This window comes from Cuculus canorus, chromosome 3 (assembly GCF_017976375.1).
Source record: "Cuculus canorus isolate bCucCan1 chromosome 3, bCucCan1.pri, whole genome shotgun sequence".
Taxonomy (NCBI): domain Eukaryota; kingdom Metazoa; phylum Chordata; class Aves; order Cuculiformes; family Cuculidae; genus Cuculus; species Cuculus canorus.
Window position 1 is genome coordinate 41,779,568 of NC_071403.1, and position 120,170 is coordinate 41,899,737.

At 39.1% G+C, this 120,170-nt stretch overlaps 2 protein-coding genes across 8 annotated transcripts; one reads left to right on the forward strand and one right to left on the reverse strand.

Annotated features, from left to right (window-relative positions):
• Positions 1 to 7,062: 7,062 nt before the first annotated feature.
• On the forward strand, positions 7,063 to 88,201 carry AKAP7 (A-kinase anchoring protein 7). Of its 7 annotated transcripts, XR_008449179.1 has the most exons (9): positions 7,063 to 7,342; positions 11,050 to 11,199; positions 12,267 to 12,412; positions 14,206 to 14,342; positions 19,959 to 20,119; positions 30,294 to 30,406; positions 42,193 to 42,337; positions 85,947 to 86,575; positions 86,905 to 87,044. XR_008449179.1 is itself a non-coding variant. In XM_054062963.1 (8 exons), exons 1-8 carry the CDS (start codon positions 7,078 to 7,080, stop codon positions 87,102 to 87,104), a joined length of 1,317 nt encoding a protein of 438 aa, XP_053918938.1. In that variant the 5' UTR covers positions 7,063 to 7,077; the 3' UTR covers positions 87,105 to 88,201. The 7 variants fall into 7 exon arrangements, 6 of the variants coding, with proteins under 6 accessions (XP_053918938.1, XP_053918936.1, XP_053918939.1 ...); XM_054062963.1 differs by lacking the exon at positions 85,947 to 86,575 and having other exon boundaries at positions 86,905 to 88,201; XM_054062961.1 differs by having other exon boundaries at positions 85,947 to 87,047.
• MSH5 (mutS homolog 5) lies at positions 34,773 to 37,220 on the reverse strand. The gene has a single exon (XM_009562879.2). The coding sequence runs from the start codon at positions 37,218 to 37,220 to the stop codon at positions 34,773 to 34,775; it is 2,448 nt and encodes an 815-aa protein (XP_009561174.2).
• Positions 88,202 to 120,170: the final 31,969 nt, after the last annotated feature.

Genomic DNA, 120,170 nt, shown 5'->3' on the forward strand with positions numbered 1-120,170 from the left:
CTGTGAGCAAAAAGACAGCAGATACGCTCATAGCAATACATACAGCCCGATCCACTAGCTGTCACAGAATGCAGTGACAGAAACTGGATGCCGGATCACATTGCTCCAGGTGTGAGTGGCAGCTGAAATGATGTTACAACCGAGATCTCTCATTTCTGTTTAGGTCAAGGACCATTTTCTCCTTCAAACAATAAGTTACTGTTTCCCTGATTAGCTTGTAAGAAAGGTATTTTGAACACCATTGGGGTTTTGTTTTACACTTCTGGTTAAATATAAACAGTCATCTTAAGTGACTGCTGATTTGAAAGCAGTGGGTGGGATTTTTTGCACAGTTAGGCCCACTAACACCAGGGGTATATCAATTTAAAAATTCATGTGAAACATAAAACAACACCGCTTTATTATTTCCTCCCTAGGTAAGCTCTCACTTGGCAAAGCCCCAAACCCTACACTGCATGAAGTTTTCTGAGCATTCGAGCTTTGCAGCATTAGCCGTAGCCATCATCAGGTTCTCCCAACTGGATGATGGTTAGTATTATATCTGAGAAACACTACCTGGAAACAAGTGTTTCCAGTTAGAGAGTAGATGGTGAATCTAGCTGCCTGGGCTCCAAGTCGCTTCATCAGAATCTGAAATATTGGGCCAAAGCACAAAGCCTTTTCCTAATTCTGAACCAGATGATCACAAAATTCAGGTCTTGAGCCATTTCACCCAACCAGAGCCTTCTGACAGACACACCTAAGCAGAACACAAGCCTAGTTGTCCTGGTCATCTCTGTTGTCCACAAAGAGAGAAGAGCATCTCTAGAACAACTCCAACTTATTATGGGAGTTACCTTTTCCCTCTGGAGAAGCCTCCATCTTCATTGATTGATGAAGAGTCCCAGGGCATGTACATTCACATCTTAGGGAAAATAAGCAACTGGATGAAGCTCTGGTAGTGCTTGTGTCTCAAATGCTCTTAGGAAGAAAGGCAGGCACGCACTAGAATTGTGTATGGACGTAGTCGTTATGACCTGAACATCAGAAAGGACTGTACTATGTTCTGGCAATAAGAAGCTAAGTTTCCAGGGGTTTACTGGACTTCATATTCTGCCAACGTGCATGAAAGATACTATCTGTATTCTTCAGACATCCTAACTTTACATAAAGTCCATAGATAAAAGAGCAGAAAAAAAAAAAGGCCACACACTAAGCTTACACAGCAGTGACGAACACATGGCATGTTTGTGCAATACCTGGAACTTGGGACGGTAAGGAAGCCAGAGATAAAAAAGAAGCTTCTGGCTGAAGGCAGAGGCAGACAGAAGAGGGAAGAGGAGAGCAAGAAACTTAACAGATAGGCAGCTGAGAATCAAGATTTTTCAATTTAGTCAGTAAACACGTTTTTTCCCCCACCCACATCTGGAATAATATGAATTTTGGATTCAGAACTGCATTCTTTACTTCCCTAAGACTCCCAGTAAAGTGTCTTTCACTCAAGGAACGCACAATCTAGTGTCTCAGCTGTATGACTTCCACGTGTAGTTCGCAATACTCACTGCATTTAAAATCAAACTGTTTTTTAATCGTAGGCAGTGTCCTCTCTTAAAACAATAATAAAAATATTCCCTCCTCTTTTCCCCTGCACATACTTCTAAAAAAATCTCTATTTCAGTAACGAAGTAAGAACCGTGCCAGAAAGCTGGAGATTTGGGATCAAACTTAACTTGACCTCTGCAGCTAAACGTCCATAGGGCTTAGTAAAGTTCCTAAAGAGAAATGTTCTTTTATTTCAAGGTACAGTTTCTCATGCTGCACATCTGTGAAGGTTTCCTATCAAACTGAACAGTGTCTCCACAGACTGCCACCCTTAATGGTCTCCAGAATATGCAACTTTTTGCCTAAGTACAAATTACACATATCAAGAATAAAAGAAACAAAATTGTGGTCATCAAAATGACTTGAAGTCTTTTTCTATTTTATAGTTTTGTTTGTGTGTGTATAAGTATTTATTAAAAAGAAAGCTATCTACTCACATCACAAAATATGAAGTATTAAAAATATTCCATAATATTATTTGTATTCTAGTAATCCTCTCTTTTGGAAACTGAAGTTATATATACAACATTGATGGCATTTGAGCTTCTAAGACAAAGGTAAAGAAATTAATAGCTTCTTTTGACCTGATGCGGGAGCAACACTGGAACGACTGGGTTTGTTGACTATAGAAGAATGAGATAGCTCTGCTGCAGAATGAGAATTACCTAGATGACTTCTGATGGATTTTCTGTGCTGAAAAGTAGAATAATAATATGATGAAAGCATATTCTACCCTTGCTGCTTCAAGTAACTAAAAGGAAGTATTGAAACTATCCAATGAGTATTTGCAGGGTAATAGCTCTAATAATTGCTTTTTTTCAGGGAGCAAGGGCTGTAGGAGTTAGTAAAAAATGTCATGGGCTGTAAGTTAGTGCAGATGTGCATCCAGCCACTTTTGCCAAAACCCATCTATCCTAGATGCATGATTTTACATTTGTCTTTGTCAGCCTTCATGAAGCAAGCATACATTGTCTGACTTCTCCAGCCTATTAAGGTCCCTCTAAATGCTAGTCTGTGCGGGAACACAGGATGTGGCTCCAGGCACACTGCCTTCTCAAGCAAAGAGGGACAGCCTCTGCCATCATGTTACCCTGCATCCTCTTTCCCATTATCAACCACTACCCCTCTGCCAGCACATCTCTTCCAGCTCTTCCAGTTCTCTTCTAGCTTATGCTTGATGGGACTGCCTCTCCATCCTTCAATAACCTAGTTTAAAGCACTCCTTAGATGGTGGGCAAGCCTGTTGGCAAAGGCATTCATGTCCCACTTTGTTAGGTGAATCCTCTTCTATACTCAACAGTCATCATTCCCAGAAAAGAGCACAAAAGCCTGAAGGAACCTTGAAACGTCTGAAACAATACCTTGACATTAATAGCATTTGAATGTATATGCTGTATGTGATGAATGTATATGCCAGTGTCCCTTATAATGTGTAGAGAGTAACAAGTGAAAAATTGCTGCTCTGGCTAATTGGTTCGTTTTTCAGCTGATTCCCACTGTTTTGTTCCCTCCTCCTGCAATGTAAATGAACTGTTTTTGATCAACAGGTCATGAAAACATCCTTTTAGGTTAATGCTTTTCACATTAATCTTCATATTCATGTTAGTTGTCAATCAAATGTAGTTTCTAGTCATTAAGCAGACTGATAGTATCTTCATGCATTTCTTCCTTTTATACCAGTTATTGTAGAAAACCCAGCCTATTTGCTTTTCGATCTCTGCATTATTTTTTTTTTATCCCAGGCACTCCTCTACCTCCCATTTCCATTGTCTGTAGCTCTGCAAGTCGAACTTGTCTCTGTTTCTCTAGCAAATCTCTTACTGATACTAGATCACAGTCTACTCTTCTTCACTTGTCTGAAGATAAATTGCTGTATCAGCGTTGTCAGTAATGAAGCCTTGTTTTGTAACAGTTATGTCTTCCCTTCTTACCACAGTAACCCAAGTTTCCCCTATAGTTTCCATGTCCTCTCATTGCAATACCTTCAACTCCCTCCCATGTCCAACAAAATATTCCAGTGTCTCCTTCCGATATTTAGTCCTCCCTCTGACACATCCCATTCCTGCCACTTTAATTCCTAACCTCCCACAGTGAGTCATGTCCCAAATACTCATAGCTCCCCCACATCTTTTGCTTGACTAAGATAAGGCATACTATGTATTGATAACACGTACCATGACCTATCGTGTAACGAGTTGACCGGTGCTCATGGCCAGACAGAGTTTCATGGAAAAACGTACACAAATCATTGTTTCTTCTTTCCCTCATCTGAGAGCTAAATAAGTCTCTCTTTTCTCCCAAACCACTCATTTCCAGAAAAAAATATGGGAATATCTTAGCTCTGAATCCTCTCACTCTCTCCTAAATTTGATTGAAGTTTGACAGTGGATTAAAAGATGGTGAGGTGGGTGAGAGGCATGTGCTGTGCAGTTGTGTACACAAGTTTATTTGTAGAGCTGACTGTGCTTCCTCTTTCTGTTAGCGTCACTCAGCTGTCACTATGTGATATTTTTTTTCCTCAAAGGGACAACTCTGCTGCTGAGAGGTTAATGAGAAACCTTCCCTAATAAAGGCAAGGCCACAGAAGTTGACAAAGTGCTGGCTTTAGCCCAGACCTAAACAGTAGTGAAAACCAGTTTCTGCCAGGCACCAGGTCAGTGACCTCTAAGAAACTCGTGCAGTATTTGGGCAAGCAGAAAAATCACTTGCTACTTCAGTTTTCTAGTCTTTGATTTAACATTTTCCTCCAATGCCACTTCTATGACTCATAGGAACAGTTAATGGTAAATGTTACCAACCTAGTTTTCAGTATCTCACTTTGCCTCATCCTGGAGATAGTACATTCAAGCACACCATGAACCCAAAGAATAAACTGACTTATTAGTGCTAGGCTATTGGGTATTGGTTAGATGCAATTTTAGCTCCACTAAAAATGCATTGTATATACAGTTGTTAAGAGGACTATTAAATGGTAACATATCCAATGGAACTGGACTCCCCTGTCAAATGTACAAAGAGAAATGTTCTTTCTAGAGTTTGCTTGCTGAGGATTTCCGCGAAATAACTAATGAATTTGGAGCATTTGTAGATCCAAACCTATGTTTTAAATTTGTATTTTCAAAAAGACACTGGATACCGGAAGATTTTCTCTCCATATTTGATCTATAACTCTATGGAATCAAACTTTTATGGAAGTGTCTTACCTGCCAATGCTAACAAGCTAGAAGACAAGAAGAGGTCATCGCTTACGTATTTAGTCTCCTAATGATAGTTGATATTCAGATAAAATGTGTATAGGAAGAAAACTGCCAGCAGCCTCATCCTAAATCTTCTCTTGGATCTCACAGAACTTGGACTTGTGTGTCACATCCAGCCTTCGCTCTCCACAGAACTATGCAAACCAAATGAAAATACTGTGTGAAAGACAGGGCAAACACAGCATGAACTAGGTCAAAACAGTGGTAAAATACTTCCAAACACATTTTATCTCCCACAAAGGGAAGGCACAGGGGAGCCAAATGCAGAAACTAGCTTTCTTTTCACTCGACTCTCAGCTTCTAGCATCCAGCAGACACACAGCTTCCTCCCTATCACAGCCATCCTTTTCTATTTAATTTTTTGTCTACTCTCTTTAAAAATCAAAGTAAGAATCTTTATATACGTATAAACAACTGGTTGCCTCAGATCTAGTCTATGTGTACAGACCAACGTGCAAAAGCATCAGGCTATACTTGGCTTGGCTACTCCCACAGAACACAATTACAGGATTTTGCTTCCACAAGGCACCAGTACTTTATTTAAGCAAGAAAAGAGTGTCTCCCGTTCGGTGCCTCAGGGAAGCAGTCTCTCTGTACAGCCCTGAGGCCAAGGCTCAACAGGAGACTATACAACCACAGGAAAGACTGAGCTGGAGAGCAGGAGGGCTGCGTAAAGGATGGTGTTGAGAGCAAATTTAGAGCAAAGACATCTAGCCCCCCCCCCCCTCCCCCGGACTACAGTTAAACAGAAGGGAATTTACTGCTCTGGATTGCATATAGTTCTTCAGGCAGCCCTAAGCTACAACTAGTTATTTTGGGGAGACACCAGCCCAAACCAATCCTTTAACTTGCAGCCCTTACGCAAGACAAATGCTCAGGCATAGAATCATAGAGTCTGGAAAAGACTTCTAAGAACATTGAGTCCAAACATCTGCCCAACACCATGCCTACTAAACTGTGCCAAAATGCCACGTCTATACACTTTTTGAACACCTCCAGGGATGGTGACTCAACCACTTCCCTGGGCAGCTTGACCACTCTTTCAGTAAAGAATTTTTTTCCAATATCCAATTTAAACTTCCCCTGGCACAAATTGAGGCCATTTCCTCCAGTCCTATCACTTGTTACTTGGGAGAAGAGGCCAACATCTGCATCAGTATAGTCTCTTTTCAGGTAGTTGTAGAGAGCAATAACACCTCCACTCAGCCCCCCTTCTTACAGGCTAAATAACCCCAGTTCCCTCAGCCACTCCTTGTAAGACTTGTTCTCCAGCCCCTTCACCAGCTTCATTGTCCTTCTTTGGATGTGCTCTAGTCCCTCAGTATCTTTCTTGTAGTGAGTGGCCCAAAACTGAACACATTTCAGTAAAACACTGAGTGAAAACTGCACATGTGAATGCAGATCTCTCATTTCAGGTCACACTATCTCAGTGCCTTCAGCGTGGACTCACAGAATCATAGAATAATTTGGGTTGGAAAAGACCTTAAAGATCATCCAGTTCCAACCCCCCTGCCATGGGCAGGGACACGTCCCACTAGATCAGGCTGCCCAAGGCCCCATCCAGCCTGGCTTTGAACACCTCCAGGGATGGGGCATCCACAGCTTCCCTGGGCAACCTGTGCCAGTGTATCACCACCCCCAACGTGAAAAAATTCTTCCTAATGTCTGGTCTAAATCTGCCCCTTTCCAGTTTATACCCGTTGCCCTTAGTGCTATAATTACAAGCCTTTGTACACAGTCCCTCCCGAGCCTTCCTGCAGCCCCCTCAGGTACTGGAAAGTTGCTATAAGGTCTCCTCCGAGCCTTCTCTTCTCCAGGCTAAACGAGCCCAATTCTCTCAGCCTGTCCTCGTATGGGAGGTGCTCCAGCCCTCTGATCATCTTTGCAACCCTCCTGTTCCAACAGCTCCATATCCTTCTTATGTGGAGGATTCCAGAACTGGACACAGTATTCCAGATGAGGTCTCACAAGAGAGGAATAGAGGGGCAGAATAACCTTCCTCGAGCTGCTGGCCACGCTTCTTTTGATGCAGCCCAGAATGAATCATAGAATCATTCAGTTGGATAACGCTTCTGAGATCATCAGCTCCAAGTGTATTCTTTCACTACTAAACCATATCCGTAAGTACCTCGTCTACAACTCTTTCGAACACCCACAGGGGCGGTGGCTCAGCCACCCACGCGCGCAGCCTCTCAATATTTGGCAACTCCAAGGGAGTGGCCAGTTCTATACACGACACATGGCCGCGCCTCCCGCCATGCCCCGCGCGGCGCAGAGCACTCTGGGACTTGTAGTCCGGAAAGGCTCGCTGTCCCGTCCGGATCCGTGCGGCCTCTCCCTGGTGTCCCTAACGCGGGGCATGCAGCGCCTGCTGCGCCTCCTTCTCCCTGCTCTTTCCTCGGCGCCCCGCGCTCCAGGGGCTGTGCCGGGGCTCCCGAGGCTCATGGCAGCGAGCGGTGGCGGGGGGGGAAAGCCGTGCGTGGCCTGCGCGACTTCGGAGCACGGTGAGGAGGGGGAGAAGAGGGGAAAGCGCTAGTAAAGCCACTCGTCTGCCTCCTCCCAGCCGGGTGGGGGATGCACCCGGCTGGGAGGAGGCAGTCGAGGGGCCTCGTAGAGCCCGGGCTCCCCACGGTGCCTCCGGAGGTGCGAAGTCCAACACGTGGGTCAGGGCAGCGCGTGGTGTCAGTGGGGGGAGAATGAATGAAAGAATGAATGAATGAATGAATGAGTGAATGAATGAAGAGCAACCCAGAGGAGGAGGACTTTGGGGTGCTGGTGGATGAGGAGGTCAATATGAACTGAGAATGTGAGTGCTGGCAGTCCCGGGAGCCACTCGCATCCTGAGCTGCATCAATAGAGTGGCAAGCAGGTTGAGGGGAGGTGGTTATCCCCCTTCTATTCTGCTCCACATGGAGTATTGTGTCCAGTTTTGGAATCCTCAACATAAGAAGGATATGGAGCTGTTCGAACGGGTCCAGAGGAGGGCCGCAAAGATGATCAGAGGGTTGGAGCACCTCTGCTATGAGGACAGGCTGAGAGAGTTGGGCTGAGAGAGCTGTTCAGCCTGGAGAAGGCTCCAGAGGGACCTCATAGCGACTTTCCAGTACCTGAAAAGGCTACTGGAAAGCTGGGGAGGGACTTTTTACAAGGGTCTAGAGGACAAGGGGGAATGACTTTAAATTGTAAAAGGGAAGATTTAGACCAGACATTAGGAAGAAATTCATCAGGATGAGCATGATGAAACACTGGAACAGGTTGCCCAGAGAAGTTGTGGATGCCCCATGCCTGGAAGTGTTCAAGGCGAGGTTGGATGGGGCCTTGGGCAGCCTGGTCTGGTGGGACGTGTTTGAACTGGATAATCTTTAAGGTCCCTTCCAACTGAATCCATTCTATGATTCTGTGATGTTGTTGTTGTCCATTAAACCATCACGTTGGGCACAGCTGCTGTGAAAGCTATGGCTTGTGTTTATACATTCTGCTGTCCCATGGGAAGAGGGAGAGTTTAACAGCGGGGGTTGTGGAAGGGAAGATGATTCAAACCTAATTGTGGGCTGTTGCTGTGGCTGGTTACTAAGCTGGGCTCTTACGATCCTTGTGGGCCCCTTCCGGCTAAGGGCGTTCTATGATTTTTTCACTAAGTTTGCTATGTTTTTTTAAAGCTTTTTCAGTTCTCTGGCCATGTAAACATGAGGTTCAAAACACCTGGAAAGTAAAACTATCTATTTCTACAGCAGCTTTCAGTCAAATTGTCTTCAATGGATTCATTTGTTATTAATAATATGAACATAAACATATTAAACATATTAACATAAATATATTAAGCAGGAAACAGTGCGTGTTGGAGACTCGGTCTCAGTGTGGTCTGTGATTTGTAGGTGTCAAATAATAGAAGATCATTCTATCTGAAACTGCAGTCTGAGTACGGAGAGAAGAGGGCTGGGAAAGGATTGCAGTCGAAGATGTTTTATTGCACTTTATTTTTTGTATTCTCCCCTTTATGAGTTAGATGTATCACAATTTTGTTTCTGCTGGAACAGATTACTTAAATACTAGTGAAAATGAGCAGCCAGTTAAACAAATACGAATATGGGAATAAGGTATACAACTATTCATATATGAGATTCAAGCTAATATAATTTAACGCGTGATTAAGAAAAAAGAGTTTATCCTGTAACAGCTTGATGGTCAAGGAGTTCCTATGGAAGATGGTTTTGTTACTTTGGTTTCAGATTATCAACGTTGTGTCAATAATTTTGAAAAATTATGTTTTCTGGTTGGTTTAGTGACTATAACACAATTTTTTATTTTTGTTGCTGATTTCATTAATAAATACTTCAGAAAAGGTGAGAGATGGAGTTCTTAGGACACAACCTGCAGAATTTACAAGCAGTACGGATTCAGTGCAGCTGATTGATTTGAGGAGGGACATTGTTAATCACTAGCTATGTCTTTGCTACACCTGTTTCCTACTGTGAGCAGACAGAATTTTTCAAAATGGCACAAGTATATTGGTTTTTTAGCAGAGCAAAGGAAACGTGTAATCTGCGATATACACCCCTCAGATTTATGTGAATCCTTGGTCTGCAGCTGATTCTACCTTAATAAGTCCCTTTTACTTCTGTTACTTGTAATGATTATGCATTTCCGAATCTTGTTGATATCTTTTCTGCCCCCAGTGGCCTGCTGATTCGTTGGTTTCATGGATTTCTGTCTTGTCCTTCACTTTGAAATGTCTTTGAAAGAGGGACTGTTGTTTTCTGTGTGCTTGTGGATCACCAGCAACAATGTTTTGTGTGAGATTTACGTTAGTCTGAATGTTGATTCATCATTGCTTTAACATCTGTTTGTTATGCATAATTCTTTATTGTCTACAGGGGGAATGAGCAACAAATGTAAATACTTTGCTTCTTTTTAATAGCCTCCGGGATAAAGTTAGGTGTCAGACCACAACCACAGAGTGATTTATGCGTCCCTACTTTTTGCTGGAGCAAATTAGAATTTAATCAGCTTATTCTTTTACTTCTCTTCCCTAGCATAAAGGGAATATGTGGAAGAAGCACTCCACAGGGTGTTAATAACCCAGAGTGGGTCTGTAATATTGATTTTTATGCATATAGAGTAGCTTTGCATGCCAGAAGAACGTAATATGGACTTTTGCTGCCAAATTTTCCCCTTGGGCCAGATTTGGACTATCTGCACTGGTCACAAGAGGAGCTTTGAAAGCACGTTGTCTGTAGTAATGAGCTGTCCTGGGATAAACTGCAATTCTGACATAAGGCTTCTTCCACTACAGTAATCCCATTGTGGAGTTGTCCCAAAAGAATATTGCCGGGTGCCTGGTTATGTGCACATTTTTTGCTGCTAGAGATGATTTTACTTTCTCATTTTTTGAAGTATAACTTAATACACAAATACTGGAGTTTATTGATGCAGAAACATGAAACAGACATAGGAAATGAGTCAGACTGTTTGTACTCCTGGGGAAGAAGAAATTTTAAAAAACTTCTTAGTGGAGATTATTCTGTCATTGTGATATTACTCTGAGATACAACTTTGAGTATATCTTTATACGTGCGAGATGAGTTTTGATTTATCTTGATTCCTTCTTTAGCTTAAATGCTAAAAGTCAGTTTTTAGAATTAGAAGTTCAGATCATTGCTCTCTGTAATTTGCCATACTGTGTGGGAGGTGCAGGAATAGAGTAATCATCTCATTTCTGAAAGATACAGTCAGCTGAGAACTCTTTGTTATATGCGGAATGGTAAGATTCCCTTCCTGCTCCTTTGTGCCTCATTTTCACTGTGTTTAGATTGGAATTCATTTGCCAATGTTTGTCTGCACTAAATTTCTTACGCCGTTACTTTTAAACTGAACTTTACGTGATTTCTGAAGACTGTATTTTTTTATGCTTGGTTACAAATACCCTTTTTTTGCAAGTCAGTTTATTTACTTAGAACCAAACAAGACCATAAGTTATTGAATATAGGAGGCTGAAGTCTCTCTTTTGCTATTCCACATACGGCATTGAAATGTTTTTATTGATATTTTGACAACAATAGGAAGGAAGAAGAGCAGCATTCTTGAGGGGGTTATATGTCAATATTTATTTGCTGATAATTAGAGAAATGTATACTTGATATACTGCTTGCGTGTCTCTTACCTGTTTTTATCAAAAACTAAGACCCAGTGTGTTCTTTTAAATACATTACAGACAGGCTGGAAAATGTACAGCAAAAGGAAATCTTTAAAGAGAATGAGAAAAGGACACAACAGAAAAAAGAGCCATGTCCTGCTGATCTGGTAGAATCTCTGATGGCAGAAATGCCATTTGTTGACACAGACATTGAAGACGAGTTTGTTAGTAAGTATGTTAAACAGAAGTAGTGGGGAAGCATGCACACATCATGTACTCAGTTCTCGGTCCTACCTGTTGCCGTGTACCAGTGGGCTGTGCACATGGACACTCTCCCTGCAAACAGGGTCTAGTCCAGAGCCTCTCTTTACTGCTCTTCAGTCCTGCAAATACTTGAGCATATTAAAAACTTACCATTTTGTGACCCATTGCAGGAATGAGTCACAGAATTAAGACATCTCATATGTCAATTCACATTACTGTATATGAGTTTTGCAAGGTGTGGCTTTGGTGAACTATCTTCCACTATATGTGTCCCTAGCATGTGGCCGTAAGTGCACCTTTAGTTGAATGGTGGATGTCTGGAGCCTGCTCAGCTCATGGGTTTGTATCAGGCCACAAGGAGGGAGAGGGTCTGCAAAGTCTTGAGGAAATAAGCTGGGAGAAAAAAAAATTATGGTGCAAAGGCAGAATTGAGGACAAGTACTTTTCTTTTGCTATGTTGGCATGCAATTGGTCTTTGGGAAAGGAGGAAGTACAGACTAGATCTGACTTGGATTAAATTTTCTTCTGGGCTGTGTTTGGCCCTTGAACTGTAGGTTGGCCAGTCCTAGTCTAATATTAATACAACCTTTTGGTTTAATAATCGTATGTATTATCTTGTTTTATATTTCAGAATGCAGTGTGCATGAGATTTTGGGAAACCTAGTGTTGCTCCTTTTTCTCTAAAGTCACATTGATGTTCAAGTGCAGACAATTGCATGCGTATTCCATTGCAGTGTGCATTGGCTAAATGAAATGCAGTTTGGATGCTGCGTGTCTATATTAGCAGCTTATAAGCCCTGCTTAGAGGTATAAGCTGTTAGTTAAGTATGGTACTCAACTTCTGTGGCTATATTAGTTCAGGTTGGAGCAGGATCCCAATCAGACTGTTCAGAGCATGAGCAGATCAGATGATTAGGAAGACATGCTTCAGTCAGTTGACTGAATCCCAGCTTCTATTAGGCTGATATTAACTGTATGTTTGTTTTGATTTGTCTGTATGCTGAAAGTGATTTTTTTTTTCCTCTTTTCAGTGCATGCAACCTCTGAGATAAACATAAAAAAGAAAAGAAAGAGGACTACTGGAAAGGAAATTGAAGAAGAGAGTGAGAAAAAGAAGAAGAAGAAAAAACAGTATCAGCCAAATTATTTCATTTCCCTTCCAATTACTAACCCAAAGGTGATATTCTATGTTATACTAATTTGATATAGCCAGAATTACTTCAACAGTTGCATGTGTTTATAAGAACATTTTGCAGTTTAACATTTTCCAGCAATATTGATCATCTTATTTAAAATTCAAGCAAGCTGTTGTTTCAGTAAGATGCTGTTCAAATGGATTCAAGAAGTGCAGAGAGGTCTTTAAGAAAGCGTATTTTCTTGTAGTGAGCATGTATTGTCTCATTTAACCTAACAGTGAATAAGATGGATTTCTTATATGTTGTGAGAAGTTTCTTGATACGACTTTGAAACCTTTTGTATCTGCAAACAAGAAGAAGTGCAAGTGCATTGTGTTTATTAAGTTAAAACCATCGGTTTACCACCATTTCCAAATCTACATTATTTTTTAGTATCATGAACTATCTTGGGTAAATTTAACTCATCTTATACTATCTGTTCTCTGAGAACGTCAAAGATTGAGAGAATCAAAATGACAATAAACCATAACAGATTTGAAAGTCACAGTGCAGTCTTTGATTCTGCAACAAATACTATGTGAAGAAGAGATTGTAGAGGCTAGTTTTGTAAGATCCAGGATAGCCTGACACAAGTACGATTGGCGATCCTTGTTTCATCATATTCTGAAATATCTTGTTGTCTCTTCCATGATTTCACAAGTACAAGAATGATGTACAGGTTATATAATCTGATAATTGAGAATTCCTGCTCACTGTTGTTATTATGTTGAATGGGTGGTAGAGTGGAAAAATCTGTAGTACCTGCGCTTTTTTTTTATGTCATATATTTAGTCTTATATAATTTGCAGAGTTAAAGGAACACCTATATCATATTGCAGAGCATTCAGGAATCCCAGGACTTTGCTAGGAAGTTTTGTTTGTACTTGCCTTAGATGTGGAGTTGTTCAGAATGTAGAAAATACACCTTTAATTTGTAGAGGCAACATCAGCCGAAGTTTAGACATAGGACATCTGGTTTCTTGACAGCCAGAGGGAATCTGGTAATTACTGGTAGTATTTCGGTTAGCAGTAAGAGACCTTTCTTTTCTGAGCATCTAACTTTATTCCAGTGAAGTGTTTTAGGCATTACTACTCTTTCTTCATATTTTATGTTGTATTTTAAGCTTTTAACGGAGAACCATTTTATAATAAGGGATATTTCTGGAATATAATGAACTGTTCCTCTTGGAATTTAAAGTTTCCTTGTTTTCCTTTTATTTATGTTCAGAAATAAAATGTGATGTTGCATTTGATGATCTAAAAGGTCTTTTTGAGCCTTAAGGATTCTGTGACTGAAATATATTTGAAGACAGTATATACGTTATATCTGTCTATTGGACAGTATAATCAGAACTGCAAACTGCACATCTCTACAAATTATTTACTGAATATTCCCATTTTTATGTGCCAAATCCTGCAAAGATCCCTTTCTTTTTCCAGACACTTGTCTGCACATGGCAACATAAAAGTTTATGTTGCAGCAAAAGTCCTTGGAAAAAGCCTCTCAGTTGGACTACTGGCAGTGTAAAACTGGATGATCTTAATCTGCTCCAGGAACTTATCATACTTATGGAAGCAAATGTCCAGTGATTTATTAGTCACTCCATTTCTACTCACTTTGCGTTTACTCAGGTCAATTAGCACAGCTTTGTCAGAGGATAAAACTTATCTTCTGCTAGAATGGCTTTTACATAAACGTTTGATTTCAGTTTGTGTGCCTTCTTGTACACTTGCATGATGGGATACAGTAATTGTAATGGCTAACTGTTGGGTTTGTGTCTTTCTTTCTTCCCAGATTACTAGCAGTATTCAGGCTGTCCAAGATGCAATAATACAAAAGGATCAAAGGCTTTCCAAAGCAATGGTTCGCTCTGGCTCATTGCATGTTACCATGTTAGTGATGCATTTATCCAATGAAGAAGAAATCAGCGTGTAGGTATTTGGCATTAAATATATGCAAATATTTTTGCTGGAGGAATTAATAAAAAGACTACAAGGGGCAACTGATGCATATTTTTTTGTCAGCCTTAAATTATTAGGGTTAGTGAACATTTAATTCGTGTTGCTTTTAAATTGCTAATCTTCACTATCACCGATTTTCGTAACCATAACATATGGCATGTTATAAGCTCTCAACAAAGTATGCTTTCTTTTCCTTGTATTTTTCATACTGTATGCTGAACTTGCACACACAAACCTCATGTTTCTTAAAGTAATTATTTCAAAACAAAGTTTTGATATGGGGGACACTGAACAGATTAACAGGGAAACTTTCAGAATTTCAGAGCTTAGCAAATGTTATAAGCCAAATTAGTAATTCTCAATTAAAGACGATCATGAGAGAAACCTTAGCTCCAAGCTAATGCCTCATGCAGTCATAGTTTTTTTGATGCCCCTAAATGAATTTATTATACTCATAATATAATATATTAAATGAATTTATTATACTCATAATTTATTATATTTTTAAGTACACTAACAGAGGTGGCTATTAGGCCTTATCAAAAGAATAATTTTTATATTGCTTCAGTGATATAGCTGATTTTTTTATCATTTAAAGTGTGGAAAATTTGTGGAAAGGTGTAAAAATTACATCATGTGTCTGTATTAGATGTGACTACAAAAATCAGTTATTTGGTGGTTCTGGCTGTTTATCACGTGCTGTGTTGCTGTCTGACAAGCCTACTGTATAAGTTTAATGGTTAATACGAAGATGTTAAGTCTATCTACAGCTGTAATTTATAAATGTTCAGACTAGTAATTGGTGTGTCTAGCTGTAATTCTGACTTGAAATTAAGTGTGTCATAGTCTTGCTTTACACAGACTTTCTTGATAGTTTCTATTTAGATGCAGTACCTGGTGACCAGCAGATGTGATGTCTCTATATTTGCACATTATAATTGCAGATTTGTGATGGCAAACACTTCAGTTACTGTAACAAGAGTATTATGTAAGATGCCAATAAATGGCCTACTGGTCATATGTGGACATCTGGGAATCCTCCATTGCTCATGTGTCAATTTTGTAGTGAATTGCTAATGAATGAAAATTCATCAGATCCTTATGTGACAGAGAAGACATGTGCTTTTCTCTCCCCTAGAAGAGTTCTTTCAGGGGCCCTCTGTCATGTATATAGAATCTCACTGTTTTTTTCTGCAGCGTTAGCAGGCATGTGGTCCATGTACTGAGTTATCTAGATCAAATAGTTGGCTATGGTAACACAATTACAAAATAATGTGTCTAATAAATGTGTGTTAAATAACTTTTTTCCCTAGAAGATTTGGCTGTTAAATTGCAGATTGCTCATAAGAAGGCGAGAATCCAAGATAGAATGTGGGAACCATTTTGTAGTTAAGGGTGTGCCTCTATTAAGTATTTCGGCTAAAATATATTTGTTAATCAAATGCCCTGCTTGTTTTTCACACTTGTGAAAAATTGTAGCCCCTATATTGTTACGTCTCCTGTGAGGATGCAAGTCTGTCAGCATCCTTGTCTCTAGCAGTCTGATCTAAAGGGAGAGAAACAGATAGCCAGGAACAGAGGGAATGGGAAGGAAAGCGAAGGAAAACTAGATCTGTTGGACTCCCCCCCTCCTCTCTCTGTGTCTCTTGTCTCCTGGAGTAGGCACACCAGCTTCCTCCTGCCCTGGCTCATAAGCAAACTGTGGTAGCACCTGAAAATTGGTGAGAATAAGCTCTGACTGAGTGTGGAAGATTTTTTTTTTTAAATGGTTTGGAGTATGAACTTTTAAAAAAGGGAATGCAAGAGGTTATCTCAAAAGCAAGTATGCCTCTTCATAAGTATTTTTAGAGCCCTGTGTATCAAAACAAATATTCTCAGAGAATCTTCTGCTACTCCTTGAGCTCCTTCTCAGCTCTCACTGTCCTGCCACCCAAGTACTCACGGAGTTCTTTTCTGCCTCTCCCAGCAGAACTCCGCAGTCCAGGCACCCAGGAGCTGTCCTCTAGTCAGCAGCAGCTTCCCCAGTGATTCACCCCTTCTCTGGCCAGATGCCTTCTACAGGTGTCTAGCTCAGCTATCCTCAGGTATTCTAGACTGCATTTTCTATTATATGGGAGTATTTTTTTATTATTACTTGATGTTTTCTGTTTAAGCTTTTGGGAAAAAAGGTTAAAAGTTTCATTTTCCTTTCTTTGCTTCACCAATTTTTGATAACAGCTTAATGAAAATAAAGAAATATCCAGGCTGGCAAAAGAGCCTGTGTATAACATAGGGTGGGACTAATCCCTCAAAACAAGGTGCAGCTAGTCAACTGGGCATTTGAGAGTTCGCAGATCTTTAGGTTTGGATCTATTAAGTTACTTAGATATCTGTAGTTTTTCTACTGTGTTTGCACAATAGTGCCTCTGTCTATACAGAAATGAAATGTGTTGAATGCTATTAGAAGTCAAAACGCGTGATAAGAATGTGCTAAACATAACATTCAATTCAGCACAAAGCCCTTTGTATGGCATTTTAGCACATATGGCTTTCACCCTGAAAATGGAAGATCTGTATTCTAGGGCGTTCTTTCTAAGTGAGTCCAGACTTGCAATTCCCATGTGAATTTCCTAACTGATTGGCTGTGGTCTAGCTTTCACGAATGCACTTTACACCTCTTTCTGTAGGACTATATGAAATCAAGAAATTGAGATTAAAAGTCAAAAGAAAGCAAGCAAGCAAGAGTTACAACAGCAGTCCTTTCAAGTAAAGGAGTTATAGTCCATGCTAATTGTATGCATAGTCATGGGACCAGGTACGAGGAATCAGGATGACTGCCTTCACAATAAATGCCTTCATTACCAGACTGTAGTGTCGAGTTGTTCTTAAGTGTGAAAGACTCTGTGAATCTAACCTTTTCATTATAAACATGAGAGCTGAAATGATTCAGTTTGGCTTTTATTGCAAGGTTGCTTTTTTCTAACAAGTGATCAAAATTAACAAGTCAGAAATTTCTATAATAAAAAGAAACTACATCATTTAAGTAGTACATATAGTACATTTAAGTACTATAATCTTTACATTACAACAATATAAAAAAACAGGCACTGCTTCTATAATCCTAATTTGCATTCACTTCAAATATGCTGGGGTTTTTTTTTTATTATTATTTTTTTTATTTCTCCACTTTGGAGCAAAAGGCTTTTAAAAGTTTTTGTGCACTGAGTGTAATACTATTTGGCATCATAAATACTATTTGTTATGGAATAACAGGAAAATACCACTGTTGTACCTGTCGCTGTTGACCTTAGTGGAAATGTTTGTCTTGGTGCATTATTCTTACAAAGTAATTGTTAGACATTATAAAGTGATTGATAGAATATGAAAATACAAAATATGCTAGAGCGAGATGACAACTATTTACAAGGTTGTACATAAAAGAAAAAGAAGTAAGCCTTCAGTGACACAGTGCTAAACTGTAAACACACTGCTCTGTTTGAAATGATCTTCATAGACCTCACCAGGTAGAGGTGAGCTGGTCAGTGAGTTCTGCAGCACACTCTACAGTATAGAAATATACATCTTTCTTCAACTGGGGAACAAAGCTTTTCATGACTCTTTGTGTACTGGTTCTCAGACACAAACCCTCCAGATGTGTTTTAAGTATGTGTGTGGTTCACTACTTTAAAGCCCACTTCAGTCTTTGACAGTATTTGAAATATCTGTGCTTGATTTGGACCAATTTGCAGGTTCATGTTGGTGAATATATCAACAGATTATTACCTCTGCAATAATCTGACGGGTATGATCAGTATTAGACGATGGTTTTGAAAGGTCTTGAAGGATAGCCTATAGGGAAGACATAGGCTTTTCTAATGGTGATAAAAGGGTAGGTAAGTGACAGAGACTATGCTCAAAGGAAAATAACTGCCAAACAATAAGTTATAGCACTGTTCCTTAAAGTGGTTATATAGGAGCTAAAGTATTTCTAAACTGTATATTAAAGCCCTGTTAAAAAAACATAGAAGTACTATATGAATCAAGGACATGGACCTGTTGGAGTGTGTCTAGAGGAGGGCCACAAAGATGATCTGAGGGCTGGAACAGACAAACTGAGTTGGGGTTGTTCAGCCTGGAGAAGAGAAGGCCTGAGGAGACCTTATAGTGACCTTCTAATACCTGAAGGTGTCCTAAAAGAAAGCTGGAGAGTGACTTTTTATAAGTGCATGTAGTGATAGGACAAGGGGTGATGCTTTTAAACTGAAAGAATGTAGATTTAGGTTAGATATAAGGAAGAAGTTCTTTACCCGGAGAGTGGTGAGGCACTGAAACAGGTTGCCCAGGGAAGTTGTGGATGCTCCCTCTCTGGAAGTGCTCAGAGCCAGGTTGGATGGGGCCTTGAGCAGCCTGGTCTGGTAGGAGATATCCCTGCCCATGGCAGGGGGGTTGGAACTGGAAGGTCCCTTCCAATCCAAAAAATTCTATGATGTCATGTAAACTATCTTAACATCCTTCTTAACCTGTCCTGGGTTTCAATTAAATGCGTAGTTCTTATCAAGCATCCATCTTGTTAACCACAATGAAAATGTGTAGAGTTATTTTTAATTGTATAGGCTTAAAGAATATAAGTTAGCCTGCTTTAGCAATTGTGGTGATGGCTATCATCCAGCTAGGACAGAAAAAGTAAAATAAGCTCTCTTGAGAGTTTTCAACCTGTCACTGCCATCTAGTGTTTATGAAATCAATATCGGTTTAGTGAAATGTTTAAATTTGGTTTGGTTGAATAGAATTAAAAACCGTGAGAGATCTTTTAGAAGACACTGAGAATGCTTATATAGTTTTTGTTTAGCATGTGAATCACTTCAAGCGCGGGTCAAAACAAATATTTCGTGTAATTGTACATACACTTAATGTGGCTAATTAAAATGATTATTAAATGGTCACCAGACTTGCTTCTTTTCTTAAGTTAAATTTATATTGTGTGTGCATTCTATTTATGTCTTAAAGAAAGAAAGCAGCAATTTAGATAGTACTTCCTTTAACAGCAGTTCTCAATGAGCTTAATAGTAATTTCCATATAATTTTATCAAAATATATATATGTGATGACACTGACCTCTATTTATAATATTAAGTAATGATTTGTAGTAACTTTGAATGAAGCAGGATCTCAGAGTGTTCAGCTGAGCTATCAGGAGATGAAAAATGTTAATTTAAGAATGGAAAACCAAATGCTTCTGAGTAAGAACTTACTTACTAAGTAAGTTCTGCTTATTTATATGGGATGCACAGAGTAATAGAGACTCTATAATCTTAATATCTAGTCATTTTGAGAACTGACATAAACTCTTTTGAGGAACCACACCTGCTGCTAGGTCTGCCTTATTGTTTCTGTGGCTTTACAGCATGATGTATGAACCAGTTTACCTTTATAATTTGTAGTAGTAATAATGACTGCATGGGTAGGAAGTAGTGCAAAAATACCGAAGTAGATAATAAATTGATACTAATAAAACTTTGTGAGACTTTTGAATATAATTGTTGATAGTAATGTAAACAGTATTAATATATTTGACATTCACATAGATATTTTCTTTCCTCTTGACAGAGCAGTTGGTGCTCTTTCAGACAGCAAGGATTTTGTAGAAGATATCCTGAAAGGAAAGACTGTGGATTTGTCTTTTCAAGGAATTGATCACTTCAAAAATGAAGTTGGATTTGTGAAGTTGGCAAAAAATGATCATGCAGCTATACTTACGGAAATTGCAGGTACTTGTTTACAAAATAACTGAATCACAGAATCATTTAGATTCGAAAAGACATTTAAGATCATTGGGTCCAACCATAAACCTAACACTGCCAAGTCCACCACTAAACCATGTCCCTAAGCAGCACATACATCTATGTGTCTTTTAAATACTTCGAGGGATGGTGACTCAACCACTTGCCTGGGCAGTCTCTTCGAATTCTTGGCAACCCTTTCAGTGAAGTAATATTTCCTAATATAATTTACCACTCCCATATGTATAAGTGTATATGTATACACACATGCATATATATGTATAGGCGTATAGATCTTCTTTATATATACACTTCCGTAGACGTATAAAGTAAATCTAGACTTTCTGTGCACCCCAGAGGATGAGGGGAATTCAGGAGAAGGACAAGGACTTATCTACCAGAGAAACTGAGTTGGATTCCATGCTGCTTTTCTGAATTTTTTCCTGAATTTTTTTTTTTTTTGAGCAGTTGTGGAACCAGTCTGTAGCTTGTTCAATGTTAATTGCCTTCCTTAGCAGTTAAGAAGTTACTGAAAGATGTGGCAGTTATATGCTACTACGTATGGGCACCCACATGTTCACTTCAAGAGCAAAACTCTCAGTTCTGTCTTAACAGTGCCCTTAGCCGCTGCCTTTGCCGGCCGGATAAAATACATACAAAGATACAGTTCAAGTCAGCAGGCAGATATGCATTAAAAGGAGTATAAATATCAGCTGAAAAACAGCAGTCGGTACTTAAACCAAAACAGGATAGAGTGAAGTGTTTTATCTGTCGATGACTCTATACTTAAACTGTGTTGTTTACAGATATTAAATAAAAATCCTCAGAGAACAGTACTGTCTATAATTCATTGCTGTCCTTTAAAACTATCCCAGCAATTCCAACTATTCCTTGGAAAGACTCTGTAAAAGAGTTTTTCAGTATTGATGAATTATCTTTTGTACTGTGAGGAATGTGAGGTCACACCATTTTGTAATAGTGCAATAACTCGTATAGGACATTTTGCAGAGTAGCAAAGGCTGCTGCTGTCACGCTACCTCTTTGCAGTCTAGTACAGAGAAAAAAATGGAAGAAGTCTTATTAACACAGTACGCTCTTAAGCAATTCATTAATTTAATTTCTGAAGTGCCTTTAGAAAATTAGTATTTTTTAACCTACATTTTAAAGAAAGGTTCATTAGAAGACTGTGAGCTTTTCAAATTACCAAATTGCTTAGGCTGTTATTGGGCAATGCTTTATTATTTTAAGCACTGCTTGACAGAGAAGTATGCCTACGATTTGCTATGGTAGAAATTGAACAATTCTTGCAGTTTCAGAGAGGCTTTATTTGTCAAATATTCCCATAATTATTTCAAAGATTGAATCTACCAGGTATTTCCTTAGTCCTTTGGATGATATGCTTCCTCATCTTTGTCTTTGAATATATGTTTAGATTTCTTTTAAAGGTGACAGAATATTGTATGTATGCTGTTTTATAAACAGTGAGATAATTCATACACTGTATTCCCTTTCAATACTTCTTGTAAAAGGAGATTAATGGTTTCTATTAGTGAAGAAAATGGTAAAACGTCTGAAAATGTTTAATGGGTGTGACTTGAGGTTATACTATCTTAACATTTCTTATTGACTGTCATAACCATAACTTCTGAATTGCTGCTGATTTCTGAGTATCTTTTCGTGCCTTCCTGGAAGTGCTAATATTGCTTCATATAATTCATGAAAGCAAGTTTAGTTTTTGCATTTATTCTTGTGGCAGAAAAAAAGATTTTTTTCTGTAATTATGCAATAATGAATATTACACAAGTATCTTTCAAAAGTTAGCTTAGTTACATATTAAATTAGTGGAAAGACCAGGTGTGGTTAGAAAGAAAATGAAAACACTAAGTAGTTTCTATGTACATAATCATTAGATTAAACTGCAAAGGATTTAATATAAGTAGCTTGATAAAAATAGATAATTTCTTATTACACAGTTATATTTATATTGGAATATAAAGTTATATTAAATGAAAAATCCATGTGAACTCTTCAGAACTGAGGAGGGAGTCGTTAGGATTGACCTCCTGCCCCAAGCATACCACATGCATAATTCCCTTAACTTAAGAGCACACTTACAGAGGTAATTGCAGCGCAGTTCAGTTTGCATGCAGTTTTTAGGAAACATTAGCAGTTTACATTACAAAACATTAGAAGGTCGTCTAAGGGCCAAACCTCCTACTGAAGGTGTTGCATTTTGGAGAAAAGAGTAGTAGTACTTTGTGGGCTGTACTTGACATGATAAATATACCTTCTAATGTAAAGAATCATATTAGCAGAAATATTAATTCAGAACAGGCTGTATGTCAAAATTATGCCTAGTACTCCTGCTCTGTGGATAGTATCCTGCATACACAATTCTATAGATGCAGCCGCAAGAGAAAAAATTAGCAACTTTTTCCTGCTGGGCTGCTATTGTCAGCATCTGTGTGAAGATTGCTATCAGCTCTTCATATATACTACTGTGAGGTTGCATACGTTTGACAGAAATTAATTGTCACAAGTTCATTCTGCCTATGATACAACTTGTGTCCCTAGAAAACTGCAATTTTAAAACTGAACCTGGCAGATAGAGAAAATATATGGTGTTGCCTGCAGGATGTTCATCAGTCCATTGTCCATTGAACAGTAGAGAGTGATCACTTCTGTAGCTGGTTTGGTTTTTAGGTTGGTTTTTTTTCAAAACCTAAGTTGAGTTTAGTACCGTTATTGCTATGAATTACTGTTCTGCTACTTCAAGACTATGTTTGCATAATCTTGAAGGACTTGCAGATTTTGGTTTTATGGATAAATAATGCACATTATGATCTGACCATGAGGGGGAGCTTGTATTTCATGAACAAAAAGTTACTTTTCTGTTTATTCAGATAACTATTCCATTTGCCTTTGATCCTTTGTTTTTAAGAAATGTTGATTTGTTGAGTTAAATATTTTAATACAGCTAGGACTGCAGTAGACAGACGTGTGATACATCTAACTAGTCATTTCCTTTAGCTTTACTTTTATATAAATGACATTTAGTCTAATGTCAGTAAATTCGTTTTCCTAACAGTCCATACTTGAGAGAGAGAAATGTAAAGCAAGTCATACTGCTCACCTTGTTCCCTAGATACAGCTTTACTCAAGCATAAGCTTGACTTTTCCACTATATTAAAGCAGTCCAACCCCTTTTGTTGTGCTGAGGATTTGTGCAGCCACAAGGTGAATTCAGCTGTGGTTAAACTAACGTTTTTCCTTTGCCAGCTATAATTTTTAGCCTATTTAGTTTTTCAGTGCAGTTTACTGGATAGCTATGGCTGTCAACAGAAAAAATAGGAGCAGTGGCAGGCAGCGGGGCTAGAGAGGAACAGTTTGCTTTGGCAAGGATGGTGGTTTATGAACTTCTTTAAAGAGCATGAAACCACACATTTAGCATCTATTTTAGGGTGACTTACATTGCCCTGACTTCAGAGAGCCTAGGGAAATTGTTTAATTCAGTTAATTTAGTTCACTTTAGTTCCAGATAACTGAAACTAAGATAAATGAATTTTATCTCGTCAGTTATTGTCATTTCACATGATGATAAAATCAAGAACTCAAAACTGTTGTAATTTTCCATTAAAATAACTGATTTGTTCAAAGTGAGCAAAAAGCTGCTAGTCCAAATCCATAACAGTTGCATCGAAAATGTACTGCTGTGACATGTTAGATTTTCTTCTAGTCCACGTGCCATTAGTTATAGTTCCTAGTAATGTGTTCAGCAGAATTTTACTGGGCTGTGTAGAAACTTGGCTCATGCACAGCAAGAAGAGAAACATGCTCTAAAGTTGAAAGTGGAAATATTCTGCTGTCTCAAGAAAATACTTGTCTATGTCAGCAAATATATATATATATTCTGTACTGTGTGATGAATATAACCAGCAAAACACTCCTGCCGCAATGATTCTTTTGTTGATTTCATGACAAAAGCCAAGACACCAACCTGCTAATGGTGCTTACTTACATGAAGGACTGATTTCAATAGACCTGAGCATTGTTCAAGCCTTCTGATATTATGAAGTTTTCTGTATGCAACCTTTTCTAATTCAGCTATATCCTGCTTAACAGTTTTCTTCGGTTTAGGCCCCTTGTGTAGACAAATGCTGCCAAGGGGCAAACCTTTAAGGGATAATGAACAGTTACTATTACAGCCTAACATAACAGCAGTTGGTTTTATGAGTTTGTGCTTCCAACAAGTAGTTAGAAGTTATTTAATGCAGTTTGCTCTGGAGCTCAACATTTTACTAGTTACATGGGAATATTAAATGCTTTATTGTTGCCATATCCCTTAGCTCACCTTTTTTGTTTGTGATATGACAAGTAAAAAAAGCTGAAGTACATATGCAAGAGGAATAAGCTGGAACAGAGGCCTGCTTTTGGAAACCTCTCGTGCCTCTCGTGCGCTCTGACTCTACTACTCTTCGCATAGGATCTTGAATTTTTGATCAACTCTGGAAGGAGTCAGAAGTCCTCTTCAATTTCCTAAGAAAACAATCCAGTTAAAGGTCACTGAGCACTGATGTGTTATTGAATGGAATAGGATGTGCTGATCACTATGTTCACTGCTTTCATTCCTCTAAAACACCCATTAGTGGTCTCCATATTTGTTCCTTAATGATAAAAATAGAAAGTATGGTTCTCTGAAAGCACAGACAGCAAATGCTTTTAGATTTTCATTTGAATTCATCTTCATATTGTGCTGCCAAACAGTGAATAACAATAACTCTAATAAATATCTCATTGAAATTAAGCAATAAGATACGTTTTTTGTGGATTGAAAGAACAAAACAAAAAACCCATCTTTTTGTGATCGTGATAAACTTCTGGGAAATACTGGAATGTATTAAAGCCCGTAGAAGAATCGAGTTTCATCAAGAAGTCCTACATAATGTTCTATTTCAGTCTAGCACTTTAAACCTTCAGGTTATTACTGCTGGTCTTGTAAGGCTTATTTTTTATTGGCATCTGTGCACAAAGTGTGGATTGCTTGGTCCAACTGCTCCTTTGATCCTACTTTATAATGGAGGCATTTTTCTTCTGTATGTGTGTATGGCAATGAAGAGACACAGAACAACCTGTGCATGCATACTGCTGATTTGTGTTTGAAATAACCATATAGCTCACTATGTAGGATAGTGGTATGGTACGGTGACAGTTCCCTGTAGGAAAACCAAAGTAATACATAACCAAGTAGCAGCTGAAGAACCATTGGGAAGTTGGCTTGTCTCTGGTTTACCTTTTGGCTTAGTGTAAAGCTGAGTATTAGCAGAGAAATGCCATTACTGATGAGAAGAAAAAAATAGCCCTTTTTCATATGGAGAGGTAAGAATCAAAGCCTTTAGTTTTCTTACATCTTGGAGATAAGAATCACTAGCACATGACATAGAGACTGACTCTGATTTAGCCACCATTTTTATTCATCAGGGACTGGGGATTGTTGAGGTTTTTGAGAGTCAGTAGGTTTTGTCAGGCAGCAGCCAGGGACATTCCTCAGGCTGGCATTATCTTTCATAATGGTCTTAACAGTAGGATGGTAGAGAGTTTGGTGCTTGATGCAGCCTTTGATTCTATATTCCAAGCATAACGTGATATCTAGAATAATTTTTTTCAATATGTGGTGTGCACCTCTGGTGACATGTAGTTGAGGTTGTGTTAAATATTGGCATCTGAAATATGGCTTTTGAGTTCTTCATTGGCTTGGAAATTAGATCTTGTAATGCTTTGCAAGTGCATTGTGCTCTGTGCTATTAGGAAAGGAAGAATGACCAGAAGAGCTTCTTTGTAAAACCCAAGCTTCTGCCAACTGATAGCTAATAGAATATTCAAAGAACAATTAAGAACTTAAAAATGTTAACATGGCTTAACTCGATAGTTATAATTGTAAGTTACATAGGCTTAGCTTTTCTTCAGTGCTTTTCTTCTTTGCACTTCTTTCAAGTGCAAAGTAAAAAGAAAAAATCAATAAAGAGACAGATACTGTTTCTAAATTCTAAACCTTTTAATTGAGGAATGTAGTTTAGAGACAGGCAGAAATTAATAGACTGGAAGAAAATGTACATACGTAGCAGTTTTCCAAATGTAATGAATTCTTGGAAAAAAATACGGCCATTTGTATTATGGAATATGGCTCAATGTGCAATTTTTCCATCAGTTGTTTGGTGTTGATCTAGCTGTTGAATTTTTGAGCCTTTCCAGTATATAGCTGGTTTGGGTGAGTTTTGTATATCACATTTCCAGTCTAATTATGGGGAAACAGCTGTATAATGGATTCAGCTGCATCCAGCGTATGAAAGGCAGATGACATTCAGTAATTTTGACATTATAAAAATAAGGTACAAAATGGCATTGCAGCATACTTGAAATTGCATGAAAAACGATCTGAAAGCGGTCAAAAAATTTGTTCCAGGAAGTCACTGAGCTTGTAAAAATACCCTTAACTTTTCTAGAGTATAATTTGAAGCTGCAAGCATTAGTCAACCTGAGACTAATAAGAGAAAACACAGATCTCATATGATTTTTCAGTCTAGCTATTAATGTTGATATCTGGGGGAAGGATGGCAGATCCTCATTTTTTAAGAGCACTAGGCATTATCTTTCTATAATTCTCATCACTGGCATCTTAGTTTCTGCCAGTTCAGGCAATCCCTGTCATCATAAACTTTGACCTTTGTGTATTTGCTCAGTCTTCAAATCCACTTTCATGCTGTCCCATAAGCCTGGAACTTTCTCTTGCCCACATCATCCATGCTTCCTTTCCCATTTATTTTAAAACCCTTCTTGTGGCCACTTCTTCAAAGAGCTGCATGGCTATTAATAGCATTACATTATCTATTAACCTTCCTGTGCTCTCTGGAAAACATTTCCCTTTGATGCTTTTTCCATCTATTCGGATTTCTTTCTATTTTCATTGTCTTAGAAGGAGGAAGCATTGTGCTAATTACGTTCATAAGTCACCTTAACCAGTAAAATGTCATGCTTTCCCTATGTGTCAAATTCAGCAAAACTGGGGCTCTCTAGCTCCAGCAAGCGTGACCAGTCCTTGAGCCTGTGATGTTTAGTAACAGTCTACGTGAGAAGTCTAATGACCATGAGAATGTGTGTGGACACACACACACACACACACACACACGTAAATCCATTAAATTGAAAACTGCAATTGCTTGCTGAAGTGATGCTTTCTTTCCTGTAAATCAGTTTTTCATTATGTTTTTTCTCGATTAGAACTGCCAAGTATGAAAAAAAAGATTAATTTAGAAAGAAAAATACAAGCAGATGTTGAGCAAAGCTATTTAGCACAAAATGGAGACAGTCAGGCTGTGAGGTTGCTGTTCAGCAGTGTAAAGTGCAGATGCCCTACTTTAGCACACATTTATACTGGTGTGAGATCAGACTACCCTGTTGAAAACACTGGGTTTTAAATCCTGTGATCAGATGCAAATTGGCAGACTACTGGTCTAACACAAAGCTCTTACTGGACTTAGGTGCACACCCTTAGAGGTGCAAATCTTCACCACACTGATCTTAGTTTTAGTGTGAGAGATAAGCCACTGTTTGACATAAGATGTGGTGGCAGAAGGGATTTGAGCTTTTAGGGGACAAAAAGACTACAATCCACGAGACTGAATCAGAATATCTCAGGGCAGCATAAACCTGGTTTTGATAAGACTAATCCTTTGCTGGAACATCAAAGTCAATGAGTCCCCAAATGATGCAATTCAAAGACCAAACACAGGAACCAGAAAATGACTCTGTTACAGATAATTTCAGTTTTAAACGAAAGTAGCATTTTAGTAGCTTACTAACATCAGAAAATAAGAAGGCTATTGGGTGCACAGAAATACATGCACACCAGCACTAAATGACTTAATTTGAACTTCCATATCTCAGTTGGAAGAAGCAGCAAAGGTTTATTTGTAGTCTTCTGTTTTGATATGTTAATCCATGCTCAGCAGCATTTGTGTGCACAGCTGCACAATTGGTTACTGGGGATTCAGTGTAAATTTAGAAATGTTTCCTGCAGACACAATTTAAAATCATACAAGTAGGTAAGCTATACTTGTGCATAGATACATGGCTATAGCTATAAATATATAGTACTTTTATAGATCCAGATAAACAGAGGTATACATTTAGAAAGATCTATGTAGCAGTTATGTACGCGTGCACACACATGTGTATATATATACATGGGGTGAGGGGGAGAGAGAATGGGCCTGAACTGAAACACAGGAGAATCTGTCTGAACATCTGGAAACACTGTTTTACTGTGAGAGTGACCAAGCAATGGCACTGGTTGCCCAGGGAGGTTGTGCAGTCTCCATCCTTGGAGAAATGTAAAACATAGTCCTAGGCAACCGGCTGTAGGTGGCCCTGCTTGAGGAAGAGGGTTGGACCACATAACCTCTGGAGTTTCCTTCCCACTCCAGCCATTCTGGTAGGATATCTTCAACAACTGTCTAAGTAATGTGACTCCTATTACCACTGCGTAAATGCTTCACAAGTTTTAATCTGGTTGTCCTTTCAGCATCCTGTGAGTTAGAATAAAAAAAATGCATCAGCATCTTCGAAGTGGGGAGTGAAGGTTGAAAGAGAGTTTTCAAGTGGGTCTGTTTAAGCGATGGCACTTGGGTCTTTGATTTCCTTGTCTTCTTTCAAAATCCCAACTTTAGTTGCATAGACTGTGAAGCCTAAGGTTATAAATTGTATGCAGCAGAGAAAGAGAACCGAATTTTGATCTCTATATCCCAACTGAATACTCTGAGCTTCTTCTAGAACTTTTCTATTGCAAAGTAATGCATAAACTTGTAAAATGTCTTCTTAAATGTGATTTTAAAGTAACTCACTTAAATAATTACTATAGAAAACAAAAAATGGTAAGAGTAAGGACTCTGGAACTGCATGTTGCAGAAACATGAACTGGCAGGCTTAGGCTAGCCAGATTTATGTGTCTGTGTTCCTCTTCCTTGGGCTTTCCCTTTTTGTGTCAGCCAGCAGCGCTGTTTGCTTCCCACTGCAATGCATTTTCTTCCAGGTGAGAGAATAAAGCAGTGGTTCTTTTTGTTACAGTTGAACTATTAAGCCAAAGAATGATGCACTTCAATGAAAATGTATTGTTATGGCAAAGGCTGATTAAATCCATGTGAAAGGATTGATTTTATTTTTTTTCCCTTCTATTTCGATTTTAGTTTGAAAACAGTGTAACAGGTCTACAGCTAGTAAAAAATTGGATGTTGTATTTGCAAAGAAAAAGAAAAGATTTTGGAGTTTTTCTGTTTTCCAGTAATATTCTACTTACTGGTATTTTTTTTTCCATAGGTTTTACCAATTTTATGTCAAATTTTTTCTAAATTAAAACAGAATTTTTTCATGTAAAATATTTCCACTAAGAGAAATATAGAACATAATTCAAAAGTTATACTGAGGGCTATTTCCAAGAAATGAAACATTACATTGGGCAGATGAGTTGGGAAATAGTCAGCTAGGTCAGCATAGTGGAGTTGCTTTGGCCTGGGCTGTAGACAAATAAAAGTGTACGTTAAAAATAGGAAATTAGCTTGGAAGGCAACAATGATGCTTAAAAAAAGCCAAACAAAAATCATCAGCATGCTTGATATGTTCTCTAATTCTGCCATGTAAATCCAGTGCCAGATCTTAGTTTTCAATTTCATATTTCCTTTGTTCGGAGTGGTAGAATTCCCAGATATGGATCGTAGAACTCATTACAGAAAACTGGTTTTGAAGACAAAAAATTCTGTTTCATACACAGAATTCTCCTGAAGTTTCCAAAACTTCTAGTGAGACTAAATCTTGAACAGTTTCTATGTGAATTTCTTATTTTGCTAGCAAATGCAGACAGCATGGACAGCTTTCTAATTGCCGTTACTGTAGTAAAGCCAAATTTATGACCCATATTAACTGAAAATATGATTCTTTTCACATGAAATAATATGTACCTTTGAAGTTAACTAGAAATCTCTCTGCCTTTTAGTACTCATGATCTTGTTCTTTCCACGTGGAACAGCTGTGACTCATATTACAGTTGAAAGAACATTGTACAGCATTCTGTCGTGTAGTATCTTTGTACCTCTATAATTTTCTCCCCTCTCAGAGACTATGAAGAAGATATTTCAAGAAAAGGGCATCTTGGCAGGAGAAGGAAGAGCTTTTAAACCACATCTGACCTTCATGAAGTTGTCAAAATCAACACAGCTACGTAAGCAGGTGAGCTCACGTTTCACATAGCTCAGCACCAATCTAGAAATTTTAATTGGGAGATGAACAAAGGAGTTGCTTGTGCTATAGCATCATACTTTCTGCTTTAAAACCAGCTGAAGAGGTAAGACCTGAAAGTACTGATTTTCTTAGAAAAAATGATTAGTACATCTACAGTAGTCCCGTACTGTACTGTACTGTAAGTTACCACTCTTGTATTCTCAGTACAGTAATATCATGGTCCATTTTCTTTTGTGCAAGACCAAGGGGTGAAAGTATTTGTTCAAAATTACAGTATTATTAGGGTGTAGATTATATGCATGAGGTTTGTTTGGATAGTTTTGTTATTGTATAGGAGAAAATAAGCAAGTAAACAGTTAAATCTCTATTTGGATTGTTTGCAATGCGCAGACTGTCAGTTCCCACTATTGAATATGCTTTGGTGACTTTCAGAGTAGCATTGAAACATATCTTCTATATTCTGTCTAGCAGGCAGTTATTTCTTGCCTGTTTATGAGCTTTTTTGACAGAATACACAAATGCATAAAAGTAGGCTCTAACTGTGAAGATAAATATATAGAAGCAATACTAGTGTATCTAGTTTTTTATTTCATACTAGTGTGTCAGTAATATTGTATTATTTAACATAAGGTATATCTCCATATATTATTTTTGCTGGCTTTGTACAGAATGTTTTATGTGATCTTTTAACATTGACCAGGAAAGTAATTTTCAGAAAAAAAATAATTCTAAGAATCAAAGTATATGTATAAATATTTTAAGTTGTTTTTTTTTTTTTACTTTATAGTAAGCATTAAAGGAAATAACTTTAAAATTTCATTATAAATAATAAAAAGTGCTGAAGATGCACATTTCCACTAAGTAGTGTTGTAAAATCAGTTGGAAGGAGGCAATGAGATTTGTGATACATCAAGAAACTTCAAAGGCACATATACTTGCTCTGAAATAGAAACAAGGAGTTGCAAACAGCTGTAAATGGTATATTTTATCTATTAAATTTGTACACTCACATAAGCTTTTTCATGTATTAACAGTTGTTTTTTAAAATACTCATTTTAAAAATCCACAGCTCTTCTAGAATATCAGCTGCTCAGTAATTTAACTTTGCTAAAATCATCTGAGACAGTCAGGGTGGATTTCTTGTCATTCTGGTTTTTGTTTGGTTTTGGCTGGTTGGTTGTTTTGTTTACTTTTGTCTACCCTGTATGAACTATTAGCCAGGATGCATGCTTTCTGTGTTCTGATATTCACTGCTGCTGACAGAACCAGGTCAGTGTCATTCCAAATCATCTTCCTTAGTCCTCCATAATGCTGGATAATGCATATGGTATTCTAAAGATACACTGTATAGAAAGCTATTATGTATTGAAAATCTGTAAATTTTTGTCAGTCCACTCTCAGGAATAAGCATCGATCAGTCTTTACTGTCATTTTTTGTGTCTGTGCATTTAGTGAGATAGTTCCATGCATTTACTGAAAACAACAAATAAATCCATGAAATATAAAAGGAATATGTATTTTGTAGTATGTTTAAAAAGAATGTCTAATTGCATTTTCAGATCATATAACAGTATGAAAAACAACAAAAGGAGAGTCAATGAAGATTACATGAGAAAGCATATAAAAGAGCAAACAGAACTATGGTAGTTGAGTATAGTTCACAGCTATAGCTTTATAATTATATTGCTATATATTTTTTACATGTAAGTTTCCCTATTTGAAGCAATACTTTGCTAATCTACTTCCTCATAATGACATCTGAATTCCATAGAAGTTATCTTTTGGGGAAAAAAAAAAAATGTTCTTCAAACCTTAATATAGCTACAGGCATTTTTGAAACACATATTCTGAAAATATTTTAACTTTCCTAAATTGTTGCTGATATTTACAACGCAGAGAGTTTTAGACTTCAAATTAATAAAGATTTCAAGAAACCAGCTTTCCAATTTGAAGGCACAGCTTTAAGCTAAAAATGGTAAATGCAAAAAACTTGGAAACAGACATTAATAAAGGATAATCATGTGAGATAAAGTGGGTTAGAAAAAGATATCTGGGTTACTGTACCCCCTCAGCCTCTCAGGTTAAAGAACTTATTCACCTACTCAGAAGTGGGACCAACTTATTCTTCATGCTTAATTGGACAATTCTGAGATCAAATGTGCCACTGAAAACTTCCCCAAAACCAGGAGGTTTAGTATGCCTCTGGTTGTCCTTGTGGAAAGAGATAAAGGGATATAATTTACTTGCACATTTAGCTATTTTTACAATTGATTGTTTGGATTATAAGAATCCTGGGTTAGTATCACTTTCTTTTGTTCAAGAAGCTAATGAAACACCAAGAAAGAAGCAACTGGAGTTGTTATAACATTTCTGTTCCTGCTTCCCTCACTAGCGTGCTATGTTGCCACAGGTCACAATTTTTCACTCGTCCAGACTGCTGTTTATTTCAGGGCATGTTATGAGGCACACTTGATTAATGCTCTATGAGATTTGGAGATCCTTTGATCCCTAGTGCTGCCAGAACTGCAAATACTGTGAAATGGATTTCTGTAAGTAGAAGGTGACTGACAACTAAATTGCTCTGATGAGATCCTTAGCCTACACAGTGGTTGACAAGAAAAAATCCCCCAAATATAATTTATGAATATTTAATATATTATATTCTTCTGTACAGTATATCTTTAGAATGCTGTATGTACAAATAGTAAAAGCGAATATATTAGTGAGAAAAATCCATTGGTATTTCCAGTACTTGCAAGTGTTGGACAAGGCCTGATCCACTGTTACCATTAAACTTCAATGGTTACCTCATCAAGGTGGTAGATATTATTTTGCAGATAGTCTTATTATGATTGCACTGGGCACAGCTATAACTGCATGATTCAGTAATTTATTCTTGTGTTTTTAATGTAAATTATGTTAAAATTTTGCCACTATCCTAGTTTCATATAGATATAACATAAGGTACTTATTTTGTAATGTTAATAATTCCTCCATTACACAGGAGGAAATGCTGCACTGAATCAAATGCAAAACAGTGTCTCCAAATTCATATGTCTTTGATGTGCATTCACATTCATCTTTTTGCGCTATGCAGCTAGACACACCAGATAAGATGTTTAATACTGTTAATTATGAATGTAATTACTTTTTTCTCATGTAAGTTTTCTCTCCATTTATGTGACATTAATATTTTTGGCTTCTAGAAATCAAATATAGCTGAAGAAATGTAGTATATATGCTGATGTCTTTTATTAGCCATACTGTAAGCAGTTACAGCAAGTTTCAGCAGTCAGGCAATAAGCTAGTGAACATCTGTTCTGCCTTATCTAGATAAGGAATCTCAGGTACTTACCTCGTTTCAGGAAAGGTTATTACTTCTTATGTATAGTACTCATAGATCATGTCTCCTGCTTCATTAATTTGCTATTTTTTGTTGCATATGCATACATCAAATACTGTGTTCAGCAAAGATCCTCTGCATGACAAGAGAAGTGAAAGAGAATGCTCCCTTCTGGTATTATTCCTTTAACGTTAAGTTTTACTCAGTACTTGAAAGTGGAATATAGAATGTGAATTTCTGTCTTACATTCCTAGTACAGTTTTCAGTAACCTAAATTTGTAATTTTGCTGTTGTTTATACCCACATGGCACAGATACATGGTTACCATTTAGAACCTTTTGAGAAAAGAGTGATTCTCAGTAAAACCAAAGCACTTCTCCTGTTCGTCGCTTCCTGCTGATTCTGACCTCCAGCATTCTATTTATAATAACTCCTAGAATCTCTGGCATTTTGGACAGGAAAGCTGATGTAAAAAAAACTGTAGAGCTCATTAAATCCCTCTATATTTCCACTTAACAGCCTCTAGGTCAGTGGTTTGTATTGTAACTGTTATGTGCTGATACGGGAGTCTGAGGCACATGATACTTACTTGGAATCTTTGGTGCTGATCCTAAAATGGCTGGAATGATCGCTTTGGCACAACACATAACAACAAACATTTTGCTTTCACCATCTCTTGGGACCAGCAGAAATGTTTTTAGATTTTTCTACAGTATTTTTTTAATCTGAAGATGTAAAAACAGAGGCAGAAAAATGCACAAATGGGGGGACCCAACAGCTGGGAGAGGTTGTTGAATTCTCTTCTTTCAGTCTTTCTGCTTTCATATCATATACTCCATATTGCAGACATATGTAACTACAGTACTTATTTTAAACTAGAAGAAGAAAGGACATGCACTATAGACAATTCGTTACAAGCTAAACCTAGTGTGAGGTGTTAATGATCATTCTTTAAATTACCAAACTCTCCTACTGAACACGGTAGATACAATGCTTTTACCCATATCACTGCTACAGGACTGAGGCTGCAGAAGGCAGCACCTCTTCACGCATGAACTCTTCTAAGTCCAGCTGGGGATCCTCAAGGTCTAGGCGAAGAAACTTCTCCACAACAGACTTACATTTTTCCATCCAATCTACTTTTGAAGGATGATCAATACGTTTGATAGCTTTTCCATTACGAATCAGTTCTGACACTTCCATTCCTCTTTCAATAATTTTGGCTGGCATTCCTGCTAATGCAGCAATGTTGGCAGCATGACTAACAGTGGACATGCCCTGTTTGATCTGATAGAAAAATATCAACTCATCTCCATCTTGGTGAGTCTCCATGGTCAGGTATTCCAGAAGAGGTGTGTCAGGCAGGAGTTCTAGCTGCATTAAACTGTGAAAATTAGTGGAGACAAAGATCTGTGGACACCGGGTTCCTTGACTGATCCAGTACCTCAGAACAGCAGCCAGAAGGGACAGGCCATCCAGCGTGTTGGTCCCTTTACCAAACTCGTCAATAAGTACCAAAGACCTCTCTGTGGCATTGTTTACTGCCTTGGCAACCTGGTTAAGATCAATCATGAAAGTAGAGAGCCCTACAGAAACTGATTCCCTACTGTGGATTCTTGTGTAAATCGCATCAATCACTCCAATTTCTGCCTCAGCTGCAGGGACGTAGCTGCCAATTAGAGCCATGAATACTATAAGACCTACTTGCTTTAAGTAGACACTTTTTCCAGATGAGTTGGGCCCTGTGATGATCTTTATTCGTCTGGTAGCCTCGCCACTGTAAATGGGATTGGCCACAAAAGTCTTTGCACATAGTTCCATGAGTGGATGTCTTCCATCCTTGATGTGGAAGCCATGGCGATGAGTAAATTGTGGCCTACAATAGGCATTCTCCCGGGCCATCTCTGCCAAAGCTAGTAGCACGTCTAGGTGTGCAGTATACTCAACCACACTGTTAAGCACTTCAGACTTCTCCAAGATCTTTGTCTGCAGCTGGTGCATAATAAGGGTTTCCTGGTCTCTGATCTCACAGTGCAAGTCACCCAGCAGGCTGTCTAGCTCCTTAGTCCTGGCACTTCTGTAGTGCAATTTATCCTCTGACAAGAACATGAAGTCCAAGCCTTCGATTTCAAAGTCACTCTTATCCACCATAGTCGGTAGCCTTGGAATGGAGAGAAGGAATCCAATCAAAGGAATGTAAATCACACAACAGGAGGGAATATGATTGTCCAAGGCCTCCAGTTCTTTTCGTGCCACTTCTGTAAGGAAGTCTGACAGTCCCATCAGCTTTCGTTTCTTCTCATCGATAGTGGGGTCCACATTGGGTCTAACAGTGAAGCGGTTCTCTGAGCTGCTACCTTCAAAGTCCACCACTTTGCTGATCAGACTACCAATGTACTGCAGATCATCAGTGAAGATGTGTGAAATGGTCTGAAAGAGTCCAATAGTGTTGGGCAGGGAACGACATGTGTCTCGAAGGCACACTGCGCTGTACACTGTCTTATGGAGTGCTTGCCAGTCACTAACTTTTGTGTTGGAAAGAGTCATTCTTTTTAGAATAAGGGGCACATTTTTAATATTCTTGAGGCAACCTTGAAGAGTGAGGACCGTTTCATGGTTCTGAGCCTGTAGGAAGAAGTGGATAACATCTAGCCGTTTGTTGAGCTCTGCCAAGTTCCGAGTAGGTCGTGTGAGCCACAGCCTCAGCAGTTTTTCTCCCCATTTGCATTTGCAACGGTTTAAAATTCCATATAAACTGAATCCTTCTTTTAATCCACCAGAGAGTTTGTACACAGAAGGATGGATATCACTTTTAAATATCTGCAGGACACAGTAAGTGTCTTGGTCCATATTCACAGTATCTGACAAAACATACTTTTTAAAGGCCAAAATAGGAACTGCAGTGGTGCTATCTTCAAGCTCAACTCCAATCCTTCTCCTGTCTAGGAACTTAAGGAGTCCCCCTAGGGCTCGTATCATGAGAGGGCTCTCAAAAGGGATGATTGAGGACAAGTAGAGAATTTTCTCCGTTGCAGTCATATGAGATGGGATGAATGGAAATTGCCTAGATAGGATCCGTTGTTTGCTTACTTCTAGGCCAAAATCTATGTTAGGAAACAGGACAATTTCTGGTTTTCTTATATCTTTATCACCATTGTTGGTTGTTAGGTTGGTCAGGAATTTTGCAATATTCTGGTCCTGTTTTGCGCTGGTCACTATACATCGAGGACTAACTTCCCCGATCACTTTTTGCAGTAGCTTGAGGTCTTCATTATCAGCCACGTCAGGCATGAAGTAGATTGAGCAATCTTCTGTATCATAATAAGTAATGGCAAGCTGCCCTGCATACCACAAAACAGACATGTGTGTCTCAGAGCACTCTTGGTCCTCTTGTTCGGGCCCAAGGGGTGGCACCAAGGTGCAACTTGTGGCTGATGTGGCACTCATTCTGACAGACATTTTTACTCACAACTTATCCAAAAATCCTGAGAAGTAACTGTAATTGACAACAGCAGATTAACACTCATTCTTCCATCTGTGAAGAAACCGAGATGCTACCAGGAATTAAAGACAGGTGTTCCCTGTTTGAGTGAAAAAAATGCACCCAGTAACCACAGACACTGTCTAGCTTTCAAGCAAGCTGTAACTAGGCCAACTACCAGCAATGCTGGAATAGTGTACAGTTTTAATTTGTATCCTTTGTTTTAGTAAGTATACATGTATGCCTGATGGCCCACAAACACACGTGGCGATGTGCCTGCCCGGGTATGCACAGGTACAAATGCAGCCCCCTCGGAGGCCGCAGCCCCTCACTACCTGCAGCCTCATGCACTGGGCATTGCTGCACTGCCATCACACGGTGCCAGGCTCTATGCCAGGTCCTGCTGCAGGGATCGACCACACCAAGCGGAATGCCCCACACAGTCCCCAGACGCTGTCAGCAACCCCGCTTCCAACCCTCTCTCACTTCCTCTGCTTCCCACCTGCTTCACCCTTCTCACGGCAGCTTGTCCTGGATGCTCGTTTCCTTGCAGATTAAAGGCTGTATTTTAGCTCCCTTTCTTGTAGCCCAGATGCTTTACTCTGTCTCCTTTCTTTGCAGCCCAAAGGCTTTACTCTGGCTCCTTTCCTTCTAGCCCAAAGGCTCTATTTTGGCTCCCTTCCTTGTAACCCAAAGGTTCTATTTTCGTTCCTTTCCTTGCATCCCAAAGGCTTTACTGTGTCTCCGTGCCCCTTCCCCGCCCTCTGCCCCGCGCTGTCCCGACCGCTCCTCAGGCGGCTCCGCGCGGCGGTCCCTGTGGGGGATGGAGCCTCGGGCTGAGGGGAGGCCCCTGCAGGGCTCCAGCGCCTCCCGCCCCGGCCTCAGCGCTGAGGGTGGCAGGGGAGGAAGCCCCCGAGCAGCCCTCCCGCTGGCCCGCGAAGGGTACCAAGCACCTGTTCCCACACAGCATAGGATCATAGAATGGTTTGGGTTGGGAGCGACTTTAAAGATCATCTAATTCCACCCCCCCTGCCATGGGCAGGGACACCTCCCACCAGTCCAGGCTGCCCAAGGCAGCACCCAGCCTGGAGTCCTCCAGGGACAAGGCAGCCACAGCTCAGCTGGGCAACCTGTGCCAGTGCCTCACCACTCTCATTGTGAAGAATTTCTTCCTAATGTCTGGTCTAAATCTGCCCCTCTCCAGTTTATACCCATTGCCCCTCGTCCTATCACTACAAGCTTTTGTAAATAGTCCCTCCCCAGCCTTCTTGTAGACCCTTTCAGGTACTAGAAGGTCGGTATAAGGTCTCCCCGGAACCTTCTCTTCTCCAGGCTGAACAAGCCCAACTCTCTCAGCCTGTCCTTGTATGGGAGGTGCTCCAGCCCTCTGATCATCCTTGTAGCCCTCCTCTGGTCCTGTTCCAACAGTTCCATATCCTTCTTATGTTGAGGATTCCAGAACTGGACGCAATGCTCCAGATGAGGTATCACCACAGAGGAATAGAAGGGCATAATCACCTCTTTCAACGTGCTGGCCACACTTCTTTTGATGCAGCCCAGGTTACAGTTGGCTTTCTGGGCTGTGAGCATGCATTGCCAGCTTACGTCGAGCTTCTCCATGCCCTGCTGCTGCACCACCTGCCTGTGTTCCAGCAGGACCCATGCCTGCCCCTGCCTAGTGCCCAGCTCCTGCTGCTCACCTCTTTCGCCCTTTGCAGCTTCTGCACCCTTCTTCTGATTCACTTAAGAAGCTACTTCAGGCAGCTGTAAATGAATCTTCCATTGCAGCCCTTGCCTCTGGAGAGTGTGACGTGGTGCTGGGAGATAAGTGTTTTGGATGTGGGGTCTGGCACATGGAAACTGAAGCTGCTTGCTGTAGGTGATGGGCACCTCACTTTGCAGCTATGTTAAGGCCTGTCACCTCTTGAGCCTTCCTCCCTGAGCCTGCATGCAGCTGGGGGGTTTAACTGCAGGCTGGGGACAGCAGGCTGGACCACCCCTGCCTGCCTACAGAGGAGGCACAGTGAGTTAACGGACGTGATAAGGCTACCAAATGCTGTCTCCTTGGTGCCCTGTGGGTCTTCTAAGAGCTCCACATGCAATGCCTCTCGAGGTCCACGTTACACAGCTATGTCCACTTACAGATACCCATTCATTACAGCACTTCCTCAAAAGGCAGGTGTCTTCTTTCTCCTCTTCCAGCCCAAATGCTTCAAAATGGCCTCTCAAGTACTCTTGTTTCTCACACACTTCTCCAATTATAGCTTATATCTATAATCAGCATATATAACTTTTCCATTTGGGAACAACTGTCTTTCATCTCCACTGCTGCAGACTCTTTCAATTAAAAAGTGAACTGTGACCTTCCCATGCACCTGCATTGTTTCATCCTTTCACGTCTTGTCACAACCATTGCAGAAATTTCTCCAAGTTATTAAAAATATACAGTTTTCCATGGCTGCTTTTCCAAATATATTTCAGTAGTGCGTCACAAGTGTGACACAGTTCACGAGCATTCAACATTTGGTTCACAGCTTATCAATCTGGTTTTGACAAGCAACATCCCAACCTCTTACAAATGCTATTTTTTATTGGGGTGTGAAGTGGTGATACTCGTCTTTCCCTCAATTTGTTTTATGAGTACTCAAGGCTTCACATTTAGACAAATGTTCTCCTGGCTGAAAAGTTCTTTTTTATTACTGAGTGAGGTCTAAATATATTTCATAGACCTGTCAACCAAAATGTAAATAATGATGTTTTAATTTCAAAATAAGCTTAGTACATAAAGACTAATCTAGCCATAGAATGTCAAATTTTAAGTAATGACAGTGAGGCCAGAATAAATGTAGACTTCCAAGGAGCTCATGTGCCCACAATGAAAATTATCCACCACTAGATGTCATCATTTCAGAGAGTAAGGAAATGGAAAGATATTTTTGACCTTCACTAATTTAGATTTTAGAGGACCAAAAGTCTCTAATTAGACTTTAGAGAACCAAATGTGCAGGTACCTGCTCAAGCAAAGTGCTTCTGAAGTCAATAGTTTTGTACCTAAGTAAAAGGTCAGTAGACACACCAACACTGAGCCCATCTTGCAAATGAGTAATTGTGAATGAAGCACAAAAAGAAATTTATGAGTGTGATGCTCAGATCAAAAAATACGGTGTAAGGGTGTGAAGAAGGAAGCAGCATCTGTCCCCTTTAGGGTGTCTAGTGGGGAACCTTTTCACTGCAGAATGGGATAATAAGAAAAGGAGGGGGCTCTAAACAACACAACACAGCATACTGTAAGGAAGGCAGTAGGAGGAGACTAAGCTGGTTATCCACATGGATTGATGAGGGTTTGTGGAGTGTGGAGGTGTTTGTTTCAGTAATGTTGTCTGATTGAAGACTTTGTCAAATAGGATGGTAAGGCAAACAGGAAAGCTATAAACAAAATATACAGAGACAAAACGTAACACACAACATAACACACAAAACCAAGAAATAAACATCGTCAGTCACACTAATTGATGGGCTGTCTAGAAACTGCCAGGCAAAACAGGGACTTTACAGCTGTTGGGAGTGCAAAGCTGATGGTCCAGAGTGTTGGGGGGGTCAGTGAGACTGTGCAAATGGATGGGCGATGTACAGGGGAAGAGAACTGATGACGAACAAAGGAGGAGTGGACAGAAAGGGGTGTAAATGGTGCTGGTTGTGTGTAAAATTGGGCTGGTGGGCATGCTTGTCTGACCAAGCCGGTGTCCTGGGTACTGGCTGCTGGGGGCAAGTGCCTGTATCTTCCCCGAACCACATGTGTATGAGGGGTGCAGGTGTTTGCTACCAAACCTCAAGCAGCACCAGCTGGAGAGTGGGGGACGTGGGGTGGATCTGGGCTGCAGTACTGGGCAGACAGAGGGGCCTTGGTGGTTCTTGAGGGTTGCAGAGATGTGCATGTGCTGTGACCCTGGAGAGAGTCATGTGCACCTGCACTAGTGACCAGCTGTCTCTGCCAGGGGCTCTCCATACCTGTGTCTCATGTGAGCCCTGTACATGAGTGCTGTTGAAGACAGCGCCTTGTCTGTGGTAGCCTGTGTAGCTGGCCTTCTCTATGTCCTCTGAGCATGTCTATGTGTCTCTAGGATGTGAAAGCTGCAGGTACATCCATCAGAGACCCTGGGTGCCTGGGGCACCAGGCAGGGCTCTAGCAGCTGGGCAGTAGGGAGTAAAAAGTTTTAAAAAGCAAACAGTGTTATTTTTGAGGTGGATTGAGGGAGAAAATATTTAATTTCTGCAGGGATTATCAATTTTTATTGAAAATATGATGGTATGAGAAACTCTAATCTCTTAATACAACTACTGAAACAAGGTTTCCGAAAACAGCCTTAAAGAATATTTATTATGTTTAACTCCGCATATGTGAAACTATGCAATATTAATTATATTATGTATCACCGTAAGGTTTTAAATTTGCTGAGATAAGAAGCTTAGTATTAGTTAAATATAACCACATTTTCCCATTTGGTGATTTTAAAGACCTAGAAAACTGCCCTTGACAAATATTTGAATTCTTTTTTGTAGTAAGTAGCACGCCTAGTGATGATAGCAAGAATAATTTACAGTTACATGTTCTGTGAAGACTGTGGTAAACCATTGGAAGTTATACATAACAGTATAACAGTTATATAACGGTTATAGCATTGTGTATGTTGATTTGTTTCCTACAGGACTTGAAGAGGAAGGGGTAGAAAGGGGGCATAGTGACACTTTATTTCATTAAGTTCTGCACCAGACAATGCTTAATTAAAATAGAAGTTTTGGCACATTATTGTTTCAGTATTCCTTTTTGCATCTTGAAGTAGTTTTCCATCCTTACTATACTTCTAGTTAAAAGGAAAATAATGGGAATTAAATATGAAAATTCAGTCTTCTTGTAGAATGCCTAATTGAATTTTATGTTGCTTTTTAAAGCTGAAAAAAATTGACTCAAGCCTGTATGAAGATTTTAAAAACCATTATTTTGGAGATGAAACCCTGCACCGCCTAGATCTTTGCTCCATGTTGAAAAAAAAGCAGCCTAACGGTTACTACTACTGTGAGTCCTCTATTGTTTTTGGTAAGTACATATTCACTTTCCTCTCGTATCAATTGTGTCTGTAAGTTATATGCCTGAAAACCCATTTTTTTATGGAGTGTGTGTTAGGCAATTCTTATAATAATATCTATAGAGTCAGATAGAAGTCTGTCCTTCAGTCCTGGCTCTCCAGGAACACTGTGCAGTGATTCTTGCTGACGGTTTATCTATTTAGTTTATCTATTATAGTATCAAGTTTATCTATTATCTATTATAGTTCAATTATTTGTCTCCAGTATCCAGTTCCAGTTTGTATCTTAAGATGAGTATTTAAGATAAGTGAGACATATCACTCTCCAGAGCTGCTGATCTCTCTGTTGACTACAAAGACAGCCTGTGTGACTAAGTTAGGTTAGACATGGTAATTATAAATGATTAAAGCTAAGTGAAATGTCTCTGGTTTGGCAGAGATGTGACCTTACTTGGACTATATTCATACATGGAGAGAATTTCAATGACAAAACAGATTTCATAATAACTGTTCAGAATACCATCAAGACTTTAAACATTATATAGACACCTTGCCTAGATTATTACAATTCTAGAAATCACAGTTGTGTCCTCTTGCTTTACCTGAACGGAAGCTTCATATCCCTATGATTAAGGTTGTCTTCTCGTTTCTGCCACAAGACATGTATAGCTGGAACTTCAGGTAATACACATGGACGGTCAGTGGATAATGGCTTGTACAATAAACCTCTCTGTGACGCTTAGTGCCCAGTAGCTGGTAGTGGATCTTGGGGCTGCTATTAGTGGTATTAAAAACATAAGTCAAAACATTTAAGGGGAATAACAGAGAATGTTGAGGATTTTATCTTAAATGCAGTCACCCCTTTAAATCTAGGAATGTATTGTGTTATGCGATGGGAATATCTTTAAAAATACCATTCCTGCACCTACAAATCTTTAAGAAATCAGATGAAATGGAAAGACAGTCAAGTAGTAATACAGCAAAATACAATCTTTTTATATTAATTGCTTTTCTCACCTGTCCTAATTGGACTGATTCTTTCTATGTGTCTTGTAGGGGTAAGTCTCAAAAGAAAGGTCTAATCAAGTGCTGATCGCTGTTAATGGTTTTGTTTGCACTTAAGGACAACTTGATTTAGCTTAGGTAGTCTGTTACAAAACAAATCAAAAGCAGTACAGAGGAAAGAAACTATAGGATGTCTGTTCAAATTAGTGACGAAACTATTGCAAAATCCAGACCAATCAAAACTGAAGTGCGATATAACTACATGTATCTTATCTATCTAAATATATTATTGTATTAATTACTTTTTGTTATGCATGTGTTATAGCTATGTTTATATCTGTGTACGTAACTATCTAATGTCTTCTGTAAATGTTCGTACATTCAGATATTATTTATGTGCATGCAAATGCTTAAAGAAAGAGAAATTACAAGATTTAACATGGTATAAATGTTTTAATTTGGGTGAAATTAAGGCTCCACCATTCACAGATATAATTCAGAGTACTTTGGAATATGAATCCAATTAAGGAATTTGGTAAATAACTCATTACAAATAAAAAGCTGTTTAGTAGTATATTGGGTAGATACTGACAATGTTTCTTTAAAACCTTTGTTTAAATCTCTCTTCTTGAACTTGTCTTGTTACTGACATCTCAGAATGATAAAATGAGACAGTCAGTCTTTCAGCTGTCTTTTGAATATGAGACCCATTAAATGGTGTATAACAGCAGTCAATCAACTTGCATTCAAAACAAGAATCAGATACTTGTTTGGCTTTAAATCAGCCCTGGTATAATAATGCATAAAGAATTTATGGGAAGTGTCATTCTCACAGCCCGAACAGAATTCTCCTCTGAACTATTTTTACATGAGTACTACATCTGGCTTTCTCTAGCCATGGTATTTGAATGGATGTTCTTCATTGATGTTAAGAAAGTGTATATTATCCCTGCTTTTCTCAGTCCTATAGTGACATAGATGTGTCTTGCCCAAATACGTGCATTTCATTTTTCTGGTTTTGTACCTTTTAATATATGTATTCATGTAAAGCCAATGTTAGAAGGAAAACAGATATATTGATACAGGTTTAAATTACTTATTTTTTAATTTCGAAGAAGAAGAAACTATATTTTAATGAAATTTGAAAAACTCATAACTTTTAAAAATGTTTATTGAGTATGGATTTTCGTAACTATAGGTAGCTAGGACATTAAAAGTATACACAGGAGAGAGTTAGTGCCATTCTGTTATTACATCAGAAATAACAGGAATTGAAAACTACTTTATACAGACAAAACACTGTATCCAGATCTAGTTCTTTCTTCATGTACTCAAGCAGCTACCTTCTTTCCTTGAAGCGCACAGAAAATATAAGAACAGCATTTAATTTTCATTACCTTGATTTTTCCAGACTTGAGAGTTATGCATATAACAAGATGGAAAGATTTAAAATGAGATCAAAACTAATGTTAGAAACAGAAATCCATGCACAACAAAGAACTGCATGTTATCATGGCTGATAAGTACCAGAACATCTATCAGTTTGGTAGCTGTGCATTTTAAAACCACGTTTAAAAATATGGGAAGCATAAAAGCTTGATGTGAGTAAAGGCAAAAGTGAAACACCTACTGAGGTGAAGCAATATGCACCGAAGGTACAAGCTGTGACAGTATGTTACAGAGTAGCATCTACTACTTTCAGCAGAGCCTACAGACATCTGCACCAGAAGGTTTCTCTGCATCTGCATGCCAGCTCCACAGATTGTGCATTCAGGAGTTAAAATTTGATGTGACGGTGACAACAGCTTTGCAGCTTCATCCTCAAATTAGAGTTCAGCTTATTCTTTAAAGCGAACGGAACAACAAGCTAACATCCTTGTCCTTCTTCAGATCACCCACCTCATGGCAGCTGTTGTATGCCACCTCAAATCCCAAAGATGATCAGTGAATGCTGGAATGAGTTGAGTTTCTCAATATATATGCCTTCAACTGAATGACTGGTCAGTTCTCTTTATCACAGTGAAGATGTTCAATAGACGCTCTGACCATCAAAGGAAGCATTATGTAAATCTTCTGATGTTAAATATGCTTTTAGCATTAAGTATCTCATTTAAATATTTTCAGGATCCACTCATGAAGATTTTTGTAGACTTGTTTTGAAGAATATTTGTTTATAGTAATATACTGTAAAACGAGATTATCTACACATTAAAGAAAGTTATCACATGCCAAGCTGCATTCAGCATGTAAACTGTGATAGGGTTCTCTTGAGTGTCTGTTCCTCGGTAGAAAACACCCAGGAGGTTATTCTTACCAGAACTCATATATTTGAAATGTGTGTCAAGTTGGAAGTTAAAGTTCTGTTATAGTTCCCCTTGCAGGTTTAATCTAGCAGTGGCAATATGGAAACTGACATATAAAACATCTATTTTAACTGGATAAAAGTGTAATAATATGGTAAAAGGTAATGCTCGCTGCTCAAATAATACTCAAACAGAAACCTTTTTAAGTAGTAGAACATTAGCATGATGTCTTATATTTCAGTGAAACTATGTACGAGTTAACTGTTGAGTCTGACCTTATCATCAAGGTACCTTCTGCAGTCTCTCTGAAATGGGCAACACCTACAGAAAGTTATTCATCTTATCCTAAAATGTTTGTGTTAAGACAGGCAAGATCTAAGGTGTCTGAAACAGGCAATAAGTGAGCCTAAGATACACTGCTTGAACAGTTGTTAATATTTGTTAATTAGCTTGCTTGTTATTTTTATGTATGTATAATGTAAATATATATATATACATATTTTCAACTAAATGAGAAAAAGATGCATTATATTTGCAAGCTTCATGTTTCTGAGGAGATCAATAACATTGTGAACAGAACCCATTACAAACACAATGTATTCTTGCAGGTTGTGGCTGTTAAGCTAGTTAAATCATTTAAGTAACTTCTTAGTTACTTAAACTTTAATGGCCTTGAGTTAAGATTTAATGGTGCAGTTTATGCTTCCGCAATACATTTTTATGATGTTAGCCAGGCAGCTGTTTAACACCCATGTCTCAAAGAACAAGATGCTGCTGCTGGTACCTTGTATAAGAGCTCTCCAGACTGAAGATAAGTTTGTCAGCAATAGGTTCTGAGGGATACTCACCAAGAAGAAAGAATCAGAAGAACAAAGAAAGGAAGAAAAGACACATCTGCACCCAAAACAGAAAATAGATACGAAAATGTCACTTTATGAACTCAAAATAATACTGAAAAGAAATAGAAGACTGAAAATAAAAGAGTTGGAAACCACTTGGTAATTGGATAGTTTGTGTCAACATCCCTAGGTTTCCTCTTTCTAAAAAATGCACTAACAGTGTCAAGCAAAAAATTCAGTAATATTTCACCGTCATCATTAAGGAAGAAGTTCAAATACAGCCTGTGATATGAAGTTTGCCCAGTTTGTCTGAATTCTTTTTAAAGTAGCACTAGCTTAAATGAAGAGAAAGACTGTCGTTTGTCTCCTTTAGATACATATGCTCCTGCTTTTCTGTCTATATGTGATTGGACCTAAATGTGATTAATTTTATTCATACAGCAACTAAACTTTTTCTCACATTGGAAACAGCAAGGGTGACAAAGTAAATGCTGGATCGTCCAGATTCTAGGTCCCCCAAAACTGAGCATATTGCATGTTCTTTTACCTCCTTGTTACTCATATGACAGTGAATCACTCCTTCTAAAATAATGATCCATTCTTTGATTTTATCTGTTATTTGTTCTTCTTTCTTTTTTTTCCCTGTAATATCAAAGTACACCTATTTCTTTCACATGATAATTTTTCTTTTTGTGATAGTCTATTTGTAGTCTAGCTTTTACCTTCGCTGCTCTATTAGGTTGTTAGTAACCACTCACATGTTTCTTGACTATCTGTGGCACTCTTCCTAAATTTTAATTAATAATATGGCAATCATGCTGCTTTTGTATAAAAATGTCTTGGGCAGCTTCCCGGGGCTATTTCTTAACATTGAAATTGATAGATAATTCACAGTTTGTGATGAGTTTATTCACAGCTGCTGCAATTTTGTACATGCCAATGTACTAAATAACTCCTCACCCACATAAAAAGCAACAGATACTGTATGCCAACCAGTAAAGTCTTTTCCTAAAGCACAATTTCTTAGCAGAGTCTTGTGGTAAAATATTGTCTCTCAAATGTAGTTATTTTAAACACGGCAAAGAAACACCCACACTTAGGTAATATCCTAAAAGCCATGCTCTGTATGGACGATAACTAGATATTGGTGATCCAGTGCTTTCTTACACATATCAATTATTTTCCATTCACTAATAAGAACAAAGTGGTGGGCCCCTATTGATCTCTTTTTGCTAGTCTTATGTTAGAACTTGATTAATGTTCTCTTTAGCCCCAGGGACATAGCTCGTCTTGTGTTGTTATATTGGGCAATTTCTTCTGTGTTTGGTAATTTTCTGCTATTGAAACATTGACCATTAGTACAGCATTTTTCATAACGAGATATCATTTTTATATTAATTTCATAAACAGGTTATAAATTAAAAGCTATATTGATAAATTTTGTGTAAGAATAAGGAAGAGAACAAGCTGACTGAGTGGGAAATAACCAATGTAAATATGGTTTGAAAGTGGAAATTTTAATTTCAGAATTAAATTTCATTGTTTTGAGGGCAAACTCTAATGTCCTCAATTGAAGTTAAATGTGAAAGTAGTGTCTTTTCAGTGGGAATAATTTCAAGAAAAAACGTAACAGATTTTAAGGAAGCATTGTTAGTGTTGTACATAGTGTCATTTATTATTTTCCTAGAAAGCAGCAACATCCTATTTGTTATGGAAGCAGTAGAATGTAAGAGCAAGATTACCTCAACCACAAGTTAAAACATAGCGTTATTGTCTTAACAGTAGTCTGCCAAATTACTTGAAGTTTTAATCTGTTCTTAAACACATCAGAGAAGGCCAGCATAGTACCTGCTTAATACATTGTATGTGATCTTCTGTTTTTCAAATAAGGACTGAATATTTAAGATCTGAATTAAGATCTTATGACAGTAGAGAAATCTGAAACATTTCTCTCTTTTTAGGACAGTTACACAGATCTGTTGGGCATGAACAGTTGGAAGGTGCCACCCATGCAGTATAGAGAGCTTTCTGGGAGGATGCATAACACAATTCGTAAACATGTTGCTTTATTACATAGGTGAAAAGTTTTCTGTTTCTTCCTAGTGAATTATGTCTCAGTCTGCCTGTGCAGCCTTATTTGTCAGACATTCAGCTGTGGACAGTCCAGCAGTGGGCTTAATCCTCCTGCCCCACAGCCTGAAAATTTACCAGGCATGGGTTAGACTAGAACCACTGTAGGCACAACAGTGCCAAGCCTTACTATTTACAGCTGATAATAAGTGGCTGAGAAATGCAGAGGAAATAAGCTTTTCATGCTGCCTTTCGTTCCTCCACAGTTCTACTGCAAGATTAAATGTGTTAACCACTCCTGACATAAATGACCTGGTATTACTTGAGTGGTTTAAACTACTCCACTTGTCTGTGCTGTGGAACAGGCAAGGAGCACTCAGGATCCGGTGGAGGCGACAATGCTTAATGAAGCTTCTCCGGTGTTGGCAGTTGTCTCTGGACTGATGCTATTGTGTTTAACTATGTATTAATTTCTACACAGACATCAGTTGGTCAGGAAACTTATGTGGCCATAGCCTAGGTCAAATGTGCATACATACTCATTAGACAGACTTACAGATACCTAAAGTTAGGCTTCCGATTTTTAAGGTTTCTAAACGTTTCCACGCTGTATTTTCTTTGTCAGTGTGGATTCACATTGTTTGCCTTCTGAGCAAACTGATATCTAGATGTATGTGTTTGGCACAGTGCTGAGTTTGACAGCTTGAGTTGGCATGACAGATTCTGTTCACCTGGACCTGGGTCAGCTGTGAGTACAAGAAGAGTGAGGCCTTCTTGTCCTCTCTAGACTGCATGTAGGTAAACAGCTTGATTTCTGAAGAGTTGAGATACTACAGCTGACCCTTTGGCATATCCTTTAAAAAACTTTGCTGTAACTTTATATTTTGCAAAAAGCAGATTTGTCTTAAAGAATTCTGAGTACCCATCCACAGCATATGGGTTACATCAGAAAGTAATTGCTGACTGAAGACTGTTTAAAAAACTTTTTACCTTTAAAATCGCTTATTTAGGGGAACAGTGAAAATGCCACAATTTCATTTTAATACCTAGGTACTGTTTCTATAGCTTGTTTATTTTTTAAAAACGTTTAAGGCATTTTGGATAAGTTACCCTAGATACTGAACTTTATTGCTTTAATCAAGAGAACAAAGAAAAGGCTTTCTTACATCTAAAACTGTTCCTCATTAAATACACTTGGAAAGTGGGTCAAGCTGAACAGGAACAAAGCACTCTTATTCCAGAATAAGAACGTGCATGTATGGAATTATTCTAAAACAGCTCTTAGTACCTTAAAATTCTCAGCCAGTATTAATCTGTTTTATCTTTTAAGTGCAAGCAAGCTCTATAGTTTTCTTTCCCCATTCCTATTTTTTGTATTGCAAACACAAAACCCATTGAATGTTAAAAATATACATTGCTTGATTAGGACGTTATACAATCTTCGGCAGAAGTGGGGCCTTGCTAGTGTATTTTTAATATTAGAAATGTTATTTTCACATGAAAGCAAGTGAAAACAATCATTATTCTACATGGGAAATATACACCTACTTATGGATGTACTCTTTTAGATGCATCTGTTGAATTCTTTGTGATCTTCATTATTAGTGAATTCCATTTTATAAACACTGTGATTTCCTTTCCTGACATATTACCCAAGATACAGATATTTGGAGATCAGCATATCTTGATTATCATCCGTGATCCAGATAAGCTGTTAACTCAGTAATTTACATCTTCCAATTGTCTTAAAATTATGTAGTTATCTAGTCAGAACTTCTCACATATATTTTTTTCTTTTCAGAAATATAGAGAACATCTAGTTTATCTTTATTCATAATTAATTACTGGATTGGTTTATTTAATTTAATGGAAGAGTTTGTAAGGAGTTCCCTTCTGTCACATGTATAAGTTATTTCAATATAAGTTTGCAATTGTGCAAATTCAAATGTAACAGCCCATAGGTGTGATTATATTAATAACTTAGTGCTATTACTCCAATTATAGTAAGAATTCTCTCCAGAGACTTTCTCTTAAGGGCTGTTTTCTAAACACATTACAGTCTACAGTCTTCTGCTCCATGAAATATAGCACATGGACTGAATATATGTTATCTACCTGACTAAAAAGTGCATTTGAGATGCATTATGTTGACAGGTCCTGCTATTTTGTATTAAAGGGAGGTTTGTTATATGTCTTCACATATAAGCAAAAATTACAAGTTGAAGAAAGGTTTCAGGTGAATATCTTTTGTAGGAATTTGGCCCCAGGATGAGATGCTTCCATTTCCAATTTTGTGCCCAGAGTCCAGTATCTCAGAGCAGTAATTTGAGAAACTGCAGGCTGAACTGAGTGCTGCATTGAAGGAGCCAGTGGGAAACACACAACAAAGAACTGTGTCAGTACCTCTGTGGTTTTATTTGATTTTTGTGTTATGTATCTCACCGTATTGGTATCCAAGACCCAGTATTCTCTCTTGATAATACATGGGTGCTTAAATGAGGTTTCACTTTATTTTAAAGAGGAAATACTTTACACATATAGTTTGGTTACAATTCCCACTCAAGCCCCCAAAGATGAAAAGGCCACAACCAGCAGCTTAGCTTGGAAGCTGAACAACATACCTGTATTTTTCAAGTACTTTCTCCAGGGTAACAAAGAATTCAAATCTCATAGGGCTGAAGAGTGAGCCACACCTGCCGCAAGTCAGACTCTGTGATCCTGTGATTATTTCTTGGAGTGTCTAGTTTTATGGAGGTCACAGGTACAATATCAAAATGCCCACTGGACTCTTCTTCTTATGGCCAATTTAGGACAGGGAGAGTCCCATTTCTGAATCATAAACTGCTGGAACCCAAGTTGTTCCGGCTGAGCCAGTTCTGCACTTGACTGTTTCTACTGCTAGGCAGTAGTAGAATATGTGGTTTTTATTCTGGTTTTGAATGCAGACACCTCACTCCTGTCTAAATGCTCTGTTTAGTGCTTCTCTTTTTCTGGTATTCATTAGAGACAAATTATCAGTATATGGGGTTGATATGTACACACATATATATATCTTATGTGTATGCACATGCATGCATGTCTACATAGCATAACTTCTGGTATTTACTGTTAGGTAATGCAAAACATTCCTTTTAAGCAGCTCTTTTCTTGGTGAAAGCCTTTTAATCAGTTTAGCCACAGGAGTGGGTGGTGTCCACATGGAGGACGTTAAGAAAAAGCAAACCAGAAAAGCATTGAACAAATGTGGTTTTGGACAGCCTTCGACTACAGGACTTGTACGTTACCTTGACATATATCAAAGCAGCTTCCTACCAATCGCACGGTAGATCCCTCATGATAGGCTTTGGACTGAGTACAGCCCAGATGTTCCTTTTCTCATGTGTTGATGGTACATTATTCATTGAAATATTCTTTTTCTTTGGAAACAGTTTGGAGAGTCACTGCCATGTCTATGAATGTCCGTTTAAGGGAGCATATTTTTTTATTGTTGCTTGTTGTTGTCTCTTATATGTGAACTTATTTTTCAAGCTATGCTGTCTTTTCATTCTTGCATAAAAGCTTAATTACCACTTAAAGAAAAAGTTCATGATTGACATTGTAATTAAAATAAATAGATAAATCTTGTTTTATTAATTAGTATAAAACAGAATTTAAAAATAAGAGCAGATACTGAAGGTGTAACCAGTCATTTCTCCTATCTCCAAAACATATTTATCATTGCTAAGGATGAAAACAAATGGCTCTTTCTCTTCTCTAGGAGGGAAACACAGTTGTAGTTTGTACAGTACACAGAAATTTTATGGAAATAAATAGAATCCAGAGCAAACAAAGGAAACCATTTTACCTCTTTTAAAGCAGGTTTATACATGAGTACGTTTTGTAAAGAAATATTTTTCAATACATTGAGGAAGGGAGAAAGAATTTGTTATTTCACTTAGTAGATACTGTATGTTCTTGTTCTGACAGCAAATGCAGAATCACATTCCCATTTTTTGACCTTGATAAATGTCACTATGACCTTTGAGTAAAGAAATATGTAGGAATGACCACCAGTTACTTATGTTGTAATCGGTCAATATAGGCATCTCAGTCAAAGCTCCAATCCTTGAATTCCTTTCTAAGACTGAAAATATTTTTCTCAAAATGATACAATTTTTGTACAAATAAAACAGGTGCTCATATATGGAACTAAAATTCCAGAACACACTTTCTTCATAGTTATAAATCTTAAAAACTGAGATTGTAAGCCATAAGCATGTTTCTAGATGAAGATACTAGGAAGTCTTCTTGGTGTAATTCTAGCTGGCTTTTATTGGGAACCTTTCAGTAAATCACTCCTAGTTGTTCACTCACTTTTGCCTCCATAGATTAATTGTTGTCAATAATGTTATACATAATGACTTAAAAATAACTTATCGATTTCAGTTTGTTTGAAAATGCATGTACTTCAATTTTAAATCTGTAAGTGTATTCTTTTAATGTTTGAGTCTCTTGGGAAAGCAACATGTAGGTTTATGTTATTTTAATGACCTCTAATACTTTATCTCGTCTGTAATTGGAGGCCAATGGAAAACGGGCAGAACCATTTTTTAAAATCAGTATTAAAATTAGGATGCTGTTGGTCTGTAGCAAAAGAATGGCTGGGTTTCAGCAGGAGTTTCTGTTAACATTGGGGCAGGACATAATTTTTGTGTAACATGTTTTTCTGAGAAGAATGTATGAAGGGAATAACAAGAATCTGTGTATGACTAAGTGAAAGGAGCTTAGTTCAGTAATCTAAGAAAGCAAAAGCTGGCTGGCATTCCCTTTCAATTTAGAATGAGTTTTCTACTTTGGTCTCATAAAAACCTTGGAGCAGAATACCATAAGAAATGAGTCAGTGTTACTGCCTGCCCTGATATTTTAGTAGAGGCTATTTGGCACTTCTTTTCGTGTTAATGAATCTGATAGATTGCATACAGGCAGTGCAATACCTATTAGTTAAAATTAAACCAACAGTTATTCAGCTTGCAATTCTTTGGAAGTGTGTTTATGATGTGTTGGTAGACCATATGCTGAGGGGTAACCTGAAAGTGATAAATGCAGATTATTCAGTACACTTGCAGCAAAGATATATAAAAGATGAATACATTTTTTTGTGCCTGTTTATGAGAATGAACATTTCAAATTCCATGCTATTTTCCCCTTCTTTTCCATAGTTTAAATTCAAACAGAAAAAAATACATGGGCTAGATCCTGATATATTTTCCATTACCCAATTCCTGTCTTTTTAGGAAGAACTGAGAGCAAAGTTGTTCCTGAAAGAAGTTTGTTTTAACTAGTATGCTGTACTCAGAGTAGCGCTTAACAGTTTAGCGTATATGGTATCTGCGAAAGATTGTACTCTGTGTATCAGTTTTAACTGGTGTAGATATGGGCTTAACCTTGTCCGTATTGCTTTAAATTACATTGTGCATCTCAGAGGAAAGCCATGCTGCTGAACATAAATCAGATAAAACAATTCATCAACAAAGAGTTTGTACTTGATTTCTATTTGAAATTCAAGGCGTAGGCTGCTGAACTTCTGAAAAATAGCTGCTGAAGCTTCTTGAAGTATAAAGCCAGAGATGGTTCCGTAGTCCAGCCCAGTCTCTGCTATAGCATGGGCTATTAGCCCACCTGGCCCTTCCGCTGAGCTGAATGGATTTAGGTGGGCTGAAAAGATGATGTTCTTGTGGAATCTTGCAGGTGCATGATACAGGTGTGGAACAAGGATGTTTTGCCTGCTGCCAATGGTCAAAGCCCTGGCAAAACAGTTTTCTCATCTCATTGGCATGGAAGAAGCTAGAACTCCTCTTAAAACTGAGGATTCTCTGTACCAAACTTGGTCAGCGGTGAGGGCATCTTCCTCTCTTCCTGCACCATTCACAGACCGTCTTTCCACTGTGGCTGATCTTTTTGAAGGACGTTTAACTGTGAAAGAAAAGGATGTGTTTAAGGATATATTCAAATCTAGAAATTCCTTTTCTGGAAAGCTTTGGGCTGGAATATGCTATTTCAAAAGGAAAGAGAGGTAAGGGTTAATCCTTTTCTTTCAGAATATTTTTTTTCTTTATAAGCTGAACAAACAGATTGTTTAAGGTGTGTTCCTTGGTTAGATAGACAGTTACTAAAGCAAATGTCAGCACACAGGCAGATTTCAGTGAACCATATTACCGTGCAGCAATCTCACAAGTGCTATTGGCTGGCAACAGCAAAACTTTATAAATTGTGGGGTTTTTTTAATTAAAGTTTTACATGGATTCCTTTGCTGTCTTTCCTTTTTTACTCCTATGAATCTCATGAGAAGTTTTTGATGCAATCTTAATAACACATCTGTAATGCTCAGTAACTACTATTGTTCCCTTCTTTTCTGCTCTTTAATGCTGAGTGTTTATTTGCATAGCACTGAATACTACATTTTCACTGGCATACCAGAGTGATATGGCAAAAGACTGAAAAAATTATGTAAAACACTGAGTTTTTCTTTTCTCACCAGAAAGTCAACAGAAGTGCATTACTACTGGCTTTCCAGAATTTCAAAGAGCATAGGACATCTGTCTATTCAACATTTACTTTTTCTTCAGACTATAAAAATACATATTTAAAGAGCTTTCTGCTGTTGTATTATCAAGTACCTCTTGAATAAATGAAAATTTTATAGAAAGAACTACCTTAAATCTCAACCTTTTCCTGACCTGCATTCTTATTAAGAGCTCTAACAAGCAGGAGAAAAGGAACTTCGTAATATTCTCAGAAAGTTGACAAATCTGAACTGTGGAGCTCCACATGTAGAATACTGGGGAAAAGTTGAAATACCAGTAAGTGCTGCAACAGAAGTGGAAAGGGGAGTGTAATCAGCGCCTCCCTGTGCAACTTTTCCAGCTAAATTTTGGGCACATTCAGTGAGCCTATTCATATACATGTTCCAAATCCCTAATTCTAGTGTAGAATAATAACAAAGAGCAATAATCAGCAATAAAATACTGACCGGGATTAGCAGCATTAGCTGGTCTGATACACAAAACTGCAGTATAGTGTCAGTGCATTTCAATGACTTTAATAGTAAACACCATTTATTTTAAGGTTGGGGTTATTTTAAGGTTTTGCCTTTTTTTTTTTCTTAAAGAAGAATTGATCTTCTAGGTTTTGCACAACATTGAGTGTTCCAGAAAGCAAGTTCTAACATAACGTGATCAATAATATATATACATTGCAAAAAACCTCTCACTGTGCTGTTTTCGTATTGCTTTTTACTTTTAATGTAAACATTTGACATTTCTGAATGGAGAACAAGGAGAGGAAGTACAAGAACAGAATTCTTAACTTCTTTTTCTTGGTAGCCAGATTTTCTTGTGCATCAAAATAGACATTTTAAAATACTAAATGTAATCAGGACAGTAAAGAAAATATTCAGAACAATATTTGGTCAAAAAAATGGAAGTCTTCTTAAAAAAGATAAACTGTTTGGAAATTAAAGTTTACCAATTTAGATATCAGAACATGGTCATTAGAGTCTTGTCACTGATTTTCTTTCTCTTGTTTATTTTCTATACATGTAAGAAAAAAATCTACAATAAATAAATTGAGAGTAGGGGAAAGTTTTTATGTTCTCCTTTAAATTTCCTAAGTGTACTTTTTAGGTTGACTCAGTAAACCATCATTGGACAATGATGGAGCTCTCTAGCTGTTATATGTACTAGTTGATAGAATCACTGAGAAACTGCTGGGATGTGAACATAATTTTTTTCAGTTCTCATTATCCTCAACAGTTCAATTCACCCTTGAAATTTTAGAAGGAAGAAGTATGTAAGTACCAACATTTTTGCCCTGACTTAAATAGCACTCTTTTCACGTGTGGCATTTTTATTAAGCTAGGACATTAAATTTCTTTTTGTGCTTTTGGAGTAGTTTTCCCCCACAAAAACAATATCCTTCGGCTTCTTTTCCACAACAGCAGGAACTATCTGAACACTTTAAGTAGGAGATTTCTTATTAAAAAAGTTATCCTGCCACTTCTTAGATATTATTTGATACAGCATTATCAAGATACAGACATAATCATCCCAGCAGCCCAATGCAGCCAATAGGAATATTAAATTAAATGAAAGATTGATAGGTCTCCGAGGCTTAGACTTGTAAGGGGAGCCTTGGTAAGACCCTGAAATGTGAGTAGGACCTTTCCCTGGCTTTTCACATTGTCATTGTCTTGGGGCTTATCTACAAGTCTTATATGTCAATGGGGATGCTTGTATGCTGTCATCCCCTAAAAGTCCATCTTGTATGCTCGCTCTCAGGCAAAGTCACTGCAGGAATAGGTGGCATGCCTCTGGACTTACACACCACAGCTAGGCACATCCACTCTGCAAAAAAGGGTGCCGTGAGTATTCTGCAGAGCTTGAATGTTTGAGGTTTTCACCCAGAGGTGCTGCATGGCTTATTCTAAACACAACTCTGGATGCATTCCTGAGGGTAAACAATCTGGACAGTTGGCAGATTTGGTCTTGAGCCTCACCCTGAGGTTGCACTTAAAATAGAAGGCAGGCGTAACAGTGGCTGGCATCACAGCCTTTGCTGAGAAGGTACAGTCCGTTCAGCAAATGCAACTCACAGAAACTGTGATTTACAATGAATAGGAGCAAGAGTTTCTCTCTAGAAGGCAGTGTTGTAAAACACATACTAGTGGTGAGATTTCCCTGAAAGTATTTTAATGTGGTTTTAAAAAGCATAGCTAAAAATAGGCACTTCTGTTTTGGAATGCAAATGCCAAGCCAGTGTAATTTTTTTCTTTATAGAACATGTTTCAAGGAATATTCTTAAGGCACTGAAGAATAAGAAAATCAAATACTTTAAAATTAGTTAGTCTAGTCATTTAAGCTTATTCTCCAGAAAAACTGAATTGGAAGTGTTTTCAGAAAGATACAATTAAAAATTTGACAGAATTACACATTTGCATTACAAACCAAGTATCAGAAAGAAACGGGAGCATGGTCTTCACATAGTCAAACACAGTAGGAAATGTTTGCATTTTGGGAAGTCTAACGCATGAATTCTTTATTCCTGTTTTTTTCATCTAGACGGAGATTGTAGTTCTGATTTAATAAGTTCTCCCAAAACAATACTTACAGTGATACACTGTCCTCTGCACTCTGTGTTCACGTGTATGTGTGTTGAAAGATGTAAGCTTGGGAACAGCTGAGGTTCTGAATGCAGAAATACTTTTAACTTGAAATCCAGATCAGCTTTTCTTCCTCACCCACTTTTTACATAATTTGCACCACAAGCATCATCTAAAAAAAGCTTTGCTAGGTTCCTTCTAGATCAGCTGAACAGTATTCAGGAGCATTAAGGAGGCTGAAATTGCTTCTGCTTAGAATGAATAGCTTTTAGTTTCTCTTAGTCTTTATCTGCTCTGAAGAGACACTTTCCAAGATTCAGAATTTTAATTTCTACTTGCAGAGACCAGCAGTACAGTTTGCTGGTTTTGCACCAGTTTGTCTTGGCTAATCTAGGCAACCATCCTTGATAAAGGATGGCAACTTACCATGACGACCTGGAAAAATTCCACCCCTCACTCTTAGTCCTAAGGTGCTCTCCAGCTTCCCTGCCTCCCAACAGAATACCTACCAGCATCGCTTGGGTCTTGTTCATTTTTAATAATACTTGGGCTATTCAGGCCTCCCATGTCTAGACTTACTATCATTCTGTAACCACACTTATGTGCCTGAAACAACTGAAAGCTTTGCCACTATTCTGTAACTTCTGTCAAAATATACTTTATGCGTCTCACCAGAATTTCAAGAGATGTCACAACAGAGCAAACTACAGGTCTTCAGCAAGCAAAGCACTGAAAATGTGATCAGGCCCACCTTTGTCACAAAATATATGCCCAAATATTTAACACAGGCTATATCCAGCTGTGGAGATTTCAACTGACTTCATGGTCTCTACCCTCATTTTGCAAGTTAGAGCATGTACACTGATCTGGTCAGTGTTAAAAGGCCAGGGCCCTCCTTTAATCCTTTTTCTTCTCTGCATCTGCATTTGTGCTTATGTGCTTTGTTAGGTTTGGCTAAAAGATGGCTTCTAGATGGATGAAAGAGGTCTGTCACTGGTTGTGACTGGTCAGAATTGCTTAATAGAGTATTGTAAGCCTGACATCAATGGACTGCCAGGACTGCTTAGAACGCAATCAGTAAGAACTATGGTTATTGCATGTTTTAACCGAAGGATGCTTGGGTTTAAGTACAAGAAGACTTTGTCCTTCTTATGCTGCTTTGTAAAACATGCTTGTCAAAAGATGACAGCGCTGGGAGTTTTGTATGCATTTAGATGTATAACATAATGTGATCTGTCTATGTAGAAGGAGATTACACCTACATAAAACCGAAAAATATGTGTTATTGTTTGGTGTATTACTTTAACATTTCTGATTTTTTTTTTAACTTTTCCTGGTGGATAATATTTGTTTTCTTGTCTAAAGTGTTGCCTCTATTCTTGTTTTGATCCTGAGCAGACTGGAAGATACTGCTCACCCTTACATATAATCTGTCTGTGCTTTTATGACTGGCTTCACTTATGCCCTGTAGTATTCATGTTTATTTCAGTTATGTTGTAGAATATGGGTCATGTTCTTTTCTTTCTGCTCTTGGTTAGGCTGACAGCGTCTCTGAGGAGGCAGCTGCACAGGTGAAATGAATTTCTAGGAATACAGAACTTTGTAACACTTATTTTAAAAACTTGTATACCATCCTAATTTTTTATTTCTGCTACTGGAAGATAATAATTCTTAAACCAGTAGATTATTTAATTACTATTAGTAACAGAGAAGTGATGGAAAAGAACTTAGAAAATTACGACAGAGCAATCTTATTTTAATGCATTTTGGTTTTGGAATAGTGCTTAGTTTGAAGACAATTTTATTTTCATAAGGAACAGTGCCTTAAAAATATGTTAAAATACGTTACACTTATTTTTCTCACGTAAGCTGACTTATTTCGCTAAGAAATAAGATTCTTACATCTAGAAAAACAAATGTATAATTTTGTGAATCAAGTAGTAGTTTGAATATGAAGCATTAGAAATTTTTGTGAAGAATTTCCGCCACTGATTAAATTATTTGTTTTTTGGAAAGCATGTCATACTAACTAGAACACTTAAAAGTGTGGGTTAATAGTAGTAGAATTCATAACATCATTTTGTGGTTAATGAATTCTTCTTTCAACTGTGAATTAGTCTTTAAAATAAAAACAAGAATATTTTATAAAGGCATCTAAGACTTATCATTTATTTTATTGGTGTGATAAGGAAAACAAATGTATGCTTTATCCATCCTTTGTATTAATATTAAATGTGAAGTACCATTCCTATCATAAGCTCTCTGTTATATTCAGCAGGGGCTCAAAATGTGCCAGTGATTATACATATTATCAGAGAAGGTGTGCAAGATGAGGTCTCTTAATGGAAAGTATTTGTGGATTTGGTTTCTTCTGAATTTTTTTTTTTTTGGTGCATTTTGAATGTAAAATCACTTTCAAAAGCAAGTGACTGCATTTATGAAAGGCTGCTTTTCCATTGTACACAGTTGATCTTTCAGTGAATCACTATGGTTTTCCTGGATCTCCTGGACAGGAACTTGTGTGCAGACTTTCTAGACGATAGTCTCGCACTTTTCATGTATACCTTGTGCTCCTTCATTGTTAGTCTAATGCCAGAAGGCTTGTAGGATCATGCTTTATGGATGTGTGTGTGTGCATGCTTTGTCTATTGACCACAACAATAACTTTACAAGTTGTTTAGAAGGTAAATTTCTGGTAAGTTAAACAGATGTAGAACTCTCAAAATTTGAAATATTTACATGATAGCAGAAATACACATCCAGACAGAAGAGAGTGATTTTATTATTTCTGACAATGAAGGGAATTGGAGGTAGTATAACCTCAACTTGTAAGAGATGTGGGGCATCCAGGGATTTTGTCATTATGGTGGCTTTCCATGGGTCAGTCTTCAATGTAAGTTCATTGGACACTAAAGAACTACTTCTCAGGCTCATGTACATTCTTCGTTGTCTAACAAGACAGTTTGTGATAACAGCTATTTGCAGTGATATTCACAATATATTTACCCTGCAAGGATGCTTTGGTAGGTAACAGCGTGTGAGCACCCTGACAATGTTTGTCTAGTTCCTTTGAAAATTCAAGGAACCACAAGATGAAATAGGTAGAACGCGGGGCATTTTTAGTTCTCATGAATGCAAGAATACTTAAAGAAAATACATGTCTTTACATTTGGTTTTATTTACATCCCTAGGATGAATAGACTCAGTTTGCCAAAGCCATGCAGGCTACGCTCATTTACTATTCTGTCTCACTATGCATGCCAAACTTCCACTCCTAGGTGTTTTATTACTTATTTACTTCTAAGTACTTAATGACTATGTGGACTAATGTGGGACTAGTATTAGTGCCTTTAGGACTGCCTTTTATTATTTTTCATCTTTAATCACTAATTTACTCTTTACTGATGTTGCAGCTCATTAGTTTTTTATAACTTTAGAAAAGCCTGAGTTTGTTATACCTACCAGGTGACCTTCATCAGCCTCACTGGTAAACCCATACCCTGTTGAAAGGAAGGCTAGTAACCTGGAGCAAATCATAGAATCGTAGAATAGTTAGGGTTGGAAGGGACCTTAAAGGTCATCTAGTTCCAATGCCCCTGCCATGGGCAGGGACATCCCAGTAATCACGCTGCCAATGATCCAGGTGACCAGACCTATTCATGCTGAAGTTGGTAGAGAATCCTCACTGAACTGAGAGCAATAATCCCAGTCTGCTTCTCTGCATCTCTTGTTAGGACTGCTGCTCCTCCAGCAGCTTGGCCAGCTTGATCTTATAACCTCATTTTTGCTTCTGGAGGAAAGGAGGAGAGCCCATTATTAAGTATAGATAAACTTAAATATATACTTCAGATATACTTAACCGTGTTTTCTCCCCTTTCTCAAACATTTCTGCGAAGTGGAGGGGAACTGTGGTGGCAGAGGGCACGAAGCCACACTTAAGCATTTTTAAACGACTGGCAGTATATTTAAAGTGGGCACATCTTGCCTATATTTTTTTAAGTGCCCATCCCTCCTTTAACAGAAGGATGGGAGAGGGGAGATTGGGCAGCTGCCTTCAAGGCCAACTGCACGGCTGTGAGGAAGGCACAGGGTGTGAGGGGTGCCCCAATCCCCACGGGCTGAGATGGGGCAGGGGCTGGAGCTGGGGCTGAGACTGGGGAGAGGGGCTGAGGCTGAGACTGGGGAAGGGGCTGGGGCTAAGACTGGGGAGAGGGGCTGAGGCTAAGACTGGGGAAGGGGCTGGGGCTGAGACTGGGGAGAGGGGCTGGGGCTAAGACTGGGGAAGGGGCTGGGGCTGAGACTGGGGAGAGGGGCTGGGGCTAAGACTGGGGAGAGGCGCTGGGGCTGAGACCGGGGAGAGGAGCTGGGGCTGAGACGGGTGGCTGGGGCTGAGGCTGAGATAGCGCTGTGGCAGAGGCTGAGGATGAGATGAGGCTGGGCTGGGGCTGAGATAGGGCTGGGCTGGGCTGGGCTGGGGCTGCCGAGGCGGAGCCTGCCGCTCAGTGCCGGTCTCCAGTCGCTCCCGGAGCAGAATAAGCAATTTCTTCACGGACTACAGCCTGATCCGCAGCTTTCGCTTGAGGTGCACGCAGAGAGGAAGGAAATAGAGCGGTAGATGCCATGGGCCAGCTCTGCTGCTTTCCTTTCTCCAGAGGGGAGGAAAAAATCAGTAAGTGCGGCGGTGCGGGCTCCGGCGGGGCTGCTCGGGGAGGGGAGCGCACCTCCTTGGGCTTTTTCCTTCGGAAAAATTAACCGATAGCCCTTTAGAGAAAGGATGGGGTTAAGTGGAGATAATCTACTTAGTGGAAATATTGCTCAATTTAAGATTTACTTGTATTAGGCATAAGTAATTGTGTCAGATTCTCTTCCCGAGCATTCTAGCAGTCCATGTCTCTAAGCAAATGCAGCCAAAGTGAGTATTCCAATCTTTTAGCAAGTGCAATTTAGAGAAAGAGATTAAAAGGATGAAAAGCAAGTGTGGTTTTAACAGATGCAATTTACAGTAAGAGACGAGAAGGTTTGATGTTGGTATCGTACGTATTGATGGTGATGCTCATTACCAACAGATAGAAAAAATGGTGATTTTATCGGTAGCGATGTTGATGCATGATGAAGGAGTCAGGTCATTTTCCATCTGGGTGTTGGTTCGATGTGTAATTTTAAGCTGACCGAGTGAGGGAATAGTTGCACTTTATCTCCACCTATCCATCTGCTAGTGACTGGAGGGACTGTCAAAGTACAGATCTCTGGGTTTGCTTTTGGTTGAGTAAATATGAGTTGAATTAGAGGAAGCAGTTCTGATTGCCTCATCCTTTGGTGCACAGACTACCTAATTTGACCAGAATGTTGTTTCTCTTAAATTATGTACTGAAAATTATGTTTGTCCTAAGTTTAGTTACACAATAAAATATTTACGCTTGACTTTTTACTCAGTGAAATATTCTCAACCTTTCTTCTAGAAGTTGCAGCCAAATTTCTGTCACATTGTGTCTGAAATCAATTTTGACTAAATTCACATAATTCATTAGCTGTAGACTAGAAAATCCAGTTTTCTGCTCTGGTTTGTGTTTCTTTCTTGTTACTCAGAAAGCTGTAATAAATTGAGAGTTTATACCATAAATTAAAAGATAAATGTTTACACCAGTAGTGCAAGAAATGTAGAAGACATCCTTAAAAAAATGAATTGGCTGTTTTAAAATGTTTTTACTTCACAGGATATGGCTTGGGAGTAAATATATTTGCATGGGGAAAATGGCTAGGAATATTTTATATTTCAAAACTTTTGTATCATATAACCACCAGTATATAATGCGTCTATATGAAAAGCATATTATTAGTGCATCTCACTTCTAATATACAGAATAGGTGAAGACAGACAGCAAATTCTAATTGTCTTTAAGATTGTTCTGTTGACACAGAACAAAAGATACAAGAAAGCAATAGATTCTTGTGTCCTTCCCTTGGTTCCCTGTTTTTTTGACTTCTAGCATTAGCTGTTGTGCCCCAGCTGTCTTCATATGTGCTCCTGTGAGTGATGGAGTATACACTGAATGTAGCGTAGCCTGACCTCAAGCTGCTTGTAGTTGAAAAAAATCGTTCGGGAGATGTCATTGCCTGCAAAGTCACAAAGGCTTTTGAAAGAGGTGGGCTCTTGGCGTGTAGCAACTGAAAGATGTAGCACAAACCCCCAAGAATGAGTAAGAGGTGAAAAGGATAGAAATAGGACAATGGGAATCTGAGGCAAGGAGGTCTGGCTGTGGATAAGGTAAGCGAGCGGTGTCTGAAATGAACAGAAAAAAATAAATATGCTTTAACAGCGTTTGTGGGGCAGTGAGATAGACTGAGACACCTTAAAAAGCAAAAGATAGAGGAATTATGTGACAGGGATGGTAGATGTGATTGGCTTTTTCCTTCAGTCCAGCACAGCCTGGAGAAAAGGGAGAGAGGAGAAAGGGCTTTCCTTCTGACTGGTCCCTTGCCTTCCCTCTGTCTTCTGCCACGCCTGGTTCTTCTGCTGGGCGGTGGGAGGAAGCGCAGCCACACGTGGCCATATATCTAGTGTGTCCGTGCCACAGCTAGATGGATGGTTTGAAGCAGGGCACATGGAACATGCAGAAGGGAACGACTTTCGCATTATTTTTTCATCTTCCTCTAATATTATCATGATAGCTTTTAAACTAATTCTGTTTAGACTTTAACCTGGACTTTTTCTTGCCGCTACATTACCCACGTTAGCAAACATGCAGGTGCAAATCTGTGATATGTTAAACAAAAAATACGTTAAATAAAGGCAAGCATTTGCAGTAAGCAGTGGCTCACTATGTTACTTGACTTGCTTCTGTCATAGTGAAGACAAATCTCCAAAATTCATTATGGTCCTCCTATAGGTTTTGTTTCAACTAAGGTGCCTCATGTTAAACGTAGCTGACAAATACCAGTTATTGAATTGCTGAGAGTTCATTACTTACTCAGTAAGGAGATGCTCCCATTTCATAAATAGCAGTAGTTTCAAAAGGTGTTGTAGATTATATCATGTGGTACTGTTATATGGTACATATTTGTGTTGAGTGAAGTGAAAACTCACTGCTTTCATGGGTGTGCTTTTTAAAATTTGAATTTAGATCTCTCTCGCATCAAGTCTGAATGGAATTTTGCTTCAACCCATTGCCTAATCAGCATTATTTAAAAATAAAATTTTAAAAAATCTAACCACTGTAGTGCTGGGGAGCTTTCTACAGGTATGCAGACACGTGGTTCGGCATTTCCAAATGCTGCATTTATATATATGTATTCATCTATGCGTGCTATATTGTGTGCTTTACCAGACAACCCTGCTGCACCTCATTGAAGGTATACAAAATGAAACCATTCTGATGCTGTTATCAACTTGGCAGGACATCCCTCAGATTCCTATAAATTCGAAGGAAGTTATGCTTGAGTGGAAATAATATTTTCAGAGGCCGCATAAATTTTGATAAACTATATAAAGACTTTTTTTCTAAATTAAAAGTTTTAGAAATCTATTTCTTTAACAATAAACCCCACAAAACAAACCCTCCTCGACTTTATTTCTTCCTTTGTTTAACAATATTAAATTCCAGGGAAGTTGGTAGGGTTTTCAAAATTGGCTTCCTATGTTTAAGGAGGGGCCTTTGAATGACTGTACATTCCAAAAAAGAATAATAATGTAGAGTCTTAACAGCTGATTCTTCGTATTTCTGAGATCATGAAGGAATTCTCTGTACGATAACTGTGGAGTTAGGTCTCGTATTGATTTGCTTATGTCAATGCTAAATAAGCTTTTTTTTTTTTTTGGCAGTTATCTCAAATATCTTTAACTGCTTTTTGAGGTCGTCTCTTTGGAACCTTACTTTTGGTCTAAAAGTTTTTTCTTTGTAAACTTCATAGTGTGACACTCTTTAATATGGCATAAAAGAAAGCATTTTGCAAAATAAGCATTGTTGTACTTCATTTTAGCTCTGTATGTGTTAGCCCCTTTGCAACTTGCTAGGAAACCAAAGATTAGAGTCTTTGTTGTAGTAGCTAGAAATTGCTAAAAAAGGCTGTTCAATATTGAATGCATACAAAATTCCTGTCAGACAATTACTGATGTGAGATAAGGCTGGTCACATCAAAACAGAAATGAAACTTATCTGCAGTCTGAAAGATGTGAATCACAACTTAAGAGAGCAGAGCATAGCCATGTGAGCACCTTTATGGGCTTTGATTTAATGAGATTAAGCACTTAATTTGTTGTTTGATAGCTATTATAATGTACTACTTATAGTGTATATTGGATATAAAACATGCAAATATTTTTGGAAAGTAAATGGGCACAGAGCCTGGGGCTAAGTGTCGTGTACAGAGGAACTACAAACTCCAGCACACAGCCAGGCCAGCAGCATTCAGTGCAGGTTTTTCTCTTTTGGGCCTGAACAACAATTGCCCAACTACGTAAAACTAAGCACTGGGTTTTGAGCATAAAGAAAAGTTCAGTGAATGAAATGCAACTATTTTATTTAGGTCTGATTTTGAAAATCCTGTAAGTTACGTTTTGAATTAATAACTGGGTCAAATTTGCAGTTTGTTATAAGTCGTCACAAATTATTTTGCATTTATACTATAGCCAGAGCAAAGATGCCTTGTCTGGCTTTCTGTCATGAGAGAGAGGACATGTTTGCCTATGACAAATAAGTCAATCCCTGTTGTTAAACAGCCCTTGTACATTTGCCAGGCTGTTGAACTAGTTTCCAATACTGATAGCTCCCTGTCCTGCAGGTTGTGTGTCCTTTTCACTTCTGTTTTGTAAGGTTTTAACTCACAGTTGCTCAAAGTGATACCTGCTCTGATACTGTAAAGACACTACCTTTTTCCCTTCCTTTTTTCTAAATGTGAAAATACACCCTCAACAGCTGAGCTAAGTGAGTCCTATTTACACTCCATTCTCCAGTGCTTATGTTCTTTCCTGTCTTTCTAGTCTCCTTCTATAATGTTGTTTCTTCATTCCTACACATACATTCACTCATGCACACATGATATTATGCACCTCTGTCTGTGTATGTGGATGGACAAAACAAATAGTTTGAAGGAAAGGTGCATTCCTCGAAATGACATTTTGAATAGCAACTAGGTGTTATTTGTCTTTTTCCTTTATAGAACTTCAGAATGCACATGATTAGATTGCTAACAGTGCTTACGTTCTCTATTGGAAGAAATTAAAGAAGTTTGAAGTCACACAAATCTATCTTCTCCTGCAACCAATGACGTTAGGCTTGATGACCAGTGCAGTGAGCCTAACCAAGGCCTGATGACAAACAAAACTGTCATTAGCATCTGAGAACCATAAGTATTTCTACTTCTATATCCGTTCTTGGGACTGGCATTGGCTGTGGAAAATAATCCCTCGTTAATGAGGCTAGGCTACTAGAAGACACGTGACAAGTACAGTGACAACAAATAGAAGGGTTTAGATGAACTGTTAAGTTCAACTTCACTGCAAAGTATCCAGGAGGGGATGACAGAACAACAGGCTTTTAAATAGGAGGAAAGAGATTTAAAAAGCCTTCAGCAGTGGATGCCTATTTGTGGCCTCAAAAAATTGAGAAATATAGTCATCTTGAAGTAAATAGAATAAAAATAGTGGTGACTATGAAACTGGGGAGTTTTTGAAATGATGCTGAATATATCATATGCCTCACAAAATAATTATTGAAATTAAAATGTCTCTGCTTTTTTTTTTTTTTTTTAATTAGTAACTGCTTTTAGAAAATTGTCCTACGTGGTATGAACACGTGTTGCTGAATTTCCTAATTTCCTCCAGTGTCTGATCTATAGTCATTTCAGGTGGCATTTGAATTCTAATTGAAAAGTGAAATTAATTTTTTCTTCTCCTTTTATGTTTAACACAAACATATGTAAGCCCAAATTTAAATCCTATCAGCATATATAGCCTGTGGAAAGAAATTAGTAGTAGCAATGAATTTAATTTTTATACAAGTTTTTGTTTGTGTATAATGATTGGTCTTGCTCTATAATCTATTAGATTGCAGATGTTAGGCTCCCATTCCACCTTCCTGGCAGGATGTTTTGTGTAAAATAGATTGCAACTATAAATTCTGGAGATGAATCAAGTCAAATGTGATAGCCTTGCTATTAAGTTACGGGGAGGGGGGAAGCAGCTGTGTTTATTATATAATTTATTTAGAGATATGGCAGAACTGGTTTTTTTTTTTCCTGAAAGGAAACTTGAGCAAAGACAGGGAGTTCTTTGGTCCATAGTAAAAAAAAGTCCGTGTTAATTTGTAACTGTTCTAAAGAAGTGAAAATGGTAAATTTGGTTAAGTGTAATATTTATGTAACGAACTTCTATATGACATGAAAACCTATGTGGGGTCTGAAGGCCTTGTTTGGGAGTACTTTGGACCACAGTGATCCAGAACTGCTGTACACTGAGAAACTTAACCAAACCTGTTTTTATGAAAGGGCTTGAAGTCTCATGTTAAGGTAGGACGAGATTTTGTTTCAAATCAGTTGTAGCAAGCAGAAGACCAGGACTAGCTGGTTGGTATAGGTGACTAATTTCATGATGAAACAGATACCGATGGTGGTTCTTGATTGCACTAAGTGAAGATGAGAAAGAAAAACAGCAATAAAAAAAACCCAGAGGATCCTGATGAGAAACTTTGAAATGGAGGTGAGGTTGCTAGTATTGACTCCAGGCTGATGAAGTTGTAACTTTAATAATGATCAGTTTTCAAAAGGTATGTTGGTGCAGAACCAGCCTCCAGTGATTTGTGGCTGTGTAGCAAGATGAGAAGTGCGCAGGTCTACAAGTGCAGCCTGTTATTGGTGTGATATATAGGTTATTTTCTGTCTTTCAGTGATGTCACTGGGAGCTGGCTGCAGAAAATGTCTCCACTGGGAGTTAAGACCCTCTTAAAACATAGTTCCTGGATATTTTTATGGGCAGTTTCTTCCAGTCTGTTGTATCTAGGCTGTCCATTAACTTAAGTATTCAAGGGTGAATAGTAGAAAAAAATATGGACCCTTTTGGCTATCAAATGACACATAATATTTTGCAGAAGTATTTGCATAGATTCCTCCTGTATTGTTGAAATTGTGTTTGTTTTCCATATTGAGGCCAAATGCGCTATCTTCTACTTGCACACTACTATTACTTTACTGTCATTAGCTCTGCAACTGCATCAGGTCCCAAACACATTGGGAGACAGAGAATTACATATACCTTTTTATCCATTTAAATGACTGGCAAAGGGAATATAAGTTGACTCGTCTTTTGCTTTCACCTTTGGTGTGATCATAGCCCTCCTTACCACTTGTGTGAGGAGCTATGTGATCTTTGGCATGTCTGCTTCCCTGACAAGACTATCAAGGTGATTATCAAAGACTATCAAGGTGACTATCAAAAGTGGCCACAGTTTTGGTAACCTTGCCTGTACTTTGTGGTGAGTTGCTACAAGCTACCGTCTTTCATAGTGAGTTCCTGCAAGAAATATGTGATCGTACACAGTACTAATTAACCTAACTTGTTACAGATAAATGCTGGTAGAAACAAAGTACTTATGATGGCAGTTGTTAGATAAGCAGGCCATGAAACCCCATCCTTTTATAGATTAAAAGAGCTGACAGATGAGGTTGCTGAACCCATGTACTCATTGCTGCCACCATCTCTGGTCATGTAGACCATGGCCTTCGTGACATACATTGTACACATTGATCCACAGCAGAGCAGACAAAATCATCCCAGTGAGATTAAACATTTCTCCATCATTGGCTGGCTAACCTGGCTAATTTTGCATTAAGCAAATTAAAGAATCCTCAAAAACCCTGGGTCAGATCATGATAAGCATTGACTGACCGGAATAACTTCTTCCACTGTATGACTGGATCTAGTAAAGATTATCTGTTGCTTCAGAAATACACGGGCTCAGTCTTGCAGTGTGCGGAACACACTCAGTACCTGGTGAACGCTTGTGCATGCAGTAATGCTGGCTTCCTGCTGCCAGCAGAGGATGCTGGGGTGGCAAGGAACTGAAGTTTCCCTTGCACGTGGGAAGGATTAGCGATGCAGGAGGAGGTGACATGGACCAGATCAGGATGATTACAGTCTTTCTCAATAGACTCTTAATAGTAACATTTATATTGCAATAAAGTAAAACTGTACAACACGGTGGTGCAATGGAAGGGATTTTACTGTGTCTGAACTAGTAAACTCTGTTTCTGTGTAGATTGATCCACTGGTAATTGTGGATCAAACATTACATCATGTAGACATTGGATGGGTCAGCCTTCACACTAAGTTCAGCATTCTTAGAACAGTGAGATGGTGTTTCTGTACCTACCCTGGACTCAGATGAAGACAACAAGGTGGACCTGCCTGGTTGTAGTCCAGTGCTTTTCAGGAACTGCAGCAAGAATTGTTGAAAGGGTGAATCTCTGAGAGGTGTGTGGACTATGTATTTTATCCCTTCTGCCATCCCTCGCAGTTGTATTGCCTCATATGTCTGCTGCCCCACAGGATGAAGTGCTGTACTTCTCGCTGGCTGGCTGACTTCCAAGATCCTGTAGAGTTTATCATGCTTACATTTCATAAGGAGCTTATCTTTATATTTGTATCCTTCCCCAATTACTTCTGACCTGCAAAACTACAATTGTTTGAGAATTTCAGAAATTAGTTTATTGACCAAGAAGTGATAATTAATGCCAGTTAAGAGTCATAGAAGAAAGTGAAATGATTGATAAAAGGTTATACCTAATTTCTGCTGCGAAGGGCATGCTATGAGCCATTTGTGGACTTTTAGGTAAATAATACACTTGATTAGACTGAAGCAGATTCTTCATTATTTAGTCATATTAGCACTGAAATGGATAACTCCATTATAAAATTTTTCTTTGAGCAAAGGTGAGAGACAACCTTAAAATTGTTTTGTTTACAGCTGAAGGCCTCTTTGCAGATTATGGGAGCTGAGCCTGTGAGCCCATTCAAAGGTCACCACTGCTGGAACTAGTCAGCATGCTTGTCAGACTAACAGAGGCTGCTGCTTAAATAGGTTGTGAAAAATGCATTATTAGTTATACTATGGTTATGCAATTCTTTCTGAGTGGAAATAAAACACAGTAAGAGATGATTATCAGTACCACGCAGTATTGCTGTTATTATAAATATAGCACTGTAAAGGAAAGAAAAATACCTAATCCTCTGCCAAGGACAGGGACCTTCCTTAATACTTATTTTACTGCACGTTGGTGCAGTTAATTATTTCCGTCATTTGTTTTGTTGCTTTTGTTCTCTATTTTAAAAATTATGGCCAAGTAACTTTTTAGTACGCTTTGCTACAAGGTCGAGCAGTCTACATGGAGAACTAATGCACTGAAAATTTGCTTATGTAGTGAAGTCTCTGACTGTGACATTAGCCAGATATTTTATTCATTGTTTCCAGAAGGTATTTCATTCAAAGAACTGCATGAATAAAAGAGCAGATTGCAAAGGAGTAGTAGTATTTTCTTGATCTTCTTACTGAGCACACTGATGCTTCTTCAATTAAATTGACTGTCAAACATCTGGAGAGAGAGGGACCTTCAGTAGATAAAGAATTGAGTCCTCTGTTTCTTAGGTGATAAAGATACCAGTTTGAATTCCATCCACCATAGGACATTTCTTTGCCCTTTTGGAGGGAAGGGGCAAGGGTGGAGTGTAGAAGGCCCAAGAATATAATCAAAACACTCTGTATGTCAGTCAAGGAAAAAGAAAACTTTACCATGATTTAGAATACGTGCGAATTCTGCTGCAATAGCATTGAGATAGCCCTAGGCATTTCTGCGGGCTGCCAGCTGCAGTGGCAGATTACAGCTGAAAATTGCATTTAATATTCCAAATTGTGCTGCTGCTTAGTTCAAAAAAACAGTAGTACAGACCAAAGAATGATGAATACCATTTCTTTTAGGGCCAAATCTTTCAAATGGAATTAGTTTCTTTTGTAAATCTCCAGCATAAAGTTAGAACAAAAACTTGAATAGAAATTAATAACTCTTTTTAAATGCACTGTAACAGGTAGTAGCGTTTCATCTTTTGTAAAGGGGAAATAAGTGACTAACTAGTTTATATCCAATTGCAACATGTCATAAATAAAAATACATGTTGCTTTTCCCCAAAAGTTTATTTCTGTATAATAAAAATAATACTTTTCTGTTAATGATAAAATCTCAGAAAAATTTCCAATGTACAGTAACCAAATTGGGAATTTTAATAGTGGCTATATTCATTAAAAATAATATTTTCAATAATAATATTCTACTTAGGTACTGCACTGTTTCGATCCTGTCTAAAAGGACACTTCAGTTGGAATATTCAATTAGAAGCAAGCTAACAATATTTAAGGATTTTTGCTAAACATGCAAGTAAAATCATAAAAGTGAGACAGATTATCTGGGGCATGAATCAAGCAGTAGTGAAAATGTCAAGTGAAACCTTTAGCAGCAGTGAGCAAGAATAGTGCTGATTTATACCAACCGCGGACCTGGCCTGCCAAGTCTCGTGGCTGTGACAGTCCGTTGGCAGTCCCTGGAGTCAAGGACTGTAGCGAGATGGATGAGAATATCAACTACCCCATGTAAAAGCAGACCTTCTATAAATAATATCGGAGAGATTGGTTTAGGTGGCAAGCAACAAATTGCCAACTCTGCCAACTCCACCTGGAATCCTCTTTGTAAGTATATACATAGCAAGGGAAGGAGCCCAGGTAAAAGACTGTTCTTGTAGCCATGGGCATTAGAAATCGGGCTGGTAGCCTGCTCCCATGGCTCTTGCAGAAGACTTCTGTTATTTCTTAAAGTGAGAGTGAGCCTGCAAGGAAAATAAGAAGATCAGTTTTACATTTTCTGCATTTAGACTTGTTTGCCTAAGCAGTGTGTCTGCTGCTAAGCCATATGTTTTTGGGTTTGAAAGGGAAAATAAAGGGCAAAAGATAAAGTAAATATACTTGAACACGTCTTGCGTGAAATGAAGAGTGTGACTTCACTGATTGTCCTGTACAATGTTCCACTAACAGGAAGCCTTGTAGTATATTTTTTTATAGTTTTTAAAGTCTGCGGGTTAAACATTATTATGGTTTGTATACACCTAGATAAGAGATATTCTGTCTTGTAGGCTGTTAAAATGATGATTTAAAGATTATCTTAGTAATACCATTGCCGTGGCAAAAGGAAGACTGGCTTCTTAGAGGAACTCTGCATGTTTTATCCAACAATGCTTTTGACTAAGGCAAAGGCTACAACATTAAGATTTTATTGATTTCCAAGGGGTAAATTACAAGCTGTTGCTGTAAGAGAATATTAAAAGCTGTCCTATGGTTCCCCATGTGCAACCTCCAAATATCTTATTCTGTAGTATATTTAGTACTGCTTTTCATATTCATGTTCATTATTATATACTCCTTTCTCAGTTTATTGAGTCATATATGCTCTGGCACAGTGCCTCAACTCACTATACAAATTGTGCCGTTTGTCAGTCATCAAATGGCAGGAGCAGCAGCATGGTTTTCTGAGGTGCTGGAAGACCTGCCCTGAAAAGTAGAAAACATTGCAAAGTCTAAATATTTAGACTTACACATTTTACCTTTGTTTTTCTTTACTTCTGGAGATAAGTCAGCATTACAGACAGAAGGATTTCATTGCAGTGGAAGAGAAAATAGAAATGATGTTTTTTCCCTCAGCTCTACTGGAGTCACAAACCAAATCCTGGCACACGTGTTACTCTAGCTACTACTGTACTACTCTGAAACTGCGCTTGGTTCTGTTTTCATTTTTGCTGGGCTGCTTTGGAGTTACAAAGCAAAACCTCTGCCAGTGGAAATCCTCAGAAGTAACTGTTCCATGAATGCAGAATTTAGCTCAACATACTGTTCAGCTTTGCTGCCTACAGACACATCCTGACTCTGCAGACCACTCCGAGTCTTGGACTCCTGTGGCTGCATGACAGGCTGTCTGGGGATGCACCTGGGCACTGGGACTTCCTCGCCCGTGCTCGTAAATTGTCACTGTGGTCCCTTGCATGGTTCTGGCTCTGCCAGAATAACAGATCCTGGGCCCTGCTTTAGAGTTCACACTAACCCAAGTCCATTCCCAGCAGATGGTTTGGATGCAGCCACACCATTTCAGAGGCCAGCAGAGCTGAATAGGCTGAAGTGAGCTGCTCTGTGCTAATTGGCTTCATAGCCAAAGAGCAGAGATTGACACAGTGGAGGTCACTTGTGTAAATATAGCCATGTACTTCTGAACAAAACGGAGAGATGCTTTTCATGTTACTATGAGGACAGATGTTTTGTCTAATGTCAACATAAAGCCTAACTTGAATTTTCCTTCTCTATTCAAAAGTGATGTGTTAGCAAATTTGTATTACAGCCAAGTAAGTGTGACATGCTAAACATGAAATACTGTTCTCTGTTACTATATATGAACAGATACCCCAATTTAGATACTTGTTTGCCTGGACCTATTGTATTGCTGTATGACAAGTCCTACTGTAACCTAATCCCTGTGAGTTTAGAGTGGAGCCACTCACGAAGTAGAACTTGTGACATGTGGAAAAAAACATGTTACAGAAATAGAATAGCCACACTTGGGAGTGGGAAAGTGTTACACAACCAGAATGTGGCAGTTCCCTACTTCTTCTTCACCTGATGTTTTAAATATGCTTTTCTTTTCCTCTTATACTGTTTTAATTGTGGTGCTTAATGCTAGCTAATTGAGTGCTTTGTTTTCTAATGGAGAGTGGTATTCCTGGAAGTGGGCAGGGTTGTTTTAACCTTTATTCCAGAAACCCTTAAAATAAAATAAGATAAAAAAAACCCCACACATAAAACTGGTCTGTACAGCCTCTCTTAAAGATACCATATAATTAAGAAAGAGAGAATAAATTCTTTTATTTTGTTTCATTAAAGGTCTCTAGAAACCAAATTCTGGACAAATAATCAGGTTTTCAAATTTGATGTTTTTATATGGACCTGGAATGATAAGTAGCATGCATGCATCCAGTGCATGCTAAATCTGCACTGAAAAGATAAGTGTAACTTTCGTCCTAGAAGCTCCAGAGGCACAATCGTGGAGCAGAGGAAGAAGAAGTTTGGAGGAAGAATTACATTTTCAAATGAAGATAATGCTTCAAAGGCAAAGTAGGGAGACCAGGCTGCACTTCCAGAAAATGCCTGGCAAGCTGTGGAGCTCCATCTTTGGAGCCGTGTGCTCTGAGGGCAGGAACTAGGTAGTTTTTTTTGGGAAAAATAAAAAGCTACAAAGCCAGAAGGTGGGAGTAGGAGCTGGTTAACATGATTAAGCATAATGTTGAGATAGCACAGGATTACTTCCATTGCATCATGTGAAATGAGTATGAGAACATTTTGCATATATGTGAGGGAAAGCTTCCTGTCAATGACAGCTGCTGGACTGCAGCCTCTACATTTTGCAATGTTGTGGCCAAGTTTTTCTGATTAATGCAGACAAATAAAGAAAACAAGCCAAACAAAGGTCCTTGATCCAGTAAAGAGTTGTCCTTTAGATGACACTGGTCTGTTATTATTTGTGGAATTATTCTAGGTGAAGTGGAAAATAAGTTATCTGGAAAAGTATTACAATAAGGCATACTGCCACCTTATGCAGCAGCTGATTACTCCTGGTTTAGTAATGTTTTGTACCTAATCAATCATTTTTACTGTTCCTAAATTTGAGTCATTCTGTTTCTATAGGCTTGAACTGTAGAATTGGCAGAAGAGAATGGGATTTAGAAGAATTTGGGGTATAGGTTTGTGTATGCTATGGAAGTTAGCATGAAGAAAGGGCTGGGATATTATCCTGCCTTAGACAAAAGGATATGGACTGGATGCCAGAAACACCATTTGAAGTTTATAAATTGATAAACATTTGACTATGGACTAAGTCCTTGGACCTAGGTAGCTAAAAGTACAGCAAACACAGTGATAGGTTTGGCACTGTGGAAGTTTTACAATAATCAGTGCCTTTAGGCCTGTAATTCTGACATTAGCATACACAGCCGAACTTTTGTTAGGCTCTTGACCCTGCATGTGACTCTCGTGAATCTTAGGAATTGCTATCTTAAATTGGTATAGAGAAAATTCACTCCTTATTAGATATCTCCTCTAGACCGCAATCTCCAAAATCTCAATATCCACATTAACTTCATCTTTTTTTGCTGATGACTTAATTCCTTTGAATATCTACCGGTCTCAGGTGAACTTAATCTAGGTGCTTGCTGAATTTCCTGTGGGTTAAAATCTTGAGGCATGGATAATACATTTATTCTCCCTAGAGAACTTGTATCCTTTCGTTAAAGAAGAAATTACTTATGCCATGGTCTATTATTGTGTTATTCATTCTGTTTCACATGATAGCAATAATGTTTTAAATGGCATTTTATTCAATTTTCAACTTTAGTACAAAGCATGAGGATTGAACAAAAACATATTATCAGGCATTTTTTTCTGTAGCACTTGCTGTGGCTCAGGAGAATCAGTAACATTTATTCATGTATTAAAAATCCATTACCATCCAGTATAGCCTAATGCAATCAAAAAGATTTTCCTTTCTTCTCTTCTCTCACCTCCCCTTTTACTTCACACATCCACATTGCTAATAGAATGTGAGAAGTTTTTCCAAGACAAAATGAAAAGTTCATTCTTGTAGTTTTACAAAATATAATATGACTGAGGTGAGTTCTAGTGATTGAACACTCTCCTAAAATCTGGGATTACCTTTCTCTTGTTAGAATGAGAATTGCTGTAGCGTTTGCATGTTTCAAAACAATGATCCTCTGTTTTAATGAAAGTAATGTTGCTTTTTGTTAACCTCACCTGTGTGCCCTATTCTTGTGTGTGTTCTCTGTTATATTTAGACTGAAACATCTGTAAGGAGAGCCAGGTGTAATAAGGGCAGAGGGCTTGGTGTAACACAGCTGAGTTCATGGAGGCTTTGTCTGTAATGCCTGCTTTAGCCGAAGTGAATATTAATAACAACAACAACGATAATAATAGCTCTTTTCCAAAATAAGTGTATCGTTTTGCTTTGAAAGATGGATTTCATTCCTTTGGTCCTTTATTAGCGGTAATCTCTATAGAAGGCCTGAAATAAGAGATTACAGGATTAAATTTTGGATAAAAACATGTTACGTGTTAAGATGTGTATAAGCTTCTACATCAGCAGCAGACTATCTGGATCAATGTGAGCTGCACCCAGGCTGTGAGGGCAAGCTAATTCTCAAATGCTCTAGGTCACTGCTTCTGGTGCTCTTCAGGGGAGCCATTGCCCATCTCCTTCCTTCTCATCCTTAATGAACTTTTCTTGGCCTCTGTAGCTAAACGTAGAAGTGGGAAGACTTTTCTGTGTGAAAAACAAAAAGGCAAAGAGAACTTTGAAATCAAATACATTGCTATTTAGCTGGAGTGAAAAAAAACCCTGCTTCTGATTTCACAGTTGGTTCTGAATCATAGGATCATTTAGGTTGGAAAAGACCTCTAAGGTCATCAAGTTTAACCATAAACTTAACACTGCCAAGTTCACCACTAAACTATGTCCCTAGGCACCTCAAATGCATTGAAGAAAAATGAAAAGAACTGTTTCTGACATGAATATCCAACTTTTACACCTTTAGTCTAAGCTGGAGAAAGTCTGAGAAAAATATTACTTTAATATAAGAGAGGATGACAAAAAAAAAAAAAAGTTGAAACTCCGAATTAGAATGGTTTAGAAACATAGAAATAAAGACCAGAAGACTGGGTGGCATAAGTAAGCAGTTCTCCAGTGATGTTAACAGGACAGAGTTAGAATTATTAGGATACTAATGAGGAAGGGATGGAATTGTGTATACTGTTTAGGTAGAGATAAAAGTTATGAGTGGAAGAAGGAAGAGGAAAGAGAAAAGCACAATCAATTTAAGGCCTGGTAGTGAGCAATTTGTGAGTAAAGAGTGTAACTTGGTTTAAGTTGTGAGGATTAGTTCAGTTTTTGGCATAGCAGGCCTGTTTTTCTGGATTAATTTCGTTGAAGTGCTGCTAGAATAGGCTTTGACTCACCGAATTTGAGGAAATAGAAATACAAGGGAAGAGAGAGAGGGATTTTTCTACAATTATTTGATGTTTAGCATAGGAAGGATGTGAAAGTAAGCCCCATTGATTTCAACAAATAATCGGGATTCAATTATTCTTGATTTCTAATGGTGAAGCAGTCTCAAGAATAATGTTAATTTTGATTACTAGGTGCTTGTTTATCATCTTGATAAATGCAGTATTCATGAAAAAGATAGGATGAAAAAAATGATTGTTGTCATCTGGTATACTTATTGTTTTTTTCTTGTCCTAGATTATAATGTCTGCTTATTTTATGTGAAGGATTGATTGCATTAAATTTAGTTTTATGACATGCCAACGTTTCAATTTTTTTCATCCACAGATCTCATTAAGTAATCTCTCTTTACGCTGTACTCTAGCAACAATTTTTAGGTTCCTGTGAATTAGATTAAATGAACTGTAGTCATGCCTTCAGCATTCCTAACTCTTTAACTACAGCTATTCTAATTTCCTACTGCTTAGGTGACCAACCCCCCTTCACACACTTTTATGAACTGATCTTTTCAAGTGTTAAAAATAAATTTCTTGCTTGCAAACATGTCATAATTCTATATATGGTAGAGCTGTGAACATTTATACAGCTACATCTCACAAAATCAGTGTCAAAACTTACGTCAAATTCTAGCTTTAAAAAAACACATTTAAAGGGAGGTTATGTGGCAAACAAATGGAGGGAGGAAATAATAAAGCTAAATGCATTAATTAAGGCAAAATACGTAACAGATAAAGGGATTTAAGATAGGAATGCCATGATAAATAATGATTCTTTTAAATGATGTTTAAATTGACCTAAGGGTGTTATGTTAGTTTTCCCAAAGCTAATAGTAAATTTTGTAAGATTCTATAGGCTTGATCCATGAAATGAAAGATAGCAACAACATTACTCTTGTGTTGAAAAATACATAACTTCATGGTTTCCCAAAGATGGTGGTGAAGTGGGTTCAGTTCCTTTAGGCAAGATCTTGGGGAGAAAGGATTAGAATCATAGAATCACCAGGTTGGAAAGGACCCACTGGATCATCGAGTCCAACCATTCCTAACAATCCCTACACTGTGCCCCTCAGCACCTCATCCACCTATCCCTTAAACACCTCAGGGATGGTGACTCAACCACCTCCTTGGGCAGCCTGTTCCGGTGCCCAATGAGCCTTTCCATGAAAAATTTTTTCCTGATGTCCAGGAAAACTAGGACAGGGTCCAGGATTAGACCCATCTATTTTGACAAGCTTAGAATGTAGTTACACTACCACTTCCAACCTATGTAAGATGTTCTTACCAAAAGATGCAACTCTAACCTTCTTGAATTAGATTTATGATCTAATTAAATATGATTATGGAGACATTAAATACACCTTGCAAATGACATTATGCCATAAAAATTGCACCTTATTGCAGTATTTCATGGACACTGTTGGCCATCCTTTTGAATTGCAGTTATACTTGCACCTTAATCTTTGTTGGACAAGATTTTTGTCTTCTTTTTGCAGCTCAAGTACTATGCAGCTGTGTTTCACTACTTATGTTACTGCAATTGAAATAATTCAATGAAAATGCATGTTGGTAAAAACTCAACTTTTCTATCCATAATTTACAAGTCTATTCCAAATTGCTTCCCCAGAGGAAAGACAAATACTATGTGAGAGAGTATTTAATAGCATTAGTTTTATGGAAAATCAACAATGCGGGATCAACTCGTTAAGATTTAGTTATTAACACTTGTTTAACATCTGTCTTAGCCCAAAATGTGTTGCTTTATTTAGTCTGCTTGACAGGAGCATGAAGAATTCTCAGCTAAAGTACTATCCTGTTGGAAGCTATGTAGTAACAAATGAATCCTAAAGAAATTTACAGAGAATATAAGAAGGATAGGAAACAGTAATGAGAAGTAGTTCTGTATTAAACTACTTCCTTCATCACACTTGTAAGCAAATCTTCAATTTTTGTGGCTGAGTAGTCCGTAGGCAAGGACTTCTGGCATTTGATAACTTTTGGACTTTGGCAATTAAAATCTGAATATGTCTTGGTTTAGTTAACTCCTGCATTTTCTGGGTCTGTGCCTACTGCATCTTACTGACGTAGGAGGGTGATTTTCTGCCTTCGAGACCGTCCAGGTCTGTGTGGTCACTGGCAGCCAAGGTTAATGGGGAAGCAACATGCTGTCTCCCGTAGTGCATAGCATTCTCAGTATTATTTGTGGATGGATGTGGAAAATGAGGGCCTGCTAGGTCTGTCCTATTCCAGAATTCAGCTTTTCCCTGGGAAGCTGGGAAGCCTGGTCTGTCTTGGGCTCTGAAAACAGTGGGAGGCTCCCCCGTGGCTGCATGCTGAAGGAAGAAGGAACTCTCCTGCTCTCCCCACTAGCCCTGCCAGTCCAGGCATCGCTTCTTCACCGTTTCTCATGAGCTGCTAGCCCTGTGCAGTATTGTGGGTGGTGAAAGGGGGTGAATAATTCTGCCTGGGTGTTTGCTATCACCATCTGCCTGGATGTTTTGGTTCTACCATTATCAGCATGTACAGTGGATGTTCCTGTGGTTATGTAAAATCACTTTTGTGAAGTGGTCTGTTCACTCTACTCCTGGTATGCCAGCACTAGTCTTAGTTACCTTTTTTTTTTTTGAAGGATCATGCCTGTGGCATTGCATCCTTCAGCGCTTGTAGAAGGAAGAGTAGGCGTAGCAGAGCACATCCTGTTTCTCTAGTTAGAGGTGGTCAGAAATTTTTGATCACTGAGCTTCAAAGGCTTTTGTCTGAAACAAAACGAATTTTTGCCACGTTCACCAAGCCTCCATCTCACGGAGTTGCAGATATTCCTGCTCTTATCACTGAAACTGGCAAGAACACCATTTTCTCAGAACAGCTGCAACACCTTTAATTTCCTCTTTACTAGAAGTTGCTATTTTTGTTGTGTTTATTCTACGGTGAGTGAAATAAGATAAAAATCTTTCCACCAAAGTAGAACTCCATGTATTCAGCACAAAGGAGAGATTGGTATTGCCTTGTTAGACAGTCCTGTATTTATGAAGCAACATATGTAAAACTAAAGAAGGTGGTTAGATTTCCAAGAGAAGGGCTAAACTACATACAATGCTTGGCATCGACTGGGAACATCCAGCAACACAAATGTCATCATGTCATAATGAGATTATAATTTCACCCTTTCTCTCAGTGCCTTATTTGTGCCAATTCCTTAAGTGACCACTTAAGACATTTCATGGAAGTCCTTCCTAATTAACAAAGAAATGTTCAGAGTTGTGACTTTCCTGTCTATGCCTATTGTGTTGATTAGATATGGGCACATGCTCATGTTTGTGTTCATTGCTTCAAAACCATGATCTTGAATGTGCTGGCTCATTCACAGTCTGTTGTAAGGGTGGGTAGCCAGTCTGGTGCCTGGTTATAGCTTGTTATTCATTTTATTAGGGATTGTAGTCTTTGCAGGAAAAGAGGGGATGGTATTTCTCTAATATTATAGTTTTGTTTAATATAGCTTGCTTACCATATTTGTCTGGAAGTCCTCAGTGAAGAAAATGTTTACTACATTGGTCTCATGCATAGGACATTGCAATTCAGTATGTGAGTGTGGGAACCTCATTCAATTCCCACAGAAATCGAAGAGATTTAATTTTTAATCCCATTCTTTAGACACAAAGAAAGGTCTGGAGTAGCAAAAACTAGATGCTTCCACAGGCTGCAACAAGGCATGGCAGCCTTGCAATAACCTACATCTGCCTAGGCATTGTGAGTATAAATGTCTTCACTCTTAGGTGTTTTCCTGATGACATAGAGATAGTGGGCTGTGATAAAGGCACAACCACTGATGTCACAAACTCTATGAATTAATACATTGAAATCTATCTAGCATTTTTTTATTGGCTGGAGGGTTTAATAATCAGTTATCTTCTAGCAAGGTATTATTGTGAGTTGGAGCCACTGAGGTGTCACCCGCAGAAAGGGAATCTTGTGGTGAAAGCTTTGCATGTATGCAACAGCTCACCCTCTTGGTGTCAGTAGGAGATGCAATGTAAGTAGAAAAATGAAGTTTTCCACCATTCATAAGGAATTTCTTAATATTTAGGTTTTGAAAGATAGGAGTCCCTCGTGGTTTTGTTTCTAGATTTGTAAAAACAGTATTGGAAAACTAACAAACCAAGGGGTAGACTGAGGTGTGTCTGGTACCACAGCCCTCTCCAGGGTGCAAACTGTAACCGCTGCTGCCAAAGTATGGACTACTCGGCTGGTCTGAGTCACCTATTCAAAATACCAAGGGTCTCCTTCATAATTTTCCCCATGTTGTCATAATTTTGTTGTGATGAAACGTTGTTGGAGGTAAAAACAAAACCCTGGTGTGTTGATTTCATGAGGCAAGGATTGCAAAACAGTGTCTTGGAGTGTAGCTTGTAAAAGATGTAGAACTGACTTTTCCTCTAGGAGGGATCCACTGTGGGTTCCTTGACCTAAATCTCACAAAAATATGGGCTAGTATTACAAACAGGAGAGGAATCCAAGTAACTGTCCTGTCATTCTCTGAATCTGAGATATTGGTATGGACTCTAAAACAGGCTGTGTCAGGACCATAAAAAAGCCCAAAATCCAGTTTATTCCAATTTAGTATTTAAAAGTCCAGATCAATCTTGTAAGGGAGTGTAGACTTGGCAAGTAAATCTAGTGCATTATAGAGGTGGAGCAGTGAATTTGAATCTACACTTGGACTTCTTTGCAGTGATGTGTTTCATATCTGTAACTGCTAGCAGCATGCTGTGGGGTCATAAAGCCCCTTCTGAATAATTCTGTGCAGTTGATAGTTCCCTGTTGTAAAAAACGGTGGTCATTTCAGGGCAATAGGTGTGCTTCAGTTCCAGTGATAAAAAGCGCTGCTTAGCATGGATGCATTGAGATACATTCAAAGAGTACAAATCTGTTTTCATCTTTCAAAAACTATAGAAGAGAATTCTGGGATAAACAAAACATTTTTTTTTTTTTCATTTTTATTCTAAGCCACATGCAGGAGAAGGCAGCGTAGATTTTTTATTCACAGGTACAGAAAGTAGTGGCACAGTCTATACTGAGAGGCACAGCATAGATGCAGGTACAGTGCATGTGGTGTATCCGTTCCCTTTTCAGAGCAGTTTACAAAACAAAGCAAATTTGAATTTTTGAACCTCCCTTTTAAGTCTAAATCATTCGTATCTACAATGCCTTTTTGCTGATATTCTGATAAGTCCTACAACATAAACGCTTCTACACAGAGAAGCATTTCCCTGCTGCAAATTAATTGTATCCACCTAAGAAGCAGGCAAGAGATGCAAGAGGGAGAGAGAGATTTAAATAGGACATACATGTGTCAAATGTTCAAGTAAATACTGGTGGTCAATACCTGTTATTATTATGTGAGCTACTTTTTTTGTTAGCAGTCATGAATAGGAATAGTACAACAGTACACTACTACCTTGCTGATGAACCTCAGCATTGCACAGACACTCTCACAAGTGCTGTTTAGGGAGTCTGACAATATAAGCAGAGCATGAGTGAATTGTATAGACCCATGTGCCAGCCCATGAAAGTGGCTGGACAGATAACTCCAAGGGCACTCTTCAAACACAGATGTATGCGTCTTTGCATTCACATCACAGTCAGATCCCATGTGTGTCTTCCCAGTGGGAGTGCAGAGCTCACTTAAGAGGTACTATAGAGTCAGGTCCAGACTGCTGGTGAGCCATGAATGTCTCAAAATATATAAAAAAAAATAGCAACAGGAAAAACCCCAAAGCGTTCTTCTGTAGCTATATAGACTGAACTTTTAAAATGCTTATTTTAGGTAGTCTGATTTTTTCATGCTTCAGATACTACTTAGACAGTGAGCTATCTAATTAATTTGACATTTTAAATGCAATAGTAGATATATGGATTTTATGGTTATATATGCAAATTAGAATGGTTTTGCAGAAAATAATTATGAGAGAAGACCTCTGTCTTTTTTTAGGCTGTAAGAATAATACACAATGTACTACAAGTAAAATTGCATTCTGAGTAAACATAATCAGTACTGTTTCGTGGTATCTGGAGGCCTCTGTGACTGATTAGTCATAGCCTGCATATTAAGTACTATAGGGTCAAGCGGCAGAGTGGCTGAACACCATATTTCCCATTGATTTTATTCAGAATTGTATGGAGAGATCATTAAAACTGTGTGAGTAACCATTTCTGTGATTCAGTAGCAATTTTGAAAAATAAAAAACTCTCCAACTGGAAACCGTGGTGTTCTTTTTTTCTAGTGAATAAATAGGCTGGGGCAATGGAATCATTTTGTTGAACGTCCTTAATAAAAGCAAAGGAAATTTGGAATGAAAGAGCTGCATTCAAAGGAGTGTGTGGGATCAGTTCGTAAAAGCTGGGAGGAGATGCTTCTCATGTATGTGTGTGTGTATATATATATATATAGGGTGTCCCGAGAAATAAGAGCCTAAATTAAGTTCCTCCTCTAATTAAGTTTAAGGATAAGCCTAAGGTTAGGATTTACTAATAGGAAAGGAACATGGTAAGCAGTGGGCCAAAGAGCATGGAGTGGTTTTGGGAGTAGTGCCTGTGCCTCCCTGGAACTCACATATTAACTTAAAATGTTTCTTCTTGGAAATCCTAAATGCATTTTCAATGCTTTATCTTTTTAATTTGGTTTTAACCAGAACGATTTCTGTAGCTGCCTTTTAATATACTTCTCAGAGTATATTTCCAAACTTTTTCCAAGATGTAATGAAATGCTTTACTGAGGTCGAGTCTGATGACCCCTCAGCGGGAGAGCAGTTCTTCCTTCACCACAGTAACTGCTCAGTGGAGGCCTAGAACCAGAAGAGTTTGGTCTGTTTTACTAACAGCTAGTAAAGGCACTGCCTCTCAAAACGAAGGGTTTTGTCTGCCTCTCCCTCTCAAATCCCCATATGAATTATATTTTATCAGTGAAATCACTTCTGTGTTGTGCAATCCACTAGGAAGACTAATCAAAGTCTTAGTTATAATCTACATGTCCTGGCAAGCTTGAAAAAATCTACATATATGAAAAAGAGCAAATTTAGATAAATGAACAGTACAAAGCTCTGTGCAGAGAGCACACAACAGTATCTCTTTCACCAGATGTGCGTGACTAAGCAACTTCTTACTCCTAGTTGCAGAATGCTAACTCCAGAAAATGACATTAAAAGTATGGCTTTTAAATACAGATGAAGGGAAACGGTTATTTACATAGTACAATAAATTGTGCAGTGACAAATTACGTGGCCAGTGGAAATCAGAAAACAAAATCTGGCTTTTCTGGATTGCATTCTTCATAAGAGGACGTTGTTGTAGTAGGCTATGTAGTTTATTAGGAAAATGATTCATGGAAAAGTACTATTTCAAAATACATGTAATAACGTATGAGAATCCTCACTATGTGTACAGTTGCATATCTATTCATGTGAACTCTTAACAAAGCAGTGAAATGCCAGCTTCTTGCTTTTATCAGAAGATATCTAAGAATAGACTGCTGGAACTTGCATGCCTTCAGTGTCAGAGCTTTACGTTAGAAAGTGGAAGAGAGACACAGAGAGAGTACAAGGCTTTTCCAAGTGTTACACTTTGTTTAGGAAAAAAAAATTACCTGAGCACAGAGTATTTTAGTCACTGTTCCTATGAGAAATTCTTGACTTACAGGCAGTGAATAAGTAGGTAGAAAGTTTTAGATTTGTTAAGCAAAATTAGCTAAATTTAAGAGTGCTGCTAAAATGTAATTTCATGGTATGCAGTGTTCTTCATCTTTGCCCAAATGGCACAGATGATTGTTGGCCAGAAGAAATGAAGGTTGCACTTTTCTAAGCTGGGTGGGTGCTCATAGTATTAGCCAGTGGCTTTTACTAGGGTGTTACAATAAAGATGAGCAGTGAAATGGTTTTAATCTGATATTTGGTATATATCTTCCTGAAACACTTTTGATTTAGAGCTAAACAAGGGGAAATTTACTTTTTACAGTCAGAAAGAGGCAGCTAGAAGTTTAAAATCCAGCTCAACCAGAGGCTCCTGATACAATAATGGCTACTATCTTTCTGTAGCAATGAATTCCTTCTCTTGTCTGTTGTGACGCATAGGTGAAAAACGTGCAGCAGAGCCAGACGATGCAGAGCTGGTGAGCCTCAGCAAAAGGCTGGTGGAGAATGCAGTGCTGAAAGCTGTACAGCAATATTTGGAAGAAACACAAAACAAACCCATACAGACTGACGGAAGCCCAATGAAAACTGAAGAAGCAGCAAACGGCAATAAAAACGTGAGCAACAATGATAAGAGCAAGTGAGCACTGTGCGAAAAGCCTGGGAGCAAATATCCCACCAAGAATAACCACAAAAATGTGTCCCAGCTCCTTGATGAAATTTGCTAAGTGGTGCTGGGTGACAGGCACTCTGCTCTGTGAGTCGCTTATCAAAAGTTTGTTCTGAATTGAAGGACACTGTCTACCAGTTTCATAAGTGCTTACACTGCTGAAAATCTGTTGAATGCTGGGAGGGATGGACAATGGAAAAAAGAAAATTGTGAAACAGACAACTCCAGTCTTCACTGGCTCTTGATACCAAGAGATCCTTCCTTGCTTTTGAAGAGAAACCGCACCCTTTGTGTTTGCCTTTTGGATTATCGTGAATGGCCATGGAAGAGGCCTTGCCATAAGTGGAAGCAATGCCCCCCACCCAGGGGCTGGGCACTGCCACAGCGCTGCTTACTCCATGTAAGAGCACATGCTGTTTCCTGGTCAACAGCAGTCAATCCCAAGCTAAAAGTTACTACTACAGATACTGATCACAGATACTATTACACAATACGTTATATGACAGGAGTTTCTCTTAAATGTGATGCTGTACTGTTCTGTACTTTCTGGTAGCATTTGTTGATGTAAATTATATTTTTTTTACAAAATGCCTTTTTATAAAAAATCAATATGGGCAAAAGACTCAGCACGTAATATGATCCAAACTAGATACCATCTATCTCCATAAAGTAATAACTCTAAATGACATTAGTTGTTATAAAATGTATTATATTGTTGTTTTCCTCTAGGAAAGAGCCATGCAGCTGAATTAGTAAAGGAAGCTTTGCAGAGAGAAACACAGGCTGTGTTATCCAGACTGAATCAGATAAAGGAGCTGTTATCCAGTCCTGAAATCCGCACGAAAATTAGCAAAGAACTGTTTGAAGACAGGTGCAATTCTAACAATAAATGGGAAACTTGTATTGACTCTGGATCTCCAAATGCATGATTTTAAATTGCCATAATGTAAAATCTCATCGGGTTCTTTTAAGAGACAAAAAAAATTCTTCAAGAAATTTTCTTCTCTTTTTTACTGAAAATGTGCATGAGTTTAAATGTTTCATGAGGGATCGTGCTGAAATACTTGCACAAAAGGATTGTAGTTCATAATGATGAAGTACAACCACTTCTCAGCCCTGTTGTGAAACATTCTTGAATGTGCAGGTATGTGTCATGACTCCAAAGTGGAAAAGTACTGGTTTCAAATAAATCTGAGCAAACACTGTGCCCTTCCTTTATCATTGCAAATAATTCATTTTTTTCTTGTAGCTCCTTTTTGTAGCAATGATATGCAAGTGTTTAAAAATGATGCTTTTAAGTACTTTAAAATGTGCATTTGAAAAAAACCACCTCTTTTAATTATCTGACTTTTGGATACGTACTGACATTTTGGGTTGGACTGTCTGGTTTTTATTTTTTTTAAAGAGCACTTGAACACTTGTATAGATGCTGACGTTGTTTCTGCTGATGTTTACACTCACACAAGAATGTTTTAAATTTTAGAATTAAATTCAGGCTCTACTGATCCCAATGGCCGACTCTCATTGGCTTGAATGGAGTCAGGATTCTGCAATTAAGATTTCTTGTGAAAATAATAATATTCCTTGAGATAATATTTGCCTTTTTACTTTTGTAGAAGTGTGGTTTTGTCTTTTGTTTTTGATGTTTCCTCCATCTCTACCTTCTGCTGCCTGAAGTGGGATGTCGGTTTGTTGTCCTTGTTCCCTCCACACACTTGCAAGATTCACTAAAGCTTTGGATGTACCACAATACAGGAGTAGGTCCAATATTTGCATTTTTTTAATAAACATTGTTTAAAATTGCCTCTGATCATAAAAGCTATATATTATGTGTTGTGATCAGTATCAGAATTGTGCTGTTAGAACAGCTATATGCATATTCATCATTGGTCTCAAGCACTGGTCATTTAGCTCGTGTCAGAGTTTGTTTTTTCTCATTTGAAATATGACAGTATATTGAAAATGCATCTCATATATGCCATGTTCACAATAAAGTATTTTTTCTCTGCATGCTGTGTATAGTTTTACCTGCCTCCAACTGTTCTTTAATAAAAATAAGTACTTGCAAGTAACAGGATTGACAGAAATAGTGCTCGTATGAATTGCAATATTAAGTTGACTATGAGTGTTGTGCCAAGATAGTGATCTAGAGCTTGGGTACTGAAATCATGTGAACAGACTCACGCAGATAAGCTAGTCCTAAGTCATTATTGTTTCTAATGGCAAAACTTTGAAGCTCTAGGCATTAATTTATATGCTGACTAGCACGGGTTTAGGAGGAAGTGCTGGTACAACTTCCTAGAGGTCTGGATCTACTCTTCAACATCAAAGACTGAGTTTGAGTTTAATGAGTAGTCTCACATTTGCTCTAGGATAATAATAATACAAAAATCTGAATCTGCAGTCATCCCTAGTGTTAAAGTCACAAGTGGGTCTACACATCCCAGCACAGTGATTCTCTTGAGTCCAGCTTGTTCCAAAGTTTCTTTGTCGTATTGAATATTACTGAATACTAGTTCATTCAAAGGTAGCTATCCGTATGGTGTCAGGTGATTTAAATCCAGCCCACAGATAACAATACAAAACCAGACAGTCAGTTATGAGAACAGGATGAAGAGTTATTGTGTTCTACCTGAATCTCGGGTTGTCGTCTCCCTTTTCTCCATGTAAGTCACTGCCATGATTAAGTACCATTTTATATCGTTCAGCTTATAACACTCATTGTTCCAAAGCTTCAAGTAAAACTGTAGAAATTAATCACAGAGTTCATGTCCAGAGACACTCTAATAACCACCCTTGGCTATTAGAGACTTTACTCATTCACAGTTCTTACGTATGTCATCAAGAATAGTAGCTCTGAAAAAAAGTAATGAGTTCAGTGGCGTGAACACAGGCAGCCAGTATCATTTGAGATGCCCTAGAGTGGGCCTGGCATGTGTCTGGCAAATATGACACAAACCCTACAGGAGACATGTTCTTCTGGATCAGGAACTGTGGGCTAGGGGGTAACCTGAAGCATATAGAAAGACACTGGATACATATGTTTAAGCAATTAATCACCATCTTCGATTTTCAGATGCTTTGACCTATGAAAGTCGATAGGGCTTTTGTTTCTAAACCATTCACGTTTCTTGTGAAATGCCAATCATAGCCTTTTTTTTTCAGATTCTGATAAGATACCACTATTAATTTACTCAAAATGGAAAATGAAATAGAATTAAAAAAAATCCTGCATCTGGATTCAGTCTCTTATGACAACCCTTCTTGCTTTTTCTGTTTTTATATTTTTATTCCACTGCTAGTGCAGCCTGGCTGCCGAATTCAAGCATAAATCTCTTGTATGGAGCTGTGAGATGAGCACTGAAGGATGTAGATACTTACAGACTGAACCTCATATAAACAGGTGTGAAGGTCTGAGCCACACACACCAGAACAAATATATCTTCTTCCACACACTCACAAATAATTTTCAGACAACAATTCTTTTTTTTTTTAGATAAGCCCTTCTTTTGGGGTACGTCTTGAAGTAGTGATGCACAGGTTATTCCATGAAAGTGTTGGCATTTCAAAACAGGTGGTGCAAGTCTGTCCATGCTTTGGTCTTGGTTCTACCTTCTGAGAGACTGTTGTAGAAATCAATGTCTCCAGGCGTGGATGAACACGGCATAAGGGTGCCGAGCCTGATAGATAGTAAAGCAGCAGATAAATGTACATCAAGATCTTTGTGTAAAGGAAACTAAGTAGTGTTGACTGAAAGTGATATTAAGGTCAGATTCAGGCACTGTATCCAGATACTCGAATATTGGGATGCGCATTGGATAATGCCCTGTATCTGCTAAAGGTCCCATTGAAGTAGGTATGATAGTTTGAGAGTTAAAATACTTCCTCATGACAAGGTTATACAATCTTCAAGTTATTATTTAAGAGGCCTAATGTTCTATATTTATAGAAGATTCTGATTATAACTGTACAGACTTTTGTGTGTGCTATTTTAGCCTAAAGGCCACGTGAGTGTGTCATGGATCAAAGAGTGTGAGCCGTGCTTCACTCTGGTGACAAGAATGATACTGTTTCATTTTTATGTCAGTCTAGACATGACTCATATTCTTGTTCGATTTCTGAGTTTATAGAACTGTTGAGAGATATGCTACGCATTTATGTAGTCAGCAAGCAGGAAAAATAGACGAGCAAAGCCAGCAGAGCTTGTAAGTTAAGTTTAGTAAAAACACGTGTTTACTTTTAAAATTCAATTGTGTCTGGGGAAATTCTTGTGAAATGAAGTGTAAACTGAAACTTTAGCTGCCGATGAAATACCTGCAGAGCCAGCTGCAGCCCTGTGGAAGCCAGCAGGGAATCCAGCCTCATGTGGAGCCTGGTGGCCAGACACCTGAGGATTGTTGTTTCACTGTGCTTCTAGCCTGCAGCTTTGTTTTGCAGAATCCTTTTCAAAGCTGTCTTTTATCTTTGAATGCCCTCTGCCTCTGTTCAGCTATTTGTGTTGTATTGTCTCGACCTGAGAAAATGAAGGACTGAATTGGTACTATAGCATTCAGCTGTCTCCATCCCTTTGAAGGAGAGAGGAAGCTGTCACTGAAATCCCAAAGAGGTTGATGTCTTTGCAGAAACACCTCTGCTCACTCAAACTGCCAGAGGTCAGAGGGGGATCTGCATGGCTGTTCACTTCATCTAGGATGACTGCTGTCTAATCCTGAGGCAGTGGAGACAGCCCAAACCCTCCAGACAAAAGCAGTTCCCAAGGGATGCAGCCTCCCAGAACCAAGATGGTGAGTGTGTCAGCTGCATGATTAGTGGGCAGTTGCATAAAGTAAGTGTTATTTTGATTGTATGAAAATTGCTTTAAGTCGTGGTCATGTAGTAATTCAATTTGTGAAATCCTTTTGGAATTTTTATTGTTCCGTAGGAGTCTGGATAATCTCTGAAACTGTTGAAAGTGCATTTGCTTTCATTGAGCTCATTAGTGCTGTATCATAATGTTCTATAGAAGTGCTTTGCACTTTTTATTTCAGTTAAACAAAATCATTACATCGTCCTAGTTTCAGAGGCAAGGAGTAACACCATTTTTATGGGAAAGGAAACTGTTTGATCCCTGGAAATAGGAGCACATTAATGCCGACATGTGTTTTACTCTGCTATTCCTTTGATCAGTACAGTTTCTGTATAAGCAAGTTCTTAGCGTGCACTCATCTTCTCATTTATATTCTCCTCATGTTAAGTCTTTATAATGAGGACATTTGTACTGAATGAAAATCAGTCCTGAGAGACGTCTGGGCTAAGAAATAAAACACATTCATAGTGGAGCAATAATTAGAACAGTATATAGGAAAACAAAAAGTGATATGCCTGCCATTCCTAGCATAGCAAAAAGAGCACTCTGACGTTGATAAGCAAATACTTCTGCAGCAAGAGACTGGAGTTTGGCTGCTGGTTTCTGGTCCCTGCTCCCACTGTTTTTTATGAGCTTTGCTTAGTGACTCTTGGACACAAAATGCATTATCAGGGACTTGGATGTGGAACTGTTTCTTGCAAGATACCCTCCTCATTGCTGGAAAATAAAGCTCCCTTTTGCTCCTGGTGATTGGAGATTAAACCAATCAAAAATGCAGAATTGGGGTAGTTAAAAGGAGTTCATTAAGAAACACCGCATGAGGATTGCAGCAGAAGCTTATTTGAAATAAAGGGAGGTTTTATCCAGATAAGAAAAGCAGAGATGCTTCGAGGTTAGGATTGACTTAAGAGATTCTCATGGGTTTTATTTTTTAGCAAAATTGCAACTGGAATTAAAAGCCAGGGAAAGCACCGCACTTTCAGAATCCTTTCTAATTTTTTTTTTCCCAGCCGTACAGAGAACTTCAGGCACTGAAACAGCCAGAAGAGAAAAAGTAGAAAACATGCTGATATGATTTAACATCAGTCCTATCTCAGACAACCGATGTGTAATAGAAGAAAAAAGCCAAGAAGGAACACCAACAACTACTGATAAAATTCAAAGGTAGCTGCCAGTGTAAAAAGTGATATAATAAGTCCAAATATTTAGAGGAGTAAAGGATGAAATGAAGGGAAGTGATAGTGTTCTCTGTATCTGGTCAGTGAAACGCTGCCCACCTGTGTTTGTCACTTAGCTGTACTGTACAGGCAAACGTCCCATTTCCCAGTCACATTTTCCAGTCAAATATATCTGAGAGGGAAGGCTGAACAAGCATGTGGCTATGAAATACCGCTCTGGCAGGGCACTGGCTGCAAGAAATATTGCAGGGTAGAGGCTGAGTCAAGGCAAAGGTCAGGAAGATGATCTCTAGAGGAGCAGGAAGAAGCAAAGAAACCAATTGTGCCTTTGGAGCCCCTTTTACTAATTAATACATTTTATCATTGTGTAGGTCCACTGAACTTCTGTGTCTAGAAATGGAAGTGAACTAAGGAGTCAAATCCTTAAATGTGCACAGAGAGCTATAGAAATTAATTACAAACAATCTTTAATTCTGAGGTATGCTGCCAGAGTGGGGAACAAACCTCCCTCCTCCAGAAATAAATGGATGACTGAGTGCTTGCAAAAGGCTGTGTACGATGGCAGTGGCATCAAGCTACTGGCTACATTATTTTGTGCTTGTAATGTACAGGAAATTGGAGTACAAATCACGGGTAAGAGGAAAAGAAATATCTGTTCTTTGTACAGGTAACATCAGCAAACTATTCAGGTTAATTACCAAGAAAGATCCATTGCAAACAGGCAGAATCATCAAGTAAACATGATAACTAGAGAAATTAAAAGCCGCTTTACGATCATGCTGTACAATGAGATGTATCACTGCACTAAGGTGGATACTCTTGTTTGTAGAATGATTGATATCAAAGGGAATATGTGGAGAACAGCGAAACCAACATCCTACACAAATAATACTCCAAAGGTAAGGATGAGGTTTCAAGCATGAAGGTTCAAAAAGGAAAAAGTAGATTAATTTTTTAGTAAATCTGGGTATTCTTAACTTCAGCCTTCCTGGCAAAACTTCAACTACAGGGCAGGTCTCTAATACGTGTAACTCCATTACACTTAAATCACAAAAAAATATCAGATGTGTTAATCAAGGAAACACATAACTGAAACTGTTTTTAAGCAGACATAACGAAACAGATTCTTTGCTTATCAAACTAACGTTTGTTGTGAATTCCCTGGCATTTTTACATGTGTATTCTATAATTTTCTCTGTAGACATAGTAATAATTCTTTTCTAGAAATACAGGAAATATGCTTCAAAACAGAGGACACCCACTTAATTTGTACCTTAAAAGATTATGAAAAAATAAATGAAGTTAGGCACTTTTTTGAGAGACTGGAAATTCACCTAATTAGTTATGTACTAGATGCTTTTTGCATTTTCATGATATGAGGGTTTATTACTTTCAAAATAACACAGATGAAACACGTTACTGGACGTCATTAGATTCAGTGAGTCACTCAAAAGATATGCACAGAGAAGCCACAGATCAGCTTGCATCATTTTGGCTTGTTGCTATCCTGTAACTTCAGATTATTGGAAGACTTATCTGTGGTAACTACAGAGATGCTCTTTCATAATTACTTATTAAGCTTCTGGTTTGTTTACTAGTATTTCTGGACCATCAATGCAAATTAATAATTTATGCAGATTAATAATTCACACTACAGAGTCTGATGGAGTAGCAGAGGACGTGGGATCAAAGGGAAGAAAGATCTTCTTTCTAGTCAATGAACTCACCAATGCCACAAAGAGACAATAGAAGAGAATGCATAGGGAGTCTTCAGTCTTTGTGGAGAAGAGCAACATGCACTAGCAATCTGGGCAAACAACCTACCTCCTCAGCACAGGAAGACTTGGCCTGGGAAGGTGAATGCAAGTAGGTCATAGCTCAAAACATGTTATGGCCCCTCTTTTGGGTCAGTTTGGGCACCTGTAACCAGGCACAAAGACTCTGTAAACAGGACAGGATCGCACAGATCAATCATTGGTTATGTAACACATTAGAAAAAAAGGGATTTGACAAACTACTAACCTAAGCATTATCCCCACCCCAAAGTCTCTGCTGGCCGTGTTCGCATTGGACAGGAGCAACGTGGTCGACTTCCACAGTTCCCTGGACCAGTCTCCCCAGTGCTGAGGTGCCACCTGCCACCTCCTGCACCAACGCTGACACACTGACCGTGTGTCTGAGCAACTCCTGGCTCGGTAATTTTGCACTGCTGACCTCTTGCCACAGTGTCTCACTGCTCTTGCTCAGCAGCCTGAACCAAAGTTATGCAGCGGTACTGTGTCAGAGCAGGACCTTGGCTCCATGGTAGGTGAGCAGCTAACTCCTGGCTGGAGGGAGGTGCATTGCAGGGCCTTGCCTAACTTTGCTGTGAACCAAGGGTGAAGTCGTAGAAAGGGAAGAGGAGTTAAGATATGGTTGTAGGTGGCCTGTACCAGGCAGGAGAGCCAAGTCCTGGATGAACATCAATGTTGTACTTCCCCAGAGGAGAAGAGGCAAAGCACTGGTGCTGAGGAAGGCCAGCCATGCTTCTGAGCATCTTCAGGCACCCTAGGAAGGCAGGGGTAGTGCCAGCGTGTGGGTCTCAGCACACTCCATGTGGCCTCAGCTGGCCCTTCCTGCACCACATTCACCCCCATAGCCACAACATTACCTGCAATCTAGCCGCACCCACAGTTGTCGTGTGGGTTGTTCCCCATACCAACAGTCATTTCCGTCCAAATACTACATTAGCTTATGTATGAGTGGATTAGTGTTACTATTAATATTCCAGACTCAAACTGGTCCTTGCAGGAATTAGAAGAAGGACATTTCAGTAAAGTGTTAGCTAACATTTGTTAATCATTGCTCGTGAAAGAAATCCCATAGCACTTGAGTCTGCCAAAATGTTTGGTGTTTTCTTACCCTGCCTCCTTCTCCCACTCTAGAGAAATCCCAAGAGAAGATTGCTTTAGCCATAGCTGGCCCCAGAGTCAGAGGCACAGGAGGCATATGATCAAAATCAAATGGAAACCTAGTGAGTTGAACACAGAACACTGACAATCTCCGTAGTGTGTGTAGTCTTTTCTTTTCTCTGGTTCATCTGAGAGTCAACTTGCAGGCTCCTCTGGTGGGGACTACACCACACCGAAATTCTCATGTTTGGCTGTTTCATGTAATTTATCCATTGTTGTTTGTGTTATTTAGATTTGTAAGTCTGTATAAGACCAGTTTAAAAATAAATAGAGACCTAACACAGTCTGGTGTGAACATGTTGCAGCAGCTGAGTTACGCTCCCCTGATATTAAAGAAACTTCATATCCTAACACCACTTACCCTGGAAATTGTGCAAATAACTTAAGCAGCTTTTAAAGGAGCATATTTCTTTAACCAGAGAGAGAAAATCTTGCCAATGGGATATGTGCTATCCAGACGTTTTATTAATTGTATGAGCAGGCATCCCAGGTTATGCACAAAGCACAGGCCAAAGAGGCTTGCCTGGTGTCTACGATTGAGACTCCTGCATGGTTGTGCATGAGCTTAAGCTCATATAATCACTCGTACTGCCTCCACTTTCTACTGCAGCTCCAGAAGCCCACGTCACGTAAATAAACAATTTGAAAGGAAAGGTTTTGCCCATACACACGAACACCATAAGATCTTCCTTCACCCTTGATTGCTTTACTGGAGAGAAAAAGAAGCTCAGAGTGGTGTGGCAGCACACCCAAAAGCCAAACAAACCTGAGCTATGAGACAGCACAACTACAGAAACTGATTTCAAATCAAAGTAGCCCTCAGGAGGGTCTTTCATCGCCCAGACTGTGGTATTGAAAGGAATGATGCAGAATTAAAATCTCAAACCAGAACCAGTAAATATTTATTAGGCAGTTGTTTGTAGACTGAGTTGCTGGTATCACGTGCAAAGTAGCCTCTGAGTTTTAAAAAAAATCAGACTACTTTAGGTTATATTTGAGAACTGAAAATGCCATTGCCAACCCAACTGAGGTAAATTGACCTAACAGACTACAGGAAAAGTGTTATCCAGAATGGGACATTTACATAAACAGAAATGAAAACAGATTTAGTCCATTGAATACTTCTAAAACTCCTGTTCTGAGCCTCTGGGATAAACACAGTTCAGTAGTGGCAATGTAGACCTGTGAACATACTTAGAAATTCATGCTGCAAGTCACATTATTGCTTTTTATGGGCTCAAAACTCATTATGCATAAAATTACACAAGAATAGTCAGTCCAGCTTTTACAATAAACAAAACATTATAGAAACCCACCATTTTTTGTCTGGTTTTGACTGTTTCCCTTCCTATAGCATTTCAGAGCCTAACGAGAACAGGAAATATATCCCCTGGCTTTGCACATTTCAAACTGTAGTTTACATGAATAAATGTATTCTTTCAATTCTTTTCCCAGTCTGCTTTCCTCATGTGAATGTGAGAACTGAATTAGAGCAAAGATCCATGTTGCTGGCGTCTAAGGGCAGACAGCAGTGGCTGCTTAAACAGGGTCAGACGAGCGTTTCTTTCCCTGGAAGACCTTCCCAGTTTCCAGCAATCAACTCTTCAGGGATTTTGTAAGTGGAGCTTGCGTCTGGAACTGGAGGCTTTGATTACCAGTTTGATTACCAAAAATGAAAATTATTTCCAAAAAGCAGAGAAGAGACATAAGAAGGTGATAATAAATGACAGCTGAAGTCATAAGTGAAATGATTAGCTACAGGGGAACTCAGTTGTATTTAACAGCGATGAATTGAACATTATTTGGCGGTGTCCCAACTCTCACAGAGGCAGAGGTGGGCTGCAAAATGCCAAGGGACTTCAGTTGCTCATGTGCCCTACTACTACCAGCTATGAATTTGCATCCATAGTGTGTACAGAGAATGGCAAAGCACATTCTTTAGCAAGATCCTCTTTTCACAGGTAAGCGATTTGGGTAATTCACACACACCACAGCAAATGCATTTCAGCTAGACCAGAGGGTCAAATGTAATGTGTTAGGCAAAGTAGGTGATGGTTGATAGATTTGTGGCTGCAGAAAATAGAGATGTATTTTCAAAGGAAACATTCTTACTGTGTTTTTAGGTCAGGAGAAATATTACCTGAATAATAATTACAACTGAAATTACGCTTCTATTTTTCCTCTTGTTTTTTGGGTGAAATAGCTTTGCCACAGTTAGCCGAAGAGTCTTACTCTTAATTCACTGAACCTGCTAACCGGAGAGAAAATATTATTCATATTCCTTTTCTGATATGCTCCTTTCCTATTTACTTTCTTTTAAATTGTGGTCTTTCTCAAATACAGTCTGGGTGCATATTATTATTTGGTACTTCAACTGTCTGGATCCTTTCAATATACTGTGTTGCAGTAAGGAGCATCAGAGGAAGATGGCAAGACGAAAAACAGATAGAAGAAGGGGTTTGTCATGCAGCAGAAAATCGACTGGTGGAATCTATTGCAGAAAGATCTTGTTAGTGGAAAATCTTTACATAGCTCAGGGGGATGAATAGATGCGTACTTGTAGGGGAAATCCACTGTGGACTGATAGGGAAATTGCATCCATGTCAGGAAACCCCTAATGGTAAAATTCTTTCTGTCTTTTAAAATATGAAATTATTAAGATTCATCTAGTCTATAAAAGTGGTGATCTTTGTTACCCTTACTCTTTGGGCTTTGGAAAGTTGTACTACTCAGATGATCATATACAGGAAAAATATTTTTACCAAGCTGCAATCTAATTACGAATAAAAAATATAATCATAGGCTTGGTAAATTCAGGACAGCCTGTTGGAGGTGATAAGATGTGCAAATTGCTCTTATATAGCCCAAGGGGATTTTCATGATTCAGCAGTATCTTTCCTACCACTGCCACAGAGAATTATCCTCCTTTGTCCGTCACCTCTTTGTCCAATTTAGAGTTCCTTAATAACACAGCTAACCTGCTTGCTATTTATCTTTTACTTGGGAGTGTGTGTTTTTCCTCACAAGGGAATCATTCTGTATTTCTGTATTTTTATCATTGTTTACCACTGTTATACCTCTCTAGCTCTAGGACAGACTCTCTGGGCCCATGTGACTAGAACTGAAGACACCATTGTCATTCGAGAGGCATATACAGTCTGGCACAATGATGGTTTCTTTTATATTCCCTATTTCTTTCTTAGCAATTCCGAACATCCAGTTTAGCCCTGAACTAAGCTGATTTTTTTCATAGAAATATTCACAGTGGTTGCAAGATCTTTCTCCTGGATGGTGATAGCCAATACACAGACCATTACTGACAATGTGTAATTAGGGTAAACTTTGCATTACTTTGTATTTATATCAGTATTGAATTTCTTCAGCCATTGCAATATTTTCTGATATTCTTACAAAATCTTTTTACGGGTCTTGATGGACTTACCTTTGACTGCTGTGAATAATTCAATATCATCAGCAAATATGTCTTCTCCTAATTCTTCATGTATTTTCCATGATCATTTACAAACATTTATGGAGTTCTATAGCTATTCCATTTCCTATTACTGTGCTAATTTTAAACTCATAATTGCGTACTTTCATTAATGCACTTCAGGGAGAGGTATTGTTAAAATGATTTGGTGATTAGGTAATCCTTAATTGTATGGTTTTTGATATCTTCAAATAACTCCAGCAGATTTGACTCAAAAAGCCAAATTGATTAATTCCCTATATTACATATTTATCTTTTCTTTTTTTTTTTTTCCTGTTACTCTGCTTAGTACATAAGGCAGAGTTATCTCCCTGCAATTCTCTATATTTTCCTGGGGTTCTTATTAAATATTGTTTCTACATTTACCATTTTCCAGTCCTTGGGATCTGAGATAATTTTTAGCAATGGAGTACAGTTTGATCGTTTCAAACCATCCTAGGATAGAGTCAAGCAGAAATTATTCATGATCTGGTAGCCAGACTTCACTGTATCTTTTTTGCTGCATTGCTGTGGGAAGTTTCAGAGGAAAAGCAGTGCCACACTGCAGGCTTAGCACCTCATCCACCTGCAGATGAGCACACCTTTCATTTGTATCAGTTCCCTTTAACTCCAGGACTTTTTGGATTTGTTAGCCTGTTCATAAAGGTTGAACAGAAAGTAGTAAGAACAGGCACCTGTTGCCAGTGGCCTTAACGGAGTGTACAGTGCACTTCCAATGGAAAGGTTTTAATGATCCTTCTGTCAAAATATGATATGAAAACTGGTTTAGATCCTTTATTACAAGTTTAACAAAACTGGCATGTATTAGTTAATTTTCCTGTATGAGAATCTCAGATAGCTGAGCTCACGTGCAACTACCTACTTCTATTTCAACAATAACCAGAAAAATCATGGCCTCACAACCAAAAAGAAGAGTACTTCTGCTCTTTCAGAGGAATAGTTTGACTGTCAAAAGCTGCCAAGTGGGGTAAGACCATGCTCACCTCAGAGGAGAAAATGGAAATACTGGTGGGGATCAAATTACAAAGACCTTCCCTCTTATCCTTCTGCCAAGGCTCATGCAGGTAGAACTAGGGAACAAATGCGGGTAGCAGTTTGTTGTTCGAAGGAGAAGACGGGATATCTTCCAAGCATTTACAGTAGCTTTGGTCTAGACTAATTTCCCCTGGACTATATTTAGATTTAGGCAATTTGAGGGGTAGTAAATCAGGATAAGTTATATATAGAGAGAATTTAACAAAAATAATATCCCTGTATGAAGTTAATACTGTTGTATACAAGAAAATGTTTGGGTTTTTTTTTTTTCCTTCAAAAAAGAAAGCTGCTTTCAATTTTCTATCATGCTAAAGCCAGCTTGTACCATCTGGACTTCTATTCCAGTTTGTAGGCAGGAAATATTTCCATTCCTGTGTAAGCTTAGTTGCAGTGATCTCTAAAACTCAGTTACAATAAAAATGTTGCATAAGTTAGACTAAATATTGAACATTAAATACTAGATCAGTTTTCTCTTCAGAGATTCAGTTTCTTTGATGTGGAAGTTGTTATAGCCTCGCAAGAAGCCTGTTACAGCACTTTCCCTTCTGCTGCTGCAGAGTTCACCCCATGGTTTGCCCCTGAACCTGCTACGAAGAGTGGCAAAGACTCAAGGTCCCATCGTCCTTCTGAAGGATGTGGCAAGAGTAACAGATGCAAGAATAGATTTTAAGTCTTCATTTTCAAAAGCAAAACTCAGCAATGGAGAATGAATTTGGCATATGCCAATACAGTTTTATTGACTTGAGTTTATTCTATGTCAGGACATACCTACCTGAAAATGTACCTTTAGTGTTTCCCACAATGACAGAGAAACAGATCTATCCAGGCAAAAAACTTCTAGTCTATTTAGACATGGTCTCCTCACTTGCAAGAGTACAAATGTTTGAACTTTGATTTGCAGGATATATCATCTTAATATTTAACATAATGTTTAAACAAAGGCAACAGTCTCATGCCTCTACATATCACAACTGCCATTGATAAGTAATCCTGGAAAACCCACCTAGAGATAACAGCAGGTGTTTAGATAAGCAATAACAAGGGACTTAAACCTTGCGGCTGGATTAAAACAAAGTTTTCCTTATGATTACTGGGGTTTCCTGTTTCTGTTTGGAGTAAAACTGCTTTCAGAACAGTTTAACAGAACTATGCAGCAGTTCCAGTCCTTGCAGCATCTGTGAAACAGAGAACAAAGCATTAAAAAAAATTAAATAAATTAGCAAGTATTCAAAATCCCATGAAGTTTGTTTGACATCAGTTATTATTTCAAAATTTTTTTACAGGAAAACCTGCTCGCATCCTTCTTTTCTTGGAATGATCTTTCTTCCCTCAGAGAAATGCTGGAAACAGCAAGAAACAAACATAGGTTCTCTGTAGATTTTTCCAACTAGGGGTCTTTGTTCAGTTAAAGCATTCTTAATCTCTTAAGCATGATCTGATGCCACTTTTCTGCATGCTGCATGAGTCTGCCTCTGGCCTTGTAAATCAGGTTTTACATGTACACTTGTCTACAGCTCTCATTTGCAATGCCAGAGGCAATTTAATTGTTCAATACTTTCATTAGTCTCCTATTGATTGGTTCCTTTTACTCCCTGCTGTGCATAGAAAGATGTATTTCCTATTGCTGTTTGCTGTTTAACAAAACCTTCTTGCTGTTTCTTTGGCATTTTGATGATATTTGATGCTATTCTTCTCTAGTTGTATGTAAAGCAGCCTTTTTATTTAACTTTTCCTTAAGAGCAAACTTCAAAGCAATTTTACCTGGCCTTGCAAGTTCTTTCGTTCTGAAGCCATACTAGATCACTTTTCTTCCCTGCCTCTCTTCCCAGCATCTCTTAAACCAAATACTGGGCTGGGAAGTAGGAGGTAGCTGAAGGCATTCATGAACTAACTTTGTAGCAAGACCTCTAAGGCTACTCTGTAGTATATACTGGAAAGTACTGTACCCTAACATGCTGTGAGTGCCATTAGCCTGGACACCAGGGCCTCTAAGATCTCAGAGAGGCGTCGTAATTGCCATGAGACGTTGTTTAAGGCTCAGCTTTACCGCAGTGACACAAGGGAGCAGCCCAGTGTACTTGGGGCATCTCCTTGCCCAGGACCCAGTGCTGCCGGACATTGCCCCTCCCTGCTGGCACATGGCATCTGTTGGCTGCGTGCTAGGAGGGCAGTGGCTGCAGGGCTGAGGGGACAAATGGGCTGCCCAGAGGCAGGATACCTCCTGCCTGGCTGGGACACCCTATTTCAACTCCAGGGTTGGCCAGAACTGGCTTAGTTCAGTGCAAAGCTCTTTCGAATGGAAACAAAGTCTCTGAGGTTGTCTTGGGACAAGTTCTTCATCTTTTGTCCATGAAGTCAAGCATCCTGTGTGAGCCTCAACCATTCCTGGGATGGCTGAAGGCCCTCTAGCCCTTCTCCATGTTGCAGACCCACCACCTCTGTTCTCGAATCGCCCTGCAGAGCCCCTTATTGCCGTCCTATGCACTCATAATGACATGTCAGTAGTCCCCAAGAAATCAAGTGCTTGGTGGTCCCTGGTCCCTGAAAACCCAGGGGAATACTTTTGGGCATACGTACATGTGTGTTTTCAGGTGATGGCTGCGAGCAGGGTGGGTTACAGCCACACAGTCCTCAGCATTACCAATTCTTAAACCAAATACAGTTCTCTCTACTGCAGCTTGCATGAATGAGGAAGATTTAATAGCATCCAGAGTAAAAAATATGGCATGGTCTTCACCTCTGTGAGACCTCAGATTTTTGCAGCACCCTTCCCTGCAGCTCCCCCACCAAAAGCTAGGCTGCATGCGTCCTGTCACAGGGCTGCTTGGGGCTCTAGTTTCCGTCGTCCTCACTTCACTCCACAAAACAAAAGCTCAAAGCCCCCAGAGATGAAGGCTAGCTGAGGCAATGTGGCTTGCCAGATACTAGGTGCTGAGCACAGCAAGTGTTTAGTGTTTTACAGTTGGTTTGGGAAGCAGCTAATCGAGCAGAAGAAATCACTAAGGCTCATTTGGCATGGGATGAACACCTGAGCTCTGAGGTAAGATGCCATCAGACCCTCAGGGACAGATAGTGCAGGTTATGTTTTTCCACTTGTGTCCAGTCCGCATGACTATCTGTTGGAAGTGTAACCAGAATTAAACCAATGAACCAAATTAAACCAAAGAATCCAAATCATCAACTTTCGGGGAGGCAGTATCGCGAATCAGCTTGAAAATTGTTTTCTAACAGGCTAAAACATCAGCAAAAACACAATGCTATGGTTACTACGCAGAAGCACTGGCTTTGTGGGAGCGCTGAACTTAAAGGGAACAGCTTGCACAGAGGTAGTGGGTGTCTAGAAAGGGCATTTACTGAAGCCATTCCGAGAGGAAATTCAAAACCATCTGCAAAAGGTCAAAATCAGCAAGTATAACATGCTGGAGAGGAGGGCGGAGGATTGTAGGCATTGCCTATGTTTTGGGTTCACTGCTGCAAGAAATACATTAAGCGGAATTCCTAGACTATCGCCCTTGGACATCTCAAAACATTTACTTTTCAGCCACCACATGGACTAAAGCATCTGACCCAAAAGGCAGCAAATCAAATTTCAGGTTATGTGATTTTTACCTCTCCAAAGAGCAGAGGGGTGTTTGCCCATGCCTGGCAGAGTGCTGCGGCAGGGCTGACGGCACCAACTCTCTCCCTGCCCTATGCAGTCTTGCCTCTTTTGCATGGTTAACACCCACCGTGGGCTCCAGCGCTGTTTTCCTACAAATGCATCCACATTTCTCTGGAAAACATCAAGAGAGGGCAGATCCTTCATTTCTGTAAGCAGCTTGTCCCACTAAGTGCTTTTGCTGGTAAGAATATGATCCTAATTGCTAATTAAGTTTCTCTGGATTTGCATCCCAGGATGGAATTTAATTACTATTTTTTTTCTGATGGATGAAAGAAGGCTTTTGTATCTTTTATTTTCCACCTAGAAAGATACATACAAGCTGCAATCAGACCACAGTTATTACCTGATGACTGAAATGAACTGAACAAATTCTATCAAAAGTGATTCTCCATTTTTATTTTCCATCATTATTTTTCCTAGGATTTGTGGCATGCTGCTATATACATATATTGCACTATTCACTGACAATCCTTAGAAAACCATTGACACTAGATTACCACTTTTCCACATCATCTAGATGATGTTGTTAATCAGGAAAAGCCTTCTCAGCAAACGCTTTTAGGAGCTGGGAATAGATTGGTTATATGTACTGAACCAAGTTTATTCCCTGAATTTGCTCAATGTCCTTAGGAGTTACTAGTAGCATACTAATAGTCTACAGGTAGTTTAACCTACTTCCAAATACAGAACAAAATCGGTATTGAACATTCAGGACTTTTGAATTATTTGTAGAAATAAAATGGTTGGTTAATTGTCATTGGGATTCACAGATATGTGCAAACAATTTTGTTAATGTCTCTCTAGTTTTTGATATTAGGTGGAAACTTTGATGGCAGATGGAAAGCTTAAAATCACTATTCTTATTGAATACCATCAATGGAGTTTTGAGCAACGCAGCCAGCCCATGGGATACCAAGCAGAAGCAATGCTACTATAGCTGAGAGAACCTAAGGGCCATCAGCACAATGTGCTCAGTAGAGGGAAAACCTCATTTACAGCCACATTCCTCTGCGAGATGAGGCTTACATTGCTGAGCTGTGGGTAGCCAAGCAGTCCTGTAAAACACTGGTACTTGTGTATCTCAGTTGTACAGCTGGTTTGCAACGATTAGGTATGGCACAGCAGCATTGAATGCATCAAATGTCAGAGGGACAATCCTTGGGGAGAGACCAGCTACAAATGTCATGAGAAACATTTGTTAGTGAGAACTGTCTGCTGGTTTTTAGTTGCAGGAAAAGCACTCTGGTTGATACAGCCAGCAGCAATTCCTGAGATGATATCCATTGCTGTTGAGGTGGTGTGTGCTATGGGAAGTATGTTTTAAGAAAAATGTAAAAGGCAGGGCAAGAGGAACTAAAAATCTCATTAGAAGAAAGCATGAGCTGGTTGCATACAGAGGAGAGTTAGGTCACCAATCCAGAGGGTGCAGTGCAGCCTGACTGGTCAGTGGCATCCAGATGGCTCAGGAAGAAAACATGGAAAATCCCCTGAGGAAAAAATTAGAGCCTTACAAAACCAAACCTGAATGTGCGAGTTACTGTCCCTTGAGGCACGCACGTCAGAGGGTGTTTCTAGTCCTTCTGGGTATCGACAGCAAAGCTGAGTGTGCTGCCCCACAGGAGGCACCTACTGCTTCTCTGGCTTGACACTAGGGTTGCCCTCTAGGAGACAACCTCCCTGGATGGCCCCAGCCAGCTGATTACAGTGCATGGCATGGGAATGGATAAAAAATGATCAATTTTATACAAATAACATTTGTTTGGGGAAGAAAAAAAAAGAATTAAAAAACAGACAGGAAGGACAGAAAGAAAACAGGCAGGAAAGGGGGAAGCCAGAAAGTTTGAAAGAAAAGAAGGAAGACAAGGAAAGGATGGAAGAAATGAAGAAAGAAAGGATATTAAACCAAACCCAACAAGCTCAGCTAGTTTCTAAAATCATGACTTTAATAAATAAATCTATAGCGTTTATCATATATTTTAGAATTAGTAAATGGATCTAGTCATAATCAATTTTATTTTAAAATTGAAAATACTTTAAGAATAACAAGATTATTTTATAACTCAGGGATCCCATCCACGAGAGCCCACAGAGAGGTGTGTGATTACAGACACAATACAGTCTGAGCACTCCAGCTTGACTGAATGTGAGGCAGATCCGGTCTGGACACTGTGTAAAAAATTCGGGGATTTTGACTCATTTGTTCAGTCACAGTTCTGCAGCTTCTAGCCTGGAAGTGGCTTGTGTCCTACCAGTCTGGAGTATGAACATAAAATAAGCGTACAGATTTGTCCATTAGCACAAACCTTCAGTATGCTGTCTCGGTTTTGCCTCAGTCACTTATCTGGGCTGAAGTTGGGTTTTTTTGCCTTTAATGGCAAAGATCTAAACCACAATGCTTTATTGCATCATTCATTAATTCAGACTATTTTTTTTTATAATAATGGGAATCTGGATCCAATGTGAGGACTGATAAATAAAGAGATCCTATTGGCTGTAAAAGTCAATCAGGCTTTTAACAATTTTGTTGATATATTTTAAGATCATATTTAATCAGATCAAAGGAAAAACATATCTTTTAACATTCGTATCAAACCATCGCTTTGGGCATCGGAAGGGAAGTACTGCAAGCACTATTAAGTCACAGGAACACTGTTCAAATGGCTTCCTTTGGAATTTTTTCCCCCAGTTTGTTTTACACATCAGAAAACCTATGCAAGTGTTGCCCATTATTTATACGATTGTATAGCTGTATAGCACATGCAAGTAATATAAAGAGTGTATATATAGGAAGGAAAGCTTTTTCAGTTGTTATGGGTCTTGTGTAATCTAAATACACAGCAGCTGGATTTTTGTAATCTCTCACTAACATGAACTCTATCCTGAATGTGGAAAGAAAATGCATTTTTCTGGGAGTATTCCCAGCTCTTTCTGTGAGCAATTGGCACCAAAGGCAAAGAAAATGCTCAGAACTTCCTAAGTCCTATTATTAGAAACCTTTCCCCATGCTGTACACTCTCCCAGATGCATAATTTTTATTCCTCTGAAAGAGGCTGAGTGTGGTGGGATCTTCTGGGTTGGGAGCCAAGAAATATTTCTCCTTGTCCTAGATGTGATCTAGAGGCAGGAGTGCTACAAGGCCAAGGCCCCACGTTTGGGTGGCTAAGAGTTTGTTTACCCATGTAAAAAATTCAGCTGAGCTTGCTCTTGGGACCCTGCAGTCTCCTGAGGAGTTTGGGGGCACTGCCCAACGCACTGGGCTTGACCCACCCCTCGCCCCTGGTTTGATCAGTCTCTTCGACCACACTGAAGCCTGCTGCTGTAACTCCTCCCAGGCTGGGTTTTGCTAACCAGCTCTTTTTCCTGGACAATCCACCTATACGTTGCATAGATGCAATCGTACAGTAACTATGGTGTTCACTGGGCTTTTGGGATTTAACTGTGAAGACCATTTGCTCTTCAAACCTTGTATTTTATAAGAAAAAATTGATGCCTTCAGAGTGAAAAAGTCTCACCTATATTCCCAGAAAGCAGTAACAAGATCAATGCTCTGGGACAGCGGTACCGGCATAAAAGTATTATGTAGTCTGAAATACTTACCTAAATGATTGCGGATGAGTAAGTGGCTTGCTAATCAGCAATTAAGCTTTTCAAGAACCAGAGAGTATTTCCAAAGACTTGTAGTTAAGCTGCAGATCTATACTGTGACCTTGGGATTATGGTATATTAAAGCTTTCCCTCCAGTCACAACACCTCAGGAATATTTTGTGTGGATTAGTGATGATTATGATAATTTGCAAAACCAAATGCAGCTTGGAAATCTCAAGTTCTGAATACTCAACGTATTTGTATCAAATATATCTCTCTCTTAAAGCATGCTAGGAGTTTTCGCATGCGGAGTGAGTGGATCTTCTTTCCTAATGCCTGAAAACTGTGGCATTCACGAAGCAATACACAGGTGAAGTTATTGTGTTTAGAGAGACCTCTTATAAAAGGGTGGCTGCTGTGGCTAGAGAGGTCTATTCTTGCTATCCCAGGCTGACTGCAGCTGATGTCTTGCCAGTTCATTGACATAGCATAAGAATACACTACTGCACAGTTCTATTCATCCAGCTGGAAATTGTCACTTGGCTATGTGGGTCACAATTATGACTTAAAGAGCACTCCTGCTTGTCACATTGCCCTTCCTTGCAAAGCTTCCTCTGTGTTTGCTCATTTTCCTTGTGCTCGGAATGAGTCTACTTTTATACTAGATATTTCTGCTACCTTTTTCAGTGCACTGTGCCAATGCAATGCTGGAACATGAACCTGAGGTTACGTTTCCCAGAACAGATCTGTCTGCCTGCGTTATCGCTGTTCCTCTGCACACTGCAAGCTTTCAGCTTCTCCTTTCATCTGCCTTTCAGCCACCTCCTTGTGCCACTGCATCACTTTATCCTCCTGCACAACATATAGCAGCATGAAGAAAGCCCTTGTGGCAGTACCTCCTTTCTATTAGTATTAGGATGATGGGGACCACCAGCAGCTGCCTAACACTTACAGTACAATTAATGCTAGGTAGTATAACCTTTATTGCTCATTAACAGCAGAAGCACCTGAGGGAGAAGGGCACGTACTAAGCATGAGTTGGGAACATCAAGGTGTGTTGGAGGAGGACATTGACAGTAGTCAAGGAAGAAATCACAACTGCAACTGACATAGATAAAGTATCTTCTTCACTAGGGGATAAAGGCCATAATCACAGGATAAATTCCAGATGTGAAAACAGCAAAATAAGTAATATCCAGCTGGCAAATATAAAATGCAAAAAGATATTGTGTAGAGCTCTCTTTGTGGGGTGATTTGACTTCCACTCCCTTCTCCCCTAAACGTAAAAAGGTAAGTGATCCTAGCTGAAGAGAGTTCACAAAAGTATTTTCTTCACAAGCTGCAGGTTCCAAGGGAACTTATGGTCTAGGAAAGTAAATCCCTAATTCACAAACATGAAGAACTATTCACCTTCAGAAGAAAGGCAGGAACATCTATAATCCAGCACCTTGAACATCTCTAGGTTTGTCATTGGCTAATTTCTACTGTGACCATGCTCTGGAATCTGAGTCAGGATTGAAGCTTATGTTCACCAGATTGCTTCTGCCCTTGTCACGGCTCAAAAAAAGAGAAAGATATGGCTCAGGCTACATTGAAAATCAGATCCAAAAGCCGCTTTAAAAACTGTCACTTTAAATTAGAATTATCTGTAGAGAGAATTAATATTTATCAAGACACATTTACAGCTTTCAGAGACATTTTGCTCAAGGATGTCTGCTACGGTCTTACATTTCCTCATGTTTTCACTATTTCTGCTCACCACAGAGGCAGCTGCAGGCAGCTGTGAATAAGGAGGAGGAGGAGGGAGAGAGAGAGCAGGGGCTGGGGGAGCTGCCCTAGGCAGAAAGCTCCATCCCCTAGGAAAAGAAACATGACTATAAACTCTGACAAAAAGAAAGGCCCATTCAAGGTCTGAAGAGGTGGGCTCTGTAGTGCACCATCTTCCTGAAGGGAAAGGCATGGTGAGGATGCAGCATACCCCAGAAGAGCCATCTCACATAGTGCTTGGGGGCCAGGCTGTTTGTGCCATGTGCTACATCACTAATTAGAAGCTGTTGAGGAATGGAAACATACAGAGTCTAATTATTGCTAATTTATTGCATCGATCATTTAAATATAAGGGTGAAAGGGGGAAAAATACAACTTTTCTTCTGCAAGTGGGGAAGTGCTGAATTAAACAGATCCAGTATCTCACCATTACTCTCTAATTGTGTTGTTTCTTCTGCATACACTATGTAGGTTTAGCTGTAAATGTTTTCTGGAGGCAGAAAGACAAAGAGACAAATACTTGTGAAATACTTGAGGTTCTTATTTGTGCTGTATTGGAAGGGCAATGCAGCCAACATGCTCTGAAAAAAATACCCCAAACATGGAACCATAGAATCATTCAGGCAGGAAATCCCATAAGATCATTGAGTCCAACCATAAACCTAACACTCCCAAGTTCACCACTAAACCATGTCCCTAAATGCCACATATACACATCTTTTAAATACCTCAGGGATGGTGACTCCACCACATCCCTGGACAGCTCATTCAGATGCTTGACAACCCTTTTGTTGGACTAGTATTTCCTAATATCTAGTCTAAACTTCCCCTGGTGCAACTTCAGGCCATTTCTTGTGCTATCACTTGTTACTTGGAAAAAGATACTGACACCTGCTTTGGTACAACTTCCTGTCAGGTAGTTGTAAAGAGCTCTCTCCTCAGCCTCCTTTACTCCAGGCTAAACAATCTCAGTTTCCTCAGCTTCTCCTCATAAGACACATTCTCTACACCTTTCACGAGATTTGCTGTCCTTTTCTGCATGCGCTCCAGCACCTCAATGTGTTTTTTGCACTTGAGGGGTCCAAAACTGAAGACAGTATTTGAGGTGCAGTCTGAGTACAGGAGGATGAACACTTCCTTCGTCCTACTGGCCACACTATTTCTGATAGCAGCAAGGGTGGTATTGGCCTTCTTAGCCACCTGGACACACTGCTGGTTCACGTTCAGTCAGCTGTTGACCAACGCTCCCAGGTCTTTTTCCACCAAGCATCTTTCCAGCCGCTCTTCCCCAAGCCCATAGCATTGCACACGGTTGTCACTACCCAAAATGCAAGACCTGGCACTGCAAGTCCTAACCCTTCACTGCAAGAGTAAAGTGATCTTCTTATAAATGAACATTCAAGATGAAATCAAGAAGTTGATTACTGCACTCAGAGACCATCCCAATGCCAGACGAGAGGGAGTACTTTCTGAAGGAGTTACTTCATCTGGCATTATATGAGCACTCTTCAGGGACGAGTAGCTTTTCAAAAACAACCCCTGCACTTCAATAGTCAGAGAGTGCTTCATGTTTCCCCTGGTGATAACAGGACACAGAGCGAAGTACTAGTGGGGTTTGTCTTCTTTCATATATGGCACTGTAAATATTAAAAGGCATGCATTTACTCTACCGCTAAAGTGAGAGCTGCTGGTGGGAGCTGTTTCCTTTTTTATCTCTTGCCTCATCTCCTTTGGAATTATAAAATCTTATCCTCTTTCAAAGATGCATCTCAGTGCTTTCATCGATGATATCAGCACTTTCTTTCCCTCATGCCATCTTACTGCAATTTCACAGCAAGCAACTGGGAAAAAAAAATGACATTAATGGCTTTCAGTTCATAGGCAAGCTCTGCTGTGCTGGAGAAGCAATGCTGTACAAGGGCTAACTACAGACAGAGGAAGCCTGCTGAATTACACATGCTGAACATGAGGCTCATTTCTTGTGCCTTTCCTTCACACTTCCTTGCCCCAATAGCCTGTCTAGTCAATTCCAGCAGTGCTAACACAGAGAATTTTGTGAAGGAACGGATGGGTTGAGGACAAGGGTCTCACTTTGCCCAAACCCTGTTGTGAAGGATTCTCTTCAGTGAAGTACTTCCCCTTCATTTGCTCAGGCGAGACTGTTTGGTTTGACAGCCTGCCTTTTGGCTAAATAGCACGTTTTAAATACAAGACTCCAAATCTGCAGAGGAAGGGTATCCTTAGTTCTCACTATAACTTCCCACATAGAAAGTAATTTGAATTTCAATCAGGGTAGAAAATGTAGTGTATATGCAATAAAGCTGCTGAAGGCAGGCTGGGAAAACATAAATGAGCTTCATTTTTATTGCTTTCAAGTTGCTTCTGTACAATCTCTTCAGTTCTTATTAACTATAATCAACATCCATCCAATGGCACTTTGTACTAATTGTGCACTACTGCTTTTTCAATATTCACAAAAAAACTACACATTTCTGAAAATCTGAAGCAAAACCCTGCAGATGCTGGAGATCTGTATAGAAGATGAAAAGGCCTCAAGCCAAGGCATTTGCTGTTCTGCTCCAGAAAAAAAGTACAAGAAAGAACAAATGGGCACTAGTGGGTCTAAGTAGGTTTTTACATCAAGATTCTTCCAAAGACAAAAACGTTCAAAATAGATTCAGTCCCTCAGCCCCTGTGTATCTCCCACATGCAACTGGGAGACATTGGAGGGGGTTTCTATTAAGCCCCTTCCTCTCCTGCAGCCACTCCTCTTTCAGCCTCCAGGTGGGTGATGAAGAAACCTATTCTACTGTGAGAATAGGCAAGTGCAGCCTGAGAAAGGCAGGTAGAGGATGTTTGGGTGTTCTGATTGATACACTGAAACAGCACAAGGATTTTGATCAATTTGCTCAGCTGCTAATGCTGCGGAAGGTGCCTCTGTTGGCAGCACTGCTCTCACTTCTCATGCAGCTTTCTTCACACAAAGCCATGTTTTACTGCAGGAAGGATAATGGAGGTGGAAACGCCTGGTATTGAAATCAATAAAGTCACCTACATCCTTACACATGTGGCTGCTCTCTGATCATATTTGAATAGCTCATTAACCTCAATTCAACTCCTAGCACAGCACTTTTTAAACTGGTCCTTTCCTGGAACAGGAACAATATATTTATGTTCGTAAAACATTATGTAATTTTATGGGGCTACCTCACTGGTGAGCAATAATAAATGCATCAAAGGTCAGTGCAGCTGCCAGACTCCATGTGGCCATGTGCGATAAGCCCGGTACGAGAAAACTAACAGAGTTATACAAAGATAACATGATCCTCTTGGCTAAAGCCAGTGAGATGCTATCCAGGGAAGAAAATGGAGCAGTCAGAGTGAAACAGCAATTTATAGAGGCTGAGCAGCATGTGAACATCTTAGGCAGTGGCTCAATTCAAGAATTGCATTTTTCCTGCAGTTCTTGTCATTGCTGAAAACTTTATGAACTGAACTGGCTTAATACATTGGGGCAGGATGTGATATAATTATTCTCTGCCTCCATGTAAAAGGTACTTAATTTCTGTGCATAGTCTTCAGCCTGGAGCACAGGACTTCCTTTTCATTTATGAAATGATCAGGGACAGCACTTTTTGTGGTAAACCTAAAGTGTGACTGATTAAGTTTTGATTAAACCGTTCTTATCAGACAGATCAGCTGTTGCCTCCATCCTGGGCCAACAACCGTGTCCTTTTGCTTTGCAGCCAATAATGTTTTAAAGCTTCATTAGCACCCAAAATGCCAAGATCCTTTCATAAACAAATCTACTTTGTGAGAAGTCGAATTCTGCATGGAAGTCTGAACACTCTGCCACTGAGAGATGTGTATGAGAGGAGCTTTGGAATAGCTAAACCCATTTAAATCCAGTAAAAAGACTTACAATTAAATATGCGTGCAGACAGTGACTGCTCTGTCTCTCTTGAGCAATAGTGGGCCTAGTAGGCTGGAGAAAATCAGAGCCATGTTTTCAACACCTTAATCCCAGTGTCTTTTCCAGACAGGCTGTGGCAAAAGGGCACTGCTCCTGAAATGCCTTCCTGGGAAGTCAATGAGGAAAATTCAGTGCAAGCCAAACACAAACAGACTCTCCAAAAAGCAGAGTGAGAGAATTAACCTCTCCCTGAAGAGACAAAACACTGAGCAAGAAATGCCAAGGATCAGGTGTAGCCCAGAGCTCCTGGTCTCCCTCCCAGCCCAAGGCACAAGGATGGATGAGCCGTAGCATGTCCATGGGTCTGGTGGGTGTCTGACATCTTGGGCAGCACAGAGCTGGTGGAGGGAGAATGTTTCTGGAGTGGGGTCAGCATGAAGTCAGTAGGTCAAGTACCGAAGAGCAGAGCTTTGCAGATGAACAGTGGTGCTGGTTCAGGGGCAGAAAAGGTTAGATTGTTAGTTGAGTTCCCAAAGCACCTCCAGCAATCACTGCTCCTCTTTGAATGATTGATGATGCCAGAGGTATCATTTGGCAGCTCTCTATCTTAAGAGTCAGAGTGGAAATATTGGCTTTGCCTGGCAGATTTAGGATCCCACCTGTCCTTGGATATAGATAATCCTTATTGAAACAGATGGCTGCTGTGGCTGGATAAATTGCCAAGGTCTTGTCTGTAGGCATTAGAAAAAAAATGCGTCTTCCTGCAGCCACATAGATATCCTGGGATTGGTTAAACAGATATTTCTGCCTGCCTATAAATATGGGCCAGTGCCATGTGTAACAGCAGCTGTGTGTTCCCAAAACATTTCCATGCAATTAGGTTGCAGGGAGACAAAACCAGCCAGCCTGACTTGTTTCTCCCTTACTCTGCTCCAGCCTCAGGGACTGACACCAGCTTCAACAGAGATGCTGCCCATGAGGCTTTCAGCATTTTCTAATTGAACCTTGCTTCTTAACTCCTGCAGCATGGAAAGCATCCCCATCCCTGCCCCCCTGCCCTATTTCTGATAGCTTCCCCAGAAAGTCGATCAAGGGGTCACTGATTGGGAAGGGGTGGGAAGTGTGGGTGTGTGGGAAGTTTCTAGCCATTAGGAATGTATTCATAGTAGGTTATTCTAGGTTTCATTCAAGGAGAAAAAGTAAGACAAATAAGACACTGTTTCAGTCAGAAAAACACTAGCATGTAAGGAAAGCTCAGCGACACAGTCTGTATTCAGAAATATCTAAGAATTTTGAAAGAAGTTTTCAGGAGATCAAGAAGTAACAAGTCATCTTTTTGAAAAACAAGACTAACCTCACCTTCACCTATTCAGCATCTGTCAGAAAATATTTTATGCTTTTATCCAAGGACATCAAAATGCTGCTGTGCTCTGTACAGTACACTGTATTCACTTCAAACTCTCGAATGCCCTTTGTGCCCCTGCCGTGCAAGTCCTGCTGCTCCACATAGATATGAGCTGACATGCAATGCTGGCTGCTGAATGTGCGCCTTGCTAATGATTTGTACAGCCTAAATACTGTTTGGTTTTTGCGGGATAAGCTCTTTCGCTCACTCCAGCTGAGTGCAGCTCCCTCCCTTCTCGCACGGCCAGCCCAGGCTTCATAGAGAGTGAGTGGCTGCAAGAGTCTGGTGGAGGAGGAATACAGGCTGGCAATTAGAGGTGACAAAGATGGTCACCAGCTGGTGGTCTTCAGTGATTTGCAAGCACCTAAAGGGAAAGAGAAGCAAAACTACGGATTATCAACGGTCTCAAATGCCTGCAGGTGCTGAAGCTTTAGATATGATCAACTTAGATGTTTAGTGCTTCTTTCCCACTGTAGGAGACAATAATATAACCTTTGCCTTTCAGTCAAATAGTTTTAAGAGATTCTTGAAGACCTTTTATTGTGTCTAACAGGAATAGAATTAAGCAGAGGTAGAACATGTATCTTGTTTTGGTCTCTATTTCCTGCCCACTTCTTTTTTTCAGATGAGCATAAAAAGAGTTTTCTATCAATTATTACAGTGGGGTTATTGCGATGCTGGAGCATATTCATCTCCACAGCATAAAATACAGGTTTCCGTAGAGAAAAAATTCAATGGTGGAGGTGTTAAATTTCTTTCAATAGACCGGAGCAATTAGTATTAACCCTCCAGCTGCTCAGAAATGCTGTCAGAACATACAGTTTTAGGCGAAGAGGACAAACAAAGTGTGTGCTTTCATGTGTATTTGCGGCATTGTGCCTTCACATTCGCCAGGCATGAAATCAGTACATGTCTGATGAAGTGGCAATTACAAAAGCAACAGTCTTTATTAGTCCCTTTGGTACTAAGGATATTTCTACATATTTTTCATCCAACCATTCACAGATTCCACTGAAATTCAAGGTGAACTTCTGAAATTTTTCCAATAATGTCAAAGGAATCAGAGTTACCTCCAGGTAATGGCCAGGTTGAATTTTGTGCCCTGGTGTCTGTGAGACAGCATGTTTAACTGCCTCGTGAGTTGTAATAACACTGTCACTGTGGATAAAATTTGTGGAATATATTAGTGTGAAAAAAATTACTTTAGGTTTTGCAAATCAATACACTAGAGCTTTCAGCTGGGATAGGGAGGGGTAAATTTACACTTCAAAAACCAAACCATGCCCTTGGATGTGTTTGCAAAGCTCCTTCAGAAGTCAGTAAGGACCGTGAAATTAAAGAAGATACAATTTAGCTTAAATGAGTCTTTCTAACCATGCTATTTATATAGCTAATCCCTTTTACCATGCCTATTTTACATCTTCCACAACCTAGTTTTTCAAATGAGTTTCCAAATGTTCAAGCTGAGGCATGGTAAGGGGGAGGCATGTTCAATTCAGTCTGGGGGGCTTCTCCAACAAAAGCCTCCTAAAATTATAAATACCAACATATTAAACAATCTTCAAGTTTCCAGATTCTTTGGAGAGTGGGATTTATGTATCCAAAACCTTATTTTTTCCAGCTAAGGTACTTCATTCAGTAAACAGATCAGCTCTACCTAAGAACCTTGTCTTAACAACGTGCCTAAAGGGTAAGCTACTTCTTTTTGTGATATGTCTTTTCTCTAAAATATTCCTGATTGAAAATCACTGGGTTTGTGTATTTTGCCTCTGTGATTTACTGCTCCGTTCTTTCTAAAACAATATTTTGACTGAAAACAACAAACTTCATTGTTGACAGACCGGCAAGATTTTTAACATAAACACATATCTAAATTAAGTTTGCTATTTTAATTAATCTTCTCATATCAATAAAAAGAACAGAGGAAAATGATGACTGAAGTATTTCTTTATCATTTCAACCTTTTCTATACAACGAAGTGATTTAGGGCAGGTGTCAGATATTTCTAAACTTGTGTGGCAGATTGTGCTCGGGTGTGAAACAGAGAGAATTTTCTCTTCTATAGAAACTTAATTCCAGTGAAGGATTTTCTAAAGCAGTAACAGGTCTAAGCTTATTGTAAATGGTTATGGGTACTTCTTTAATCAATCTATCTCAGGACAATTACATTGACTTCTATTGGCATACTGAAGATACTGAGGTGAGTTTAGCTTTGTCTACATTAACTAAATAGAAAAGTCCCCATTAAAAGAAATCAGTGTGATGATCTGACATAAACTTAGAGTGCAGGAAGATGCCAAAGCAGAAATATGGTGTTACCTTTCTTCCTACCTTGAACTGGAAACATTTGCGTGGGACATAGACACGTGCTATGGAGGCTTCTGTAATGCTTGCAGGGATTAGAGTAGGGCAGAACCAAAAGCAGGCGCTCAATCCCCATTATTTTTTAAAACAGATCTGACCAGGGAAAACATTTTTTTAAAGAAACTTTTGCTATTTTCTTTTAGCGTTTTTTTACGCGATTTTTTACCATTATGATAATCATTCCTCTCATTCCCTTCTGCCTTGGTTTTTGGGCTTTGAGAAGCTGGTTCTGCCACAAACCTTTGCAATGAAGAGGATGCCAAATGACTATGAGGGTCTTCCAAGTGGCATGGGAAAGCAGGAAGAAACAGGTATGGTATACATTCAGAGGTGTAGTTGGAACTATATATTCAGTTCTATACTGTAACTATACCATTTCTACATTGCATTTCTATATGCATTTTTCTATATGCATTTTCATTTTTCTAGATGCATTTCTACAGTGCTTGGATGCTTGAGCAACATCCCTGGTTGCTGTGCATTGCTGCATCTTCCCATTAGTGCTTTCTGGAAGCTGAGCAGTCATTGCTGCCTTTTGGCTTCTCTTTCCCCTTAACCACAAGGACTACCACTGTGACTGCCTTTGTTACTTCACAGTACAGCTGTCTCTGCTGAGAAACTGTGTGATGCTAAGGGTCACAGTAAGATTTTAAGTACGGTCCTGACAGACTTTGCCTCACACAACTTTAAAGCCCAAGACAGATGAATGTGGCATTAACGATGAGGTTAGAATTTTAAGGAGGTATTCTTGGTGCCAGAAGAGAGAAATAAACCAGTTTTCAGCTTCCCTACTTCTAAACAAACAGCAGTCATTTGATATATTCCAGGGCAGCCAAAAATTGTGCAATAAAGAAAGAAATGTGATTTCTGTATATTAAGCTTGTATAAAACTGAATATTACCAGGAAAAGAACAGGAGAGGAAATGTGGCTTTTAAAAATTTTTTAAGCAGGTCAGACATTCATTCATTCTGTTGAATCATAAAATCATAGAATCACCAGGTTGGAAAGGACCCACCGGATCATCGAGTCCAACCATTCCTAACACTCCCTTAAACCATGTCCCTAAGCACTTCATCCACCCGTTCCTTAAACACCTCCAGGGAAGGTGACTCGATGACCTCCCTGGGCAGCCTGTTCCAGTGCCCGATGACTCCTTCCGTGAAAATTTTTTTCCTGATATCCAGCCTGAACCTCCCCTGACTGAGCTTCAGGCCATTCACTCTTGTCCTGTCCTCTGTCACTTGGGAGAAGAGGCCAGCTCCCTCCTCTCCACAACCTCCTTTCAGGTAGTTGTAAAGAGCAATAAGGTCTCCCCTCAGCCTCCTCTTCTCCAGGCTAAACAACCCCAGCTCTCTCAGTCGCCCCTTGTGAGACTTGTTCTCCAGCCCCCTCACCACTTCGTTGCTCTTCTCTGGACACGCTCCAGAGCCTCAACATCCTTCTTGTGGTGAGGGACCCAAGTGAAGGTAAGAAACATCACCAAAGTGACATTCTATTCTCAAGTACAATTGAGCAGATCTCCAAATGTCTTAGGTGGGAAAAATACTTCTCATATATACAGAGATTCCTGATCATTGATTATCCGAGTTTCAGAAGCAGCAATAGGACCCATAGCAGGTCTTGGCTTGTTCCCACACATCTATCTACAAGGGTATTGTGTCTGCCAGCTCAACTCACTATCATGCAATCGACTCACAGTGATTTTCCTCCGCTCAAAGTCAATAAAAAACTTTCAGTTCTATAAAGACCCCAAGGCTACAGATACATATATTCTAAAAAACTAGCAATAAGGGCAGATGGAATATATAAGATATGTAATAAAACCTTTGACAGATAACAAAAAAGCTCTACCATAAACCTGGTAGACCTTGCTGCTCCTAGACTGTAGCCAAGCTGTGAACTGTCCTTAGTAGCACAGAAGGAAAATCATGACTTATATTTGTCAAAATGAGTGAAAAAATTCTGGTCAGTTCACACCAATTGCTTAATTAGACTCAAGAAAGCTGTTGCTTTCCCAACAAGAAAAGAGTTTTGCAGCAGATCCAAGTGCTAAGTACAATGATTTGTTATTGTCTTGCTAAAATACTAATTCACATTTACTTAGACTGATGCAATAGTACCCAGTATTGCATCTTGGTAAAGAGCCACAAAATAGATAGACAGAAAAAAGTGAGCAAGTAATTATTCTCCTGGAGGAAAATACAGCATGAGATATGTGTTTTTAGAAAGCCATACTACAAAGCTTTCCTTTTAATGGTGTTGCTAATTGATGGTCACTTTCTGAAAGTACAAACAATTCAAGATTCACATCAGTATCTATGATCATACAGGCCATAACAATGTCTCCTTAAAAATATTTTGCCTATTTTTAGCTGCTGTCTACTTATTATGCTGAGCTATTGAGTTATAGAACAGTTTAAGTTGGAAGGGGTCCCTGGAACAGTGTAACTTCGCTCAGATGTTCAGAGCCTTTTGTAGGCTAGTTGTGAATATCTCCAAGGACAGGGAATCTTCAATCCTTCTCTACAGTGGGCTGATTGATGATGTGAATCTAAAAACGACTAGGTAAAATTTTATGCTGTCATTTATCATTTGCCCCCAGATGGATCCTATCTATTCACATGGCTTTTTCTGTGTGATGAGCAACATTACATTAATGTGTGTTACCTTTCCTCCACAGTCCCGTAGCCCGGGGCTTGGACAAACCACTGTTTAATGTTGGCACCCTGGAGCATCATCGCTGTTCTCTATCCTTCTCCTCAGTTCAATGGTACACGCAATGCCACCAGATGTAGCCGTGCAGAGGCACTGGGCAGCAGTTGGGAGCAGCTGGGCACACAGACCTAGCCTGACGGCTTTCCTCCCCATGCTCCTGTACTAAATGAAGCCATTTCAGCTAGCACATTCAGTGCAAAGGGAGAATGAAACTGAAACTGAACTGTGGAGTTTTTTTTCCCCAGGCCAAGAGAAAACACGACTTTGTTTCTGATTTCTTAATATAAGAATCTACTTCTCAACCTTATTGAACTGCAAGGTACTAATCTGAAGTATCTGTTGCAGTTTTGACCTTGTGGTCCAACATGCTCTGGCTGGGATGAATAGCTCCTCCTCAGAAACACTAGTATGTATTGCTGGCAAAGTTTGACAGCTGTAAATCTATTGTTGTGCAGAATATTTTTCCTGAATAAATGAACAATAGATATAAGAAATCCCACTGTGCTTTAATAATCCCATGAATCAGAAAAGCCGCCTGGATCTTGTGATTAAAATACTGATGAGCCTGGTGAATTAGTGCCGTGATGGTACGGCATTGCCTTTCAGCATTTTGCTTGACTGCTGTGTTGAGTGTATTTACAGCGGGTAAATCCTCAGATTTATAAATGAATCAGAATGCCCTGAGGCAGTGTGTGTGACTTTTTTTAACAAGAGGCTGAATGTGATGAAACCAACTGGCTGTACCTGTAGACTGAGGAGGCACATAGTGCTTTCATGTACCCTCCATGTGTGAGCAGCTTGCAGCCAGCACGGCCAGTGAGGTCCTTGTTAAGCAACTTCCCTCACTGTGTGTTATGAATGCAACAGCGGATGAAGCTTCATTACACGCAAAACTTGAACCTGCAGCAGCCTGAAGCCTGTGTTGGTGTATCTGCTACCACAAAGCTGACTTCCCAGGGGAGAGCTGAATGTCTTCCAAGAAAGGCTTCAATAATACAGGAAATGGAAGGAAGGATAAGAAATAAAAGAGTGCTGAGGGCAGACTAGAAGACAGATCATCAGACAGTGTGAATTCTGCTGGCAC

Excerpts from the sequence above, each read along its gene's own strand:
- AKAP7 (XM_054062961.1), top strand. The coding sequence starts at position 7,078 with ATGGCCGCGCCTCCCGCCATGCCCCGCGCGGCGCAGAGCACTCTGGGA. Across the intron at positions 7,343-11,049 it reads CTGCGCGACTTCGGAGCACG|ACAGGCTGGAAAATGTACAG; the intron begins GTGAGGAGGGGG and ends AATACATTACAG. Across the intron at positions 14,343-19,958 it reads AATGAAGAAGAAATCAGCGT|AGCAGTTGGTGCTCTTTCAG; the intron begins GTAGGTATTTGG and ends TCCTCTTGACAG.
- MSH5 (XM_009562879.2), bottom strand. The coding sequence starts at position 37,220 with ATGTCTGTCAGAATGAGTGCCACATCAGCCACAAGTTGCACCTTGGTG.